The 131,252-nt window shown below is 41.5% G+C and overlaps 4 protein-coding genes and 1 long non-coding RNA gene across 6 annotated transcripts; 4 read left to right on the top strand and 1 right to left on the bottom strand.

The window, feature by feature from the left end:
- Nucleotides 1–27,115: 27,115 nt before the first annotated feature.
- On the top strand, nt 27,116–61,778 carry NPFFR1 (neuropeptide FF receptor 1). The gene is made up of 4 exons (XM_078391379.1): nt 27,116–27,926; nt 33,674–33,985; nt 57,674–57,773; nt 58,371–61,778. Exons 1-4 carry the CDS (start codon nt 27,911–27,913, stop codon nt 59,260–59,262), a joined length of 1,320 nt encoding a protein of 439 aa, XP_078247505.1. The 5' UTR covers nt 27,116–27,910; the 3' UTR covers nt 59,263–61,778.
- LOC144588438 (uncharacterized) lies at nt 57,312–61,663 on the bottom strand. Its single transcript, XR_013544010.1, has 2 exons — nt 61,550–61,663; nt 57,312–57,481 (listed from the first exon to the last, which is right to left on the bottom strand). It is a non-coding gene; the product is annotated as an uncharacterized LOC144588438 (long non-coding RNA).
- Nucleotides 61,779–75,181: 13,403 nt separating the features above from the next.
- On the top strand, nt 75,182–96,260 carry PPA1 (inorganic pyrophosphatase 1). Its single transcript, XM_020783128.3, has 11 exons — nt 75,182–75,339; nt 78,370–78,434; nt 83,714–83,767; nt 83,983–84,102; nt 85,441–85,527; nt 87,007–87,133; nt 88,619–88,746; nt 92,161–92,246; nt 92,424–92,493; nt 94,334–94,373; nt 95,922–96,260. Exons 1-11 carry the CDS (start codon nt 75,276–75,278, stop codon nt 95,948–95,950), a joined length of 870 nt encoding a protein of 289 aa, XP_020638787.3. The 5' UTR covers nt 75,182–75,275; the 3' UTR covers nt 95,951–96,260.
- A 5,914-nt stretch (nt 96,261–102,174) lies between these two features.
- SAR1A (secretion associated Ras related GTPase 1A) lies at nt 102,175–112,236 on the top strand. 2 transcript variants are annotated; one of them, XM_020783130.3, is made up of 7 exons: nt 102,175–102,317; nt 104,752–104,825; nt 105,344–105,463; nt 105,877–105,942; nt 106,530–106,633; nt 106,839–106,970; nt 109,707–112,236. In XM_020783130.3, exons 2-7 carry the CDS (start codon nt 104,768–104,770, stop codon nt 109,821–109,823), a joined length of 597 nt encoding a protein of 198 aa, XP_020638789.1. In that variant the 5' UTR covers nt 102,175–102,317; nt 104,752–104,767; the 3' UTR covers nt 109,824–112,236. The 2 variants fall into 2 exon arrangements, with proteins under 2 accessions (XP_020638789.1, XP_020638791.1); XM_020783132.3 differs by having other exon boundaries at nt 102,176–102,317; nt 104,755–104,825.
- Nucleotides 112,237–114,926: 2,690 nt separating this feature from the next.
- TYSND1 (trypsin like peroxisomal matrix peptidase 1) lies at nt 114,927–128,650 on the top strand. Its single transcript, XM_072995242.2, has 7 exons — nt 114,927–115,089; nt 118,298–118,417; nt 118,830–118,895; nt 119,801–121,297; nt 123,401–123,531; nt 126,032–126,217; nt 127,449–128,650. Exons 4-7 carry the CDS (start codon nt 120,123–120,125, stop codon nt 127,664–127,666), a joined length of 1,710 nt encoding a protein of 569 aa, XP_072851343.2. The 5' UTR covers nt 114,927–115,089; nt 118,298–118,417; nt 118,830–118,895; nt 119,801–120,122; the 3' UTR covers nt 127,667–128,650.
- Nucleotides 128,651–131,252: the final 2,602 nt, after the last annotated feature.

Here is a 131,252-nt window from a genome sequence, read left to right as displayed (position 1 = left end):
CAGAATCAACCTTCCGGTGAATCAGATCATTCCACCACCAGAATAAGTGACCCTCTGAATCTTAATTTTAAGACATAAGACATAAGACATAAGAAATTTATTTGTCATTGCGCTCACAAGTGGGTGCAACGAAATGAGGTGCTCTTCCCCAAGGTAAAACTGGACAACACTACAAAAAAAAGTTAAAATATACACAACTTTCACCATCCAAATATAGATACCCCGTTTTCTCTCAGCAATTAAAATCCACCAAAAACCTATGGCCCCACATTTAAACTCAATACTGCACTTGGGTAAAAACTGTTCCTGAATCTGCTTGTCCTTGCTTTCAATACCCTGAATCTCCTTCCTGATGGTAATAGTTTAAAGAGCTGATATCCCGGATGAGAGGAGTCTTTCAGTATGTTAGATATCTTCCTCTTACATCTGTTCTTATACAATTCTTCCAAAGAGGGGAGTGAACAGCCAATGATGTTTTGGGCCGTCTTAATCACCCTTTGAATTGCCTTTTTCTCTGCCACTGTGCAGCTCATGAACCATACACAGAGACAGTAGGATAATATGCTCTCAATCGAACTCCGATAGAAGGTGATTAACAAACTCTCAATCAATTGTTGCTTTCTAAGAATCCTTAGAAAATTTGCGCTATTTCCAACATGTTATTTCCAGGCTGTGTTAGGAGTGTGTAGAGGACAAAAGGCAATAAGAGCACTTGAGCGCAGAACAGAAAACACAATGGAGCTCTAAGTAATAGCTGCATTTATTTTACTGTCATCTTCACATGTGAGTCTGTAAATTCCCTAAAAGAGATACATCATTTAAGACCATTCACAATGTAGTACAATTTATGCTCATCTGTAGTCTGCACAAGTAAATACAAACTTCAGAACTATAAGCGTAGAAAGACATCTGTGGTTTTTTTTTTTCAGTAATAACGATAAATAAAATATATCTGCTGAAAAATCTTCATGACTCCAGAGTAAACAGTCTGATTTTATATTGCTTTTGTCTTATGTCCTTCACATTCCTAAAAGATGACTTTAAGACGGAAATCTTAAAGGGATGGGGCGGTATGTGTGATGTGTGCGCATGCATGGGTATCTGTGCCCAGGCCTCTCATTTGGACTCCTGAGCTGTTCCTGACTCCTGAACTGTTTGGACTATACCTCTTTGTGGATTGTAGTAGAAGATAACCTACCTTTCACCTTTGAAGTGATACTAGACTGTGACTTTGGGTCCCCCTGCTCTGGTTTTCTGCTTTGTTGAGTGCTTCAATGCTTGCCCTTATGCCTTGCCTGTGTCTTAGTTTGGGGATTCTCTGATTGGCAGCCAAACCTGCCTTGCCCAGATCTGAACAGGACAATAGATTACACCAGGGGTTTAGTTTAAAAACTGCTTTTCTGAGCTCTGGTCCTGAGAACACCTTTGAGTACAGGATTACATTGCAAGATACTATGACAGAAAGCTGCTGTGGGGGTGAGTGCATGCGGGGGGGGGGCGAGGTCTGTCTCTGCAGCCTGGTCCAGCTCAGACCACGGACCGGCACCGGGCTGCGGACTGGGGGTTGGGAACCTCTGCTGTATATGATATGTTGTTCTTTTTGCCACATGCTATACAATTATATTAGCATATATTCATACATATATGCACATAATTTTTTTTTCAAGCTGTGGGACCCTCTGTGTGTTATATTAATAGGGACACCACAATCTTTTCAATGTTTAGGATCTGTAAAGGTCTTAATTGGGCTCTGCTTATTGGTTAGAATCAAGTTAAGGATTGATCATACTAGTTTCTTCCTCCACTTTTTGTAGGAGAAGATTGTCAGGAACACAAGCCAGGAATTTCTTGGAAATGCCAGGTTTGGCAGAATTTACCTCCCAACAGATACCAGGGTAACTGAAGTCTCCCATTACTGCTACATCATGTCTGTTAGGAATTCTTGCAATTCCTTTTTCAAAGATTTCATTTGGCTCTTTGCTATGATAGAATGATTACTAGTAGACCCCAGATGTCATACTCTTTATCTATAGATTTCCCCCAGTTATTTTCATCCATATGATCTTGATGGGACAATTAGAGGCCAGTTCAGCAGTTTGTGTTAGTTCATTTACCAGCCGAACAGGTGTTCAACAGTTTCCTGTCCCACCTTTGCTGTCCGGTGGCCACTCAGAGGCAGCGCCCCACCTTCCCTGTCCCACCTCCTTTGGGTGCTGCCTTTGAGGGTGTGCCCACCAGAGAAGACAGGGCAGGGAATGGCTAAATACCTGTTCAGATGTCCAATGAACTAGAACAAATGGCTAAATCAGTGGCTCGTGCCTATCTCTAGGGACAACCAAACTCATTCTCTTATATTTTATAGAGAGAGAATATTATATTCTCTCTAGCCACCTAGAGTGGTCGAAATGACTAGATAGGCGGGGTATAAATACAATACAATACAATACAATACAATACAATAAATAAATAAATAAATAAATAAATAAATAAATAAATAAATAAATAAATAAATAAATAAATAAATAAATAAATAAATAAATATTTCTTTGCAGAAATATGTATTTTTCATATATAGGTTATATCACTCCCTTTCTATTCTTTCTGTTCTTTTTGTACAATTTGTACCCTTCCAGTCAAGGGAGTCATTCCACCAAGTTCCAGTTATCCCTATCAAGTCATATTTACCCTCCTGAACTAAGATTTCCAGTTCTTCTTGTTCATTTCCCATACTCCTGGCATATTCTCATCCATCTTACTGGTACACAGATTCTTGCATTTCTTAACTTGTTGCTAGTGAAGTATGGGGGTGCTTATTCTTTCTTTAGAGACACCTCATTTAATTAGCTATCTTTTTATGTATAAAAAAATGTAAACTCTTGTTTGAGGTGCTTTTTAAAAAAATTATTATTCCATTTGACGCAAGCCAAAAAATAATCAGCTTTGCAAAGGCACTGACGTATAGCAGGCAATTAACTGCTGAACAGAGAACTTGCCCTTGGTTAAAAGAAAAAACGAAAAAGAATTGGGGATATCTTTGTTTCTCTGGCAACAATGCAGTCCTCGTATATATCACTCAGTGCCATGTCCATTGCCATTTATTATATTTTACCTCCTCACGTCACTATCTAGTACTAAACTAGCTTGTTTCCTGTAGCCTTCCTCTAAACCTTAGAGGTGGTGGAGAAAACATTTAGCATTTGGCATCACAACACACACTCTGTCGCCTTCTCTCAGATCTGCTGTAATTCCCATAATGAAAGCTGACATGTTTCCTTTCACAGCAAGGTTTCCACATATACTGTGACAAGCAAGAAAATGAAAGAAATACAAATAAAGAATGTAGGACGGGAGTTCCAGACAATGGGGGTGGGTGGGAATAGTTGTGCAACAGATGGGTTAATGAAACCCTAGCCATGCTAAACTGTCAGTAAAAAAAAACCCTTCTCTCTCTCTCTCTCTCACACACACACACACACACACACACACACACACACACACACACACACACACACACACACACACACACACACACACACACACACACACACACACACACATACACAGATGCTCAGGGCCATGCCCCATAGTGATAACCAGGCCAACTTGGGCAAGTGGCGGTGATCCAAATTTTGGGAGAAACCAGTTGCCTGACTGAATAAGTGAAACTGGAAACATCTTAAAGATAACTAGCATGCATCAGTTCAAAACAAAACAAGTGTGTAGTGCTTTTGCTGCTTATGGGGAGAGAAAATTGATGAAAAGGGCTACATATCCTGGTAAAGGAAGTACTAGAGAATCCTCAAAGAGTACTGTGGTTGTAATGTCCTTGTGGCTTCTGAAAGAAGAAGGTGAAACTGGAACTAGCAAACGAGAAGATGTGTAGAATGCAACCAGATGCGGAGGGACAGAAGACATTCCCACAGGACAATCCCAGAGGTGATGTATCAAAATATGTGCACTTCAAAAGAATCTGGAACATTTCAAGAAGAACTAGCTTTCAATATGAGAGCAGAGCAATAACAACAGCAACAAGGAACACCTCAATCTCAAGAAGAGCAAAAATTTATTTATTTGTTTATTTATTTATTTATTTATCTATTTATTTATTTATGTATTTATTTATTATATGCCGCCTTTCTCCCCAAGAGACGCAAGGTGTCCCACAACAGATAAAACAAACAGTTTTATAATGCTATATAAATATCATATTTAAAACAAGCAAATCTATATTAAGATGAAAAGCCAATATTAAAATACAATTCTTAGACATTTTAAAATATGCAAGTTAAAAACCAGCATTCCTGAGACAATTGCTTAAAAGTGTGCCTGCAGAGGAAGACCTTTGCCTGACATTAAAAGGACAAGAGGGAGGGTGCTAGGATTCTCAGGGAAAGGGCATGGTGTAGTACACAATCAAGTGAGTTCTATGGATACTGTAAACAAATCTGAAACAATCAGCAGAGGAAAATTAATTGATACAAAGGATATTTATTTATTTATTTATTTATTTATTTATTTATTTATTTATTTATTTATTTATTTATTTATTTATTTATTTATTTATTTATTTATTTATTTTAATTTAATTTAATTTATATCCCGCCTATCTGGTCAGTTAGACCTGGCCAAGCCCTTCACAATATAGCACATACCCCTTATCTAGTCCCGTTTCATTGTTTGGCAAATTATGGAGAATGTGGCGTAGGATGAAGTATGAAAAGAATTATTACTTGGAAGGAGAGACACTGCAGAACAGTAAAGATTATGTTCCATCCCCGGACACTGCTTTGTGTCAGAATGTGCTAATTTGAATAATGCACATACTTTTGCATTCAACATGTTTATTATGTTCCTAACCCTTAATTTTTTTTATCAGCAGTCCAAAACCAAGCGTAAAATGTGCAAAGCCTGCAAAATGCACAGTTCAGTTCTGTACAACTCTAGGGAACTATTGCAACGACTTGCAAAAGGCACAGATGAATTCCATGAGACCTCTTGCATATTATCAGCAAAAGTGCACAACTGAGTTTTATGCTGTAGCCTGTAGAGTGCCTGCAATGTAATTTATTGTATTCTCAGTTATTCAATGGTCAAAAAATAGTTTTCTCTGTTTCTTCGGGACTGGGCAAAACTCTGCTACATATTTTAAAGGTGAACCTTGGGGGAGAGCAGCTTCCACAGGTTAGTTGATGCACATTCCATCACGAATCTCTGAAGGCCACACCCACCCCACACTCCCCAGCTTTTGTACTTCCCCTTAGCTGCTTTACAGGTCCTGTTTCAAAACCAAAAATGACCAGGAATCACTTCCATTTTAGGAGGGAGAAAACACCCCAAAGCTTGGGACAGAACATGGCGAAAGTGCCATCTTCAGCCCCTGGAGGACATGAGTTTTAAAACAGAGCTTAAAATTGGAGGGCACATTTTGCCCATCACTGCTTTTGGATAACACTGTGCTATGTTCTTTACTATATATTAGCTGTCACACAGCATATTGTTTCACCATCCTTCCAATTTTAAAGTTCAGGCTATGAGAACTATTGTTTATGTACCTGTGGCAGCATTATCCCCACACAAGATGGAGGTATCATCAAGTTTAGAGAAAAAAGGTTTTCAGAAATAGGGAAGGGAATAAAATAAAATAAGGGGTATAGAGGAACCCCACTGTGTCCTAATCAGTACTGAAGATGTTCAAACGAATTAAGGGGTATAAATCTGATATAAAAAAATGGAAACACACAAAATCTGTTTTAGAACATTGTCATCTATCAGGACATTCTTAATGGTCTGAAGGTGATTGTCTTAAAAAACAGGACAGAACTAGACCTGAAAGAGAAACAGTTAAGATACATATGGATGCTGGACATCTAACTCAAAAGAATTAAACATCAATCAAGCATCCTTAAGTCATTACCAAGTGTGAAATCCTACATTGATTCCCACTTGTATCAACATTCTATTGTTACCCTGTAGAGTCACAGACTGATAATGGAAATTATTCAGAGCCTGATAGTCCTATTTTCTAAACAATGTAATCATGGTCATTTTGTCTATGACCTGTATCTATACTTGGCTCATGGGGCCATTTATAAATACTGTATGACAGTCTTATAGCTTATATGACAGTCTTATAGCTTCACTATGATGTCTGAGTAAATGGACTTATTCCCTGAAAGCTGACATTAAAATATAGCTGTTAGTTTTTAAGGTGCCACAATGTTTTTGCCTCTTGCGTTTTTTTGGGGGGGGGGGGAGTGTTGTTTTTTTGGTTCATGAAGACATTCAGTGGCCATGAAATGTTGAAGGGCAGCTGGAGCATATGTAGAGAGTGAGAAACCCTGAACTCACACTCCAACTTTTGTTGTAGCAGATCTCACTTGGCCTCATTTATTTTCTGTCTTCTAAGCTTGCACATCTTCTTTTAAATTGGGTCCATACTGTATCTCTTGGCATTCTGAGTCAGACTTGTATGTGACCGTTGGCCAGACAAATGCCCCAGAGTAGTTCAACATTCCCTCCTATAGGCACATCACATAATTTTAGCAATTTCCTACTTACCATAACAGATCTTAAATCAACAAGAAGGTAAGGAGAAGGACCAAAGGAAAGCCAAAAGTCTTGCTCTGTTTACAATACTCCAAATAAAGTCACCTTTTCTTATTTACTCTTGTACAATATTTTAAAATTGTCAAAGTAGTTGTGAATTTATGAAGAATTGTTTTTCTCTGTGTTGTTTTTTTAAATCAAGGCAATACTTTAGTCTGCCTGAGACCAGCAGTTCTTGTCAAGGTCTCCAACAGAGATCCCTTGAAGTAAAAATGACAGGATTGGGATGTGGGGACCTTTGTATCTGAAGTTTCATAATCAATATCTCTCCTAAGGGCAATTTCCAGTGGCCTGAGCCAACAAGGTAGTAGCCAAGAGTGGGCCACGAAAAAACAGGAGGGAGGTATCACCTTGACTTGGGGTAATTCTGACATTTGCAAGAATACAGTCTGCCTCCCCAGCTTCAAATAAAATTTAAGGCTGTAAAGTTATGCACATTCAGTAATAGATACAGAACGTACAGTGGGTGTAGGAAACCTATAACTTTCCCGGCATTGTTAGTTTGCAGTGCCTATCAGTCCTAGAATAGTCATGGTCAGGGAGAGGGGAAAATATCATTTGGCTGGAATCCTATTAGTTACATCTTCTGGCATAACTCCAGCAGTGTAACTTTTCTGTGGCAAATTACTACAAGTCAAGTGTAGGCTTTTCCCATTACATACCACTCACATGGCTCAGTATGTGATAAGAAATCCCTTGCCTGCAATTTACTGCCCAAAGTTACACTACTGCTGTAATGCCAGTGGAAATGCACAATAGGATTCTGGAATGTGTTAATTCAATTTACTGTAATCTTCTTCTTCTTCCTCGTCCTCCTCCTCCTTTACTGCCTGGAAGGGCAAGAGGCCCTTGTGAGATTTTTTTTTTTTTTGCCTCACGTGCAACAACTCTATGGGAGTAAGGATTGCACACCTTGATTTGGGGAGTAGGAGTGAAATAACCTTTGCTCCTTGGCCTCAGGCAGCAAAATGTCTTACCTTGACCCTGGTCTGGATGCATGACAGAAACTTTTAGCACATGGAGACATAGCAAAACATTTAATTAAAACCCTACTCTTTATGTCCTTAACCCTGAATATGCTCAGAAATAGCTACAGAATATAAAGTGAGGGAGGATAAATTTTGTAGCCTTGCAGAAGAAGCCCTATCCCATTCCAGAATTCACTTGCAGATCTCTAATTGCCTTATGGCTTGTTTCTGCCTTAATGTGCTGGAGGAGGGATGAGCCATTAGTATTCAAATAGTGCAATTTCCATTATTAAAGCAGTCCTTACCTGCTAAGGCTTATGGCAACTCTGCAAGATACAAAAGTATTACCTCTGATGAAAGAGGTCATTGGAACAAAGGCTTGTCTGTAGGCTAACAAGTAATTTAATTTGTATGTTGATAATTAACATTCTTAGCCATCCAATCCTCCAGCAGGGGGTTAATTTTCCATAAATTAACAGGTGGTGCACTTGTGCACTTATGCAGGGGTCACCTTAAATGAGCTTCAGAACTCTTCCATAAATGGAACTGATCTATTTCATTAATGGGTGCTCTTTGGTGCCTGTTAATACTTCGCTATTTTGCCATTTGGTCTGAATTTATCAATTCTGCTCTAATTTTTAAAGGAAATTCTAAAGGATGCAGTCTGGAATTGTCATATAAATCTGTGAGTCCATGTCAAAGAATGGGAACAAGAGAATTTAATAGAAAAACACCACTTCCTCTGGGATGGAGACCCTTTCATCTTCTAATTGCTGGCAGTAGACACTCAGGGATGTCTGAAGAACATAACTTTTAATAACTGAGGGGGGAAGATTTCTGTCTTATTCTGAGAATGAGGTCTGGCAGAGAGATGGCTCTGAGTTGTTTATCATGATGACGCAAATGGTATCAAGCGAAATGACAGCCCATCATACAAGAGGCTGATTGCTATACTTATTGCTCCTATGGAGAGCACAGCTCAGTGTAACACAGTGTGCCCTATTTTCCTTTACTTGGCATTTCTTTCTTTATTCAAAAATCAAGAATCTTTGGAAATAATAAAACTGTACAAAATTAGTCATAATGGGAAGAAACTGGACAAGGCAAAGTATTTCTCCTTAGAACACGGGGTTGTCTGGTGAAGCTGAATAATGGGATATTCAGGAGAGGTAAAACAAAGAACTTCTTCACACAGGTCATAGTTAAACAATAGAATTCACTGCCACAAGAAACAGCCATGGCTTTCAACATGGAGGATTTTAAAGGGGAATTGTACAGACTTGGATAGCACCATGACTGCACATAAGCTCTGGTATCAAAAGCAGTGTGGTTCTGTGTATCAGTTATTGGAGAACATATAGAGGGTGGTGTTGCTTTCACGTCCTGCTTGTGATCTAGCTATTCTATTTCATTTTACTTTATTTTAGGGCTGCCTTCATCCCTTAATGGGGACCTAAGGTGGCATATACAAAATGTTTTAAATCAGCAATCAATTAAAACAAATTTTTTGAGTTCTAAAATGATATTATGTACAGTGGACCCTTGACTTACAGACGGCTTGACTTACAGACTTTTTGAGTTACAGACTTCTCTGGCCGCAAAATTTAGGTTCGACTTGCAGACTGAGATTTGACTTACAGACCAGAAAAAAACCAAAATGGAACAAAAATGGCCTGTTACGGGATTAATCGGTTTTCAATGCACTGTAGGTCAATGGAAACTTGACTTACAGACTTTTTGACTTGAGAACCGCCTTCCAATACGGATTAAGTTCTCAAGTCAAGACCCCACTGTACACACTGAAAACATCATTTTAAAAACTGCAAATTGTAAGAGACCTCATCTTAATTCCATCTCACAGATAACTGACTTACCCCCTATGGAAATGAGACAAGCTGTGGTCTGGTCATCTGCAGCATTTCTTAGCTTGCTATATTCTTAACATCTCTTTAACTTTTACTTTGTGGGCAAGAAAGCTGCTTGCGAGGAGGGATCCTGATCAGGAAATGAGCAAAAAGACAGATTATTCAGCCCTGTTTCCCTTGCTGCCCTGAAACGCTGGGCTTCCATTCTTAGTCACAACCTTCACGTTGTTTTTAAATTAAAGATTCAAACTGTCAAAAGTCTGACAGACGAAAGTTTCAGCTCGGCAGAAAGGAGGGGGCGATGCCTCCGCTGTTGCTTTCCATGGTGCTGAAACAATTGCCAGAGCTGTACACCGATGAAGGGAAATGAAATTTGGGTCATGCATAATGACCAGGCATTTTGAAGAAAATACTCCATAGCAGAAAGGCTACTTTTCAAAAGCACATCTTCCAAACACTTTAGGAACCCATATTCTCGATTTGCACTTATGGATTCCACTAGAACGAAAATAAGGGAATTTGTTTAATGTTTTAACAAGGATTTCAGTTCATATCCCACTTGGGACAGAATTTGTCCCAGGACACAGGGAACAGCTGTATTGCTACCATTTATCATTTCAAGCTGAAAGTCTTTAAATTCCTATTTAGCTTTGAAAAAAATTATAGTCTCGAAACATCTCCTGTCAGTCCTCCAAATACAAACACAGTAAGACCGCAGCTTGGAAAAAGTTACTTTGGGGAACTTTGTTGTTGTTTACTCGTTAAGTCGTGTCCGATTCTTCGTGACCCCATGGATCAAAGCATGCCAGGCCCTTCTGTCTTCCACTGCCTCCCGGAGTTTGGTCAAAACTATAACTCATTAAAGCCAATTTAACGACCCTCGTCCCAGCCCAAATCAAACAAAGTATTATTGTTGCCTGAGGGTATTGTTCTAGCATTGTAATCGGAACTTTTTTGGGGGGGGATATTGTTTCTGGGAGCTGTCATTACAAATAAGTAATTTTTCTGAGCTCTGAGTAAGGCCACAGCATTTACTAAACTGCTTATATCCACCATTAGTAGCATGTCAGGAGCATTAGTCTTGGAAATATGATTGGAAAAAAAGGGATTTACAGATTTGTCATCCCAAATTTCCTAGTATAATTTTAGCCAATGGCCAAGTGGTAGGGTCAGCAGCCACACTGTTGTTTACCTTGGCTTCAGCCCCCTTTCCATATAAATTGTCAAGCAGCCACTAATCTTAAGTGTGTGCTCCTTAAATCTAGCACAGAATTGTGATTCTGTTGTCCTACTGCCCACTAGGCTCTTGGTCAGTTTCCTAGAGGTGGGGAAAGTATTGCACCACCTTACTGTCAACACTTTTTAACTTGACTTTGATGTACCCTTTTCTCCAAATACTTTTTGCTTTGTATATGGAGGTTCTGTGATTATTCTGTTGTCCCTCTAAGATGCCAATTTGTCCTTTCCCTTTTATTCTTTCCTTATTTTATCATCTCCTTTCTCTCTTTTAGCTTTATCACTCACAGAACTATCTTTTTTGCTTCTATTTCCACACCATCTAGTAAAAATTATTGTGCTATTATATGAGAAATTTAATACTATTGTCTTTATTCAGTCAGGGTTAATACATCTCATTCTTTACCCTTGGTGCCTAATCTCTCATATTCTGTATGCTTTCATATTTACAGTGAAAACATGTGCACTGGAGTCACACAAGTTTACCTGAAAGAAGGTCCCTTTCAGTAAGTTGTTCTTACCCCTAGGCAAGGATTATAGCAAGCAGGTGTGACCCTTCAGATTTATTGAACTGGAACTCCCATGATCCTCATTCACCATTGGCTGAAGCTTATGGGGCTTGCAGTCCAACTAAATCTAGAAGGCCCCAGGTTCCTCACTTCTGCATTATAGGCCTCCTGTGTTATGTTCTTTCATATTAATGTTTCCACATTCAACCAAGAAGTTTGTGAACATGCATGCACATGTGCACATGTGAACACACACGCACATGCACACACATACATACACAAGCATTCTTTCGCCTTGTTTTTTTCCCCAAAAATACATTTTGAGTGCTTTTAGAAGCTGATATAATATCTGCAGCACCAGATTCTTTGGTTACAAAAGAGCTCTCACATTTTCTTCCATAGTGATATTTCATTGCCCTGTTAGTTTGTTCGTTCAATTGCTTTCTTTCTTTCTTTCTTTCTTTCTTTCTTTCTTTCTTTCTTTCTTTCTTTCTTTCTTTCTTTCTTTCTTTCTTTCTTTCACCTAGTGTTTCTGCTCATTAGGGCTTTTCTCCATTGCTGTAGCCTTATCTTACTTCAAGCTGTGTTTTTCTCTTCAATAATTACACCTGTGTTAAATACAATGATGGTAAGCGCAAGGTCCTGGGCATCCTAATAACCTAAAGCAAGCATTATATAGCCTTCAGGGGTTGCAAGTAAAGATTGCCATGGGTCTTGCCCCTAAAAGACAGCAAGAACAATGTCTGGAGGATAAGGGGGAAGAGGCTTATTGTCCTGCAAGGCCTCGTTAGCCAAGGGGTGTTCCTTTACTCCTACATGAAAATCTCATTTAGTAGTGTTCTGATTCCAAACCTTCACACTGATGAATAATACCTATTTTTGCTGCAAGGACAGTACAAGTTTCTTCATGCCAATATGGATTGTTCAGAGGCAGGGAATGGGAGGGTTTCCATGCGATCACAGTAATCTTCAGAAAAGTGGTTTTGTCTGGTGATTACAGGATGCAATCCTTTTCTATGAATGCATAGCTGTTCTTTTTCAAGATCAATATTACAGAGGCATACATTTGGGATGGGATTTCAAAATGTATATAATTCATCACATGAGAAAGCATTACATTTACATTTGCTCTTTCTATTAAAAAGAAAAAAAAATTGCACTTCTATGACAGCAGCTCCAGTGTTGCTAACTGTTGTTTTACATAGCATTTTTATCATTCCTCTGGTACTTAGCAGAAGCCCAACTGATAAGAACCCTGCATATGGAAACTAAATGCATCCCCACTTCTTGTTGAGTGCTTTACAGAGACTACATTGCAATTTCATCTGACCTGGGACATGGGCACTAGTCTGGAACGAGGAGCTGGGCATCAGGAACGCAGTGTCTCTCCTTGTTTATTTATTCACTACATTTCTATCCCCCTTTCTGCCAACAAATTCAGGGGAGCATTTATGTCTTTCCCTACTTTATCCTCACAACAGTCCTGTGAGGTGACTTGGGTGGAGTGAATGACTGCCCTTGAGGTGAATCTGTGGGTTTCCTGATCCTTTAGGGACTTGAAGCTGGATCTCCACATCCTAACCAATACGCCACATTGGCTGTAAGAGCAGAAGAAACCATGAGGCAGGATGAGAAGCCTAGGACCCACCAGAGCACAGGTCTCAAGCAAAGCGCCATTGCGACAGACTACCTTCTTGTCCTTGTCCTTGCCCTGGGGGAGATAATGGCCAGCCTACAAGGAATCAGTCTGGAAAGCTCTGCTCAAACAACTGTAATGACAGCGCTCTCCATGGAAGAGAGTGGCCAGCAGGTGCTGACACTTCTAAACAATCAGCGTGTCTTTATTTTATAGTCTGTCCACTGGGACAAATTTAAAGCCTTTCTCTGGAGTTTCCTCACTGAAAATGAAAATGTATTGAAAATTGGATGTGAATGCCTTCTCAAGAAAAGACGGCAAAACAAAGACCTGAATGAATTTGAAAGTACAGTACAAAGCAAAGCAAAGCGTGCTGCTTATATACTGCCCCATAGTGCTTCAAGCACTCTCTGGGTGGTTTACAAGTTAATTATGCGGGCTACACATTGCCCCCCCCCAGCAAGCTGGTACTCATTTTATCGACCTCGGAAGGATGGAAGGCTGAGTCAACCTTGAGCTGGCTACCTGGGATTGAACCCAAGGTCGTGAACACAGTTTTGGCTGCAGTACAGCGATTTAACCACTGCGCCACGAGGCTATGCATTCCTATGCATTCCCCCACCTTTTGAAATTTCTGGCAAACATTAGCAGGAAATCATCAAATGCCTTTCCCCTACATTATTAATTTACCTCAGCCCGCTGTGAATATTTGCAAGCAAAAATCTGCAACAGATAGAGCAGATATTCCACATTATGCTTCTGTAGTACCAGTTAAAGGTGCTCAAGGACAGTTTCATGTTTTTCAGAAAATTATTCATGATCAATGTAGGCAGTTCCATTCCGCTCTTTATTCTTCTGCAAACAATGGTCCACCAAAGGTGGGGTCCAAGGCTTTTTTTTGGGGGGGGAGGAATGTGGATTTGTAGATGAGGAGCAGAAAGAGGTTCCATGGAATATGTCTAAAGTGGAACTAGCAGTTAAGTCTTTAAAAAAACCGAGTTATAGCTCTAGGCTCTAAGGGTTATGTTAGTGACTGGAGTGAAACCATTGACAGTAAAATTATGCACCTCTTAGCTCAGCTCAGACACATAATTCTGTTCCAACTATTGACTTTAATTAGCACCTGAGCATGATGAGTTAATTTTAAAAAGTAATCATCTACTGTGAGTTCCAAAGCACACATAATTAGTTCCCATTACAGACAATTATTGAAATGGTCACTTTTTAGTTTCGCACTTCTAGCAATTAAAACAACCTTCTGTAGATGGTAGGGCTGGAACTTCTGCAGTTATTCCGTTAGTGATGTATGGCTTTTCTCTATGTATTCTCCTAGTTCTCTCCTGTATTAGAAAAGATTTAAAGTCTCAACAACAAAGCTGTTCTCCAACAGGTTTCTCTCTTTCTTTATTAATTATAAGATTGTGCATGAAATAACTCTAAGCACTTTGTATCTCAGAAAGTTCAAAAGGCAATAGACATACACAAACCAGCAGATTATATACTTTATGTGTCTCTGATGCATGATTAATACTTATTTCTAAAGTACATCTTGCAGTTTCTTGTCCTTGTCACAGTCATCAGACCTCAGCTCTGAATTCCTATTTTTTTACCCTTTATGAGTTTGTTTTTTTTAAAGATTTTAAGACTAACCAACTGTTAGAGAGTGCAAATTAGATCTAGAGTAGACCTTTGGTCTAGATGAGTGTGGTATAAATCCAATAAAATAAATAAATCTACACAGCAAACTATGAGCTTCAGATGCCTCTGGATGACCCAGTTTGCATTATGGGGGCAGAATTGGGGGGGGGGATGAAGATTCAGGGGGATCTGGGGAACTTTGGGGGCTATCCTGAATACCATATACCCATTAATTATCCATTGTCTTTTAGTTGAAACAAACACTTCCTGTGCTGGTTAGGAGCAGAAGCACAAAACAACATAGCAACTGCCCATCAGCTAAGGTATGAAATAGAGATAAAAGGAGTTGTCTGCATAAGCCTTTAGTTGGGCTGAATGTGTAGTACAATAAGGTCTGAAATCCCCAGACATTCCTTGATTCTGTACAAATTTAGAAGATTACACTCCATACTTTGAGGAGGTACAATCGTGGTATCATTTATTTGCTTCTTACTTATACTTACTATTCAAGACCACTCTGAGTAATAGACCTCAAAGTCTACAGAGCAGCAGGTGAACATGTTCCAAATATAATTAAGGTGGTCAAAGCTACACTTGCCCTCTTGCAACAGTCATTCATCTCAACTAGCTAAAACAAAATTACATGCCTTTAAGCTAGGACATGAACTAGGTATGTTTGAGAGGTGAGATCACAAAAATGCATGTAACCAGTAGCAAACACAGGTTGGTTTAATCACCCCTGGCATGTATCTTATCTTTCAGTAAATGACTAGTGAGATCAAAAGTGAGAACTGAAGCACAGCATACGCACAGAAAATTTGTCCTGTATCCAAGTAGCCCCATTTTATTTGATTATTCTTTGATCTTCCTACTTCACTTTGAAGTCTGTTAAGTGACTTCCAGATGGTCCAGCCAGAGTCTTGTCCTGGTGGGAGACACCTTTCAGCATTCATCGATTTGGCAAAGTGTATTTTTGCTCTCTACAGCTTATGACTAGCCACTCTAGTTTAATATTTAGAGCTTGAGACGTATTCAGAAAACTATTCCCCAATTTTAGCCATCATCTAGGGATTGCTGTCCATGAACTGGATAGGTTTAGTGCTGTATTACCTTATTTTGTTCATTATTTGCTAGCACCTTTTGACATACTTTCAACCAAATAAAAGAGTTTTTCACTGAGAATAGTTTTCAGGCCACCAGTAATAATCCTGCAGGATTTATTAAGAGCACCCTCTGCTCATTTGGTATGTGTTAACTTATACCATGTGGCTCTAGTATATTCTGCTGTGGAGCAGCACAGAGACAAAGCTGTTTCTTCTTATTGTTTGTAGTTGTGCTCCCCAGTGTGTCCCAGCCAGTTTCCTAAGTCTGTTACTTCTGGGAGCAACTTTCTGTTTGGTGTGAGACAATGTTTTTGTAGGTCAGAGTTTGATCCAAAGTGACAACCACTTTGGGGTAGGGCAATATTCCAAAATCTTGCCTTCCCAGCTAACTCTGAGCTTCCTCTGACACGGAAATTAATCATTAAAATACCATAATATTTTTAATTTTTTCAATACATTGTTGATGTTATTTTCTTACGTCTCTTCCTTTAAAAAAGAAAGTAAAGAAATGGCTACTTGCACATTGTCTTTGCAGAGATAAATCTGAGATAGCAGAAGACCAGCATCTAAAGTGAGCAATGATATGTTCTCATCCAACAGACAACAGCACCACAATCTTATCAGTGTGTGGATTGCTCACTTCAACTGAGAAAACAGCAGTGGAGAGGGGAAGGCAATTTGTGTTTTGTAGGAAGAAGGACTTAGTGAACAACAGGCATCCTCATGAATGCTAGGGAATAAAAATCTGGAAATGCATCTTGGTGTTTTTCCCACTGCAGTGAGCAAATTTTCCCCATAGTTTGCAAAACTACATTTTAAAGAGTTACCAGGATGACAGGTTAGCAGCTCCCTGCTCATTAAAGTAATTGCCATCCTAGCCATTTTCTCCTGCAGTGTTAAGGCACAACTGAGCATCCCTATTACAAGTGTTTGTGGTCTGAGGGACTCAATTTGTGATCTCCCCTGGCCCAGCAATATTTGAATTAGGACTTTAAACAAAGACCTGAATCATCCTTTTGCTACCAATGTACCTTTTCTGCCTTATTATAATTAGCTGGTGTTCAGTAAACACCATTGGCCTCTACACGTTTCACATTTTGTTTCTAAGTGTTCCTCGTTGCCATAGAGAAGTAGACACATTAGTCAAATCCATGTTCTTTCTTGTCCTTTCCCAGGGTGGATTCACAGGTTTCCTTGTGGACTTGGGAGTCTCCTGCAGAAATACATCTGTTATGCAAAATGAGTATTATTTATTTTATTTTTTGGTTTTTGAGAGAAATAAATCACCATGGGATTCCTAAAATAAGGATTCTGCATGATATACATTTTACAGTGAAAAGGAGGTTGTGTTGCTGGAATGCTGGGAAGAAGTAAACACAACCCATGTCTATGAAGTGTATATACATTGTCATCATTCTGCTGTTGGAATAAAGCCCAAATCATATAGAACCTAGATGGAATGGGAGTAACTGGAAAAAGAACTACTTAAAGTGACCAGGTGCCATCTTTCCTCTGTTAAAAAAATTGCTGCCAGGGTTGTATTTAAGCTGCAGTACAGTCGACTAATGGACAGATAGATAGCCAGGTGAGATTGAGCATCTTGGTTTCTCTTGGTCTTCTGTAAGTGACCACTTGTAGATTGTTGGTTTCAGTTCACTTCCCGCTTTCTTCAAGGAAACAGTTTTGTTCTTTCTTCTTCTGCAATGCAAGACTGACCTTGAGGGTGCCTCCATGTTGGGCTTCTACACAATTGCACACATGAATAAATTTTATGGAACAATACACATAGATTTTCCTTTCTTTTTACCTTGTCATGACCCTCTTTAATTGTTGCTCTTAATTCATAGCTGTAAATTCACTGTACTAGCCTGCTGCACTCTGCTAACATAATTACCACGAATTTCTACATCCTCTATGTAAGTAATCACAACTCTTTCTTTCTTTCTTTCTTTCTTTCTTTCTTTCTTTCTTTCTTTCTTTCTTTCTTTCTTTCTTTCTTTCTTTCTTTCTTTCTTTCTTTCTTTCTTTCTTTCTTTCTTTCTTTCTTTCTTTCTTTCTTTCTTTCTTTCTTTCTTTCTTTCTTTCTTTCTTTCTTTCTTTCTTTCTTTCTTTCTTTCTTTCTTTCTTTCTTTCTTTCTTTCTTTCTTTCTTTCTTTCTTTCTTTCTTTCTTTCTTTCTTTCTTTCTTTCTTTCTTTCTTTCTTTCTTTCTTTCTTTCTTTCTTTCTTTCTTTCTTTCTTTCTTTCTTTCTTTCTTTCTTTCTTTCTTTCTTTCTTTCTTTCTTTCTTTCTTTCTTTCCTTCTTTCTTGCCTCCTACCTGGCATGCTTCTAGGACTATTCAGTGGTGCTGGACACAATTTTGAAGTCCAGGCATTTATCATGACAGTTCTCACACCCATGCCTCGAGGAGAGTTTGACTCTGCAGGCAGTTCTTTTGGTCCATATGTGTATGTGCTGGGACAGTTCACAACAGTAAATTATTACTGGGAAAATCAGTCCTTCACTCTTCACTCAGCAAGCCATTGTGAGGATTGAAGCTAAGCTCTGATGGAACAAGGAAGCAAGAGTGGGTAGGTGAGATGGAAAGAATGCTGTCAGCCTAGTTAATTAAAAAAGTCTTGTTTTTTTTTTCACCCAGCAAGCCTTGGCTCTACAACAACAGCAGTACAGCCTGAGGGAGATGGCAAAGATAAAACTGCTGGGTGCAAGAGAAAAACCCTTGAGTATACTGGCTTTAGTTGAGTGGCTTTTGCCTCACAAATAGTGATCTAGCACAACACTCTCTCATTCAGCCATCGTCTTTCCAGTTGTGAGCTTGGGGCCATAATGCTGTTGTAGCCTAGTCTAGAGCTCCCAAAAGACAGGGTTGTTGTTGTTGATGTTTTAAAGAAAACTATGTTGGCTTGTGGTTAATGGAGATTGTTGTCTAAAAACATAACTTTCTGAGCTCCGGGCCAATTGTCTCCCATTTGTATCTGTTTTAAGAAAACCAGCACCATTACCTTGTCAGCTTTTAATTACTGTTTTAATACAGAGTTACGTTCCTCTTACAAGTTTTAACCATGTTGACAATCTTAGATAGCCAGTTCCAGGACTATAATGTTGCAAGGAGTCAAAGCAAGGTAACAGATCTCGTTCAGCCTCATCTGTCAGGAGAGTTCCTGTCACTTTCATGATGTCTCCTATTGGGTGGAACTGGCCAAGGTGTAACACAGGGATGTCAAACATACACATAACCCAAACAGTTTAGCACCATTGCTGGTAAGCCTCTCCATTGACTGAGAATTGACAATCATCAAAACCCATGGACAAGTTACTTATCTGTTCATTCTAGGATTTATTTCCCTGTTGCTTTTCAGATTCCCAAATCTTACAATGAAACCTTTTATTTTCATGTTTCTTGATCTTCACGGGCCCACAACAAATCCTACTGATATATGTGTATATTTTATTTTGCTGTCAATACGCTTCCTGATGTTTATTCTTCTATTTGAAGCACAACTGGGGAACTCTTAAATAAGCAAAGGGCTTTACAAGACAAATCTGTGCAAGAGTATCTATCAGTTTTGTGGTTGTAGTGAAACCTAGGAGAATCCAAAACAACAATTATGTCCAGTTCACAATTCTTGCTCAGTTAAACATAATTATTAATTGGTACTGTCTTATTAATGCAAAATTTGTCCCAGCAAAAGAGCACTTTTCATGATGCATGCCTAACTTACGGGCATGTCCATATCTACTGTCGTGTGTATGACGACCCCAGATGTTCACCGGGACTAAATTCCAGGTAAGGGTATATAGAATGCCATCTCTTAACTGGTTACGTTTCCTTATCCATTGTGACAAAATATGGAAAAATTCAGTGCATTGTTCTTCAAGCTATACATCATGATTAGATTCTTCTGATAGTATAATTCTGTGTTAACAAGAAAAGACAGTGTGAATTAATGGGAAAAAAATTATCATGATCTTTGAGTTAGATTGTGGCAGGGCAGAGAATACTTAAAATTAAATATGCAATCCAACTCCAGCAGAATTTATCTGCTTTAAAGCACAAATTATGTAAAAGAGGCACCACCACTTGAAAAATCAAGTCAGAGTAACTGTTTATAGGAACCATTGTCCATACAAGAAGGCAGTCTTTCCTAAACTGGTGTCTCCAATGACTGTGCTGGCTGAGACTGGTAGAAGTTGTTGACTGGGTGTAACTGCATGAAGGCATCTCTGAATTTGGGTGCACGTTTAAATGTTTACTGCATGCTCATTACATTTCTCTCCCCCACCCCAGTTGATACGGAATATCATTGAGTTGCGGTACTGCATAACTTGTTTTCACAAAATATTCACAGGTCAGCTTTCCATTGACTTACAGTATAGGGCAAAACTATATATTAGAAATTACCTCTCATTAGAATATGAAATGCTCAAGTACTAAAAATGTCTGAGTATTGCTTGTCACTCCTCCTATAGTTTGCAAATTCATTTGATTTATTTTATCATTATCATCATTCACCATTGTTTCAGCGTACAAGCTGCAGCAAACAACATATGATTTCACAAAACAACAATGACATGAATACTTTTGTGAGAGCCATGTACAGAGCCTAATGAGAGATTACCAGTCCCACAACCCCTTGTAGCTCCTATGGAGTTTATCAAATCCCACCCAGTCTCTCCCTTTGTAATTGATGAAGAGAAAAACATGCTGAGCTTCATGTGTATGTGCTGAATCTCTTATGAGGACATGGATTTTTTTGGACACAGTTATCAGAATTCTGGCTGGGATAATTCCACGCAAAGATCGTGCTGCAGGAATCCCTGCCCCACCTCCTCATCTGAGTAGCTGCTGGAGGAGGCGGAGAAGGCAAGTCTGTGATCCTGCTGTGACTGGACAGTCGTGCAAAGAACAGAGGAAAAGCAGCATGCACTGGCTGGTGAGTGGAGGAGGGAATGTGCAGCCCCTGTGGTGCCACTCCTACCAAGGTCCGTGCCCATCTCTAGTCTATTATTTCTAGTCACTGCCATAAGAGTAGAAATTCTCCCCACCTCCACTTGAATTTAGCATTCTTAAAAAAAAAAAAAAACTCCATTAGTGTCAGTGAAGACCTCTTAAAAATCTAGTTGCATTGTGGGAAAGAGAGGGTGCTGCTAGGGGGTGGGTGAGAGCTATCTTCCATTTTCCACTATACAATCCCCCTCACATCCAGTACCCTCTAGTGTTGTGGGAGCAGAGGCCTTATAATCCTCAACCAGCTGGCATGTTGTGTAGAGATGATAAGAACTGCAATGCATCAACATATCCTTATAGGTGCCAGGTTGGGCACAAGTGCTTTGAGGTAAAAACAGTGATTGTTATGTAGAGGCTGCTCCTAATTCAAGGCCCTGAAACTTCATGACTTAGTGCTCTCTGGAGACGTAACTTGTGTTCTGTGTGAAATTATGTCAAGTCACAGAAAAGCAGTGAGGCAAAAGACTTTTGGAATCCATCCTAAGTTGGATCTCAGTTTGGGGGAAACACTCTTTGTCTTGGCAATTAACTTCCTGTCCAGCAACAGCTGAGAAACACCTCAGGAGAACAGCCAAGCCAAGGGCAACTTGGTACAGTATTAATTAGAGAACTGGTTTCATCTGGGTGTTGGAGCAAGCACTGCTTCTGCCTCCCTGAAGCTTACTGTAGAAGAAGGCTGAAGCTTGATTGTCTGTAGGGGCTGGAATGGGGAACTTTAATATATACAAGAATCATAGCAGTCACACTAGTTTGGCTTTGCTTAATGCATATGAGGACATTATGTTCCTCTGCTATCCTGTCATGCTGTTCTAGTGAGATGCACTCTTTGTATGCTCAAATACACTGTGCTCATAGCAAGTATTAGACAAGTTAACTTTCTTATTTTCTTAGTGTGGTCTTCTGATTTTCTCCAGACTTGTCTTCAACTACTTGTTGACTACTTTGGTGTTTTGAACTGGTATTGCCTTTTTGTTTTTCTTTAATAAATGCAGCATTTTTCCACACAAGGCCTAGTTATTAACTTAAGGACCTGTGGTACTAAATCTAACCTTGATCTGTAAACTACCTACTGGGAAAGTTTTGGAGATAAGTGAGTGTGGTCGCAGTATTACCATATAGGGCTGGCAGTTTGGTAAACTGCATACTTTTATAGATTTTGGACTTCCTGGTGAGCTCACCTGAGTCACAGAGTGGAGTGCAGTTTCAAGTTTTTAAAGCAGGTTCTGTATCACAGTTACCGTACATTCCATTGCACATGCTCAGGCAGAGTGGGTGTAGCAGTTCCCCTGACTAGGTGGGTGAGAAAATACATTTGAAAATGTAAAATATTGTTCCACGAGGTAGAAAGACTGGTTTAGAGGATTAAAATATCTTGTGATTTGAGGAAGCCAAAAACATACTTTTCAGATACAATGAGTAGTAGCCAGAATGAAAGATTATTAAGCAATGTGTAGGATAAGAATTGGTTATCCTCCTTGTCTGGCAAGTGCTGACACTTACAGAAGGTGAGAGTAAAAATCAGGTCTAAATGGGAAGAAAACAATAAGGCTTTATTACCAATATGTAATTAAAGATTTGTTGGTCATGTGCTCTCTTTTTTGAGCTACTGATGACTCAAAATATATAACTGAAGATTTGTTAACTATATGCTCTATTTCTGCATTATAACAATAATCTGGGTTGAATGTAAAGCCAATCATAAGAAATGGCTATGTTAGCTAATCTCTTGCCACCACCACCACCCCGAATGAAAAATAACCTAAAAGCATAGGAAAGTGAAAATACGATTACATCCAGAAACACTGTTCAAAAATAGCATGTAAAGTCTGGTTTATACCATTGAAGGCTGTGAGTGAGGGGAAATGAGGTGGGGCAGTGACAGTAGATGAGCCATCACTGAGTTGAGGACTGCTACCATTCCCCAGAATCTGTTGCCTGAGGTGATTGCTTGAGTCTATCTAATGATGTGGATGACAGACAACTGTGGAAAGTTTCCCAGCTAGCACCAATGCAAAGATGTTTGTATGTGAGTTGTACCTGTACAACACTGGCACACTGAAACGTTAGGAGCAAAGGAAGGGTGCTGAGGAGAGAACTGGTGAGTGCTTGCGCTTGTGTCCACCGTGCCATTTGGACAAGGCGGGAAGTGCCAGCGTTTGTGGCTCTTGAGTCTTCTTGCATGAGTCCTTGAGAGGTCACAGAAGCAAGTCAGTTAAGAGTTGGTGGAGGCAGTAGCAGAGGGCCTGGGAAAGAAACGCCCTGGGGGTGGAGGTGAGCACTCCACAAGCCCCAGCAGCTGCTACGTGGGGCCTGAAATGACTCTCTTTGTGTCATGTGTGTTATAAGGCCTTGTGAGTCCTAGTGAAAATGCCAGCAAAAGTGGCAGCTCCTGAGCATGTTTTGGTACAGACACAGCCACAGGAAACAAAGTTCCCAGTTCAGCAAAATGGCATATTACTTGGTTGGGTTTTACCTGGATTCTAGGGTGACTTACCAGCCTTTTCCCAAATGGATGTTTCCACAATATGGTGGCCCAGCTCTTGACTGACTTGCCTCTGTGACATCGCAAGGGCCCACTGCTCTCCCATTTTGGCCCTGAATTCTGTTAACCTGGCCCATGAGGGCAGACCCTATCACATCAGGTGAACTAAGGCAGTTGCCTTCAAGGGCAGCATGGTGGAGATGGTGAATCCACTACGATACAGCCTTTACTCCACCAGCCCCTTGTAGTGGGCTAGCTTCTTCAATAAGCTCTGGCTGCAAAGGGCCCTATAAGCCTTCCCTGTGCCCCACACTAAGCCTCGTCTGAAAGGACCTATGTCAGTCAGTACTTTCTGAGGAAGCTGCCCAGCATCATTAGAGCTGAATACGGTAGGACAGAATCAGACATATGGGACTCTAAAGATGCTGTGTGGTGGTGGTGGTGCAATGCAGAGGTGGTAGTTTATCCTGCACAATGTGAGGATTGTACCTCATTGTGCCACCCCTCCTGGAAATGAACAAGAATCTTGGTTGGCCTTTCTGTGAGATTCAGTGGTCAAATAAAGGAATGGGGTGCACATTGCTTTTGAGTAACAATAAAAGTGATTTTAGAACAGGCAGAAAAAAGCAGATTTAGGTGAGGACAAATGCTGCTTTAATGACAAGTTAATATGTGGTATGAAGTTTAAAAAGGATATTTTCAAGGACATATAGGGAAATGTTAGAGAATTTGCATAATAAAAGGGAAAGGACATTTACCTTCACAAGAAACACTGCAATTTTGGATGGAATAAGGGGCTTTGGAATATTAATTGGAAAACTGAAAGTATCCATATGGGTCCCAGTGAAGGGATGCACTTTGTTTTCATTAAAGAATTCAGATTTACTATGATTATTATACTAAACTGTTATTGTTTACTTGTTACATTTTGTTTTAGTAATGTTATGTATTGTCTAGTAGTTTGATTTTGTTTTGTTATTATTTAAAAAAAACAGGAAAATGCTGCTGTCTTAGGGTTGGACTACATGTTAAGGGAATGTATATTTCCTGTCATTAACGTGTTTTCACTTCAGACACACAATTCCTTTAAAGCTCTGTGACTGAGCCATTGGAATCGAAAATGAAGCCTATGTCTATCACATGATGAGCAGTCAGAAAATCAAAGCAAGCAACATTCTTAACATGGAAGCTCATGCTAAGATAAACAGAACTGTCCTTTTTACAAGAGCTGGTGTATATGAGAAAGGATTTGTGACTGCAGGAATGCTGTGCTGTTTGCTTCTAGGCTTCTTTGACAACATCCTCTATTTCAAAGGCTGTCCTGCGCTAGTCCAGTTTAAAGATCTAGATGCATGAGAAGTAAAAACTGGGGGTTAGAACTTGTATATTACCAGTTAGCACCTGGCAGGGCTGGCTTGAGATGTTTTGCTTCCACAGGCAAAAAATAATATATATGTCTCCACACACACACATTTCATCCAGAAGACTGGAAACGGGTTTCAAATTTAACCTCAGCACTTGTGATAGGACATCAATATCCTCCATTGATGGGAGGTAGCAAGCTTGTGGTGGAGTGGGCGGGGATATGTGTTATGTTTCTGCTGGAGGAGTCTTCCTCTGTGAATCAGAGCCAGGTTGATGTGCCCTGACTGGACAGGGGTCAGATTTAGAAAAAGACTTTAAGCCCCCAGGTGTGAAATGCATTCTATATGAGAGGCTGAAGGAGAATCTGGGCCCTCCAGAGCCCATTCCCTGCAGTGGTGGCAGCAGACTAACCCCCCACCCCCACCCCACCAAAGCCCAGGGAAGAAAGGTGTCTGAAAGGATAGGATGGTGGGGCACAGCCAAAGCTAAATACCAGCAGAGGCTGGCTCGGGTGTAAGGTTTTCCTGAGCAGGAAGAAATTGCTCAGCTGTGGCTGTAGAAAAATGCTATTTCCCTCAAATCCAGCAGCTGAGAACACCTCCACCTTGGCCCACCTTGTTCCTAGTTCTAAGTACTCCTGAAATTCCTGGTTGACTCCTAACCTGGCTACTTGAACTTGACACTCCACTGACTTTGCTTCTGGCCAATCCTTCCTTGGACTGATGACCTGGTAGGACTTTTGACTGATGGCTCAGGAACGATCAACTTGTACTGTAACTGCTCTGATGTTTGTCACTTGCTTTGATTTGGCCACTACTGTCTTCTTGGTGTACTAGCCTAACAAGGCTTTTTAAGACTTCCTTTTTAAGTACCCCCTAACAGACTTGACAGTGACAATGACAGATTTTACTTTCTTGGGCTCCATAATCACTGCAGATGGTGACAGCAGCCACAAAATTAAAAAACACCTGCTTCTTGGGAGAAAGGTGATCACAAACCTCAACAGCATCTTAAAAATCAGAGACATCACCTTGCCGACAAAGGTCCGCATTGGCAAAAGCTATGGTTTTTCCAGTAGTGATGTATGGAAGTGAGAGTTGGACCATAAAGAAGGCTGACTGTTGAAGAACTGATGCTTTTGAATTGTGGTGCTTGAAGAGACTCTTGAGAGTCCCCTGGACTGCAAGGAGATCAAACCTATTCATTTTGAAGGAAATCAACCCTGAGTGCTCACTGGAAGGACAGATCCTGAAACTGAGGCTCCAATACTTTGGCTATCTCATGAGAAGACTCCCCAGAAAAGCCCCTGATGTTGGGAAAGTGTGAAGGCAAGAGGAGAAGGGGATGACAGAGGACGAGATGGATGGACAGTGTCATCAAAGCAACCAACATGAATTTGACACAACTCCGGGAGTCAGTGGAAGGCAGGAGGGCCTGGCTTGCTCTGGTCCATGGGGTCACGAAGAGTCGGACATGACTTAACAACTAAACAAAACAGACTTAAACTACAGCTGGCATGTTTGCTGGTCACTTGAGCACTTATAGTCATATTAAGACAACACAGTACAGTATATAGTACACAGAGCTGTATACTCTAGTAGAAGGGCATTACCTAGTGTTCAAGAAAGAGGGCAAAGGGATTGTCACAGTATATGCTAACTGAGGCAGTGAGTGCAATCAGACAAAGAAACAGCTCACATTTTTGACTGCTTATGGCACAGTCCAGTGTGAGCTGTTTTCCGGGGATCAAACAACACACAGGAGATTATGAACCAGCCTGACCCTGCTCTGTACCCAAGCTGGTCCTTTTTGGTCCAGCAGCAGTCTTTGGGGAGCTGGAGCAATTATTGCATGTATGGAAGGGTCACTTTAAGGGAACTAGCTCCTCGTGAAGTGGCCTTCTTTCTTGCCATCTGATGGCACCCTTACCTCACTCTTCCTAATGACAGGTCCAACCCAGACTTCGAGAAACTTACTTTTTCCCCCCAAGGCAATTGCTATGTTACCTGAGGGATTCTGGGTGTTGTAGTCTAAAACAGTGGTTCCTAGTCTTGGGTCCCCAGATGTTCTTCGACTCCTGGCCAGCACAGCTAGTGGTGAAAGCTTCTGGAGTTTGAGTCTAAAAACATCTGGGGATCCAAGACTGGGATCGAGTAGGCTAAAACATAACGTTGATCCAGCCCTGGCCGTTGGAGTGTCAAAGCAGCAAGTCCACCAGTTACCTTGTCACTATCCACTTTCATTCAAATTCTACTAAGTGTTTCTAAATCTGCCTCTCTACATATAAATTCACATTTCTGGCCCTATGGAAACCCGGAGGACAAAAACAACAAAGGTTACCCAGATCGAGGATGCTTGTCAAAGACTAATAATGTAGGTGAAGTTGGGTGGTGGGCACAAAAGCTGTGGAAAGGCCTAGGTAGAATGCACACAGAGAGAGCAAGCGACATTGACTGGCAAAGGGTGGGATTGACTGGATTTTCCTTCCAGTTCAGTTTACTACTTCTAAAGTCCAAACTCTGCACTTTTGCCAGCTTGATACAAGGGAGAACTCCTGCAGGTACTATAATGGTTTGTCCAGCTGCTCCCCTGTGCATCCACCTCCTGTTGCTGTAACCATGGCAGTGGGGAGAGGTGTATCCCCTCCTCCCTTTTAAGCCATCATCCTGCCGCCCGCCCCCCTCCATAAGAGCAGGCTGCAGTTTCCCTGCTTGGTGAAGTGAGCTGGTGGGGAGAGATGTCAAGGAGCAGCGGCTGGGGTTTGGGGTGGGGAAGGCAAGCAAAGTCAGGCACAGAGCAAACCTGGTTACACAGCATCTGCTTTGCTCACCAGCTGGATTGATAAGAGAACGGCAGAGATCCGCCTGCTGCAGTGCTGCAGGTGGGCATGAAAACCCTGCCACTCATAGTAAGAAAGCACTGGAAGATTTGGAGAAAAACTCACTGTGATTCATTGTAAAGAATCTTGATACTTGCCGACAAGTACTTCAGAAGTCTGTGCATCTTCCCACCAAAAGAGAGAGAGAATTCTTGCTCACGCAGAGAAGTAGTTATTAGGGGCAAATAGAATCAGTGTAAAGTCTTTTTTTACGCATTTGTTCAGCTTATAATTGCTGCTCATTGAAGATCTGTTCTTGACCACAGGAGAGAAAATATTATCTGTTGTTATCTTTTTTTGTTCTGGAACTGAAGTAGGCAATTTTCGGGAAAGTGGAAGCATCGAAAGAAAAAGCATCTTTGTAATTCTTAGGAAGCTCTCCGAACAGTGAGGCGGCTGATTTAAAGTGTGAGCAGCAGACGGCTAAGACCAGCTGTTATTCAAGATAGCATTCTTCATTAGGAAATCACACAATTGCTTTCTCTCTGTGAGAAAGAAGGCGAGATCTAGAGAAGGGAAACATTAAGGAGTTTGTCTGATTTCGGTACTCCAGTTCACCAGTGAAAAACCAACCCTTTCTCTATATTAAGAGAAGCAACCCAGAAACTGACAGCGTCATGGAAGATGAGGAAGGTAAGCACCTCTCATTCTTACTTCTTTTGAATGCTAAGCCGGATTTACTTATTGCCTTATCCATACAGGTTACTCTCATTAATTTATCCAGAATCTTTAACATGAAGCCATTACAGAAATGTTTGGAGGGCCATAATTTACCATGGGTGCTTTACTGCGTGTACCTAGGGAAGAGGACAGGGGATAGGTAAGAACAAATGCACCTATATTTGTTCTGTTGCTCTGAAACCAATGAATCCCAAAGCCTTTCATGTTTATAACATTTTTAAATTAAATGAAATTACATTACCAAAGCAACAAGACAATATCTGCTCTGAATAGCTAGGCAGTTTATGATGGAAAATTTCATTGGTTCAGGGGTCTTTCTTCCAGGTTTGCTCAAATGTCCATTTTTTTTCCACGACTGGGAGGACCATAACTGCATATACTGCTGCTGCTGTTTCCACTACAGCTACTATTATTGCTGCTACTAATGTTACAGGGCACCTTTCCCCGGAAAAAACACAACTTAAGGCATCTTATAAGAGGCAATGCAATATGGGTCCAAGTCACCAGAAACACCATGCAATTCCATATGAGCCTGCCTGGGCTTTGAGATCTTCAGGAAGGACTCCTTTCGCTATCTGGCCACCCTCTGAGGCACATTTGTTGAGAATATGACAGAGGGATTTTCCCAGCTTGGGGTGCTACTTACTAATTTAGGCCCCCCTGTTGTTCTTCCACTAGTAAAAAAAAAAAAAACACACGATTGTATTCAGACAGGTGTTTGGTGAGTGATCAGTTGCTGAGGGAGGGGCTATTCCTTAATGTTATGTATTTAAATTGGGTTTTTTAATTGTTTCTTTAATTTTGTTTCAATCTTTGATCTTGTTTTGTTTTGTTCTTTATTAATGCAAGAAGCTTTGAGTCTCATTTTCAGAAGAGAGGCAGAGTATAAACCGAATGAATGAATGAATGAATGAATGAATGAATGAATGAATGAATGAATGAATGAATGAATGAATGAATGAATGAATCTTAATAAGCATAAATAAGTGTGAATAGATCTTTGCACACCAGGTCAGCCTGGTCAAGCATTTCAACATTGGCTAAACTCTGCAGGTCTATGTTGCTCATGAGGATAGAGTAGGATATGTGGTCTATATGGAAAGCCAATGGTCTGAAAGGGCTGGCATTTCACCCACAGTTTCAACATGGGGCACCTTGACTCCTCAGACCATAGGGCATCCCTGACTGGCAGCATTCATTCACCATGGTGATCTTATGGGAGAAGAATCTCACCGCTGCTCCCTCCCCTCTTCTCCCATCACTGCCTCTCTACTTAGGCTCTCTAGATTTTCAGCCTACAATTCCCATCAGCTCTATCCTGCATGGCCAATAATTAAGGTTATGGAAATTTTAGCCCAAAACATCTGGAGGGACAAAGGTTTCCCACTGTTCTTTATGGAATTTAAGGACAAACTTAAAAGCAGCCTGTAATTGCAGTTGAAAACATGTTAAGGTTGCAGAGGGAGGATGGGGACATTCTTTTAAGTTTTTGAAATCAGACATCAAAAGAAGCCTGGTGCTTAAATCCGGAAGACCAGCCACCAAACAAAGGAAACTAATCTGCATAATCCCCAAAAGAACATCTGTTTCAGGCTTTTAAAAGGATTGTCATTCTTGTCCATTGGAGTTTCATTGTCAAATCAGGAGAGTTGCAAACCATGGTGTGCAAAGCTTAGTCATCTGCTATCCTCACTATTCCAGGCCTGAATTTTCCCTTCCAGGAATCAAATGAGTTTTATGTGCAAGGGAGTAGGGTAGCCGAGGTCCAGTTTACCACCACCCCCAATGGGAAAAAAAGAAAACAGGTAACTGAGACAAGGGCATATTGGGCTTCTCTCACCATAGTGTCCTTACGCTACTCTTTTTATTTGTTTGTTTGTTTGTTTGTTTTAAATTTCATATACAGATGAGTGATAATAATTAATTCATAGGATGCAAAATGTGCTTCCAGACTCTGACATTATATGTATGGCTATTTGCTAATATTGGTAGATGTGTATACCTGAAGTGTCAATAGGAAGGTCTGTGAGAAACACATCTCTACGATTCATCTTTGTATGTGTGTTTGTGTGTGTGTGTGTGTGTGAATACTTCTACAGTTTTGTGTACTCTCCTCCTCATACATCTTGCTGCATGTAGGTATTAAACTGGCTCCCCATTTCCTCAAATCATAGCACCCACTATACCTCAGCAATATGTTGGCATTTGATCCAATATACAATGAAAAGATACTGAGGGCAAAACAATGTTTTCTTCTTAGTCCAGTAATTTCTCTCCTGTGATTATTTATCTCATTTTTCTAAAGTTTGTTTGTTTTTCCCCTAGCCTACTTCTGCCCATAGAACTGAATTTCATTCTGTCTTAAACATTAGTGGTAATACACTGCTGCTGCTGCTGCTGCTGCTGCTGCTGCTGCTGCTGCTGCTGCTGCTGCTGCTGCTGATAATAATAATAATAATAATAATAATAATAATAATAATAATAATAATAATAATAATAATAATAATAATAATAATAATAATAATGGAAGCAGATAACATAGTGCACACAAAAGTTAAAGAACTGACAGAAAGGGAATGTATTAAAATATTGCAAAAAATATTAAAATTAAATGGTGGAAATAATCAAAGCCATAAATACATGAGCAGTTTCAACAGGTAGTAGAGGAGCAAAAAAGAAGCCAAAATGATTATATCAGCACAAGCAGATACAAATTATTTAAGGCAGTGAAAATGGAGAACATTTTGAAAATAACAGAAACAAAGGCTCAATATAAGAAGCAACATAAATATGAAAATAAATTAAACCGCTAGAAAAATAAACTACTACATGGACAACACCTGAAAAACATTGATGGAAATTGATGGAGAGCATAATAACAATTCAACATGGGCATGGCTAAAACTGGGGACCATTAAAAAAGAAACCAAAGGCTTGAATTTTTGCTGCAGAAGAACAAGCACTCCAAACCAGTGTGATGAAAGCTAAGATCCAAGGAATTAGTGCTAACAGCAAATGTTGACTGCCAAAAAAAAAGATGAAATGGTGTCACGCTTCATCTACTAATGTCCAGAGATTGCACAAACAAATTACAAAATTAGACATGATGGAGTGCCAAAATTAGTGCACTGGTCATTATGCAAAAAATATAACTTGCCAGCCTCAAAAAACTCATGGGAACATCAGGTAGTGAAGGTGTCAGAAAATGAGGAAGTCAAGATCTTGTGGGTTTTCCGGATCCAAACTGATAGACAACCTGAACACAAAACACCAGATGTAATAGTAATAGAACAAAGAAATGTCCAGATCATTGACATTCTAAGGGTTGCTGGAGTTGAAAATAAAGAATTGGAAAAACTAACAAAGTACAGAGATGTGGCAATTGAAACATCTCACCTCTGGAAGAAACATACTTCAGTGGTCCCCTATAGTCATTGGGACTTTTGGAACAATATCCGGAATTTTCACACAGTACTATAAGCAGTTGCAAATCTCAGAAATCACACCACCAGAGCTACAAAAAAGAGCAATATTAGGAACAGCATACATACTGCGTCAATATTTAACAGATATTTTGTTTTTGGTTAAAACTTGTATCTGTTATATAATACCAGTCAATGTTTTTATAATTTTGACTGTGCCTGGAGTTTTTGAATGATAATAATGATAATAAGCTATCAAGTGAGTTCTGACTTATTGCAACCCCTTTCCAGAATTTTCTAGGTAGTGAGTACTCAGAAATAATTCTACCCTTTCCTCCTTCTGGGGACACCCTGGGAGCCTACAGCCTGCCCAAGGCTAAACAGGATAACTTTCCTCTTGGGATGCAAAGTATAGAATCAAAGTCCCAACTTTTGACTCTGCAGCAGATGCGTAACTCAGTATCATATAATAAGGTTCCCCTTGACATTTAGTCCAGTCATGTCTGACTCTAGGGCGCAGTGCTCTTTCCTGTCTCCAAGCCGTAGAGCCAGTGTTTGTCCAAAGACAGTTTCCATGGTCACGTGGCCAGCACGACTAAATACAGAACACTGTTACCTTCCCACCATGATGGTACCTATTTATCTACACACATTTTACATGCTTTCGAACTGCTAGGTTGGCAGGAGCTGGGACAAGCGACGGGTGCTCACTCTGTTGCGTGGATTCGATCTTACAGCTGCTGGTCTTCTGACCTTGCAGCACAGAGGCTTCTGTGGTTTAACCTGCAGCGACACCCATCATATAATAGTGGTTCCTAAATTCAGCTGAGGACTTTAATTTTTCACATTGGTGAGACAAGAACCCAAGAAGACAGAACTTTTTATTAGGAATGAGAAAATAATGTACGCCATATAGTTAGGAAAAAGTATTCATAGGATTTTTGGGGTATGTATATGCATAATAGTATGTTACAATAATTTTCTGCATACTGTGTGTGTGCCAATAAAACACAGCGTGCCTGTCTTTGTGTATTAAAACAATACATTATTTTAGGATGGGGAAGAGCACCAGCCCTTTCCTTCCTTCAGATCCCCATGAAGATGTGCCTTCTCATGATTAACACCAACAAAGGGTTTTAAAATGCCTGATTTCACTGGAGGGAAGGGGTGCGGTGTGTGTACAGGACGGTTTGTGTATACGTGCCTATGAGTGTTTGGGGTCCAGGTCTCTGTGTGTGTCTGCACAAGTGTATGGGATGCAGATAATAATGCCAAGGACTGTATGGCTGCAGCCGGCTGGCCCAGCCCTTTGGAATGAGGCTGCACATGGTGCTGCCATTTGGAGCTGATGTGTTTGCCTACAACCAGTTTGGCTATCAAGCTGAAGAACATTTTTTTTAATGAGGAGACATAATAATGAAGGTGTTGCTGCCTGAAATCAATAACCAAGGAATGCTGCCATGGTAGTGAGGCAGAGCTTAATGGCACGCACATTAAAGATGAACAAACTCATTATATGTTTTTGTGCACTACCGTGAACTTCTCAGTGTTTGTGCATGTCTGCATTTAAAATTAATTGCTGTTCTTTATCTTCCACAGGGTTGCATTGAACAATGTCTAATGACTACATTTGATTTTTAAATGTATTTTTGATGTAAGCTGCTTTGAGTACAGTTGTCAAATTGTGGGATATGTGTACATGAGTACTTACATAGCACATTATAACCATTTCTCTAACACTCTAATTGTTTGAAGAGCTTATTGTGGGAAGGATGGTAGACATTCATTCACCATTAATTCATTCCATTAATTGGAATATTAATAGTCCAAATACTACTACTACTACTACTACTACTACTGCTGCTGCTGCTGCTGCTGCTACTACTACTACTAGCAGCACCACCACCAATAACAACAACAACAACAACAGATTTTTGTAGTTCTATAAGCTACCCTGACTCATGCATGTCACAGGACAAGGATGGGGAACCTCTTTCTAAAGAAAAATCTAAAGGCTGGATTCAGAGAAGTTTTTGAAGCCATTCTAGTAGTAAGAACGGCCAAAGAATGGGATTAAAAATGCCAGCCTATAATATATAAATACAGCAAATGCTAGTGCCATAGTGAATGGTTGTATGGCTATTTGGAGAAGCTTATAGGGTTGGACTGAGACCACTAGTGGGCAAGATTTGGTCAAAGGGCCTGAGGCCACAGGAATTCCTGTTCATTTCATTCTGAACAAAACATGATGGTTCTTATTCTTCTTTGCTCCACCAGGGGACAATTTCTGTTGCACCAACAGCAGCCCACTGTCTCCTAAGAATGAAAGTCACATCCAGATCTTCAAGGACAACTATTCCTTCTCTTCCTACTACCAGCATTCTTCTCCAGTGGCTGCCATGTTCATCATTGCCTATACCTTTATCTTCTTAATGTGCATGGTTGGCAACATGCTAGTCTGCTTCATTGTGCTGAAGAACCGGCAAATGCGGACTGTAACCAACATATTCATCCTTAACTTGGCTATCAGTGATGTTTTGGTGGGGATCTTCTGCATGCCAACCACCCTGGTGGATAACCTGATTACTGGTGAGTGTGAGAACAAAGAATACTAGGTACCAGAATATAAACAGATACCAAAAGACAGAGGGGAAGTCTTTCAATACAAAGCAAGATATTTGTGGTTAAAACCACAAAGCAAGGAAAGTCAGAGCTCAGAACTGTTTCCCCACCCAACATGCTACTCAAAGCATAAACCTTTATTTTATCTTAACTTCTCCCCAAGTTAACACTCTAGCATCATCTCATTAGGTACCCCACTTGCTATATAGTGTATCACTAGTGTTGTGGAAAGAGCTGAAATGAAACTTGTTCTAACAGTGCTGATATCTACATACTGCAGATTTGCGGCATAGTTCTATACACAGTTATTTCATTTTTACTGTTCCAATTGAGTTGATCTATATTTGGGGGAATTAACTCTCTTAGTGTTTAATGCAATTAGTCCTACGTAAGCAAAATGGTGGTGTTTTCTTTCTTTAGAAAATCCGAGAATGGACGTTACCTCTTCTATTTCAGTTTAAGATACCAGAAAGGGAGGGAGGAAAGAAGGAAGGAACCTCTATTTTGAATGAGAATAGGGGAGATTATTTCCTTGCTTTGGGTATATAGCTTTAACTGTAAAGCTTCTGGTTTAAAACAACCCCTCCCCCTCTTTGAGCATTTATCCTGCTTTATAAAATATTGATATCAATGCTGGAAAAGGAAATATTGTCTGTCACCTTCAGCTAAGAGAACAACATAAAAGTATCACCATAAACAAAGCAAACAGCAAATACTCCTGGAAAAAATACTATTAGAAACAGATGACAAATTGATTTTTAAAATGTATGAATTGTTATTAGAAATTAAGATGGAAGATGAAGTGATAAAAGATTGTATGACCAAATGGGTGCAAAATATAGGCCATGATATTGATATTCATGACTGGGAAAATATGGAAAATTAATATAAAAATTACAAACTCTGTAAATTTTAAAGAAAATATATACAAAATGTTCTACAGATGGTACATGACACCAGATAAGTTATCAAAAATGTATAAAGGTACATCAAATATATGTTGGAAATGAAAATCACAAAAGAGAACCTTATATCAAATGTGAGGACATGTAGTAAAGCAAAAAAATTATTGGATATTAAAACATGAATGTTTACAGAAAATTCTACTACATAATATACTAATTAAACCAGAATTATTCTTATTAAATATGTTACCAGAGAGTTTAGGTAAGAGAGAGAGCCATTTGGTGATACATATAATAACTGCAGCCAGAATACTATATGCATGAGATGGAAGAAAACCGAAATACCAAATCGTGAAGAACTAGTGCAAAAGATTATTAAGTGGTGGAGCTGGACATATTAACAGAAGCTTTGAAAGACAATTCAATCCAAGAAGCATAGAAAATGGGAGCCTATATATAACTGGATCCATTCTATAACTTGAAAGCCAAGTGTTATAATTTTAATACAAAATAGTCAAATAACTCTAGTTGGAATTATATAGGCAACTAACAGACACAAAAGTCTTTTATGTAATGATATGTTTAAGTACAGATAATATGTGATAAAGCAGTGGTTGTTAACCTTTGTTACTCGGATGTTTTTGAACTGCAACTCCCAGAAACCCTAGCCAGCACAGTTGGTGGTGAAGGCTTCTGGGAGTTGCAGTCCAAAACTCCTGAGTAACCCAAGGTTAAGAAGCAGGGTGATAAAGTATAGTATGATATATCCCCTGTTATCCCGAGTTATTTCCCTTTACCCCTGAAATTAAAAGAAAAAAATATATAGATATCGATCCTGGAAAAAGAAATATTGTCTGTCAACTTCAGCAAAGAGAACCATATAAAAGTATCACCATAAACAAACCAAACAGCTAGCAGCAATACTGTTAATTGTGTTTATTGTATTGATGTTGTTGTTTAGTCGTTTAGTCATGTCCGACTCTTCGTGACCCCATGGACCAGAGCACGCCAAGCCCTCCTGTCCTCCACTGCCTCCTGGAGTCGGGTCAAATCCATGTTGGTCGCCTCGATGACACTGTTTAACCATCTCATCCTCTGCCGTCCCCTTCTCCTCTTGACATCACACTTTCCTAACATCAGGGGCTTTTCCGGGGAGTCTTCTCTTCTCATGAGATGGCCAAAGCAGGCCAACGTCTTTTGGCGAGTTCGATCTGGATCTCTAAGGAAACCATAGCCATTCACAAAAAAAGAGAGGGGTTAATATTTCCATTTAAGCCTGTCTTTTAAAGACAGATCCTTCCACATTATACAGAGTTACTTATATATTTGCATACCCATATACAGTAGTGTGTTGATCCAGGTTTTCTGCCATAAACCATATTCCGATATCAAATATGTTACATTAAATGTGGGTCCTATCCAAGAAAAGGTGGCGTTCGAATTCCTTGATTCCCCCCCGCCCCCCAATTCCCTAATTGTCATATACTGGACCAAAGGTACAAGTAGGGACTCTGAGATTTCAGAAAGTAGCATAATTGAGAAGTAGAAATAAACAGATACCTGCAATTAAATGATTGCCAGAAGAGGAAAGAAAGCACAGTCTCCACAGTTCTAGAGGATTAAAACAGAGTTTATCACATGATTAGAATTGCTGAGTAAATTCCTTTCTATATGTTAAGATTTCTTGGTTTTGGAGCCTATTTACTGATTCCAAATTAAATTCATGAAAATACGGGATGAGATATTTCTCCAAATACTGTATGATTGTTTTCTTCAAATAGTTCAGATATGTTTTGTCCCTTTGACCCGTTGGTATTCATATATATTCTTGTAGATGGTCAAATGTTGACTAGAAACCTCCTGGTATATACATAAGGTAACGGTAAAGGTTCCCCTTGACAATTTTTGTCCAGTCGTGTTCGACTCTAGGGGGTGGTGCTCATCCCCGTTTCCAGGCCATAGAGCCAGCGTTTTGTCCAAAGACAATCTTCTGTGGTCACATGGCCAGTGCAACTTAGACATGGAATGCTGTTACCTTCCTTATTTATCTACTTGCATTTGCATGCTTTTGAACAGCTAGTTTGGCGGGAGGGTATATACATAAGATTTGCTAATTGTGGCTAACTAATCAGGTGCTGGGGCACAGTTGAGTTGTGCAGTCAGGTGCATAAGCAGGCATATGGCTGAGATGCCCCTGGAGCTTTGTCAGTCAGCTGCATTAAGTTGCACAAATCTTATGCAAACACCAGTAGGATTCTCGCTACGAGTATTAAGTGCACATATTAACTTTGTTAGGAGACAGCATAAGAAAGTGTATAGATTTTCCCCAGCTGTTTGTACGAGGGAGTACTTGATTTTTATTATTGGAAAACAGTGCCACAAACTCTGAGACTAGTGCCTATTTACATGTTGGTTATTTCTTTTGTTTCCCTTAGTTTGCCCAAGCAGTGAGGGTTCTACCTAAAGAGCCACCTTTGAGTTTAATTGTCTCCTAGAATGAGGAGGTTGTACAGTACATGCTGTTTTCTTTGAAAGCCAAGTACCTGTATAGCTTACGAAAAGTGAAGGCACCAAATTCTGTTTGATATCATATTTCTTGTTTTGCCGAGTGGCACAAAAGGGGTGAAAATCTAAAGCTTTTTGGACATTTTCTTGCTATTCTGGTTCAGCAAATGATAGAAGGATAATGACTGGCATTCTAACAAGTTATGCTGGCAATACAAACAAGGTTTGGGCAGACACTTCTGATGTCCATGTTACGGCTGGGGACTTTGGAAGAGACAGAACACCGAGGCTTTCCAAATGGACACACATCATTTTGCTCTTGCTTCAGCCTGGGAGATTTAGCCTTCTCTTTTCTTCCCATGTGCTTTCCCATGAATAATACTCGGATTGAAGTAGACAGACTTCAGCTTCTTCGAGCACAATTCTGAAATCTAGCAACCAGAGGCAAGAGCCAAACGCTGCCTCTCGGCATCTCTTGTGGCCAGAAATTGATTATCAGTACCAAAAACATGCTTATAAGTCCTTTCATACAAAAATCCACTCCTGCTTCTCCTTCAAGGGTACTTTTCCTGCAACCTGATTTAAGGAGGAATGAAACTTTTCAGAAAGTGTATTTCTTTGACAGTTGGGAATCAAACTCCTTTTCCAGTCATCCATGAATGACCCAAATATCAACCAACCAATTCTGACTTACATCAGTTTTGAATTTTCAGAGGATTTCACACTTACTTTATCTTGTTACCCATTCATCCAGATAGTCATCCTAGATCCCCACTGAGTATTATTATCTCTAGATATTGCAGTTGGAAGAACCTGGAGACAATGGGACTTGTAACAACAATTTTTATTCTTCTATTACCTGAGCTGTGTTGTACTACTTTATTGGAGGGACATGTGAGGCTTGTTGACAGTTACACAATGATCATTCAATGAACACTTCAACAAGTGATGTTTCGAATATGAGAACAAGTCACCGCAGCTCTAAAGCTACTTTTAGAGTCTGTCTAATATTATTGCTGCCAAAACTTTGGTATGGAGTCAGTTCATTGGTCACGAGTCTTCAATCAGGAAGGCATGTAATAAGGGACTTAAACCAGTTAAACAGCAGATACTTGCTAGCTTGTTCTGCCAGTGGGAATGCGAAGTGAACAAAAACCCATCAGAGCAAACTGAAAAATCTTTGGCTTTCCAGCCCTGACTATCGCTAACCATTTGCCATCCTGGCTAAGCTTGATGGGAGTAATGGGTCAAAACAACTGCAGAATCTGAAGCATCAGAGGTTGGTGATGCCAATATTGAGAAAATGAGCCCACTCCAGGTTGTAGCATGAACTTTACCAGAGCTATCCATGGTATGGAGCCCTGTCCCCAAGTAGATTCAGAGCCATGGACAGCTTAAAGTTCAGATTAGAAGCTGAAGTGGATTTACCACATCAGAGTCAGTAGTCTGCCAGGACAAAGGTTCTTCCCATTTGAAATATGAGAAGAAGATTACAGGGCCAAACAAAATGGGTGGCCAGATTCTGCTATAGTGCAATTATTATTATCTGTTATAAAGCTGCCTAGATTTGTAAAATATCTTTGCAACGTATGTGTGCATATAATTTCAAAAATTTTAGTTAAACTGGAAAACTGTTTGGAAGAAGGGAGGCAGCTGTAGGTGTCACTGACTCAGAAAATGAAGGGGTAACCAGTTACCAGGAAAATAAGTTCTCGCTGTTGCCTTCATGATAAGGTACATGACAAGAGTCTAGCTTCAAAATGCTATTATTCTCTCACACATGCACAAGGATGCAAGGCATATTGATATGGGAATCACCTAGTTTTTGTTATGCTTGCCATGTGTCCTTGTGGTCAGGGAAGTGATAAACCTACAGAATAATCACTTTCCCCCCTTAAAACAAAATATGGCTGTAATATCCTTCCAGGAAACTATATGAACCCTTTAGCAACTTTCTTCTCCTTTGGTATTTTCCTGCCACTGGGCAATGCAAGCGTTAGAAAACTGTGCAAGGGCAGAAGCAAGATGGAGCCACTTAGAAAGGACTTGATGGACAGGACCTGAGCAGATCAACAAGGGATCATAGTTTCCCCATCACCCCCTTAAAAAAAAAACAACCTTAAAAAGAGTGCCACAGGATGGCCATATATAGATTCTGGGCCTGGTTTGCTGTCTTGTTTGCATCTGTTCCTCTGCCTCCTGGAGGTCTTCTGCTGAAGCACAGCCAAATAATTGTCAGTCTGGATTCTTTTTTTCTTTTTTAGCAGATTCACTTTCTCCCTGAGACCAGACCCAGATGAAATCACTCTCACAGCCCCTCAATCCAAGATTCAACCAGAGAATCCTGTCCACTTATCCATCTCCTGAATTCTTGATTCTGACCTGGGACCTTTGTAAGTTCATCCTGTCGTGGGAACTCTGCCCAAGATGTCCTCTCTTTTTTTGCACTGCTTGTGTTCAAATTACAGTGATTCCCCAGTTCTCTTCAAGACAGTCTAAGGACAGCTAATTTGCCATCCCAGTCTATCTTTAGGGAATATCAGGCATGTGTGTGGTAGCTTGCACCCTATATTTCCCCCTCTTTTTTTTTTTGGTGTGTCTGTAGCTTAGGAAGACCCCCTGTTTCTCCCTTCTCATCCTTTTAGCTAGTAGGCATAGTTAGAATCCTACTGAAAACATGCTCAGTCATGTGAATTTGTTTCTTGTAGCTTTATATTTCTCCATAATATTTCTGAAGCAAATGTATTTTAATATTTAGCCACTTGCTGGTGATTTTTCCACTTGTGCAGCTCTACCACAGTCTTTACTATTCCCCAATGCAATCTTTGGACACATTTTTATTCTTATGTGTCTGACAAAATCCCCATGTTGAATAGATCTGAGTAAACGTGGTTTAGTGGGGCTCAGTCTGTGTTAAGAGATGCTCCTGCCATGGTTCAAAGATCCTTTACAGGTGTTTATTCTCAGAACATGTGTGAGTTCACACATGTATTCTGAGATAAGGCTGGGTATCATATCTTGATTCGGGCTGCTAACAAACAGTTTTGGATGAAATTCTAGCACTCTGCAGCATTTATGCTATAAATCTGGGATCTTCGGTCACATCATTGTCATGTAACAACCATCACTAATCAATGGTTGCACAGAATAGGGCACTGGGAGTTTACGTTCAATAAGTATTAGCATCTTTCTTACAGTCACAAAGGAGAGGACGAATGGAAAGAGCATAAATAATGGCTCTTTCATCTGTAGAAACGGTCCTTCAGGATTAGGATTCGGTCATGGCGGCACATGTTGGAACATCTATTATTTGTGTTGAATGCCTGTGGGTTCCCATGTTCCCTTTCTTGCTTCACAAACAGGCACATTAATTTCAGCAGAGAGCATGAGATCATAAACTGTCATGTTGAGCATTAAAGCATCATTGAAATACAAGCTCCAGACAGCATGATTGACAGAAAACATTCATCAGTGTGCAAACCATAACATAATTAGTCCCTTCATGCTGAGTCACTTCCCTTCCTTTCAGATCATTTGCTCATTGTCAGCTTAAGAAATTGAGTTCCCTTCACTTCTTCACAGCAGGTGGGTGGATAGACAGATAAGAAATGGGGTGGAGGAAGAGTGAAGATGTACAGCAGAAACTGAAATTCCACTGCGTCTAACAATGATAACATTACATGATTTCTAGGGAGATAGGCTGGTTAGACCGTTGGGACAAAACGAAGTGCCTTCAAAACTAAGAAATGTATTATGATATAAGTTTGTGTAGAATTTACTCCATCAGATGCTTGAAGAGTTGTCATGAGTTACATATATCTGTACTTCTTGGGATGGGTTATTATGAACAATGATAGAGAGAAATGAAATGTAGCACGAGGAAGTGGTGATAATTATTAACAGTGACCATTTCAAACAAAGTTGTTAGTTATAATAACACACACATCCTGACATTATAAATCCCACAAGTGTGTTTAGAAACACTTATCCCAATTTCAGCCATCTGCATTAGAACTGCAAATTTAAATGAAATGCACTTCAGGAGTTTTACACTGGAATCTATCTTTGAATGTCCTTTATTCCAAAATGGCTACCTTAAAACCATTGATGATGTATCCTGGAAGTGTACTGTTTCCTACATTTTTAAATATTGCCATTTCCTAAATGGGTTTTGCATTCATTTATTCTCTCACACAGCGACTGACCAATTTGTTGTTTGTAGAATGCAGAAGTTACTACAGGAAAAGGGTGGCACATACCTCCCTAGAAAGATCAACAAATAGGTGAACCCCTTATATTATCAATGATGTGATCAGGCCCTGCAATAACATTGCCAGAATATACATGGAAGTAGAACTGGAGCTGTTTCTGTATGTCTGTTATGTAGTACACTGGAGTTCTTCGAAAGAAGCTGCTCTCTGCAGGAAAATACAGGCCTTCCAAGTATTACCCATGAGAAGCATTTCCATACAACAAGGATTGAGAACCTTTCATCCTCTAGATCAGTGGTTCCCAAACTTGGGTAACCCAAGTGTTCTTGGACTACAACACCCAGAAACCATGGCCAAAACAGCTGGTGATGAAGGTTTCTGGGAACTGCAGCCCCAAACACATCTGGGTTACTCAAGGCTGGGAACCACAGCTGTAGATCAGTGGTTCTTGGACTACTCCCACTTGCTGTGCTGGCTAGGATTTCTGGAATTTGTAGTCCAGGTTGAGTTGGGACTCACTTCTTCACATCTTTTAGGCTCCAGTTCCCAGAAACCTTAGCCAGCAATCATTGAAGTTGTAGTGCTAAATGTAACTGGCTGAACGTGCCCCTCCCATAGCTTATTTACCTGGATAGTCTGAACAGCAACCCTCAGTATTCACGCACTGAGGTTGAGAAGTGTTCATGTGTAGGGGAAGGTGGCCAAGACCTCATGCTTGTCTGCTGTGTTCATGGCCAGGCTTCTAAGCTCATGCCAGAGGCAAAACAGAGGACTGTCTTGATTCATGAATCCATCTTCTGTTGCCCAGTTCTATGCAGCTACTAGCAAGCTTATACTGGAGAGTCTGAAGGAATGCATTATTTGGAAATTCTGATGTTAACTGACTTAGTCAGCCTGGGCCAGATTAATGTGTGGGCAGGAATGCAGTTATTATTAATCTTTCACCTTCCTGATATCTCTGAATTTTATAACCCAGTTCTCAACTTTGAAAAGCATCAAAAAGTATATAAAATACTTACGTGGGGGGGGGGAAATGTTAATAGAAAGGGGCATGTGATGAGTAATCACATTCAAAAATATGCATTGGAAAATATGTATTTAAATATAGATTTTTTTAAAAAAAATACAGAATTTTAAATGCAGTTTCAAAAAAAATAAAATATATCCAAGATTAACGAAGAAGAAGAAAAAAAGCGACATACCAAACATATGAAACTGATGGGACTTTGGAAACAAACTGATGTATAAATTCCTAACCCAAGTCCACCAAATTAAACCTGTTTTAGCACATCCAACCATACAGAACCAAACCATTATTCACTGCAGTTCTCTAGTCTACAATGTATCACAGAATGCCCTGAAGTAAAGACAAAACAGAAAGACAGAAGAATGTGCCAGAATGATAATTTATCTATATAACATTAAAGTCATCTTACATTATTTTGAACTAAACCATCCTGGTTAATTATTATTTTTTCCTGTTTTACAGTTGCAACTGTGAAGAATACAGTCTTATGAATAATAGAGCAATTGCTGGTATTTAAAAGCAAAATGAAAAACAGCAACCCAAAAAGCTCTTTGCTAAGCACTAGAGCCAAATGGTGATTATTTATTAATTTGTTGGGGAATGCTGTCTCCTCACATTTAGGATGCATGCAAACCCCATCACCACCAGAAAAAAAAAAATCCAATTAAAACAGAGTGAATTTCAAGGTTTTCGTCTCTATAGCAAAGAAAACAGACTTGTTTTACTGAAATTTTTGCCTTCCAGGATAAAAACAATTATGTAAATTGTCCTGATTACTTTCATGAAAAAGAAGTGTTTTGAAAATCTTACAAATGATTTTGTCTCTCTGTGGCTGGTGGTCGATCTGGGAAAGCAAAATCGTCCATTTGGCCTGCTGAAGTCGTCCCACCCTGATTTACATACAGAGAGAACCTTTCTGTAAAGATATTAACCTAGCAGTTTCTTGTTGTGTGCCATCAACTTGCATCAACTTAGAATTTTCAATGTGTGTAAAATATTTAAGGAGGGGTTTTACCATTACCACCCCCTGTGATTGGACAAGGATTTGAATTCCGGTCTTCCGAGTCCTTGTCCAGCATTCTGTCTACTATGTTATATTGGCCCGGTTTAGAGCTATATAAATGCCTCCTTTCCAGTTTTCCCATGAAGTGGGCACAGAAGTAGGTGACGAGACAGATTTGTGCTTTGGTTTGCAGGACATAATATGTTTATGCATTGAATTTGAGAAGTGCAACTTTCTAATGTTCAGTGGTTTAAGCATCTGGCAGTGGAGCCAGAGGTTGGGAATTCGATTCCCCACTGTGCCTCCTTGACAGGGACTGGATTTGATCATCCTTAGGTTCCCTTCCAGCTCGGCAGTTCTAAGATGATGGCAGTGGTGGTGATTATCCAGTATTTAACTGTGTTCCTTAGAATAACATGTTTACATATTCTCATTGTATTAGAAAGGAGAAAGTCTGGGGTTCAGTCTTGAAGTGAATTCACAGCTAAGTTGTGACTGGGCTTTCTGAATACATAGAGCTGTGTGTGTCCTGCTCCTGATGTTATACTAGATCTCTTATAGTTCATAAAACCTGTGGCTCTCAGAAGAAGGAAATTCCTCTTACATCAATTTCAAATTTGTAGTGTTCAAATTTGTAGCATACCAATCTGTGGACAGTCAGTGTGGCATACTAGTTACAGTGTTGGACTATGACTTAGGAGATCTGGGTTTAAATCCTCACTTGGCTATGAAGCTTCCTGGATGACCTTGAGCGCATCACATTCTCTCAGCCAGGCCTACTTCATCAGGTTGTTGTGAGGATAAAGTGGGGCAGAGGAAAACCATAGATATTACCTTGAGCTTGCTGAAGGAAAGGCTGGGTACAAGTACAATCAATCAATTAATCAGTCCACAAAATATAACTAATAGTTTTATACAAACTATTGAATGAATACTGTTGCAAAACTTCAGCTAGATAATTGCATTTTAATAGAATACTATTAAAAGAAATAAAAACCACATAGTCACCTCAGAAATGAGCCCCTTTGAGACTTATACCTATTTATTTTATTTTAATCCTGCCTTTCTCTCCTGCTGGGGACCCAAAATGGATCCCACTTACCCAAGATAAGTGTGTATAGCAGCCATTCCTAAACTGCTACCCTCTGGATATGTTGACTACAACTCCAAACAGCCTCAACCACCAGGGCAAGCTGACTAAGAATGATGGGTTTTGTAATTTAATAAACTGTAATTGTCTTGTTCCAGAAATGTTTCATCCCCGCAATCTGTCTTCTAAATGTATGTAGGTCAGTTAGTGGATGTTAAGCTAGAAATACTCCGTTCTTATGGAATACAATCCTTGTATAAAAACTGTCTGGATAGCTCAGTTAGTTAAGTATCTGGCTGCAGAGTCAGAGGCTGAGAGTTCGATTCCCCCCTGTGCCTCCTGAGAGTACAGCCAGCCTGTGTGGCCTTGGGCAAGCTGCACAGTCTCAGGGCACCTCCAGAAGGAGGGAGTGGTAAACCATTTCTGAGTATTCTCTACCTAAAAATCATTGAGACTGATTGCCATAAGGCCCAATTGATTGAAAAACACATCATTATTGTTATTATTAATCCTTGTATGCACACTTACATGGTTTCTAAAATGGAAAACACTTGTTTAAAGAAGAAGTGGAAGCCCGAAATTTCATCACTCTAAAATGACACCTATGTAATAATTCACAAATGTCACTGTTTATAATAATTTTTAGACTCTGGCTCATTGAAAGGGCACAGTAGATATGGGCTGATGAGTGATTTGCTTTTTAAAAAAACTGCTTTAGCCCAGCAGTGCAGCAGAAATGTGATAAGGAAAAGGCAAAAGGCAAACTGCTACTTTGGAGAATTGCAGATAAGATATGGAAATATGTGCGACATTTTACCTAGACATCAAATACCTTCTCCATCATTAGCATAAATCTTCACAGCAGCATATCAAATGTTCTTCATGTCAAAATAAAAAAAAATCAGACTTTGTTAATACCGTTGTTGGACTACCAAAACTTCACAAAGAAGGTGAGCTTTCAGATTACATCATTGAAGAGTTTGAGGGGCAAGGGGCCACAAAGAAACAGCAATGTCCAAAATTCAACATGACCTGAAGATTGACCACTAAGGTTCCATAATCCAAAATATAGGCTTGAAGATTAATTGTGAGGTATGATGGTGTCACATTTCATCTCCTGGGATACAGCATTAATTGCCTTTCTCCATCTCTGTAAACAAACGTCTGCCAGTCAGTTCTTCATGGAACAACTCATTGACCAGTTCACCATCAATTTATAAAGGGGGGGGGCTTTTTGACCCCCAAGGGTAGGAGGAACATTCTGCAAATGACTTGGAATAATCCCTTACGCAAACCACTACTATTGTTCTTCAATAGTAGTTTCAAAGAGATAGTCATATCAGAGTCTAACTACACAAATGCTTAGTTCACTGTTTGGTCCACTGCAGGAATGGGCAGGTTCACTCTTAAAGATAGCAATCCGATGATGTCTTTGTTGGAGTGAATCAGCCCATCCCTAAAGCCCTTAGAGCTGTACCTTTCTGAGCCCTTGTCAGAGGATCCTACTTTTTTCAGGTGAGTAGATTGCTCTTGTTTAGATTAGTTCCACTGTGTGTGGTTGCTGGGAGCAATCCAAAGCAAGCCTTCCAGTTTGAATTTGCCAATATTATGAAGTGTCTTAATAAATGAACCACTTCAAATACAGTATTACAAACTTCAGGATACTGAAAAATTACTTCCTCTGCTCCTTGGCAGAGGGTTAGAGGAAGTTTTTTTTTTTTACTGTACAGTATATGGATTATCATCGATGCATTTCATCAGTTATTTAAAAAATAAAAATATTTTCTTTACCTCATCTTAAAAAGCCAGTCAAGAAACTGCCTGCGGTACAATCCACAGTGGTGGATTGGGCTGCAGGCAATTTCTCAACTGACCCTTTAACAGAAAGCAAATAAAGTTTTTCAGAAAAATCACTGATGGAGCCCAACAGCAATAGTTCAGATACACTGTTTCTGTTAGTTCCATTGAAGTTCTGCTTTTCCTTATGAGTTTTTCATGTGGGTCTCCGCCACCTCATTTTATCCTTGCAACGAGTAGGTTGCAGTATGAGAAACCCTGACTAAAAGTATTCCACTGAATTTCATGGCTGACTGGGGACTCCCACCAGTTTCGGTACAGCATTCTAATCATTTTGCCACACTGGCTTTTCCAGGAAAAAAAGAGCTATGTAATATAGTTAGAGCTAATGCTATGTGTGTGACTATATGGTGAAGGAACACACCTATACCACAGTTCAACATTTTTATGGGACAACAACCTGTATTTCTTTTGTGCTAATTACAGGAAGTGATAGTAGATGTATTTTCATCTCTAAATGTGGGAAGCAGGTCTGAGTGTAACAGCTCAGCACAAAGCAAAAACTAAACAAAAACTGCTTTTGAGAATGGATACTATTTTTATACTGCTAGCCACCTCTTGCCCTGTTTTTGCAGCATTGAGTAACCTTCGGCATTGCAGATAGCTAATTTCCACATAAAAGCAGATCAGGTATTTGTCTAATTACTATGCAGAAGAGGAAGGCACATTTCAATCCACCTTGGGCCTTGGTGTGTGCCAGCTTTAGAACTGATTTTTTTTAAAAAAAAAATCAGATGTATGTTCCTATTGGTGCACCATACATTTAATCAAGAGAATGAGCTCACTTACAGTTTTTACAAGATCACTATTGCTTTCACCCACTGAAGCAGATTAGCTTTATTTTCCTTCTCTGATTTCAAAGACCACCATGGCTGCCTTTCTCTATTCATAAAGAGAGCTTTGAAAATTAAAGATACGAATTCACATCTGGTGTATGTGTGAGGGAATACAATATTTCACATGAAGGAAAGCTTCTGAAAAGCTTTTTGAACAAATTTCTCAAGATTTCATGAGAGGGCAAGATATGTTTATACTGCAGATGAAAGACAACCTCACTGCAGCTGAAAATAACTTCCTGTGATTATGTCCCTTTTCATGTCCCATAATACATGGATTGATTGATTGATTGTCTGATTGATTGATTTATCTTTATTATGGTCACTGACTAGCAGATGTATTCAAATATTAGTATAACACAAAGATACAATTAAAAATATACAACCTATTCAAATGAGACAAAATTTTATAGCATCTCCATACTTTCACAGGACTCAGGAGTTCAGTATCAATTCAGTAAACTTTGTACCGCCTCCAATCTCATCCTCCTCAGTAGTGTGGTATATAAGGTATATGGTGGCCAATGCACACCATTACTAAACATCTAGCAGTGCTTTAATTGGTGCAAGGAGGGAACAGTGACACTTCATTGCTGCCACACAAAACTTCACCACTGCTTTAGTTATAGAGGTATCAGATTTCCTGTCCAAGAGTAAGAGCACAACATAACATTCTCTGGATTGCCCTTGAAACTGTTGAAATAGGGGTTAGAGGTGATCTCCCCAAATATCTCGATAGAAGGAGGACTTTACAAGGACATGATCAGCACTTTCCGTCTCCGCCTCATTGCACAGGCGCGCACAATTAGCAACTGGCAAACCCTGATATCTACCTTCTAGTAGTCTAGATGGAAGTACATGAAACCTAGCTGACATAAAAGCTTTCCTAAATTTGAGGATTGTTATTTTGAATAGTTTATTTGAATCCAGCATTCTAAATACACTATTCCTCAATACACTATGTTTGTCCTGCACTACTAAATGTTCTTGGAGCTCGACATCCCAGATCCACTTTTTGATAACTGCCTTGGCATTAGCATGGCCTATCACTAAGAGGACACCTGGGAAGAAGCCCAGCCTCAGTAATTCAGCCTATAGATTCCACTTCCAAGTTGACTGGAAGATGTCTGCTAATATCAAGGGTGCCAAACCTGTTGGAGCAAAAATACATTTCTACTAGTAATTAAACATATGGGCCAAAGCACTTTCTTTGATGGAACCTAACCATGCCTCCAGTCGAAGTGTAGCATTTAAGACACATAGAGGCACCATGAAGATCCCTCTCAAAAACTTTGTCTGTACTTGTCATGTTCCCACCTGTCCCTTGGTTGTTTCACCAAGCAAAGGGCACAAGGTACATGTCATGTCGCTGCCACCAGATGATTACATCAACATTGTTCATTATCAATGATAGAGGTCTAGGCAATGTGTCATTTGAAAAGGAACCAAACAGAAGTTGTTTATTATTACAGGTGATGAATGGGTCTTTCAATTTCAGCTCTTTCCTCACTGGCTTCAATCTGGCTCCCCTGAGAGCAGGTTACCATTAAAACATTCTGCACATGCTTAGATAGATCTAAACCAATCAGACACGGACCTGGGATTTGATCTGACACTGCTACTTTCCATATACAGTACCAGACCACTCATGATAATTAAATGCTACTCTAGTCATTGGTAATATTACAGAATCCAAACTTATGCCTTTGAGAGTGTCCCGTTCCCAGGGGGGTTCAACAGGCAAAAGTCCAATAAGGCAGTCCAATATCAGAAGTCCAGAAGATGCAAAGCAATCTACCAAAATGCCAAAGCCAAAACGCAAACCATAGTCAGAAGTCAGAATCCAAAGCCAAGGGTCCAGAAAACAAGGTCCAAGATGAGCAGGAGCATGGATGCAAACCAGAGTGTTGACCTGTTTCTTCCACAAGCTTCCAAGCCTCTGGGAGCAGATTTTATAGCAGCAGCAGTCATCTAAACACTTCATCCTGCTAAAACTCAGGGCTGGTTGACCTGAGGTTCCTATGGGAAGCCTCTGACCTTCGTGTCATGAGTCCTTGCCGAAGGTTAGCCCTCACTCTAGCTACTGGGGAAGGAGAAACTGGTGGTGATTCAGTTGTCTGCTATTCTGATTGCCCAGCATTTTCCTCAGCTGTAATTAACCCCTCAGATTCAAGATATTCTTTGGCTGAACTCATGACAGAGAGTGATGTTCTGTTCCAACATATTCTCTTTAGCAATTATGTCTGGGTGACAAATAGTTATTTGGGAACAGGTGTCTCAAATACCTAAATACTTTTTGTTGTCAATAAAAATCATTTCCCCCAACCTTTCCAGTAAATCCTGATTGCACTTGATAAAAAAACACTGTATCACTTTAGCTTCAGGTAGTTCTGGGCTCTCCGCCAAGTCCATTCCCTTAGCAACAGGGCTTCTGCCAGTAGCTTCAGCTGCCAAAAGCTGAAAGAGAAATACTTTTTAAGGCTTATTATAATTTCCATTTTTAGGCTGACTGAAATCTCTATTCTTTTGAGTTTCACACTGGGCAAAAAAATGTCCTGGTTTATCACAAGCGTAACATTGTTTATTTGCCCTATGTTCAGCGTAAAGTGATCTATTAATTTTCCCCTCAGAACTATTTGATTTCAGGGGATTTTGCTGTGGGAATGAAGGTCTCATTTTAAAATGGCTTCCCTTAGCTTGAGCCTGACTGAAGTGATTTGGTAGAAAAGTGTTGTTCCACACTTTTCTACCAAATTTGACCTCAGAAAATCAAGGATCTCTGATCCCACTGGTAGAATCAGCATATTCAGACACTTGTTGCACATTTTTAGGATCCTTATCCTTGACCAGATAACGCAACTTCCCTGGTAAAATTGAATAAAATTATTCTAACCCAAACACATTTTTCATTTGGTCTAAGGAGGTGACATGTTCTTGTTCTAACCACTTATTAAGACACTGATTTAAATGTGCTCCAAGCTGGGCAAAAGACTCCTCAGCTTTCTTTGAAATTGATCTAAATTTTCTTTTGCGATGCTCTGAATTAATCCCAAATCTAGAATACACCATCTTTCTATAAGCCTCAAAATCTCTAGCTTGTTCAAGAGGCATCTTTTTCCAATTTTAATTCTCGCTCAATTTCCCTTTACCTTTTAAGTTCTTTTATTTTTTATTTTTCCAATTCTAATTGGTTTTTCATAGCTAGCTCCTTCAGTTTAAATTCTTGTTCTAGCTTCCATTTTTCAAAATCTTGGGAGCGTTGGATATTTTCTCCCTCTGAGGCAATTATTACTGAGCTTTCAGTTTCTTCTTCACTTTGAATTTGACAGTTCCCATTTCCCTCAGCACCCTGGAGCTCAACCTGTGCCTCAATAACCAACTTTTAACTTCTTTTCATAAACAACACAATTCCTTATTAAACTAGACGAGTTCTTTCCCCTCACAAGAGCCAAACGGACCTTTCTTTCAGTGCCTTCCTTATAACTAGGTTGTGCTTTTCAAACAGCTCACCTTGGCTACTCCCAAGCTCGCAGCCCTTGCCACACTATTTCCCTGTCTGGGCGATTCTTGTCTTCAGACACAAGAACAATTTTCTGCTCAGCTTTTCTTTACTTTTAGCTTTTATTATCATCTCAGATCTATCCTGACATAGGCTTCTACTCCATCCAATACTGCTCTTTATCCTCAGAGCTCCGGATTTTGAGCTAGCCACTTGGTCTTGTAAATCTGGAGGTAAATGGTTTCTCTTGAGTAGCTATTTCCCCTATCTTAGGATTCTCCAGATCTGGCTTCAGAAGCTCTGAAACTAGGTCTTCTACAAGACTCTAATGGGTAACCACTTCTTATCTCAGATCCTAACCTCTTCTAGCTAGGAATACCTTCAAATTCAAGCCCATTCAATTTTTCACTGAATTGTTTTGTATCTCACCGCTGTGCTACCAATTTGTCATGTTCCCTCCTGTCCTTGCTTGTTTCACCAAGCAAAGGGCACAAGCTATGTATTATTATTATTATTATTATTATTATTATTATTATTATTATTATTATTATTATTATTATTATTATTATTATTATTATTATTATTATTATTATTATTATTATTATTAATGTCACTGCTACCAGTTGATTACATCAACATTGTTTATTATTAATGATAGAGGACCAGGCAATGTGTCATTTGAAAAAGAACCAAACAGAAGTTATTATTATAGGTGATGAAGGTACAATCAATGTCTTTAACTCTTAACAAAACATCCTACTTCATCCACTCTGTCTCTCCACCTTCAAACTCCCCAAACCATCAGTCCTCAAACTCTCAATCTCCCCTCCTCCTTCTCCTGTAGAGACTCTTATATCTCATGTCCCTGCCTCTCCAGCATTCTCATTGGTCCATGTAGATAGCACATTAATATTCATGACCTGGTGGATGCCACAATACTATTTCCAAGGGCTTCAAATTAGAATATATGAACAATTGAACCTCATAAAGCATTTAGGCTATAATTTTAGCTTTGAAGACTTGGATCACTGACAGTGCACATTGTCCACCCTTAGTGTAGGAGAACCTCAATAGCACAGTAATGCATTTCTGTGCAGTCCCATAATACATGTAGTAATACCATCAATGCTGGTGTTTATCTGTGGTCAAGTGGTGGCACGTACCCCAAGGAAGGTGTCAATTTGCTATAACAAACCAAAATGGCTACCCCACTGGAAAACTGGCAAAACAGATATTACAAACAAGATGTGCACAAATTTGTGGTTTTGGACAGGAACCCCTAAGATTGCCTGGGGAATTTCTGGAGAATTCTGTTGGGATGATAATAATCTTGCATGCACTAACACTGGGTATCATTGGGAGGGGTTTTACATTCTAACGTGATAGACCTTTTTCCATTAATTTGATTGATAAAGTTCTTTTCTTGTCTCGGACATTTATTTATTTATTTATTTATTTATTTATTTATTTATTTATTTATTTATTTATTTATTTATTTATTTATTTATTGGACTTATATACCGCCCCATAGCACTACAAGCACTCTACGGGCGGTTTACAATTTAATTATACAGGCTACACATTGCCCCCCCCCCCAGCAAGCTCCTCCACCTCCTCTTCCTGCCTGCCTGCGTCATTTCTTTGTTGTTGATAGCCCTTTTTCTGCTCTGACCTCTGACCAAGCAACAAGCATGGAAGGTCTCTGACACATCGTGGAGACTCTATTTTCTCCTTTTTATTCTGATTGTAAATTCAAGAGGTAACTGTAAGCAAATATACCTTTTTCTACTTCAAATATTTCTAGAGTATTTTTATCGTAGCAAAGTACTAGTTTGCGTGGAAAAGAAACCAAAGGGGCAGACAGGAGATGAGGACTGAGCTCATCTGTCTATGTTTCTGTGCTGCTATTGCTGTATAAATGAATAATCGAAATTCCCCAATAAATGCTTGGAGCTGCAGTCCAGTTCTGGCAAGTACTGCTGTGAAATCCTGGGAGATGCAGTCTAAAACCACAAATCTGAAAACATCTTTAAAAATAGTGTCCTATCCTATTGTTTGCAACAAGATAATGGCTGTATTTTTTTTAAAGGAATTAGGTAGTAGTAGTAGTAGTAGTAGTAGTAGTAGTAGTAGTAGTAGTAGCAGCAGCAGCAGCAGTAGTAGTAGTAGTTGTTGTTCTGTTTATCAAGAGGAGATTTGAAAAAAAAAAATGAGGATTTTAGACCAGAGCTTGGAAGAGTATACTTTGGGCATGCTAGCTGGGGTTTTCAAGAGCCTTGGTCAAAATACAGTAAGTAATTCTTCAAGCTCAAGTTTAAGATGACTTTAGGAGAGAGATCTTTTAGTGGTTCTTTTAATTGAATCATTGAAGTGTGGTAGAATGTTTGATCCAAAGAAGCACATGATAAGTTGGCAATAAAAGCAGAGCATGTTTTGCACATCTTCTAAAATGAGTGGCTTGCATGCCGAGCCCACAGTCAACCAGCCTGCTTTGCTGTTTTAGACCAGCTAATTCTGTTATCAGTCTATACACTGCAAGTGAAACATTAATTTAATATTTTATTATTTTGAATACATTTTTCTCCTCTGCTTGCTAATAGAAAGGAAATACACAAGACATTGAAATTCTACTTCACTGATAATCATATATAGAAAAAGCAAATAAATAAAGCCACAACACAAAAGCAAGGACAGGCGATACCTTTATTAGGGCTTGTTTGTATTTATATTTGCCTCGCAACAAACTCCATTCTAAATGAAATCAATTTAGAAATCACTTGGTAATCACATGGTATTTGAGTCAGTGTATGCATCCTCCTGGGAAAACTTTTACACCATTTTTTAGCTGTGTGGTATCTTGATTGAGAGGACTACATTGAGGGCTTTTGAAATTGTTGCATTTGAGGTTTTGCCTTGTGCTCATCCACCCTGTTCTTCTACTGGCCAGTCATCCCTGCCTCTGTGGTGAAGGAAGAGAGGGGTCAAACCTGCTTGCCCCTTTAGAAAGCTTGGCTGCTTCTGTCCCTTTAAGAATGCTCCAGCTCTTCCCACTTGTACCCATGGAATACACTACAGAAATGAAGGGTGCCTAGTTTTGCACTGAAACAGTGATCCAAGCATGGATCCCCTTGATTTTTACATGGGATCATCCCTAGTCACGGTCCAATCTGTGGGCAGATGTGATGCCTATGATTGAGATGGTTTGGGGGATGATCCTAAATCAAAATCATGTGGTTCCATGAGGATCGGTGCCTCTGATCCATTTTTTGCCCATAGACAACACTTCGCTCCTCCAACCCTACACCAGACTGATCCTATCCTCCCCTTCCTTTCAGGCTCCTTGTGGCCGTCCATCTCTCCTTCCTCCTAACCCCATCCCCCGTCCCCACTCTGGCTCTTGTTGCTGCTGCTGCCTCTCCAACTGCCTCTGCTGGTTTCCCAAATACACAATTTACAAGCAGCAGAGGTATGTAGATATGCAGAAATGATTGAAATAAATGAGGGTTTCATAAGTATGCTAAAATAAACAGCCCTCTGGTGGAAAAGTATTTTGTATCATTTTCCAACCAGAAAGCACACCTCATTGGCAAAGTAATCCTTGTTTCTCTTTACATCGTAGACGCACCTTATTTTAAATCATTTTTGAAAGCTATTTTTTAAATTAAAGGAATCCCCTGCTTATGCTTTTGTAATCTTATACAGCAATCCATTTTGCTCATGAGATGACAGTAAACACTGCCTGTATAGAGTCTAACTTAGATTAGCAACTGTAGATGTGATTAAACAGTGAAACTATTTTGGGACTGGATCGAGCTAAATAGGGTAAGTTCAAAAGGCACTCTGATGTTTAAATAAATCTTACCATTCACACACACAGAGACAACATTAACTTTCTGGGGTAGTTCAGGATAAAAAACCACACTGCTGTTCAAATCACCCCAATTCTCAGTGGTTGAGCACCATCCTCCGCTATTAACTCTACCTTCTCACCTCTTTCCCTCTCATCCCCCACTGTCAGTCATCAGGGCTGGAAGCTAGATATGGGGGAAGCACAGCACTCACGTTCCTCCAATCTATTGCTTTAGAAAAAGTAAGTGGCATAGCACTGCATTAATATAACACTTCAACTGAACCATTCAGCTGACACAGTGCTGGAGTGTCTTTCTAACCCTCACCAGCCTCCTTCCTCTCCTGCAGGTTGGGAAGGGCAGTCCTCTGGCAGATCAGACACCACCTTCTTTCTCTGTCTCTGGAAGACCAGAAGCTGCCCCACCCCCAATCTTAGGCAGATTGGCCCTTCAGGAGCAAGGAGCTGATGGCCCTCTTCCAAAGGAGACATTTTCTTGACAATCTCTAAGCAGGGTGGCAGAGAGGGAAAGACCTCAACTGGAGGCCAGAGAGAGATGCATTAGGCTACAGAGGTGTGATACAAGGCAAGAGGAAATGGAAGCCAGGCTAGTCACTGGCAATTTTCTACCATCTTCCTACCACTGTCTGAGTGGGATGGGAGTGAAAGACTGGTTGAGCTAGGCTTCTAAGGATTAAAAGTTATGAAGCCCCCAACTGCTTATCAATGCCTCTGGCAGAGAGAAGACAGGAGGGCCTGGCATGCTGGGGTCCATGGGGTCACGAAGAGTCGGACATGAGTTAACAATTAAACAACAACAATAACAGAGAGAAATAGGGTCTCTTTTTATTTTATTGGAAGTGACATTGTGCTGAACTGGATTTTTAAAAAATAGAGAGTTCAATGCAAATAAAACAGAAGAGAAGGGTTTATTCCCACTGCACGCAGCCATCCCATCCAAGATGTTCATGTCACATCACCGGAACCCTCCTCCTGCTTTGGTGATATTGGTGATCACACATGACAGAAACCAACATGAAACTGTGGGTTGTTTGTTTTTTGTTTTGCAATTATCTGTACCTCATGCAGTCTCTCCACTAACAGATTGAACTTGTCTGTGCCAACAGTGGTCCCAAATGGGGGATAAATCTCAGTGTAGTCCCCACCCCACCCCATGAGGGCTAGACTTCTATTTTTAAGGATGGTGCCTGACATTCTCAACAGTGGCATGCAGTGCTTTGTGCCTGAACATTCTTTGAAAGACATCTAATTAGCTAATCTCCCGCTCTATATAAGAAAACAATAAAAGGGAGGAAACAAGCGATGTCTGGAAACAAGAAAGTATTCTGTATTCTCACTTGAAGGAGGTGTTTCCTTTGAACATTTTTACAATAATTAAAAAAAGAAAAATTAAGGGATAGCAACAAAAATGGGACTCCAGGTAATGACAAGGCTAAACTTGATGGTATGGAAGCGTATGAGAAGGGAATCAGATGGTGAATAGAGACATCTAGAGGAAACAGCAAACATTATAGGCTGAAGCTGAATAGGGTATATTTAATAATGCCAGAGCAATTTTGAAGAGGGGTGATCAGTACTGCATATGTGTGTGTTTAAACCTCTCTGATCAATAAAATAACATACTGGCACTGTACAGAAAGATGGATAACAGCTTGGTTGGGTTGTTTTGATGTTTAATGTGGCCAAATTGAAATTACAATTCATTGTAAAATCATAGGAGCTACCCATCATATTAGAAAGCTGAATAATTTTTTGCCTTTAAAGTGTTTAACCTGATTATATTTAAATATATTTTCATATTACCAAACTGTAAATATGCATGCTTCTTTGCAGAAAATGGAAGAACTACTTTTTGGATGACAACTTCCAGAATCCCCCAGCTAGCCAACCTGAGGGATTTTGGGAATTGTAGTCCAAAATGTAAGTTGTTCAACCATTGTGTTTTTTGGGGGGGGAAACATGAAAGTCAACTTTAAAATTAACAGAGCTGTAGCTCTTACTTCAGCTAACATCACAAACAAGCCTCTACTCTTCCAATGACAGATACGTACAGTCATATTTTGTGCTAACATATTGATACCAATGGGACTGAAGTTAAGAACGAGTAGCTTATGTTCTGTTGATTTCAATGGGTCCTCTGATTCAGCCTTGATTTAGCTCAATGTTATATATTCCATATTAAGGTCAAAACGTAAGCAGAATAGCTTAATGAATAAGTGTATTCTCATTCTACGTTGGACCCCCTCCAGGCAATTATACAATCTTCTACGGAGCTCAGCAAACTCAGAGGCATTCAGATCAATGAGAATCACTGCACCTTTTCCTGTTCTTACAGAGAAATGTATAGCACAGTGTAGAGTACACATTTACAAGTTACCCATCAAATGGACGTGAATATTTATCAGATCACAATACTTTAATGTTAATATTAAAATATGTGTAGATTAGCTGCTCTTACACCAAAGGTGAGGAAACCTTTGGCTTTCCTGCTGTTTTTATTTTGGGGGTGGGGGACTTTCCCAGAATTTCCAGCCATCATGGCTAATGGTAAAGAACTGTAGAGGTTGTAGTCTATAACATCTGGTGTGCTGAAGGTTCATCATCATCATCATCTTAGAACTGCAGAGCTGGAAGGAACCCTGTGGATCACTGAGTTCAGCCCCTGTCAAGGAAGCACAGTACAGAATCAAACCCCCAACCTTTGGTTTTGCAGCCAAATGCCTAAACCACTGAGTTCTCCAGGTTCCCTACTAGTCCTTTAAGAAAGTGTAGCTATGATCCTTAGACATTCATTAAATTATCTCAAGGATTCAGATGTGTATCTATTGCTGTGACATGCTAGCTATCATTCCAGGCTGGCCATTTGACATTATCATGTGTAAGATGAGTGGGCTGGTCCAAGGAATGTCTGTCTCCGCTTCAGTGTTCACTCTCGTAGCGATTGCAGTGGAAAGGTAAGTCCGCATCTCTTGTTTTCTATTCCTTTTTCTGCCATGTCCAGTATCATAGCAGTCTTGCCTAAGAGCACTGCAACTGGAGCTGTTAGATTCGAGATGAGCAGAACAGGACTTACTAATATTCCTCAAAGTGATCTACAGAAGATTGGCAAGAATGCTGAACTGGGAAATTCACGTTCAAGTTCCAATTAAGTACCGTCTTCCAGATGGCAAGAGCCAAGCAAGCTCTTTGAGAGTTTATCTCTCAACTTTTGTTTCACAGTAATCTTCTCAAATAAGAACTCTTTGGGAAAACTTGTAGAAATGTTTTTTTAAAAAAATGACTTCTTCCTCACAATTATAATCCCTTCTTAGAGAAGTTAGGAGGTCAGTATTCAAATATGGATCTCTTCCATTATGTTATGAACTTCTCATGCAGATTGGGGCAAGAGCTAAGGGGTGTTGCTTAAGATGTCATTTACAAAAAGTTCTTGTAGAATGTACTTTTCTGTACATACCACAACAGACACAAAGGAAAAGCTTGTTTCTTTTATATATATTCCTTTATCATATATTCCAGCATCTAACTCTGTTGCTTTTTTCCTTCCCCTTTAGGTTTCGTTGCATCGTCTACCCATTTAGGCAGAAATTAACTCAAAGGAAAGCCCTCATCACCATTGTTATCATCTGGGTTTTGGCTTTAGTTATTATGTGCCCCTCTGCTGTTACCTTGACAGTCACCAAGGATGAATACCACTTTATGGTAGATGCCTACAACCATTCCTATCCACTTTATTCCTGCTGGGAGGCCTGGCCAGATCAAGAGATGCACAAGATCTACACAACCATTCTTTTTTCACACATTTACCTTGCCCCTCTGACCTCCATTGTGATCATGTACGCTCGGATTGCCTTCAAACTGTTCAAGTCATCTGCGCCCATACGGGGTTCCCACCCAGGGGACAATGAAGGAAGAAGGGTCTCCAAAAGGAAGATCAAAGTTATCAATATGTTGATCATGGTGGCACTGTTCTTCACACTCTCTTGGTTGCCCCTATGGACTTTAATGCTACTGACAGACTATGGGAACCTAACTGATTATCAACTTAACCTCATCACAGTTTACTTTTTCCCCTTTGCCCACTGGCTGGCTTTCTTTAACAGCAGCATCAACCCAATAATTTATGGATACTTTAATGAGAACTTCCGCAGAGGATTCCAAGACGCCTTTAAAGTCCAGCTATGCTCCATGGAAAGGGAAACCAAGGACACCTACTCTGATAGGAACAACAGTGGATTCCTTTCTGGGGCACGCAACCGGATTTTTGTTGAAGTTCAAGCCAGTGACTCAGCTCCTCCTTCTGAGTCGGCTCAAAGCAGCCTCCTGAAATCAGGACTATTTCCATCAAGGACCGGGCGGGTAGCTCACCACGGGCTGATGGTGGAAGAGTTTGACAGTAAAACTTGCTCTCATAATACAGTCAGCATCCCAGCCTGGGATCTCTAAGGGTATTTGAGACTCCACTGCCTTGAGGGTCTGACTTTTCTTGGTATAGTTATGTTCCTTTTACAGCACGTATGAACCAAACACATTTCAAGTAAGCTGCTCAAGACCAGACTCTTTCCATCGCAGACCTCTGAGTGAAAGGATATGACATTGGAGGGACTATGTCTGCTTTTTCTTCTACAGACAAATTTTGATACTTTGGAATGGCACAGGCCAATTTTAATAATGTTTAAATATATAGATGTGTCCCCCACTCCCCCTTAAAATGTTACAAATGTTCAAATGAGATGTGAGGGGCCAGACCTGGGATTAGAGGAGAAGCAGAAGTCGTTCTGAGGTGCAGTTGATGGTGAGCTTGCTTGTCTTCCATCTGGGTACTGATGCTGCCAAGCTTATCTTAAAATGACTGAGTACCTTGTAGCTCTTTCTTGACCAGTGCTTCCCAGATGTTCTTAGACTACAACTCCCAAAAATCACACAGCTAGTGAGAGTTTTAGTCCAAGAACATCTGGGGACCCAAAGTTGGGAACCACTGCTCTGTACACTGCCGGACGGCATCTCCTATCATTGGCTAGCTAACATAGCCAGTGGTGAGGGATGACGGCAATGGCAATCCAGCAATATCTGCATGCCTAAATATTTAAGGGATACGTTCGCACAGCAGCATCTATAAACTGCTAAAATTGGCTTGATATTTTTTTCTTCTGAGCCTAGATAAATCCCACATAGGTCAAAGGCAGTATCTGTTAAAAATACTGTATGCACCCTCCTTCCTAGCCCCAGCATAGCATGCCTGAATAAAAAGCACACACATTGGAATGATCCACCCTCTGCCCTTAAGGCGATGCTCTGATCTGATCCTTGTCCAGGCAAGTGATGTTATTTATCTATTTCCAGATCTCCAGGGGCGGAGAACCATTCTCATGATAGGGGGAAATATAATTGGCTGTGACTTGGGAGGGAGACAGGAAGGGACTTGGTAGATAAGATAATTTTACTTCTGTTTATAGGCAACCTTTTAGCAGTTGCACAAAAGCCTACAGGCAGTGGGATTTACACCACCAGAAAGAAAGTTTAAAAAGGGGAGATGATGTGGAGGAAAGACAAACCCTAGCACTCTAATTCTGATCTAACCAATCACAGCCCATACAAAAGGACCACAAGCATTCATCCACAGCCACACAAAACACTTCTCAATAGTAAACTGCAGAGTAAATTAACTAAACTAGGTAAGAAAGAAAAAAGAAACTTCTAGTGCACAAATCCTAGCTAGCAATTATGATGCAAGTCTGCCACTTTGCCCTGCTCTTAGGAAAAACTGGTAACACTGGTGCAGGTCAGTATATAGCACACTGTGACCTTAGGTTGACCCTTCCCTAGTGCCTCAATACTTGGAGCATCCAAAGAAGATCCTGGGTTTTACTGCCGGTGGGGGCGGGGGGGCATTCAATGGCCACTTGCCTTCTCTTTTGGTTTCAGCTGCTCAATCTTTTCAGTTTCCATTTTCCCAGTGCAAATTGCTGGGTTTACAAAGTTAGAAGCTTTTGAAACCCACAAATGCCAGATATAACACAAAGGGTCTTGTGGGACTGTTGCTGTCTCCCATGGATGACCAGTAGCTTGTTGCTCTGACCCATAGTTGTCCTGGAATTAAACAAATACCCCTGATTGGGTCTGGTTTTGCATATTTATCCCCGCCTAATGTCTGTATTTGATGGGCTACAACCGTAGTACTGTATTGTACCCCTTACCAGGTCAACAAATCACTCTTAATTTCAAGTGCCCAAAGTTCAGGTAAGAAAAGAAAGTCCTGTACAGTATTAAAGAACATCCAATACTATTACAGTACTAATAGTACTGTAGGAAGCCCATAAATTACTATGGCCATCTTTATTGTTGTGATCACTCATTTTAACAAAGCAAATAGCCTGTCCAAGGCAATCATCCTGGGACCAGCCTAAGACTCTTTGTAGCTTAGGAACAAGAGGGTGCCTCTTCTCATTTCAAGTACAAAAGATGACCATCTGTTGGTTTAAAAACACACATTCTGGGCTTTTAATAGTAGCTTAAGGTGCCAACATCGGGAAAGGAAGCATTAACACTTTCCAGTGGTTGGAGATTAAGAAGCTGCTAAGACAGGAGCTGTAATTAATTTCGAAAATAAGAATTGGCAATTTTACATAATTCAGATTGCATGCTGGATGTGCCCATCATTAATCCCATTTAAAAAAAAATAAAAATAAAACAGCCTATATAAAATGGAGTAAGCATTTAAATAACAATTTACCTTTGAAAATCAGAGGCAAATCCAAGTGGAGAATTCATTTGCTGAAACATGCTTACTGCCTGTATTGGTCTGTTGTTTTCTACTGCACTGTGAGTAAAGATCATGTGTGACAAAAAAAAATTATTTGCCATTTCAGTGTCTCCTTTTCTTGTGTTGTAAATGTGAGTATGTTGCTCTTACCCAATTGTTGAACATGTGACAAAAATAAAAGACACTCTCTCTTTCCACAGTTTCTTGAGTAATAACCTACGGATGCACATCGCTGTTGCATGTTGGATTGCCATCTTGGCCCTTGCCCTTGGCCCTCTAAAGGCAGGGTGATCTGTTGCCATGAGCACATGGCAAAGTTCAGCTCCATGCCAGAAGAAGTTGTACCTCTGGGATGGGACGTGTCTGGCCCATCAGCTGTGTTGAGCCACTTCCCAGAAGCCTTGCCAGCATGACTGACAGTAAAGGATTACAGGCGCTATAGGCCAAAAGAAGTTGGCAAGCCAAAGATGTCCGTTCTCTGGAAGGCCAAGATTTCCTCACTCTTGTTTTAGTGAGGAATAGCTTCCCCTGCCAAGTGGCAGCTCTAGTGACTGATAGTTTGTGAGATTTCGATAGTGAAGATAGCATATTTTTTTAAAGGAAAGAGGTGTGTCTCAGGAAAGCAGTGGAACCAACAAGTAAAAAAGGTTGTGCGAGGGAAGCCATTGATTCTTGCGCAAAATTCAAAATCAAGTTTGGGTGATATTTTAGTGGTAGTTGCTGCTGCTGCTGTTATTGTTACGTGCTGTTAAGTTGTCTCCGACTTATGGCGACCCTATGAACGAACGACCTCCAAAATGTCCTGTCCTCAACAGCACTGCTCAGCTCTTGTAAATTCAAACCTAAGGGTTCCCATAAGGAGTCAGTTCATCTCTTATTTGGTCTTCCTCTTCTCTTGCCGCCTTCCACCTTTCCCAGCATTATTGGCTTTTCCAGGGAATGCTGTCTTCTCATGCTGTGCCTCAATCATTTTTGCCTTCAGAAATAATTCAAGCTTGGTTTGATTTAGCACCCACTAGTTTATCTTTCTGGCAGCCCAGAAAGATAAAACTCTTCTCCAGCACCATACAGTATTTCAAATGAATCTTGTCAGCCTTCTTCACTGTCCAGCTTCCAGACTCCTACATAGTGACTGCGAATACAAGAGTGTGGATGATCTTGGTCTTGGTCTTCAGTGACACATCCTTACACTTGATGATGTTTTCTCGTTCCTTCATTGCTGCCAAGTCTTATTTTTCTTCTGATTTCTTGGCTGCAGTCTCCACTTGGGTTGTTGATTGAGCCACACATTATACAAAGTCTAACAATTTCAGTTTCTCCATTGTGGACATTAAAGCTGTGTAGTTCTTCTGCAGTCATAGGATTTTTTCTTCTTCTGTGTTCAGCTGCAGTCCTGGTTTGGTACTTTCTTCTTTCACTTTCCCTAACAGTCATTTCAAGTCATTGCTGATTTCTGCCAGTAAGATGGTGTCATCTGCATATCTTAAATTACTGATGTGCCTTCATGGGAATTTTTACTACTCCTCCTCCTGAATCTAATCAAGCTTTCCATATGATATGTCCTATGTATAGACTGAACAGACAGGAAGACAAAATGCACTCTTGTCTGATACCTTTGCCTATAGGAAACCATTCTGTCTCATCATATTGCGTCCTAACAGTAGCTTCTTGTCCATAATACAGATTATGTATCAGGACAATCAAGTGCTGAATAATGCCTGTTTCTTTCAGAACAATCCGTAGCTCTTCATGATTGCCTCAGTCCTGTAGTCTATAAAGCACAGATTGATCTTCTTCTGAAATGTTTTGGTGCATTCCAGCAGCCTAAGAATGATCTTCAATGCCTCTTCCTTTCCAGAATCTAACTTCAACATTAGGCATTTTTCACTATAGGACCTCTGAAAACATCAAAAAACAGGCAAGCTATTGAATCCTGCAGGACTCTTCATCAAGTTGGCAACAATAGGGTTTGTACTGCACATCCCCATGAAAGATTACCACAGTATGAATAAAATAAAATGGTGCTAGAGGTTTGACCAAATCATTTCTTAATTGTGGTGTCTCTTTACAAACTGCTATGCTTATCTATGTGTATTGACTCTTCTTGACCAGGTAGGAATGGGGGTGCTAGAGATTTAAAAACATGTGTTTCTGTGTTTTTAAAGGGAGGGTTATTTTGGTGATGGTTAGCATTATCAGGCTTTTATTTTGCAAGGTCTCCCCCCCCCCCCCCACGAGCCTCAATTTCATTCCATCCATGGGCTACTACAGTAAGGCCCCTTATCCACAGGATTAATATCTGCTGATTAACCTAGCCATGGTCAGAAAATATTTTTTTAAAAAAATAATCCCCAAATATTTAAAACAATAAAGTAATCACGACTAGCCACTAGAGGGAGCAGAGACCATAGTACAGTATGTGCCACATTCACTATTAAAATAATGTTCCTTATTTTTCAGCATCTCCAGGGAGGCTTGGAACCGATTCCCCTGCATATAGGGGTTTACTGTATTGTTCTCCCCCCACCCCTGAAAGGATGTTGCATCATTCTAAAGAAACTTATTGGGAGGCAGATGTCACCATTGGCAATGGGAGACATAAAGCCCCTCCCTGCCCTTGAAAGCTCTTCAGAATCAGGGTACGTTGACATGGAGGATCATCATGTAGCATTGCTTCAAGAGAGAAAGGAATTATTAGTTGCCAGAGGTCACCTGATGGAAGAAGCCATGAACCAAAGCTAACATCTGAAAGCAGCTGGTCCCTAGTGGCAGATGGCTATATACATCTTTGTGTGAAGCAAGTATGTAGCTTTAATTCTACCTAGTACTGTGAAACATGGTTTGAGATCTGAAGGCAAAGAAAATTCCCCTGCAGTTTCCTTTTTTTATGAAGCACTGAGTCATTGTTGTTAAACAAAGAGAGGAATTCCTGGAAACTGTTGTTTCATTATGAAAATAAAGTGCTAAAATAATTACCCGCTCCAATAATCTACTCAGAGGGAACGCCAAACAAAGGCACGTGATTCCTGAAGACTCCCACCCACCCCTTTTTGTTTGTCACAACAATCTGTGGTCATCGTTGTTGTTTTTTTTGCCCCAAACAGATAAGCTGGAGAGTTACCCCCTTTGAAGCCACTTAACCCCCTGCATTGGTCTGGCTGACAGGATGTCAGGCCCTTTTCTGACAAACAGCTATATAATCAGTATACTGTATATCTATAGTTAGAGTGTAAGTAACTGAATCTAATTGGATTGGGTGACATGTCGTAAATTGTATTCAAAATAGACAGCCCCTTCATGGGTGCCCAAATTGTTTGACAATATAGGAAAACATTTTCCTCTAGTTCCAGAAGGGGAAAAAAAAAAGAAATCAGTTACAAGATCTGACAGATGTATTTTGATAACAGGATGGAATTAGGAAGGTTCTTAAGAGTGTTTCCATTCCAGCTTGAAATTTTGAAAGGCCTACGTTGGCAACTTGCAGCCCTCTTCTAATCTCATATGGCCCTCAGCCTAGTTTCAAACACTGTTTACAAATAATCAGTCCTGGCTTCTAGGAAGAAGTGCCAGCTCATTCTCTACAGCTACCTAAGGGCAGAGCAAAGCAAAGCGTGCTGCTTATATACCACCCCATAGAGCTTCAAGCACTCTCTGGGTGGTTTACAAGTTACAGTAATTATGCAGGCTACACATTGCCCCCCCCCAGCAAGCTGGGCTCTCTCTCATTTTACTGACCTCGGAAGGACAGAAGGCTGAGTCAGCCTTGAGCCGGCTACCTGGGATTGAACCCCGAGTTTTGGCTGCAGTACAGCAGTTTAACCATTATGCCGCCAGGCTCTTAAAGGTGGAGGTGGAAGAGAAAGAATGGAGTGGCAGAGAGAGAGAGAGAGAGAAGGGGTGAGTTCATCCATTCTTGGCTCTGGCCTTACCCATTGCTGGCTTTAGAATCTAGTCCTAATGGATTATTCCTGACAAAATTCAAAAAGTGGAATTAACTGTATTGGCCATAAAGCCAGCTCCAAATTCTATATTAAGACAATAGCTTTGTCAGGCAACCAAAAGGGGACATTATGTATGCAAGCTTTCAGACCTCTTCTATAGGCAAAACTGGGCAAAACTGGAGAGATGAGGTGATCTTGAAATGACCATAGCTGCACATCATCTTAGGAGATAGTTATGAGGAAGAATGCACAGACTCAAGTTGAAGTCCTCAGGTTTTACCTTGAATAGATTGTAAGCTTGTTGGGAACGGGAAAAGCCAGGAAAGACAAGAAATGCTGATTCTCCATTTTGAATCCTCCCTCCACATAAAGTCAAAACTATCTGTATCCAGTGTGAGATGTACAGGAGGAGAGTCACTACACAGCTTTTATACTGACAAGCCTGGAGATAATTTTAGATGTTAAAATGAGTAATAAAAGTCAACAAATAACAAATTGGATAGCTTTAGTTAGGGGCTGGAGAGGGTGCACTCTCTAAAAACCAAGTCCCAGTTCCAATGGCATAAAATCCTCTTTCTCCTGTGTAGAGCCCCACAGCTAAATGGCTCAATTTGTTATTTTTCAAATTTAAATAAACAACAACTAAAAACATGTTGCTTACTCCAGTCTAGCTAGACTAAACTACTACTATTATGGAAGCGAGGATGCAGGATGGAGGCAGATACATCAGCTAGGGCTACCCTTGGTGTCATGTTGACCAACTGGCTGGCAATGGAGTGAGAGTAATAGACTCTGTGGTCTCTCTCAGAGAGGTTTTGTTCTCCATAATGTGCCTGACTGGGCCCTCATATCATTTCCAACCATCTGCATGACATACACATTGTCTCAGAACAGTGTAAAAGAATGATAAAGGACAAGATTTTCTGTGTCCTTTTGTCCCTCGTACATATTGGTAGGGGAGGATTTCTATGACATTTCACATTTTCTCAGCAAACTACATTTGAACTGATAAGCGAGTTTAAACATGTTTATGAATAATCTGGCCCTTTTCACCAGATTACTCATAAACATGTTCAAACCCACCCAAAAGCTTAAAAATAGGCTGCAGAAAATAATATGACATGTCATAGAAATCCTTCCCCTAATGTGTGCCTTACAGCAGGGGATGTCACCTCCTGGTCCTCGGCCTGGTGCCGATCCATGGACCTCCTTTAACTTGGCCGCGGACACAGATCGCCACCCCTCTGCATGCACGGGGTGGTGGTGTCATGCTTGTGGAGGGATGTGTCACGGTAGCAGGTGGGTGTGTCACACTTTTGGAGCGCAAAATGGCCACCTGCAAGCACGACATGGCCACCCACTCTCAAAATCTGTCTGGCTTCTAATTTCAGCCCAATCTGGAGCAGGAGCAGCAGCAGCAGCACCTATTTGGCAGGCGCGGGGCTTCCTCCCTGCCTCGTAGGGGCTGGGCCCTGTCTGCCCCCCCGAAGCGCCCATGCGTCCAGAAGAGGAGGCCTCTTCCTGCCCAACAGTCTTCTCCCTCAGGGGTTTGGCACCACAGGAGCTTCTGCTTTTAGGTTTCTCTCCCCCCCCCCGCTCTTCGCAGGTCACCTGGCGAGGCTGCTGCTGCTGTCGCCTCATCCTCTCTGCAGCTGAGGTGAAGGAGCGGACCCGCTCGCAACCTGGCTGCGCGCTTCTCCTTCCTCCCACCTGGTGCTCCTCTGCTCCCTGCCCAGATGTGCCACGGGAGGGGATTATGCCGAGAGAACAGCCTTCTCATGCGTGTCTCCTTTCACAGCCCGCCATGGAAAGTTCGCATCCGTCCATCTTGACAGTCTGTCGCTCGTTCCCTCCCTCTCTCTCTTTTTCCTTTTCCTTCTCTGCTGCTGCTTGTTTGCCACTGCCGCTGGGGCCGAAGAGCCGCAGCCAGCAAGGAATTAACAAAAAGGAACCAATAACCACTGTTATGTAATCTCTGCCCACCCACTCCCGAAATAAAGAGACGGACACAGGTGTTGGAGTTAACTAGGGCCACAGTTTATTGCTTTTAACCTCCAATCACTCTCATCCTACAGAGGGGCCTGGACGTCATGTGGATACTTGGGGCAGGCTCTAGGGGTATCTCTTACCTCCTCTCCAATCCTAAGTGGGTGAGTCCCAAGCCCCTGGTCAGAGCTGTCCCCTGAACAGCTCATACCCAGCTGGCCACAGACTGGGAAGAAAAATCTCCCTATCTGCCATCTATCCAATTGTCTAGAACTAAGACATGCAATGGATGGGACTATACCTTATTCACCCCTCACCCCAGCAAGTGAAACGCTAGATCCTGGTTGCTGTGATGCTGGTGCACTAGGACCCCACGTGCTTTTTGGGAGCTCACTGAAACTCATCTTCTCTTCCACACTACCTGACAGTTTGACCTATTTAAACTTGACTCAAACCTAGAATAGCCCTTAGAATCCCATGGGTAAACAGTGTGGGATAGGCAAAAATACGTCCGGCCACCTTTTATATGCCAATCAGGTGAGACAGACCCAAAATTCCTATCCGGCCCCGAAGCGACCACCTCAGCCACACTGGACCCAGAGCGGGCAGGTTAACTCAAAGGAAAAAGGGCTGGCTGGGGGCAGAAGGATCTTATAACTGCACCAACATCCAGCCTCAGCACAGCCTGGTGGGAAGTGCCAATTGGTGCCTCTACCTGCCTATGTCAGATCAGGAGACATGGGAAAAACAGTTCCAAGCCAGCGTATGAATCCACACCGGCAGAGGTATACATTGCCCACCAGCTCCAGAAATACAGAGATGGACTCAAGTGTTGGAGTTAACTAGGAACACACTTTTTGTGAGGAGTATGTTATAAACGGTGTGATGGATTGGTTAGGGCGGTCGGGCATGTGGAGCATGGAAGGGATGAGGGGAGTGCATAGTGGGATGCTTTTTGTCCATGTGGGGCAGAGTAGACGTCATGTGGCATGGTGTGGGATTGGGAGGGGAGGATTTCCTGTCGGGGAGCCATACGGCTGGGAAGAAGGTGGAGTGTGTATGTATGAGAGGGGAGTTGGGTGGGTCTAGACTTGATGTTTTTTTTTTTTAAGGCGATAGTATGTCTGGGTATGTGCATATGAAGAGCAATGATGTGAGTTTGTGGGTAAGAGGAGAAGAGACATGTTCTGTCGGTTGCTGGAGGGAGAGAGGTGTGGGAAAGGCAGGTCAATGTGATAGTGGATGAATTCAGATATAGGGACTGTGTGTGTGTGTGTGTGAAGATTTGGCTATGGAGTGAGATGGAGACGAAATGTTTGAAGTATATATGGGAGAGAGCAGGTCTGGATAGAACCTTGTGTTCCTCCCAAACATTTACTTACCTCTTCTGCCAGCAACCTATTTTGTTGTTTAGTCGTTAAGTCGTGTCCAACTCTTTGTGATCCCATGGACCAGAGCAAGCCAGGCCCTCCTGTCTTCCACTGCCTCCAGGAGTTGGGTCAAATTCATGTTGGTGACACGTCCAACCATCTTGCCTTCTGCCGTCCCTTCTTCTCTTGCCTTCACATTTTCACAACATCAGGGGCTTTTGCAGGGAGTCCTCTTCTCATGAAATGGCCAAAGTACTGGCACCTTAGCTTTAGGATCTGTCCTTCCAGTGAGCACTCAGGGTTGATTTCCTTCAAAATGGATAGGTTTCTTCTCCTTGCACTCCAGGGGACTCTCAAGAGTCTCCTCCAGCACCACAATTCAAAAGCATTAATTCTTCGGCCCTCAGCCTTCTTATGGTCCAGCTCTCGCTTCCATACATTGCGAATGGAATAACCATATCTTTACTATGAAGACCTTTGCTGGCAAGGTGATGTCTCTGCTTTTTAACATGCTGTCTAGGTTTCTTGTCACTTTCCTTCCAAGAAGAAGGTGTCTTAATTTCATGGCTGCTATCACCATCTGCAGTGATCATGGAGCCCAAGAAAGTAAAATCTGTCACTGCCTCCATATCTTCCCCTTCTATTTGCCAGGAGGTGATGGGGCCAGTGACCATGATCTTAGTTTTTTTGATGTTGAACTTCAGAACGTTTTTGGTGCTCTCCTCTTCTCCTTAAGAAATTCTTTAATTGGTTGTTGTGGGTTTTTCGGGCTCTTTGGCCGTGTCCTGAAGGTTGTTCTTCCTAACATTTCGCCAGTCTCTGTGGCCAGCATCTTCAGAGGACAGCACTCTGTGCTCTGGTGTAGTTGGCTTGGGAGTTCTTTAATTCCTCCTCACTTTCTGCCATCAGAGTAGTATCATCTGCATATCTGAGGTTGTTGATATTTCTTCCTGCAATCTTAATTTCAGTTTGGGATTCATCCAATCCAGCCTTTCACATGATATATTCTGCATATAAGTTAAATAAGCAGGGAGGCAATATACAACCTTATTGTACAGTGGTGCCCCACATAGAGAGGTTAATCGGTTCCGGATTAACCTTCACTACGGGGAAACATCATTAAGTGGGACGGGGAAACCCATTGGAACGCATTAAACTTTGTTTAATGCATTCCAGGTGGGCCCAAAACTCACTGGTCTCCGATGTTTCCCCATGTTGCAGTGGCCATTTTGTTTGTCCCGGTGGCCATTTTTAGTGTCCCGGCGGCCATTTTTAGTGTTCCGGCGGCCATTTTTAGTGTCCCGGTGGTTATTTGGGGTGTCCCGGTGGCCATTTTTAGTGTTCCGGTGGCCATTTTGGGTGTCCCAGTGGCCATTTTTAGTGTTCCGGCGGCCATTTTGGGTATCCGGCGGCCATTTTGGAACCGCCAAACAGCTGTTCCCCCATCACAATGCGAGGATGCCCTTGCATTAGCGATGGGGAAATCCGCATCGGTATGCGGATTCTTCGTTAAACAGTGCACTCATTATGCAAGGCACCACTGTACTCCTTCCCCAATTTTGAACCAATCAGTTTTTCCATATCCAGTTCTAACTGTTGCTTCCTATCCCACATGTAGGTTTCTCAGGAGATAGATAAGGTGGTGAGGCACTCCCATTTCTTTAAGGACTTGCCATAGTTTGCTGTGGTCCACACAGTCAAAGGCTTTTGCGTAGTCAATGAAGCAGAAGTAGATGTTTTTCTGGAACTCTCTGGCTTTCTCCATAATCCAGCACATGTTAGCAATTTGGTCTCAAGTTCGTCTACCCCTTTGAAATCCAGCTTGTACTTCTGGGAGTTCTCGGTCCACATACTGCTGAAGCCTACCTTGGAGGATTTTGAGCATAACTTTGCTAGCGTGTGAAATGAGTGCAATTGTACGGTAGTTCGAGCATTCTTTGGCACTGCGCTTTTTTGGGATTGGGATGTAGACTGATCTTTTCCAATCCTCTGGCCACTGCTGAGTTTTCCAAACTTGCTAGCATATGGAGTGTAGCACCTTAACAGAGTCATCTTAAGATTTTAAATAGTTCCACTGGAATGCCATCACCTCCACTGGCCTTGTTGTTAGCCATGTTTTCTAAGGCCCACTTGACTTAACTCTCCAGGATATCTGGCTGAAGGTCAGCAACCACACTACAGTGGTGCCTTGACATGCAACCATAATCCATTCTAGAAGATGTGCATAACTCAAAATGGTCGTAAGTCAAAGTACCATTTCCCATAGGAATACATAGAAACCCCATTAATCTGTTCTGGCAAGAAAAACAAACAAACCCAAACCCTAAATAAATTAAAAATAAATCACTGGAAGCCCCATAGAAATGTGCTGGTGCCAAAAAGCAAACAAACAAACAAACAAACAAACAAACAAACAACACAGCCAGCCCCAGCGGAACGCTATGGATTTGGGAAAAAACTTAAAAACCACACACACACACACAGCCAGCCCCAGCAGAATGACATGGGGCTGGGGGGAAAAAACACAACGCCCCCAAACACAGCCAGCCCCAGCAGAATGCAATAGGGCTGGGGAAAAACACTCAAAAACAACCCCCCACACAAAGCCAGCCCCAGCAGAATGACATGGGGCTGGGGGAAAAACACAACCCCCCCACACACAGCCAGCCCCAGCAGAACGCCATGGGGCTGGGGGAAAAAAAACACAAAAAAGCACCCCCCACATACACACAGCCAGCCTGAACACGATGGGGCTGGAGAAAAAACCACACCAAAACACAAAAAACATCACAGTACAGGAGGGAAGTCAGTAAAACTGGAAAAAATAAACCAAAGCCAGTTTTGATCTCTTACCTTCTCAGTGTCTTTACCTGAATAAGGAGGGAAGGCAGATAAAACGGAAAAAATAAACACAAATTGGTTTTGATTCCTTAGTTGGTCAATGTCTTCACCTGCATAAGGAGGGAAGGTGGTAAAAAATGGAAGAAATAAACCAAAATTAGGTTGGATCTCTTACCTGGTTGGCATCCTTACCTGTATAAGGAGGCAAGGTTGTGTAAATGGAAAAAATAAACCAAAATTTCGATTTGATCTCCTACCTGGTCGGTGTTTGGGGCTGTATAAGGAGGCAAGGTAGTGAAAATGGAAAAAATACACTAATATTAGGTTTTATCTCTTACCTTGTTAGCGTCTTTACCTGTATAAGGAGGCAAGGTTGTGAAAATGGAAAAAATAAACCAAAATTAGGGTTGATCTCTTACCTGGTTGGTGTCTTTACCTGTATAAGGAGAGAAGGCAGTTAAAAAGGAAGAAATAAACCAAAATTAGTTTTGATCTCTTACCTGGTTGGTGTCTTTACCTGTATAAGGAGAAAAGGGGGTAAAAATGCAAAATAAATAAATAAATAAATCCAAAATTACTTTTGATCTCTTACCTTCTCAGTATCTTTACCTGAATAAGGAGGGAAGGCAGTTAAAATGGAAAAAATAAACACAAATTGGTTTTGATCTGTTACCTGGTTGGCGTCTTTACCTGCATACAAATTCAATAAATAAATGAATAAATAAGGAGAGAAGGTGGTAAAAATGGAAAAAAAATAAACCAAATTAGGTTTGATCTCCTATTTGGTTGGTGTCTTGGCCTGTATAAGGAGGAAAAATTGTGAAAATGGAAAAAATAAGCTAAAATTAGGTTTGATCTCTTACCTGGTTGGTGTCTTGGCCTGTATGAGAAGGGAAGGTAGTAAAAAATAAATAAATCTAAGTTGAGTTTTGATCCTTTACCTGGTCAGTGCCTACTCATATGTTGTTTTATCTAGAACACTGGTTCTTAACCTTTGTTACTCAGATGTTTTTGGACTGCAACTCCCAGTAGCCTTCACCATCAGCTCTGCTGGCTGGGGTTTCTGGGAGTTGCAGTTCAAAAACACCTGAGTAACAAAGGTTAAGAACCACTGATCTAGAAGATAGCTATGTGATACGTATTAACCTTTATATACCACTATCTCTTTAAATTTTCAGCAAGTAATTAACACTACAAATATGGAAATAAATACAAGAGGAATCAACCCAGAAAGAGAACTATTAAGCTGAACAAGTCAATAGATCCTGGCATATTAACACATTAAATGGGTAAATATTTCAGACACAATAATCTTTGGAACCCTTCAGATTCAGAAATAATCTGTTGTTCATTTCTGAACAACATAAACATTTTTTTCCTAATTATGGTTACTAAGGAAGATTAACCAAATACAATCTAATGAATGTTAGGGATGAAATACATAGATTAATCATGCAGAGTGGGCAAATGTTTCAGAAATGAAATATTTGTTTCATTTCCAACAACTACACCCACAGCTCCATCAGACTGGGGGCACCCAGAAAAGGATCCCCACAATTGCTACTCTTTCCCATCTGTGTGAGAAGTCTGTTATTGAAATCAAGCTTACATCTGGCTGCCCCCTAACAAACCTATTTATTTCCATTAAAAAACAACAGCAACCCCTCAAAAGTACATCAACTGTCCTGCCAGACCTCACCACCTTAAACCTACACTACCCAGGTAATGCCTTAATGTAGTTTCCAGAGCTATAGACAAAACAAGAAGCAATCCTGTCAATTGATACAGAGTACATCTCTACAAACTATGATCCTGAATGGCTGAGAAAGTCCATGGTTAAGCCCAGATGAAAGGTAAATGTAAGTAATTTTGAAAAGCCAACGTCTCCCTAACTCATTCTGCTCCCAATGGCTGTTGAGGCAGGAAAGCTGCAAGTGGGCAAAAACCAACTGTCAAAAGCTTAGAGCACTGTTGCTCCAGCAATCATGTGACCTCAGAGATCATGTGACACCTTCTCTCATTATGTCCTCAGCTGTATGTCAATAGTTTTTTAAATGTCTCTCACACTCTTAAGCCCAACCAGGCTGCTTGCAAGAGTCAAATAAAAGTCTTGTCCTGTGGATCATAAATATTTTTGCATGGGCTGCTGTGGGGCTGCTTTGTTTTTGTTTTTCTTATACACTCCTAAATGATAAGTAGGATCTCCAAATGAGCATCCGTTAACTAGCTTAGTTAATGACGTGGAGCTATTTATCTACTCCGTTTTAGGTCAAGAGTCAAGATGGAATATTAGAAAATGTTGGAGAACTAACTGCCATCCAAAGCACTATTTATGTCATAGAACCCTGGTCCAAATGTTAGCACTAAAATAAATCTTTCTTTTTTTCATCCTGACTTAGGGCACAATCCTAACTAGCTTGGCTGGCCTTAGGCTGGCTGAACCAGACTCTCACAATTCCTGCTCCAGATGGATCGCGTTTCAGAACTCTCCACTGTCCATCTCAGGTGGCCCTGCACGGCGTAGCCCAGTGATGGCAAACCTATGGCACACATGCTCCAGCTGGCACACAGAGCCTTCTCTGTGGGTACACTAGCCTTAAGTTGCCATCAAGAAATACCTATCCTCCGATTCCGGATTTCAGCACTCCCCTCTGCTGGTCCAGTGGTTCAGAGGAAGGATGCAATGGCGGTCATTACCGTTCTAGCCCCATGGGGGATTCGAGGACTGGTAAGTATTTTCCTGTTAATACCACCCCTAGGGGGGAAAAAAACCCAAGAGTTTAACCCTTGCAGTGCAGGGGCAGTTTTTTAAACTAAAACCTCAGTATTCAGGTTTAACTGCAGTGTTGGCACTTGAAAATAAATCATTTGGTTTTGTGTTCCAGTTTGGGCACTCAGGCTCAAAAAAATTTGCCATCACTGGCATAGCCCATAGCTTCTCTGAATTACTCAAGTCCCTTCGCCACGACACAAGGCAGCAATCCATGATGGGGAATGATATTTTGGCCCCTTCAAAAACTACCAGATTTGTTTCAACGTGATCTTTCCTAGATTAATATCGGGCACAGACTAACACGACTGTCTCTTCTAAAACTTCCTGGATTAAGTAAGGCCTAGTAACTTCGCTTAAGATCTAGTAACTCAGCGGCAGGCAACCTGGGTCTCTCCAGTTGGTTTGGACTACAACTCCCAGAAATCCCTGCCCATTGGACACGTGCGCTGAGATTTCTGGGAGGTGTGGTTCGACGAGTTGAAGAGCGTCGCGTCGCGCCATCTCCTTTGCGCTCTTCTTCAGAGCGGGAACGATAGGGGAGGGGGGCTTGAGTTCGAACAAGGAGCCTGCGCCCAACGCGGCGTGGAGATGATGAAACAGGGAACGACCGGGGTGTGGGGCTCCGCGCCTGCGTACTACGGCAATGGGCGGGGACATGGGCGTGGTCCTGGCTAATAAGGGGGAGCCGCGGGGCGGGGCCGGCGCTGGGAGCGTGCTTCATTCTGATTCTTCACGGCTCTCGCGGTCTTCCTCTGTCAGGCAGCCGGTCGGAGCGGGCGCGCGCCATGGCCAGCTACAGCGTGGAGGAGCGCGGCTGCCCCAACAGCCTCGACTACAGAATTTTCTTCAGTGAGTCCCGAGGGGGGCGGGCGGCGGCGGGTAGTATGGAAAAAAACTTCCCAGGGAAGGCGGCCCCTGAGCGAGCGCGCGTGTGTGTGAGTGGTCGTATGAATGAGAATGCGGGCGCGCACGCGCCTCGGTTGCACTGGGCGAAGAAGACGGGGTGGCAGCCTAAGAGGGCTTTCACGTGTGCCACGTCTGGCTCCGTGGAAGGACTGTTATTCAGGGTAATAAAAGCACTCGGGAGGCGAGCTTGGGAATGACCCGTGATATGGCCAGGATTACTCTGTTTTTTAGCACTTTTCTCGATACCGACGTTCATCTCTAGGATGTGGCTGTAATCGCGGAATTTAAACCCTACAGTTGCAGTGGAGGCCAGACTTTCCTTCCTTACAAAGCTGTTGTAAGAGCTCACAACAAGGCAGTACAGTATATAGGAAGCCCTCTGTATATTTCCAGGGTGCTGGCATTCTATGCAGAGGGGAAATTGATGGTATTGAAAAATAGGAATGTTTTTTTTTTATTTAACCGAGGTGTGCTAAAATGAAGGACAAGAATGGAGTCGCATCCTTCTTGCATATTTGGTTGTTGTGCAGTTATATGTGAAGCACTATTATTTTTTAAAGGGGGCATTTAAAGCATGATGGCAAAGGATAACATCACTAGATGACCTTCCCCTTTTGCAGTGCAAAGGTTATCTGGAGTGGGAGGGGAGGTTATTCCTACCTTTATAAACTGTATTTTCCTTGTGGCTTAACTGAGGTAGGGTGAGGGAATTTGGCACATGACAGATATGCTCCTTGTGTCCCCATAAACTGCCCAGAGAATACTATGTACTGTGAGGTGATATACAAGTTAAATGAATAAATACAACACTGGAAGGGGGGGGTTAAGTTTTGTCACTTTATGCCAGAGGGTGAAGGATGTTTGCCTCAGCCCTGCAAACAAGCACTGCAGTGCTGTGAACAGCGAAGAATTTTCCTCTCTCTGAGATTCTTTAATGTCCCCTGATTACTAAAGTTTCTTTAAGATGATTTGCTCAAAATACAGTACTGCAATCAAATGCTATAACTTATCCACAACATGATATGTTATCAAAGTAGGAGAGCACATAGAAACATTAGCTTGCTCCATGTCCATTGGCACAACACAAGTGAGATATAGGTATTGATTCTCTATCAAAATATGAGTAGTTCCCGAGAGAAACTTATGCCCTGGTGTTTCTAATTACCAAATATGCTTGTCATGCCTTGGGGAAAGCAGAAAAAAGGAGTGTGGATATCTGTTAGAAAAGGAGGTGGAACTGGTGGACCAATTGGAAGCAAATGGAGTGTAAGAAACTGGCAGCAAACTTGTGATTTAGAAAAGGGGACTTAAGTGCCAGAAGTTAGAAGGGGGGTCATACTTTTTTTAAAAATAGCTGCTCTCTTCATTTCATATTTTACTGTGTTCTCTTAGCTGGCAGGAAGGCAACTAGTGAGCTGTTTTTACCCAAGCCTCCCCTATTCATCAAACAGTCAGTGGGTTTAAAGTCTGAGCAGTGAAGGTGGCTATAAAAATAAAGCTTCCTCCAGTGTAATCTCTTAAGTCAATTTTCTTTTCTTCCTGGTAATGCTCCACTCCCAATCGGTTTCAGTTTTCACTGTGCAGGGAGAAGCATGGTAAGAACACTGAGATTGTCCAAAGTTTACTTAAATGATATGTCCTGGTATTGACCTTGTTAATAATCATATGCTGTCATATTCTGACTTATTTTGACCCTTTTCAGGGTTTTTCAGGTAGAGAAAACTCAGAAATGGTTTACTATTCCCTTTTTCTGGAGGTGCCTGGGGGTTGCTCGGCTTGCCAAAAGCCACACAGGCTAGCTGTACTCTTATAGTAGGGAATTGAACTCCCAACTTCTGCCTCTGCAACCAGATAACTAACCACTGAGCTATCCATCCAAATATTATAATGCAGTTAAGTCAATTCTGACTTACGTCGACCCTTTTCAGGGTTTTCCAGGTAGATAATTCTCAGAAGTGGTTTACTTTTCCTTTCTTCAGGGGCCATCCTGTGACTGTGCAGCTTGCCCAAAGCCACACAGGCGGGTTCTGCTCACAGGGGTTGCAATGGGGAATTGAACTCTCAACCTCTGGGTCAACAGCCAGATCCTTAAACCACTGAGCTATCCACTGCCTCATAAACCAAGCTGTTGGGGTGAGACTGGCAGAATTTCCTAAATCCACTTAATAAAGCGTTGGGCAACTCTTTATTAAGATGGATCAAAACATCAGAAGGGCATCAAGCACTTCCAGAGACTAGACTAGAGCAACTTAAGCTGTTTTCAACCCTATTGTGAAATGGGCTTTGTGTTGTAAACCTTGGATGCGAGACAAATAGTCTGCTTTGGAGGCTACCCTTTTGACCAATTGGACACACATTCCTGTAATTAAAAAAACATGAGTCAGTAGGAAACATAGGAATGCACCTTTCAATTAAGACAGGGTATACTGGTGCTGGGAATAGGGATGTGGGTTTTCTGGAAGAGAATGATATGTGAAATTTTGCCAGTGCCCTAAAATATGATCCGATTTAACATGTTTATTTGACTACCTATAACTTTCTAATGTCTCAAAAGTCCATAAGTATTTGAATTGAAATACTTGATTAAGAAAGAAGAGCAGAATAAAGCACCAAACCTTGCTGCTGTGTATGAGGAGCATGTTGATTTGTTGTTCTGTAGGCAGTAAAATTATTTGGCCAAAATGCAATGTCATGAAGTCAGATTTTTACTCATGCAACAAGACTTTCCGTTCGTTCCCTCCCTGTGCCCTCAGTCTTCAGCACAGATTTTAAGGATTCATGAGAAGCTGTAGTGCAGAGGGAAACTGTTCCACTCCCTTTAGTAATCATAGGCATAGCTGTTCTTTCAGTTGGAGGAATTAATTGGATGCTATCACTTTCACTTTCTTTCTGTGGTCCCTTTTATTTTCCTGCTGTACTTGCTAAATATAGTTGTGGAGGGGAAGCCCTATTAACGTTTTGTTTGTTTTCCAGAAAATGAAGAAGGAGCATACATTTCTCCATTCCATGACATTCCCATATATGCAGATGCTAGCAAGGTAATCCTTGGAGTTTCACTGACTGGTTTTGTTTCTGTTGTTCCCAAGCTGCCCACACGAACTGTCAAATAGGCTGAGCTGCTGAATACCTAAGAACTGAATCTGAATGTAATCCTGGTTAGAGCAGGGCCACTGAAATGAATGGAACTTGTTAGTCAATACTAATGTAGAAGTAAAGTTTCTGATTATGCCTAATAACTAAGGTAACTGCCATTATTAAATAATGGCTGGACCCTTATTATACTTTTATATTGGCATAACACTAGATAAAAATCAGTGGTTTTTAAAAATAAAACTGATTTAAATCACAATTTAAATTTTGATTTTTAAAAATTTTAAATTGTCAAAAAATTCAATTTTCAAAAATTTGAATCAAATCTACCCTGCATAACAAAATCAGTGTAGCTCTTGCTTGTGATTTCCTATGAGATAAGCAGTCAGCATAGGCAACTTGGCATGCAGCAGCAAATGCCTGCACCGACTTCTTAATTTATGGAAATTAACCACAGAGCTTTATGTTGATCAAGTTATGCCAGAGGGCATAGCAAATATGATTCTGGCCAATGATTCTGCAGTGAAGCATGGGCATAGTAGAAATAATCTGAGCTCATGAAAAGTAAATTGTTTCTTATCCTGAATCTGAGCAGCAAAATTCTTTACAGTCATGAGTTTTTTTGTTGCTTTAGCCCCAGCATTATATGTGCCCTTTTCACAACAGAAGAAACTTCCAGCTAGCCCTGCCTTCAGGTGTGAATGCATGTGTCCTCATCATGATGCTGTGCTTGGGCTCTGGAAGAGCAGATCAAGAAGATGGTTCATGGTGTTTTTATATATCTGGTACTTTACAGTGTTCTTAACACTCTTGAAATAAATGCACATTGCAAAGGAGTTTTTAAAAATCTGCACTTGGTTCATACAGTAATTGTGTTCCAAGTGTTTTTCATATTTTCAGATATGGAGGTTTTTTTTCCAGATGTGTTGTAAGAAAATTTTACATACTCCTTGTTTGCTCTTCAAGGCTTTTTGTCATTTCTAGCAATCTGCTTATGGTCATGTTTATACACAGTGACCTGCCTTAGATGCGACATACCTTTTGCCCTAGTGCTTGTTCCTTACGCTCTCCCTTTTCTTCTGTACTGCATGCTCCTGTCCGGTTTTTGCTACATTTGAACTGGAAGACTGTGATGTAATATCCCCTTGTAGGGCACAATATCAAAGCAGAACTAAGTGCTTGAACTGAAGGTTCACCCAAGAAACCATGGGTGTTTGACTTTATCAGGTCTAAGGGTTGCATGTGGTGCCAGTTCAGAGCTAGTGTGCCTTAAAGTAAAAGGGGAAAGAGAAACATCCAAGTTCATAGCTATAATTGTAGTGACATTTCAAGTGATGTCTGTACAGTACTGTAGTGGAAAACATAGTTGCAACTGGGTGAGAAGCAGAGATGGAAAGTAAATTTGTTGTTAACTTCATACCTACACAGATCGAAAATTTATTGGCTACAAAAAATGCTTTTTGAAGGATGCAGTTCACCAAGAGTAGCAACTAATTCCTCTTCAAACTATTGAATAAGAGTTACTTGTAACTACCTTTTGTTCTGTTATATGCTTTGTTTAGTGTGTGAATCTGCTCTTATAAAGTGATCACATGGAGCTTTTATTGCGCTAAAAACAATTACAGTAGAATCTGCAGGGCTCACAACAGAGCAAGGTAGTAAGGACAGGAGTTTCATATGCATCTAGAGTCCAGTGTCGTAGGAGTGATTATGGGGGTTAACCTGTGGCAGCAGAACTGGCTTTGTGGGGGAGAGGGAGCCTACTTGTTGGGAGTTTAACATATGGCTTGCTGATCTTTTTAAAGATGCAAATCCCCAAAGCTACTAGACACAAACAAGCACTGAATTTATTATCCTGAAAGCTAACTGATAAAATTCAATGCCATAGACTTCACTTTTTTTTTATTGCACAGATGGCTCATCTGCGTTCTCCACACCTTCAGCAGCAGCTCAGCTAGGGAGTCCAGTTTAGGGCAAAAGGTTACTTTACCTAGTGTTCTCTCTAGTCTTTGCTCCTAATCTTGGTATTTTTAAGATCTTGAGAGGATTGTGAAGTGTCTCTTAGTCTGCGATTGGAGTTGTTCTAAATTTATCATTACCTCAGCTGGTGCCCTTATTGTGTTCTTCATGTATGTGGCTTCATTGTACGTTTCTGTATTTGTCCAGACTGTGGCCTGCTTTGTTTAACCAAGGGGGGCGGGCTGTTCTTTGAACACAAGCAAAGGATATTAAGATTTTGTTCTACATTTCCTTTGCTTGCTTGCTTTCTAATTTAACTGCAGAAGATCATAACATTTCTACAAGTATTCACAGACTCCTGATGAGGACATTGCTGCCCCCCAGAAGGTCTGCGGACCACAGTTTAAGAACCTATGGTCTAGAAGGCTATGCACATAACTTAAAAATGGTAGTGGAGGAAGAAGGAATGAGACAGCTCAAGCACTGCCTCTTATGTCGGTGCTCATTATGTCATTCCAGCTCTGATGGAAACATATTTATGTGAAAGGCTTCTGTCAGATGACCTTTCAGGTGAAACTGGAGGCAGCCAGTCTCTCTATAAAGACAGTGAAACAGACCTATCCCTTTTTATTCCCTCTGCTTTGCAGACTGGGTAAATGACTGTCATATTGAACTGTTAACACTCCCAGAATATGTCAGTGCCATGTTTCTGAGATGAACTGGCTTTTTATGTGGCCAGGGAGATGGGACCTACATGGGTAATATTCAGTGACTAAGGTGCTAATCCTGTGCACAGCTGCTTGAGAATAAGATGCATCTGTTTTGGTGGGACGTATTTCTTAGTTGCATATTTTGTATAATTCAAAGTTCCCAATAGAGTTTTAGCATTTAAAAATACATTGGTGCCTCACAAGATGATTGCCTCATGGGACGATTAATCCGCAAGATGATGGGTTTTTGCGATCGCTGTTGCGCTTCGCAAAATGGTTTTTCCTATGGGCGATTTTCGCTAGACGATGTTTGGGTCCGTGCTTTGCAAGACGGTTTATTTTTAGACCGATGCTTCGCAAGATGGTTTCCCCCCCATTGGAACGCATTAAATAGATTTCAATGCATTCCAGTGGGGAACTGCGTTCGCAAGACAATGTTTTCGCAAGACAGCGATTTTTGCGGAACGAATTAACATCGTCTTGCAAGACACCACTGTATGTTTAAGTTTGAAGGCAAAAGTATCCTTGATCCTCCATGTTACTCTGGTTGCCCATTTCTGCATTAATTCTGAAATGTATAATCCTTTCCTCCCCCGCTCCCTTGTGAACACTGTGTGTATTCATACCTGGAATTCATAGGTACCATACTACAGAGGTCCCAAACCCCCGGTCTGTGGCCTGAGCTGGAGCGGGCTGCCCCCTGCACACACTGACCCCTGCACAGCCCATTTGTGCCTGCGTATACACTCCAGCACACCTGTGTGAGCGCTGCGCCACCATTTGCACATGTGCATGAGCACGAGAGCGCCCAGAGAAGCATGCACTGCTGTTTGCGCATGCACATGAGCATGGGGGTGCCCTGCCTTCCCCAGCTGGTTCGCAGACTGAACAAGGTTGGGGACCGCTACCATACTAGCATAGCCGAATAGCTGCTGTTTCAGAAATGGAACAGCCCTTACAGTTCAATCCCATTGATGTATGCTCAAAAGCAACTCTCACTAATTTCAATGACTTTATGTAAGCATGTGTTGGATAGCAACCTTTGTTAGCGCGGGGCCAAAACCCCAGAGGCTTAATGAGGCTCTGGCCTCAAGAAAACTTCTTAGAGTCCGGTTGAATGTGAAGCTTGGCAAGAGCACTCTGTTTAAAAGACAAGCCTTGAAAACTAAGGACACTAATTATACAGAGCCTCTTATCAAACTGCGTCCATTCTTCCCACGTAAATTTAGCAAAGTTAGAGACTTAGATGTGTAGAGAAAACAACAAGAGTTTGTAGTGATAATATAGTATATTAGATATGGTTAAACATACATACAAGGCAATATACATTTGGCATAACACTCAGAGCAATATTGACATAGAAGCAAATGACCACCAGACTTGCTGCTGAGTGGCAAAGGTCTGTTCTGTCTGTTACATTTATACCCAGAGCAACCAATCACATTTCACCATTTACAGCTGGTCTTGCTTAACAATCAAGCATTACATCAGCTTGTTTCACCTGTATGCTGTTAGTCGTTACATTGGCTTTTACTTTACATTCCTGCCTCTGCACTTCATTACAGTATTAAAATTTAACTCATTGTTCACCAAAAGAACAAAATCCTGACAGTCTTAGTCTGAAATTGCATTGGGGAAGTGATAGAAACTTCATGTGCTCATGGGAGCAGGCCAGCCTGAGAGGGTAACTCAGTCAGGACAGAAGAAGCTGAGAATATTGAAGCAGTAAAATTGGAAACAGTGGCCAGTATTCTGTTATGTGATGTGATCATGAAAAGACAATTATGTAAGCATGCCCCATGCTCCGGCAGATTGCCTCTTGTATATTCCAGTCTCACACTGGTTGTAAGATCAGTTCCGCAACCGGAGTGGGAAAAGCTTATTTCCCTTATGCTCCAAACAGGATACTTGCTGGTACATTTGGGGATCTTATGTGATTACTCTGGCCATTCCTGGACTGTGCTAGAAAGGGTGGGAGAGAAATTTTCTCTGTAATCACTACGCAGGGAATGCAGATTAAAATTCACAATGACATATAAAACCTTTGCTCCCAAATGAAAGGAAACTATGTTGATGCAATAGTGTCCCCTAATGTTTAGGCCTGAATTTTATTATGTGCTTATAATTGTACATGCATTCACAGTTTAAGATCCCACAAATGATGTGCTTTCATGTTAATTTGGGATTTCCAGCACAATACATTTAAAAAATAAAAAAGATGAGTTTACCAAAGGTTGAAAATGCTTGTCACCTTCCAGCCCCTACAGATGCCTAATGAAAGTATCATTGGTTTCATCACTTTATGCTGTTTTTTATAGCAGAGATACTAATTTTAACTGTGGGTGTTCTTTTGTTAGCATTACATTCTATTATATGCATTGCTATCAAAACCATTATATATCTGATGTGCTAAGAACAATATGAACTACAGTATATATACATTACACGGATGCTAGGAAAACTATAACATGCACGTTGTTCATTACACAAATGTTAAACTTTAGTTTTATAATGTGTAAGATAAGGCATATCTCTTTCTGGTTTCTTTCTCTTTTCAGGAGGTGTTCAACATGGTTGTGGAAATACCTCGATGGACCAATGCAAAGATGGAGGTAATTTTATGGCTTGGTTGCCTTAACTTCATCTCCATCAGTAGTAGTTTGTTAAATTTGAAAGTGACTCTGATGTTAATCAGTAGTAGTACAGTACTATCTGTGGTTGCTCAGGGACCAATACAACCTGTAACCTGTGAAACAAATAGCATTTTAAGGATGGTTTATTTTTCAGTTCTTCTTTGAATGCTAAATTGAATCACTTCTCTTCTTAGATTGCAACCAAAGATCCTCTAAATCCAATAAAACAAGATGTGAAGAAAGGAAAACTGCGTTATGTTGCTAATGTATTTCCCCACAAGGGATATATCTGGAATTACGGTGCTATTCCACAGGTATTTTATTATATACATATTTTTTGGAGGGGGACCCTACCAACAAAAAGTGACAGCATACACTAATGAGGGGTAACTTTTTCTCCTTGCATGGATAAGTGTTATCAAACTCTCTGGAGAAAAGTATAAGTATTATGCAAGATGTAAAAAGCTGAAACAATGGCTTCATAAAATACAGCTCCCATAATATTGAGTTGTCTTAAAATTGTATAGTGTTCTCTAATAACCATTGAACATTGGATGAAGTGAGTACTGACTGGATACTGACTGAATGTTGGAAACACTGGGACAATTCTTAGGTCCCCTCAAAGGAAAAGGTTGTTTGGAAAATTAATTTATTGTGGCACAAATATTTCTACTATGGTCTTTTAATGGGTTTTAGTAATTCAGATCCATGGCATGTGTTCTGTCTGGCATTAATCAATCCTTTCTGTTAAGGTCTTTTTCTGATTTCACTGATCCCCTGTTTCCTGCAAGGAACAATAATGTGAAAGCTGATATACTGTTGACCATTTGTAGCTTATGTGTCGGCATTGTGATCATTGTGCCTTTTTATATTTCATTTGTTTGTTTAAAAATTTCTCCATGACCACAAACATTTCTGAGACATCATTTGTTCATATGAATGTTTTGTGTTCTGAGACCATTTTGAGGACTTTTACCTCATCCCAACCCAACCTTTTATGGCTTTAGTTGAACAAAGTATGATGACTGCAAAAGAAAAAAAAAGATTTGGTATTACATCAAATGTAAAATGTTCTAGAGTTGTCTCCCTGCCAGGTTTTTAAACCCTGCTACTGACCTGGAAGGAAACTGGGTCAGTTTCTATTAAAGCTCTCTTGAACTGCAGCTTCCTGCTAGCAAGTATATTTAATTCATATTTTTTTGTCAGAGTCAAGCTTCTCTTAAAAGTGTTTAGATGAGACACTCCTGGGCTTTCTTTCCTGCGAGCATGTTTTTGTTTATGCATCAAATCTAAAAGTAGCAGAAGCCTTGGTATTTCCCCACTTGATTTGTATGTCCAAAACCAAAAAATGTTTCTTATATTCGGGAACACATTGGCATTTACTTAAATACATGCTTTACATTCATTTAGAAACAACAGGCTCTCTATTTTGTTTCATCCATAATTTGTTCCTTCTGACAACAAAGTCATTACAACTGGCAGGTGATCTCTGGGTGGCTGTTGGAAAACAAAGGGTAATTTGAAGTTGCTAATAAAAGTGTTTCAAGGAGAAAAAATAAATATAAAACTGTAACCAAACAGCCCAGCTTTATGGTGGAAAAGAGCAAGATGTAAGGTATTTAAGAAATAAAGTGGTTCTTTTTTCTGTGTAGACATGGGAAGATCCAGCACATAAAGATAACGATACTGGTTGTTGTGGAGATAATGATCCCATTGATGTCTGTGAAATTGGAAGCAAGGTAACAACATAACTTTTATAAAATGAAGGTCGTGTATCATGCAATCTGTTATCAACCACTTTGAAATGTTGCTCATCCTTATACCTGAGTTGGACTTTTCACTAGCTGCCGCTATAAATATATTACAAGTATATGTACTTAAAATGTGTCATTCTTACCTCTGGATCAGTTAAAAAACCTATGAAGTGTAACTAATGTTCTATATTGGGGTGGAGAGAGTGGGTCTCTTGTGTTATATGTAGTTCCCAAAGTCAGTTTTGTTGTCCTACAGGGTCTCACAGAATTCCTGGTATGGAAAATAATTTCTTGGCATAAAAATAACTTTTTCCACTCCTGGAAGCTTTTTTGTTTCGTGTAGCCAGTGTGAAGCAAGCTTCCCCCCGCCAAGCCCCTCTTCCAAAACTGATAATGGCTGCTTTTGATTTTTGTTGTTGTTATTTTTGGCCATTTCTGAGCTTAGCGTGGCCTGCGGCAGGCATGGGAGGTGAAATTTGGCCTCCTGGATGACCATAGATGCTTACCCTTCTCTACATACAGCAGAGGTGGGTGACTTGTGACCCTCCAGATGTTATTGGACTGCTGCTTGCATTGGTGCTAAACAGCATACCCAGTAGTGAGGACCTTAATATGTGTTAATAACAATAGAATTCATCATAATATTACATGCACCATCTAGAACTCCATGAGATTCTTGATAGTCAAAAAGGTTGTCTACCACTGGACTGTAGCTTCCGTAAGCTAGAAAATAGGCAAACTGTACATTGGTGCAAAGTAAGTTTGTAAACAGTTAAATCACTCCCCCTCCCAGGGTAGACATATTGTAGATACATTATGAACTGCTTGATGTTATAGGCTCAAAAGACTGTAATGTGGAATTGTTTGGCATGTATCTCTAGTATGTCTAAATGAGGGTGGGGAGTGCTTGGACTTACCTGTTTTGGTTTACAAATTCCATCTGCTTTATCCAGCATAGCCAGCAAGAGTAATGGGACATGTAGCCCAAAAATGCCCAGAGAACCAAAGATTCCCCACACCTGCTCTAAATAGTATCCTGAGAGCATATGATTTATGCTAGGTACACAGAGGCCTATGTCAGATGAACACCTTAAAGACTGATGGTTTTTTGTTGTTGTTGCAAACCAACATGGCTGTCCCCCTATAACTGATAACTAAATGAAATAAGTGGGTCATTCTGTCTCCTTGTCCTTATTCTGTAAAAACATTGACCATTGCAGTCCAAAGCAGTTGAATTCTAAATCTGTCTTGTCTAGGTTACATACTTGTAGAGTAGGAAAACAGAACTTCTTTCCAGAAGTGCCTTTGGTTTTATATGTTAGTCATCTCTGATTTTGGCAGTGTAGTGGTTCGTTTATCATGCTGAACTGTCAAGCAGACAATGAGTTTTACTACTTCTCAGCTTTAGTTATCCTCGCTTAATAAAATTAGGTGAGCACTCTTGGATCTCATTGCTGAAAACAGGTGTGTAGCAGAGGAGAAATAATCCAGGTGAAAGTCTTAGGTACGCTGGCGTTGATTGATGAAGGTGAAACAGACTGGAAGATCATTGCAATCAATATTGAAGACCCTGAAGCTGATAACTTTCATAGTAAGTAGCACTGAAGTGAGGTGGTAGTTGTCTTCATGTGTTGAGTTCTCCTTATATCAGATGACTGTTTTTTCTCATCAGCAAGTTTACAGTGCAGTGCTTCCAGAACTGAAGGATTGGCTGGCTGCACACTGTTTCCCAGGGGATGCTCAAGTGTACCTGTAAAGCTTTCCCACTCTTCAGGGAAGCTCCTTCTATGCCCATAATTTTAAATTATGTGATACTGTGTGATTGGATGGATGGATGGATGGATGGAGTAGATTCCTAGTATGGGATAGTGCAGTGGGTGCACTGGGTTGGCATGAGGCCATTGATATCATTAGAGCAACATATACCCAACTCAGTAGAATACTATGTGGCTGCTTCTTAATGACCTTTTAGAATGATAATTTACAAACTTGAATCCCAAGATGTTGGGTTGTGTTGACTGCGTTTCCGCCCCTCCCCCCATCAATGTTTGGGAACTATATTATATGAGTAAGTGGTCATAGGAATTCTGTATGCAAATTCCATTCGTAAATTGAAGACTTGCGGGGAAACCCCTTCCTGGATCTACTTAATTTTTGAAGATGATTCCGACAAAGAGGTTCGAGGTTAGAAGTTAGGTCTTAATGCTGAAAAATGAGACTGGTGGCTTTCCCAACCTCCCATCCCTTCGGGAAGCATTCACTGAAACTTTTAAAAAAATAATTAACTGGCTTTTAATTTAGAAAAAAAAATCTCAAAGCAAGAGGTGAAATGTCAGGCTAGGTCCTAAAACATAGTCAGGGCTGCAAAAGCTTCTGTGCTCCCTGATCATGCAGGTAGTTCTGGGTGGTGGTGGTGTTGCTGTTTTTTTTTTTTTTTTAAATAAGATGGTACTTTTAGATCACTGTAGTTTTGAATTTTTCTCTGTACCTGGTTTTCTTCCTGGCATTCTGTCATTAGTTAATGAAATGTTTATGGCTGTATGTGGTTGCAGTGGAATTGTTAAGTGTTTCTTTCCAACAGAGTCTACTGGGACAACTGAGAATAGCTTACCTTAAATAAGTTGTAAATTTTGGCTTCCATCCATGGAAGTGCAGGTGAACATGCAGTTTGATACCTGAATCTAGCTGCCAACTAGAGAAGACCTGTTTAATCACTAGGATTTACATAAGTGTTGATTTACTGTTTCACACTTGATTCAGTGGGTCTATTCTAGTTAGGACTAACAATCAGATTTTGATCAACCCCTTCCATACATTCTTGTATGTGTTGTCTTCTGCAGATCCTATATAATTTCTTACCTATGTTATGTAGGTGCTACGGAAGTGAGAACAGATGCAATACTTGGGGCAGTGCTCTTGGAGTTGGAGTACATGTCCTCCTCCTGTTCTACTATAGTATAATTGAGTAGTATACTTGTATAGTCTTACAGCATGCTAACAATTGCTTGTGTTCTTGGTGTCATGCAATAAAATTTCTGATGAGTTTCTGAATGTACACTCTTTCATTTTTTGTAAGATATTGATGATGTCAGGAGGCTTAAGCCTGGATACCTGGAAGCCACAGTAGACTGGTTTAGAAGATACAAAGTACCTGATGGGAAGCCTGAAAACCAGTTTGCGTTCAATGGAGAATTTAAAGACAGGGTATGTGTGCATATCTTGAACAATATTTGTCAGTGTTTAATACTGATTATCTGCCTAACAAAAATGACATATCCAAAGGGACTGAAAGTATAAAGAGAATATCTACGGTTCTCACCTTGCAGCAGTAAGGATCGCCACAGTAGTATGCACTAAAAATAATTAGTATTCCTCCTTTGCAGTACCAGTTACCAATTAGAGTTCTGTGTCTTCTGTATAGAAGTTGGTAACTCATTCGATAGGTCTATATTTGCTTGGAAGTACAGTACTGTAAAATATCCAAGGCTGACCAATTATTTGATCTGATAATTGAATGTTTCTGTTTGATTATCAGGCTTGTTTGCATTTGGGTGTAATATTTTTGTCTTTCTGCAACCTGACACACAAACCATTTCATACCTATTTCAAGAGGTTTCTGCTTTCCTTCATTCCCTTCTTCACTCAACCTCCATGGCACAGAGGGTTGAATTGTTGGCTTATGTATGTATATACATTGAATTCTTGGGGGGGGGCGGAATGTGTAGCCTGCATAATTAACTTGTAAACTGCCCAGAGAGTGCTTGAAGCATTATGGGGCGGTATATAAGCAGCACGCTTTGCTTTGCTTTACATGCAGCTCCCCACCCTGCAAGGTAGAACAGGCCAGATATACTCTATGTTCTTTATTAATGGGTTTTGTGCTGCCACCCATGTTTTATTGTTGGTCTAAATAAGTGGACAAAGCAAATTTCACAGATAGGACTGGGTTTTTTTAGAGACTTCCTTTAAATTCTGTGAAATTCATTGAATTAGTAGTCAAAACAGTATGGGTAAGACTGATCCCAAGGCTGTACAAAGAAATGTTATTTCATAGCTTCAGCAAATAAATTAAAGTAAAAGAAAACTACATTCAGTACTTGGTGGGTTGCTTAAAAACACACAACAAAACAAGCTAATTTGTGATACTGGACATCCCATGTGTCACTGATGAAAGTGATTTGAACACAATTCTAGATGCACCTGGTGAGACTTTCTGGGCATAGATAGATAATCTTCAAGGAAAACATGGCTGTAATAAGAGGGATGATGTTCAAGGTTAGGTGGAACTGGCTTTCTGACAAAGTGTCAATAAATAAATGAAATGGAGAGGGGAAGTGGGTGGAGAAATCCATCCTTGAGATCGCTTCCATCTGGCTTTTCTGTAGCCCTTCATCTCACACAAACACACCACTCCATACACACATGCACATTCTAGCCTGTATTATTTTTATACAAAAACACAGTTAAGTAGTTCTGCCATTCTCTCTGCTACATTGAGACATAGACAAAGCACCCTTACATTATATTCTACACTACTCTGGAGAACAGTAGATGCTTTGGACACTTACCTCTGTATCTCAGCTGTTCATCCTTTTGTGTAAATCAATTACAGTGAGTACTTTGAAGTCCTTAAAGCTTCTGCCAAAGCATGTTTTGCTGTTCATAGTGGGTTCCAAATTATTTTCAATGAAATAGTTTCATTTTTAGTTACTTCTCTTATTATATAATCTGATCTTTGTTTTTATGTTTTGAATACTACTACGTATTTACATCTGTGAATCTCCTTGAGAGAGCTGCTGAAATCCTGTTATACAGCTCTTCGTGTACAATAGTAATGATATCATCACCAGTGGCAAATTACCACTGATTAAAGATTTCTTTTGGCAATTTTAGGGTACACAAAACTTTGTTGCATTGTATACAAATCGCAGCATTGATTTAATCAGCAGTGATTTGCCATTAATCATTTTATGTCATCCTTGCTGCACATGTGGATCTGCACAGGATTTCTTAAAAGGGGTTTTATAAATAGTTAAATAAATAGTTTTTTGCCTGTGTGTGAGCTTGTGTGCAAACTTATCAGTGGGTGGAGACAACGTTGCTGGCACTCCATCTTTTGCTCACTCCAAAATGTGACTTGTGTTAAATGTTAACTCTCATCCAGGAATGCATGAGATGCCAAATTAGTACAGTACAGTGGTCCCTTGCTATGTGAAAACTTCGTTAAACGGAAAGCAAAAAGCCATTGGAATGCATTAAACTTAGTTCAGTGAAGTTCCTCCATACCGCCGCCATTTTCGCGCCCTTGGTAAGCGGGGCGCGAAACTGGCGGCCATTTTGGAACCGCCGATCAGCTGGGAGTCGTGCTCTTGCAAGGAGGGAGCCACCTCCCTCCTCTGCAAGAGCCCGCTGTCCAGCTGAAACGCCGGCCGGCTCTTGCGAAGGAGGGAGGTGGAGGTCCCTGCTCTCCTTCGCAAGAGCCTTTATACCCAGCTGGGAGGCGGGCTCTTGCAAGGAGGGAGCCACCTCCCTCCTCTGCAAGAGCCCGCTGCCCAGCTGGGTAGAAACGCCGGCCGGCTCTTGCGACGGAGAGCGGGGACCTCCACCTCCCTCTTTCGCAAGAGCCGGCCGGCGTTTCTACCCATCCTGGGCTTGGATCCGCCCCGTGCTCAGCTGAGCACGGGGCGGATCCAAGCGGCGGCGGCGGCGGCAGGGTGGGGGGGTGTCAGGACCCCCCTACCCTGCCCCAGCCACCGGGAGCCGACCCGCGCCGCCTATCCCAGTCATGCTAGCATGACTGGGATAGGCAGCGCGGGGTGGATCCAAGTGGCAGCGGCAGGGTGGGGGGGTGTCCGGACCCCCCTACCCTGCCCCAGCCGCCGGGAGCCGACCTGCGCCGCCCATCCCAGTCATGCTAGCATGACTGGGATAGGCAGCGCAGGGCGACTTCAAGCGGCGGCGGCATGGTGTGTGTGTTCCGGATGGCTTCCAGTGCTTTGCCTGGAAGCCTTCCGGATCCACCCTACCCTGCCCCGCCGCTGCTAAGAGCCTTCCGAGCTCTCAAAGGGGTTCTCTCCAATGTCGGAGGGGGGCCCTTTGAGAGCTGGGAAGGCAAAATGTCGGCAGTCCGGCGGTGGCTTCGGGGTCCTTCCGAGGCCGCCACCCACTGCCGACATTTTCCCCCAGCTGAGCTGCGGGAGCGGTGCTTCAGAGGCTCCCGCCGGTCAGATGGGGGAAAATGGTTGCCTGTGGGGACAAATCGCAAAGCGATTTGTCCCCATAGGCAACATTGTAATGCGATCGCAAATGCGATTGCAAAATCCGCGTCGGTATGCGGATTAATCGTTAAACAGTGCACTCGTTAAGCGAGGCACCACTGTATTGTATTTTTATAGTGTGCGTATGTGTGTGACATAAGGAAGTTTTTTGGCATAAGCCAAAGGAGATAAAACTGGCAGATTAGTACTGCCACATTGTAGACAAAGAGGAATGGGATGAAATGTGAACTTGGGCAAATGCAGCCTATGCTTTCTTGAATGTACATTGCACTAAACACACAATGTTGCATCACAGTGTTTGAGAAAAGCCATTGAACTTGTGGTCTTTTCCAAATCTTAGGACTTTGCAGTTGATGTTATCAAAAGCACACATGATTTCTGGAAGGCTCTAGTAACTAAACAAGCAGATGGAGGAGAAATTTGTTGGTAAGTTACTGCTGCTTAAAGAGAGAGAATGAAATGCATATAATAGGTATAATGCTTGTTATAGCCTTGTTGTAGTGTAGGCATTAAGGATATATTTGTCTCTAAATATGACTTCTATGTTGAATAAATAGACTGGAGACAACCTGACTACTTTTATAACTCAACTTTCTCTTCTAGCACAAATACAAGTTTGGCAGACAGCTGTTTCTGTTGCAGTCAAACATCAGCTGTATCTACTGTGACAGGGGTAAGCAGCTCTAACCAATTCTGTGCTTCTGATGTGTAACATGTCATTGCAACTGGCAAGATCATGCAAAGGCAAACCATCAAATATGGTATTGACTGCAGAATTTAGGATCCTGAGCAAGATTTTCATCTCTTTTTAGGTGGATTTTTGGTGTCCTTGTGAGCGAGTGGAAAAAATGTGTAGGCAGTGTCTGCTAAAATTTCTGGAACCAAAGCAAGGGTCAGAATTCTAATGGTCCAATGATAGCTCTTTTGTTGATTATCCCTCCCTGTGATAGATATGAAGCAGAATCAGTGATACAGTAAAGGAAACATGCAGATCGGGAAGACTCATAAACCTGTGCAGGGTATAGAACTCAATGTCATGTTTTTAAATGTCAATGACACATATAGGCACAGAGTAAGCCTAGATCTTTTCACTTAAAAAAAGTCCTCGCACTGCACAGACCTCCCTTCAAAAGGCCCTGACAGAGCTGAAGTAGAAGTGATCTCTGCCAATTACTAATTTTGTTCCCGGTCTCACCTAAGTGTAAGTCTGTACCAGGGTGTATAGTATAATACAGTTATGTCTTTTGCATTAGGAGTGGGCAACGTGCTGCCCTAGGATCCTGTGTGCCCCCCAAAGAGTGTTTTTTGCAGTTCCCAGCTTTCCACAATGCTCCCCTTCTTCATGGATTTTTATCTATGACAATTTCTAAGAATGGCAATCCATATTTTATTTAGACCACAGACATCTCACTGTTTTCAGCATTTGGGGAGAAAATCAAATTTTCAAAAGTGGACTTCTAGCCATTTTGGCCTTTTCGACAGGATTGAACATTTTAATCTGTCTGTGCTATCCTAGAGGCTCCTGGGTCAGAAAACTGACCCTAGTATATAGCCAATGCTGCCCATCCCTGCTGTGAATTTGTGGTTCATAAACCATGGCAAGCCTTCTTATGAAACTTCATTAAATTGCTGTGAGATGCATGCTTTCCCTCAAAATAAAAAAGAAAAGAAAAAACCAAGCTAGTTTGGAATATCTGCCTCATTTAGTTCTACTTGCTGATTGTTTTGGAATGAAGCTCAAATATCCCTTTACTACTTTAGTAGGCCTTTCTCTCTTCTCTAGTCCTTCCTTGTGCATAAAGTAAGTAAATAAACTAAAACAAAAAATAAAAATAAAATGAAGACAAAAACATGTGGGGCCTTAAAAACTAACTGCTATATTCTAATGTAAGCTTTTTTGTTTAAGGTAAGTCCACTTCTTCAGACTTCAGGTAGTCCCACTCTGATACCTCAATAAGTGGACTTACCCATGAGAGCTAACTTTAAAATATTGCAGTTGGTCTTTTAGGTGCATAACATTTTTGTCTTTTTCTTTTAATTGTTTTGTTTTTACTCAGCATGCTAGCACAAATTAACATTTTCCCCTTTCCTCATAATTTCTGTTAACCTGGGGAGATTCACAAGCTTCCCTTCTAAAACGGGATAATATTGAGACAATAACCAGCTCCCTATACATACTTTCTCTCTGATTCTGTTTAGGGTCGGTTTGTGATAAATACCCCAATACCCTCTTTTTCCTTAGCATTTGAAACATGGGCAAAAGAAAAACTTTGAAATGCCAGGCCATGGTTCTAGGAAGCATTCATCTGTTACTGTTTTTTCATGAGCCCCATTTCCTCTGCTGTATAATTCTGCAGCCCTTATAGGAGGAACTTACTCTTCTTCCTGTTAGTATCAGAAAGGGTGACAATTACATAACACTGGGAGATCTAAACGTAAAGTTCTGTATTGTGTTTTAAAGTCTTTGGTTCTGAAGCCAGTAGTTTCTGAATTTCTACTGCTCTTCATTTCAGACACCTGCCTCTGGACCTGCCAACCCAATACCAGGTGAAGGTATGCCACCTACATTCCCACTAAATTTGAGATGTACATATTTTGTTATGTGGAGTAGGGGGATGACAGTTGCCACCCTGCACCATAATAATGTTGTGTTGTCAAGTTGATTCTGACTTGTGGTGACCTTTGCCAGGGTTTCCTAGGTCTGAAGTACTCAGAAGTGGTTTATTAATGCCTTCTGGGGACACCTTGGGATTCTATAGCTTGCCCAACGCAGCACCGGCTAGCTCTTCTCCTGGGAGGCAGGATGGGGAATCAAATTCCTGACCCTGCCTCTGCAGCCAGTTACTCCAACTTAATGAACTATCCAGCCAGCTGTAGTGCTGTTCAGTTTGCAGCACTGTTCTAGTTTTAGTTTTAGTTTTACTGCCCCTGTACTTTTAACACCTAACTTGTCTTCTGGCATCTTAAAGAATAATTATTGTTTCAATTTAAACATGGTCATCCCTCCGCAAATTGTATTTTAAATACTTGGGCACAGATTTTGTTGAGGGCAACTTGCTCTCAAGTGTCCTAAAAACTGCACCTTCCAAAACTGTCTCATCTAAACATCTATTAAAATGAGAGGAGTTGACTCCAAGATTAATCTTCTTCATTGTGGTCTCTATACTTCACACATACGGGTCCGAGTGCCTCACGAGGCCCTGTTTGGAAGCTTCTAGAATTGAAAGCTCTTATCCCTGGCTCCGTCTTGGCATTTGCAGCAGCATACGTCACAGTCACAGAAATCTGTAAGGCTGATGACTGGTCTCAACTGATTACCTTCATCACTCCCTAAATCAATACTTAAGCTTCCAGGGATGCAGGCATTAGCAAAGCTGAACTTTCTGCAATCCTGGCTTGACACTCTCCATCAGTAAGAACAGCTTGTTCTTCACCCACATATGTGAGTCACAGAGACCATGATGAAGCAGTACAGCTTGCTTACCTGTAACTCACACAACTTGCCCTGCCTCCCCATAGTCACACCCAGTAGAACCATGTAATGTGGCAGTTAAGAACTGAGAAGAATGTGAAGCATGCCTATGCAAGCACATAGGGGAGAGTGGAGCCAGAGGAAAGAGCTTTCTATTCTAGGAGCTTCTGATCTGGGCCACACATAGGTTCTCTGACCCACATGTGTAAGTTCACAGATGACCACTTGAAGAACCACAGTTACAGGTAAGCAACCTGTCCTTTGTTCTGTGTTGCTTATGCCCTACTTTTCTATGGTACACTGCCATTCATATATTTCATCTGCACGGGGAAAATGCCAAAATTAGGTTTTAGAATGTACAAATGGTAAGATGTAATTTTAGGCCATATGCCAGGCCAAAGTATCTAGAAACGATTCTAGCAAATTCCTATTGACTTCTGACATACATGGGACATAAGCTTTTGACTGCTCCTTGCTGTTTCTGTACTGTAATTTTAAGAAGAAAACCAGGAATAGATTAAATCACTACTGATTGTCAGGCTGATTTGTAATGCTTTATCAATAATTTCAAATGGCTACATAATGATGGTAAAATATTTTTGTCTTTCTTTCCTTTGCTTTTAAATCAGCGGATAAATGGTTCTACTGTCAGAAATAGTAAACTGGAAAACAGATGTTGTGGTAGCTGCTGTCTTATCTCCAGGAAACATTTATGCAGAATTAGAGGAGAACTTCAATTTCAAGAAATATTCTGTGTTTAAACAAATGGCCTAAGAGATTTTATAAATCTGTCAATAACATATGCTCAAAATATATCAAGATTATACAGAATCTAAGCAGTTGGTATGTAAAATACAATTTTGAATAGTCTACAAATATACATCATGGCATTCACTGTTATTTAAAAAATTATGTATAGATGCTCTTATTTTGTGACTTCCTGGATTAAAAAACTTTTTTTTGCTGAATTTCACTGTTGGGTTTGTCTGTGTTCTTAATTTTAAAATCATAAGTTCTGACTCATGAAATTGGGTCTAAATAAAGTTTGCATGACTCTAAGGAAGGAAGTGGACTAGCATTTCATGACAAAATATACATTGGCACTGCTTTGCTGTCCTCTCAGGCAGGAACTCAGCTGAAGGTGTCACTTTCCCCTTAGTTATTGGCCAATGCTGGCCCATGCCTTCTCTGCTAGCTCTTCAGGCACAAAGAAGTCTCAAAGTTTCTAAATGGATTTCATGTTCCACTAATTTCTGTTTCTTCATGTCATCTTTCTCCTAGCAGGATGCAAAGTGCTCTCAAATAATTAAAAAAAACCAAAAATTAAAAGCCTACAAAAAGCAATTAAAATGATTAAATAAGGAAATACTAAAATCATAAAACAAATTAAGAAATATAAAGCATTTTAAACATTAAAAATACCATATTTTTCCATGTGTGAAACTTTTGTCTAAAATATCTAGATTAAAAATTATGGGTTGTCTTATACACAAAAGTAAGGATGGGAAGGGATCAAAGCTCTTTGATTCCTGCTTTCCCCTTCCACTTTCTTGTGAGGAAAGTGCAAGGAAGTGGAGGGGGAGAGCGGGAATCAAAGCAGTTTCCTCACAAAAAAGTGCAAGAAAGTGGAGGGGGAAAGCGAGAATCAAAGTGCTTTGATCCCTGCCTTTCCCCTCCACTTTCTTGTGAAGAAAGAAATTTTGGGTTAGAAAAGTGGGGGTCGTCTTATACATAAGTGTGTCTTATACATGGAAAAATATAGTATATTTTGGCTGCCAATGTTAAGGCAATTTAGCGATGTTAAAATTAGATATTAAGCATTAAAAGCCTGTGGGAATAAAAAGGTTAATATTCTACTCAACGATACATGTCTAGTGGGGGAGGGGGAACAAAGCTACAAGTGAGTGGCTGATCATGGTACACAGCTCGAGTGCTTTTTAATGGCATAAGTGCTCCTTTGTCTAGTGTTAACTAGCCACAACATTAGCGTTGTTGCTGCTCCCAGAAGTGTTCTAGTTCAGTGGTTCTTAACCTTTGTTACTCGGATGCTTTTGAACTGCAACTCCCAGAAACCCCAGTCAGGACAGCTGATGGTGAAGGCTTCTGGGAGTTGCAGTCCAAAACTCTTGAGTAACCCAAGGTTAAGAACCAGTGTTCTAGTTCATGGTTCTGGACACAGTGTGTGTCAGGCTTTCCTTGTGGCAGTCATGAGTTTCTTCAAGTGTGAATGTGAATATTCATTGCCCCTACTGATGACTTTATCAAGGGCAGTGAAAATGGCTGAATATCAGCAGTAATGTGCTTCATATTAAAAACCACCGTTAGGTGTTAAAATATACTTCATTAGCTTGATGGATAGAACAATGTTCCACAAAAAAAATACTGTAGTATATATTTTATAAAAGAAAAAGATGCAAAGTTTCCTTCGGGTCATGGATGCTCTTCTGTAGTACAGTGGTGCCTCACACAACGATGTTAATTGGTTCCAAAAAAATCAACGTTGTGTGAAACATCGTTCTGTGAAACACCATTTCTCATAGGAATGCATTGAAAACCAGTTAATCCGTTCCAATTGGAATGGATTGCCATCGTTCAGTGAAAATCCCCATAGGAAACATCGTTGAGTGAAACAATCTTTCCTATATTGGAATGTATTGAAGCCGACTCAATACATTTCAATGCCTTTGCGAAGTCCTTTTTCGCTCCTGTAAAAGTGTCTTACAAAGTGTCAGACTGATTTTGGTGTTGTTCTGACACTTCGTTAATTTATGATGATTTTTTGAATTTTCTCCATTGGAAACCATTGGATGGTCTGCAAAGGGCTCTTTGATCTCCGTTTGCCTTTTAAAGTTCTTCCCGATCTCCCTTTTCGCTGCTGTAAAAGTGTCTTACAATGTTTGGAAGCTGTTTTAAATGATTGCAATGGTTAGTCCACCTCCTGAAACCTATGCAAACTGATTTTGGTGTTGTTCTCACACTTCGTTAATTTATGATGATTTTTTGTTTTTTCCATTGGAAACCATTAGACCATCCAATGATTTCCAATGGAGAAAATTCAAAAAATCATCATAAATTAACGAAGTGTCAGAACAACACCAAAGTCAGTTTGCATAGGTTTCAGGAGGTGGGCTAACCATTGCAATCATTTAAAACAGCGTCCAAACATTGTAAGACACTTTTACAGGAGCGAAAAGGGAGATCGTTGTGTGAAAATCCCCCATAGGAAACATCGCTGTGTGAGGCAGCAAATTTAACAGAAAAAGGCATCGTTGTGTGAATTCATCGTTGTGTGAGGCACTCGTTGTGCGAGGCACCACTGTACATCCCTTTGTTGCACTGAAGGCACAGTGAATATTTCAGCAAGAATATAGGGTCTGAAGATTATCTGGCTCATTTTCCTGAAGTGTAAGGTAAAGGTTCCCCTTGACATTTTAGTCAGTCGTGTTCGACTCTAGGGGGCAGTGCTCATCCCTGTTTCCAAGCCGTAGAGCCAGTGTTTGTCCGAAGACAGTTTCCATTGTCACGTGGCCAGCGCAGCTATACACGGAACGCTGTCTTGAAGTGTAATGAGCACCTAATGGGAAACCATACAGTTGTCATATGGAAAGCACTGAATATTCTTATTGGTAACTTTAAACAAATTAAATACCATACAGAATAAATATCAAATACCTCTGTCTTGACCTAGTTTTTAAATTATTCATTATTTTGAAACTTCCACCATATTTTCTTGTACTTATGGAACTCACTTTGCAGTGCTATTCAAATGAGTAGAATACAAATATCTTTTTATTTACTCTTATGGAGGGAAGTTGTGTAAGATGCACCAGACTTAGAAGATATTTCTGCATCAGATATGTTTTATGGACCAGATGTTTCCCATGCTTTTAAAGCATTTGGTGCATTTGCCTTTTTCCTCACTTACCAACTTCTCAGTTGATGGATGTACTGCAGAGCCGACTCAGCTGAAAGAAAACATTAACTGTACACGGAATGATCAGTTGTCAATTACCTATTATGTATCTTCTTAACCTGCACCTAAAGCCTAACTATAATGGTGCCTCGCTTGACGAGGATAATCCATTCTTGCAAAATCGCTGTAGAACAAAATCATCGGCAAGCGAAAATAAAAAACCCATTGAAATGCATTGAAAACCAGCTCAATGTGTTCCAATGGGCAAAATACCTCAGCGTCCAGCGAAGATACTCCTTAGGGCAGCCATTTTCCGGTGTCTGTAAAGCAAAAAAGCCTTCCTAAACACAGCGGGGAGCCATTTTGAAACAGCGGACGGCCATTTTGAAACCTGACAATCAGCTGTTTTGATTGTCGTAAAGTGAAAAATCGGTTCCTGAAGCAGGGAACCGATCATCATCAAGTGATTTTTCCCTATTAAAACATTTTGCGATCGCTCTAGTGATCGCAAAATACTCATCGTTCAGCGATTTCCTTGTCTAATGAGGTAATCGTCAAGCGGGGCACCACTGTATAACTTTGTACACACAGCAGGGGTACCTTGCAGCTTTCCAGACATCGTTAGATTGCAATTTCCAGTCAGGTGTAGCCAGCAAAGTGCATGGTGATGGCAGCTACATCATAACATTGTGAGGGCCGCAACTGGCACCACAATCTTCGTATACAAGGATATATGTGTGACACAGATAATACTTTTCCTCAGCAGTAATATGCCAGTTTAATGTGGAATATACATATGGCAAACGTTATAAAATTTGCCTATATTTCTGTGAAGTCAAAACATCTGAGTGCTTCTTTTATCCTAGCTGCATGGACTTTGAACATTGATGCATCCATGATGTTTTCTCTGCTAATAAGCTTATGGAATAGTCAACAGACTTCAGAAATAAGTGTGTAATTTCTCCTTGTGGACATAATCTCTTTGTAGGGAAAAAAGTCAAGTAATCTTAAAGTGATTCATTTTCCTACATGCAACAGCAGTTGAGACTATAACGCAGCATGGGTTTGAAACTTGCTGTTTCATCCAAGCCATTTTGGAGACCACATGTATGAAACAGCTGCTTCCAGGGAAAAAAAGTACTGTACTAAAAATATCTCATTTTCAACTGTGTACTGTATCAGAATTTAAAGTGACACTTTCCAAAGAAAAAGATATCCATCCATTGGTATACAATGAGTTTCTCTTTTTATGCGAACAAGTTTTTGGTGGTTGACAATTGAGGACCAAAACATGTGAATGTTACTTTGATTTTGTCCTGATGTATTGATGCCAACATGGAACCTCAACCCACATCCAAAGTCGCCATGCTTTTACTATTTAAAAAGATGGTTGTGCCTACACCATCTGGCTGTAAAGACGTATGACCTGCAAGCCTCAATTGTGGGGTTCCACAGGGGTTGATTATCTCCCCAATGCTATTTAACATCTACATGAGGCCGCTGGGTGGGGTCATCAGGGGGTGTGGAGCCTTGTGTCATCATTATCCGGATGACTCAGCTCTACATCTCCTTTTTGCCAACCTCAGGAGATACCGTTCTGTGCCTTCAGCGCTGCCTGGAGGCAGTACTGAAATGGATGCAGGAGAATGGGCTGAGGCTGAACCCGGACAAGACGGAGGTACTGAGGGTGGGCACCCCCACAGTTTAGCAAGCTAAATTTTGCCAATGTGACACAGTTTTCCAGCAGACTGCTCTGGGCGTACTGAAACTACAGGTGGTGCAGAATGCGGCGGCCAGATTACTCAGTGGAGTGAAAAAATTCCAACATATTTCGCCCACTCTGGCCGCATTGCATTGGCTGCCCATCTGATTCCGCATCGACTTCAAAGTGTTGATGCTCACGTATAAAGCCCTATGGGTTAGGGCCTCGATATCTGTCGGAACACCTACTCCCACCAAGATCTACCCATGTCACTCGTGCGAGCCAGGAGGTGAGGCTGAGGAGCCTAACGCCGAGGGAGGCCCGGAAGGAGAAGACAAGAAATCGGGCCTTCTTGGCGGTGGCTCCTTGCCTCTGGAACAATCTCCCTCCTGGGATTCGCGGAGCTCCCTCGCTGGGTATCTTTAAGAACCAATTGCAGACATGGATGTTCCGGCAGGCCTTCCCACCAGACAATCCCTGATGTTTCCTCTTTTTCCCCTCTCTGGTTTTCTATATTTGTAAGGTTTTTATTATTTATTGTTTTATATATGTTTATGTTTATTATCTGTTGACTGCTAGCCCCCTAGAGTAGAATAAATAAATAAAATAAGACATTCTCCTGGGTCAAGGGCAGGATTCCAGGGCAAGGGCAGGAGAATGCATACTGAAGAATTAGAAGCAGCAAGCTAAATTTCGCCATTGTGACACAGTTTTCCAGCAGACTGCTCTGGGCGTACTGAGATTCAGTGATATTTGTCTTCCGAGTAGAAGCGATCCCAGATGTAGGCCCTCCTGATCTTCTCAGGGTCCCTCAGCTTGGCCCCATCTGTTTCCACGGAGATTACTGGGAAACCAGCCTACGTGGCCAGGGTGGCCCACATCACTTTCGCCGAGCCACCGGTGCACTTCACAACCACTGCTCCTGCCTGCTCCGAATGGAAACCGCTTCTCCGGGTCTGCCTGTTCTCTGAAGGTTGCCAGGACCGAAAAGTCCTTTCATAATCTGCCCTCTCCAGCCACCATTCCCCAACACACCAGAAGGTGGACTCGAACCCGCCGTCTCGGAGAGCAAGAAACCAGGTCTCACCCGCAGCAACTGCCCCCCCCCCCGCCCTCCGTTCCACCCATTTCCCCGGTGGGCGGGACTTGGGCTTGACGCCAATCACGACACGTAGCGCAAGGACCTAGCGGCGCTTCTTCCCCTCCTTTTTTCCCCCGCCGGAAGTAGCCTTAATGAGGAGGCGGAGGCGGAGTGACGTAGTTCCGGCGTGTCGCTGGCGCCCGGGGAGCGAGCGAGTTGTAGGGAAGAGGCTTAGTCGCCGCCGCCGCCGCCGCCGCCTCCTCCTCCTCCTCTCCCCGTCGTCGAGGCTGGTGCCGGGTTCGGTCAAGAGAGGGCCGCCGCTGGGAAAGGTGAGGCCGCGGAAGCCAGTGGGGAGACCTTGAGCGGCTTCGGGGGAGCGGGCGGGGGGGGGGCTCGGTACCCGAGAGGGCCGGACAACCAACCAACCAGCCGGCGGGGGAGGGGAGGGGAAGGGCGAGCAAGTGACACGCAGGCGAGGTGGGGGCGGGGGAGGCCTCCGCCTGAGGGAGCCGCACTTCCCCCTCGGGCGCGTTCTCCTCTTCCAGGCCGGTGGATGGGGGGGGGCGGGTGTGGAGGCGTCGCGTCCTCCCGGCAACTGAGGCTGCGGAGGGACGGACTCGGTGCGTCCGGATTCGAGCTTCTGGGGGGACTCCACGTCCCGTCCCTTTTCTCGAGGCCCCCCTTCGGCGCTCTTCTCCTACGTGGCCAGTCGAAGGTGGGTGTCATTCACACACAAGCCCACCTTTTGATTACCGTCGTCGCCTCCTTTCTGCTTTTCTGTCGGAGCCGTAAAGTTCCTCGGTGGAAGTGGGGGCCGCTGTATTCCTTTCTCGTGTGATCTACAAAGAAAAAAAAACATCGCGTAATAGCAGGAAAGACACATCCATGCAAACCCCCACCCCCCACCCCCCGCTAAAATGAGGTTGTGGGTGGGATAGGAATCGCTTTGGCTTGCTACTGCCGGTTTTTTTTCCGACTGGTTGTTCACTAGAATTTGTGATTAGTGTGATGATGTAAGCACAATGCTTTAAAACACTGAAATACTCTGTAAATGCTAGTTGGCAGTATTTTTCTCTAACCCTTTGTTTTAGTCTCCACATCTCATAGCTGCCACACACACACACCAAGCTCTGTTTCGTGACGTGTCTCTGTTTTTTTAAAAAAATGTGAGACAGACTAATATGCCAACCCAGTGATGAGGAACTTGGTACCTGTTGAGCTTCTGGTTCTTATGTAGCTTTTAACTAAAAGGTGCTTCAGTAAACAAAATAGAAGGAAAGATAGGAACAGTTTTTTCCTGTCAGTATCAAGGAATGTGGCTGATCATTATTCCCAACCATTCTCAGAGTGTACTAAAGCTTTCAGAAGATGCTGCCCTTTTTAGGCTATTTTAATCTTTAATCTTTCAGTGCAAAGGTGGGGAATCTTTGGCTTTCCAGATTCATTTGTCTGTAAAAGTATGATTCCCTGCTCTTGGCTAAAAGTAAGGTTCATGGCAGGTATTGGCCAAAACATTAATAGAACCAAGGTTTCCTGTTTCTCATTAAGAGTTGGTTTTAAAGTAGAAAGTGTTGTAGTTTAAGCTTCTCTGCAGTCGCAGTGTTCTGTCCACGAAGTGAAGTACAGTTATAGTGCAACTCTATTGTGTACTTGGAAGTAAAAAATTTTTACATAGAGTGAGACTTCTCTGCTTTTAGACAGGGTATAGGACTGCAGACATACCTTCTTGGTAAGAGAAATGTTTTTCACACAGGTTGAGAATCACTATTGGTACTCCATGTTTCTTAAAAGTTCTTTACATAAAAACAGTTGGGCGGGGCTGGACTTAAAAAAAATAATTTGAGGCTATTGTAGTTTGGCATGTCTTGAAATAACAAGACTTACTGGAAAAGACAAGGCTGAGAAAAGGTGGAGGTAGCAGGAATTGATGAGCAAATGTGATGAATTGGCTCAATAAAGGAAGCCAGTGTCTTGTATTTGGAAGACCTGAACAAGACTGTTAATAGTAATATATAAGTCTAGGAAACTTTGAGTATGTATCTTATGGCAGCGGTCCCCAACTGTTTTGGGACCGCAGACCGGCTGAGCCTCTGAGGAAAGCAGGCCCCTCCCTGCAGGTGTGTGTGCGCTCTCAGGCACATCCGTGAAGTGGTGGGGTAGCGCCTGCCCATGCTACCAAGAGCGCTCCCCCACCCCTTTGCACATGCGCAGGGGCACCTGTGCACCTGCCCACCCCTTCACACAGGTGCTTCGGCAGTCGGGTGCATGTGTGAAGGGGTGGGGGAGCACTCACGTCAGCAGTGGCACGTGCACAAAGCAGCTGTGGGGAGGGGAGTGTGTGCAGGGGGGGAGGTCTGTCTTTGCAGTCCGGCTCAGGCTGCAGACCGGCAGCGGGCTGTGGACTGGGGTTTGATGACTTCTGTCTTATGCCATTTCTGTCAGAAAACATTTTGGCTTCATAAATGAAGTCATGTTAATCCATTATTTATATTATTTCTGCTGGCAGAGGGACTAATTGCAAATGTAGAGGGTATTGTGTAAGCTGTTTAGCGTACTTTGTTGTCCTGTTTGGGAGAAGAAGTGTTACTTTGTTCCTGCCATTTCCAAACCTGCTAAGGACCTACTGCTCAGCATTCTGTTTCTTTTAGTTCTTGGATATTAATTGACAAGTTTCTAGCATATTAGGTAAATGTTGTAGCTGAAATATTCTGGTATGCAGCCAAGAATCCTAACTTTGTGTGTAATATTTTTTTTTTACTCTAGCAGTTGATCTCACACAATGTCCTTCATATTTGAATGGATCTATAACGGCTTCAGCAGTGTGCTACAGTTTCTAGGTAAGGCTTTGTATTTTCCCTGTGATCTTATTCTTAACATAGAAATGAAACTCTGATTTGGGTAATTTTAGGACATATGTCCTTCTAATGAGCTGTGGTCTTCCCACACCTGATCAGATTATTTGACTTGATTGATGTTTCAGTCAGAAGCAATGCATTAGTTGGACACTATATTTAATAGTTCTAAGAGGCTAAATGGAACAAAAGGTAATACTAGTGGAACAGAAAATGAGTCCGAATAAGGGTCCTTTCCAGCTCAGAGTTCGTAACTAGCAGAGTCAGTAGTCAGAACCTCTGGGAGTTTCAGTCTCCAGTGTCTGGGATCCCATGCTTGGGAACGTTTGGTCTTCATCTTCTGAAAATGCAGCCAAAAGAGCATGCTTTTTCTAGACATATTTCTAAGGATCTGTTTTTATTGCATAGCTTACTGTCATCAAAGTTTAAAGTGATACTTTCCAAAGTAAAAGATATTCATGGTACACAATGAATCTTATGTATGTTATTTTTCTTTTCTACAGGATTATATAAGAAGTCTGGAAAATTAGTTTTCTTGGGTTTGGATAATGCAGGGAAAACCACTCTTCTGCATATGCTTAAGGATGACCGACTAGGTCAACATGTTCCTACGCTGCATGCCAGTAAGTTTTATCTGTCTGTAATTTGTGTTACCTATTTTGATCCTTTGAAATTTTTCTTCAATTTCAATAAACTTTAAAGCTTGGCATATATCTTTAGCAAAGTGATGTAGTTATTTCAAGTTATTTTCTTAGAGGATTATTAAGATGCAGCGTGAGTGTTAAAAAAAACGAGGAATAAAGTATCCAGTGTATGATACTCAATACATACTTTACCTGATGTTTAACAAATGACAGTTAATTCCATACTCTGTGGTGCTATGTAAGGTTTAAGGAATTAATTTGAGAATTGCTGATCCTTTAAGGTTTCATGTGTTTTGAAGGCCTTGCATCTCCTTATAATCAACATTGTTCTGTTCAGACAGTACTAACATTACTGTCACTTAGGCTGATAAACCATTCCTCTTTTTATCCAGCGTCAGAAGAGTTGACGATTGCAGGAATGACTTTCACCACTTTTGATCTTGGTGGTCATGAACAAGGTAAAAAGAATTCTTCTTTTGTGGCGAGCAGTCCATATACATTTTCATTTTTATGTTAAGAATCGTCTAAGAATAACCAGATACAAGATTTTGTCAACTAGACATGATGATCTCACAAAGGGCAGGATACTGAGAATCCTTCTGAGAGTTTGGTTATATAGATTCTGTGTAGAGGGTTGCTGCGATCACTGAAATGGTTATGAGGTGATAAGCTTGGCTTTCTACATATTATTAATCTATTCAGTATTATTCATCTTATGAGGGGCATTATGTAGAAGCAAAAGTATTTATTTTTAGAATTTAAAAAAATTACAATCAAGAAGTGACCATAAAAATCTTGGAATCCAACAATAAAAAATCCAAAGATTTAACCTGGTGCTTAAATTATTAATCAGGTATGTGAAAACTGCACTTATGTTTGAAGGATAAGCATATGGAGTAGCTAGCAGTGATGTTTACTAGTTGTGCATTTGATGGGTATCTAGAGTTTGAAAAATAACTCAATATATGAATTGCAAATATTTTCTCATATACTACAAATCATGTTTCTAATTCTGTTGTCACTGTTCACATTCCTGTTCATGCAGCTCGGCGTGTCTGGAAGACTTATTTCCCAGCAATTAATGGAATTGTTTTTTTAGTGGACTGTGCAGATGAACCACGTCTTATAGAATCCAAAGTGGAGCTTAACGTATGTAGCTTTAATCTTCTAAAATACGCTTGCATACCATAGTCTTAAAAATAGGAGAAATCTAATTATTAAGGTGCGTTCTTTGCAATAATTATTGGCAAGGTTTCAGTAGCACTTGCAAATGTTATAGTTAGAATTTTTGCCAAGAATCATTATTTGCTTGTGGCAGCAAATGTTATAATAATTAATTCCCTTGTTTCATTAGGCACTAATGACTGATGAAACAATTTCCAATGTGCCAATTCTTATCCTGGGTAACAAAATTGACAGATCTGAAGCTATCAGTGAGGAGAAGTTGCGAGAGATTTTTGGGCTTTATGGGCAGACCACAGGCAAGGTAAGGAACTGAGAGATTTCTTTCTTACAGTTTTTTTAAGGTCCACAGATTTTAGTGCCTTTTCAGGTAGATAACAGATATTCAATAAACCTGGATCTCCTATGCATAGTCAGTTTGCTAACAGGTTTAGCCAATGCCATAATAAAGATACACTGTTGATGAAGAAGAATTGAAAGAGATTGTGTCTACAGAACAGTTTTAGTTTATATTTATTCTAATACAGTGGTGCCTCAATTTACGAACTTAATCCGTATTGGAATGGTGTTCATATTTTGAAATGTTCATAAGTCAGAGCACCATTTCCCATAGGAATGCATTGAGAACCAATTAATCCATTCCGGCTGAAGAAAAAAATCACAGAAAAAATTAAAAGAACACAGCAAGCCCGGTCTGAAGGCGCTCCATTGCTGAGGTTTAAGAAGAAGAAAAAAACTCCAGAAACAAACACTAAAGCCACCTCCATTGCTGAGGTTTAAGAAGAAGAAAAAAACCCATAAACAAAAAGTAAAGCCACCTCCGTTGCTAAGGTTTAAGAAGAAGAAAACTCCAAAAACACTAAATCCACCTCCGTTGTTGAGGTTTAAGAAGAAGGAAAAAAAACTCCAAAAATAAACAGCAAAGCCACCAACAACACAGCACAGAAACATACCCACCCCAGCCAAAACCCACCCAGAACAGTTTTTTAAAAGGAGAAAACAGCAGCTTACCTCCCTGCAGACAAACACACACACTCTCACTCCAAAGCAGAAGGAGGCTCTCCCAAGCCTCCGATGACGACAACACACCAACTGCCGAAAGTGAAAGAGCTACAGTACAAAGCAGCCTCGTTGCCATCTACAGTCAGAAATCTGAATTGCCCGCCTTTTTTCTCTGCCTTTTTTCTGTTCATAAGTGGAGGCTCCGTTCGCAAGTCAAAGCAAAATGTTGTGACCGGAGCTGTTCGTAAGTCAAAATGTTTGTAAGTAGGGACGTTTGTAAGTTGAGGCACCACTGTATGCATTTTTCCTCATCTGTGCAGCTATAGGTGCTTTAGGTAAAGGTAAAGATTCCCCTTGACATTTAGTCCAGTTGTGTCAAACTCTAGCGTGCGGTGCTCATCCCCATTTCCAAGCCGTAGAGCCAGCGTTTGTCCAAAGACTGTTTCCGTGGTCACGTGGCCAGCGCGACTAGACACGGAACGCCGTTACCTTCCCACCAAGGTGGTCCCTATTTATCTACTCCCATTTACATGCTTTCAAACTGCTAGGTTGGCAAGAGCTGGGTCAAGCGATGGTAGCTCACTCCATCGCGTGGATTCAGTCTTACAACTGCTGGTCTTCTGATCTTGCAGCACAGAGGGTTCTGCAGTTTAACCCACGGCGCTGCCACGTCCCCCTAGGTGCCCTAGTTGTGTTTTTAAAAAGACAACTGAATTTTTGTGTCAGCTTCCATGTACTTGGGTTCACTTGGTCTATCACAGATGTAAGAAGTATTACTTGTAATTGATGGATATCATGTGTCAGTGTGTAGACAGAAGAGTATAAAAAGTAGTATCAGGTGTCAATGAAATAAATTTGTAGTCTGTGGCAATCTCAGGATGCTCCACCTGGCAGACAGACACCTAGATGTGGCTCACTCATGTGAAAGGCCTGAGAAGGATTTATGGTCTAGCCAGGTCTAGCTCTGCCTAGCTTCCTGTGCCAAAGGAAGCTACCCTAATGCTTAGCTGGGAACTTCCTTTCCAAAAAGGGAGCTAGGCCACAAAGCCTTCCAGCTTAGCTCTCTCTCCCCGGTGAGTCACATTTAGATTTCTGTGTGTCAGGTGGAATTTCCAGAATATTGGTAGAATTTTGGGATTTATAGTTTAAAAATTTTAAATATCCCATGTGTAGTAATTGATGATAACTTAGTAATGCTAGGAGAGTTGTATTGCTGAATACATGTGGGGTACCTAATTGTGGTTTTGATTTAAAGCAGAGATCCAAAGGCCAATTCCAATCCTATGGGCCTTTGGGCCAATGCTACCAGATCTCATTGACAGGATTGTGCTACTGCCCTACCCTCCCTACATTTTATTTGCTTTAAATTATGTATTCCCGGTTTGCTGCACAGTTTGCTAGTGAACTGCTGCAAGCTGCCATCCTAAAGCAGAATGCTTTATGAATTGGATTTTCTTGGCTTAGCAGAATAGTTTTGTGGCATGCCTTACAGGAAAAAAAGCCTTGGGGTGTCTGTGCACCCTTCGAGTTATGTGTTCACCATGCTTAATTTAAAGGTTAAAATTGAACCTCTCTAATTAAACTATTTCACATCAAAGGCTCCCTTCTGAACTTCCTTTAGCAATTGGTTACTGTCACATCAGCAGTAGTGTCCTGGAAGCTTAAAATATTTTCTTCAACCAGAGTTGTCTCAGGTCATGGATCATTACAAGTTGATGTCAACAGCTCCCATGCCAAGCCTGCTCTTCTGCCTTCTATCATGGTGTGCAGATGTTAAGAAGCACTGTAAGGGTGGGGAAATGACTGCCTCTTTGTTTCTTCTGATTATATCTATCTTTGTTTTATGCCACCATCAAAAGAAACAGTTGCAATATTGTGAAAGCACAAGGTTCAAGTGGCTAGCTTATATCAAATAAGTAAGAGTAGACATTAATAAGAAAGCTTGGTGTGTTTGTTCTTATCTCTAGGCCAGATTTTTGTGTGGTTTGTGAATCCAACAATTGAGCTCCTGTAAATGAATTCTTGTTTCACTCTCTAGGGGAACGTGCCACTGAAGGACTTGAACACACGCCCTATGGAAGTGTTCATGTGCAGTATACTGAAGAGGCAAGGCTATGGTGAAGGTTTTCGTTGGCTATCACAGTACATTGACTGATATTTAGAGAGAGAGAGAGAGATCTACCCCTGGACTGATCCCATTCACAGCTTCCTTATGGACTTTTCTATTAGAACATGGAAGGCTCTGCAACCACATACTGGCAGTTACCAAGAGACTCCTGTCTTCAGTGACCCTACATCACATTGGTGACACAATTTTTCCCCTTTGTCTTGGAAATTCTGTATACTGGTGCAGGTTGTCACTTCCAGCTGCCATTGTTTCCCATGGAAACCATGGCTTTCAGTTTCAGTGGGACTGCAGAGCTCTGCATACAATACACAAGTAGCTGGAAAAGAGAACATGTCTCACCCCTGTGGCCAATTGACTTAAAAGAAAGCAACTCTGTTTTTTACCAAATGCGTTAATGTAAATGGTGTCCCTTTGAATTGCTCAAGTTAGCATTCATCTTGTTTGAGCCAGAATCTGTTAGCTTTTTAAAAAAGTCTATTATTATTCCCAAATGACTAAATTTCAGTTATCATGATATCGAAAATCAAAAGCGAACAGAAGAAGGGGCTCAATTGCACTGCGGTGTGCTGTCATATTTCCTGATCATGAAGATTGTGCTGTTAGGATTGATTTGTGCAGTGGTTTTCTCCCTCTTCCATTTACAGGGTTATAGTTCAGGAGAGAAATGGCATATGTGCACGCAGGGACACATGTTCTAGCTTTCTTCATCATAATACATAGAACTCTGAAATGTAGTTAATTATTTGGCCCACCTCTAAAAGTTATAGTCACTTTTGTCATTGGCAATCCTTCCTTTCTTTGCAGCAACAGTGGCAAGGTTATCTCACACATCTGATAAAGGATGTCTTATATTGCAAGCAATTCTACAAAAAATGAAGTAGAAAACATGAATTTATAATGTTGGGTTACTGTAGCACTCAATTGTTCCAGCAAGTACATATCATTATATTCTTAATGTAAACTAACCCTGTTTCTTTTATATTCAACAAAGTTTGTGATTGAACTTTCATTATTTAACTAGACATGTTTATTTTTTAGTTAAACAGATAAACATCTTCGTTCATGGCATGCAAATCTGGTTGAGTTGAAGCTGTTTCTAGGGTTCACTGATAGATTTTTTTCATATTGTAAGGAACTGCAGCTCAAAGTCTGAAAACATTTCCTTGGCCACTCTAATACTAAAGCTGAAATGCAGAATTGCAAGAAATCAGATGAAATATTGTGCCATAGGCACTTAACTGTGTTACTGAGTATATCACCTGGTTCCACTTGGAACTTGATGAACAGACTTTGTTATCTAGAACCATTTGTTTTAGGATTGAGTTCCTTGACAGAGGAAAAAAAGTGTATAATGTAACAGATGAAAGTTGCTGAGTTTTTGTGCTTGTGATATTGAAAATCAGTTTACCTTAACCTTTAAATCTATCCTTTCACCTTTTGCTCTGGCATGTCAAAATGTGATACTCAAATATTAACACTTGATTGTCAGGTGTTCTCACTGAGTTCTCTATGTAAACACAGCTGTAAGACAGGATAAATTCACTTTTTCTGCCAGCAAGAAAAGCTGAATGTACTGCAGAAAGGTATGTTTAATGGTATGTACAGGATGATGGCTCTGATGTACAAAGTGTTACAATGGGTGTACGTCCAAGGAAGTACTGTGAGATACTTCCTTGAAAAAGGTAACTAGATACAGTCTGATTAGCATCAAGAAGGCTCTCCTCTCACTTCTAGGATATTAGTAACTCCAGATCTGTTTGCAGTGTCTACCAAAATTGCTGCATTTAGTGTCATTATTGAGTTTAATTTATGTAAAGCCCCCAGGTTTTACATAAGTGTTTCAGTCATCTTTGAATATTTCTTAGGCCAAAGTGCCTATGAGTGTGGTGCCAAGGAGGTCCAGAAGAATCACATCAGTCTACAGTAATCCAGCAAACATGATTGATGACGTGCAAAATAATTGGTATCTCCAGTACAGAGCACCTAGAATTCTTTGGTTGGCTGCTAGTCAAGGTATGAAAATGGGTGGTTCCTCTTGAATCAACAAGAGGCCTGGTAACCCTTATCTGAAATGGCATATTCTGGTTCTATGTTTAGTGGGGGAAAGACCCTCTGTAAACAAGAGTTCTAAAGTAACCCAGCAGGAACAAAGCTTTCTATGAAAGTGGTGTCTTACCACTGGAGAAAGAGACAGTTAACAACGGTAACTTTCCCTTCTGCCTACCATGTACTATCATTAGACAAGTCTAACTCCTTGCATTGTATGGATATAAAATTTAATATATTCCTTAGAAATTGGATTGCAGATTGGAAAATAGGGAGAAATGTGTCATTCGGTTAGCAAAATGTTTTAACTCCCCATTTCTGGAAATGTGAAACATGTTTGCAGAGAAACTTTGTCTGTATCCAAAACATTTTAATAAAAGTTTTTTAAAAATCATATTCACACACGAGGGGCTGAATGTGGCCATAATTTTCTTAGCTAGTAATAAACATGGTTTGAGGTGTTGTGAGAAGTCACCTCAGCCACGTACAGTCTGACTCTCAAACAAAGACAGAAGAAGAGACAGGAGTTATTGAAAGGGAATTAAGAAAATTAGACATAGGAAAAAGAAGGGGGTGCCGATCAGGCGGGAAAAGAGAAGGATAAGGAGAAGAGGCAGAAGTATGTTGGGGAAAAGAGAAGGAAGTAGAAAAGGAAGAGCTAGTGGAATTCATTCAGGAAGATCCTTGGATGGGAGAGTAGGTGGAATTTTGAGAACCCCATGAATACGCAGAGAAAGATTGGAAACGGCAGGTGTGTAGGAAGCCACTGTAATGGGGGGAGACTGAGGAGAGAAAGCAGAGGAAAGAATATAGAGCATGGGGGAAAAGGGAAGAGAAGAGAAAGACAGATGAATAGTGAACCCGGAGAGATCCCATGGGCCCAGTCCCTTCAGACCCCGACAGAGACAAGTTTGTGGCTCGACAAAGGGAAAGCCGTGAGAGGGCTCTGCTTACACTCCTCAGAGTTGAAGTTAATGGACGATACACCAGATGCTGGGCACTAAACCAAAGTGGGCCCAAGACGTTACCAGTTGTTCACATTATATCGTGGAGAGTTACCCAGTTTAATAAGGTTAAGACTTACAATTTGCCCTTAAGTATTACCTCTTAGGTGCCCCTTTCACTTTGGTGGCCGATCATGCCCTTTGCAGTGTGTATCGTCTACTACTTTGGGCAAAGTTACTAAAAAGGAGGTAGAAGACAGACAGCAAGATCACAGGTGTCCTTAAACATTTAAACATTTTTTTAAAGTTTATAATGGAATCCACTGCATAGCTACTCAAAAGCAAATCCCACTCAGGCCAGAGGAGCTTCCTGCCATGCAAGCATGGACAGAGACATCACCTCAGAATTGGGCATCTTTCCCCGGTGAAGCAACCACAGCAGAGTTTGGCCAATACAGTTCTAATCAGCCACTGCTGATTTCACAACCCTTGCTCTATATCTCCAAGTCGCATCTGACTTACGGCAGTCCTTAGTTTTGCAGCTATGTGACAGGTTTAGAGTGCTTTTATCACTGTCAGCCCTCCAGTGAGCTTCCAATTGCCAACAGGGTTTGAACATTGGGTTCCTGAACCCACCACACCATACCCAATATGGTGTAGCAGACAAGTGATGGACTAGGACAAAGGAGAACTGGGTTTGAATCCCTTCATGGAAACTCATGGGCCAGGGTTGAAACTGGAGGATTATCTCGCCCTGAAAACCCTATTAGGGTCCTTATAAGTTGGTTCTGACCACCGCTTTTGTCACTATCCACTGACCAATCTGGCTTTCAATAGCTTTTTCAACTCGCCCTAGTAATATAGAGAAAACTATAATATTCAGAAGTTACAAAGGTTTGCCACTGCTGAGGCTTAAAGAGTAAAAGCAAAACAAGGTGTCTACAAAACAATCTACCATCTGGAACTACTGTTCCTTTTTAGTATTCCCTCTGATGGGAACTGAACATTTGTTTCTATCCAGTTTAAAACGAGAGACCAAATCAAAAGCCTCCATGTAGGATGCAGAGGTGAGAAAAAGGGCTGCCTGCCTGGGAGTTGTGATGAATCCTTCCGGGTTCTGAAGAGCCTGGGCTTCGTGGCGGGGATAGAGAGCCATCTGGAATAGTTCCTATGAGCTGAGCTGGTGACCCTGCAACTTTATTTGCAGACACAAACAGCCCAAACCTCTTCTGCAAGCGCTTGCAGCTCTCCAGAGGTTCCCTTTCCTCTGTGTGCATGTCTGTGTACAAGAGAGATTTCCCTCCTCGTGCCACCTTATCCCTGTTTTGCACACTGGACGGGATCCTTTCCCCCCCAGGGCTGCTCAGGCAAATTGAGCCTCATGGCTGAGACTCTGCCCTTGACTGCCATGACAGCTGGCTGTGTGGTGACTGTATCTCGCTCCCCTCCAGCAACTACACCTTTTGCCCAAAGGGCCCTGGAGTGGCAATGGTATGCTCTTGACCCTTGACCCAGGCATCATCCTCTGCCATGGGACCCTTTCGTTCTGGACTCAGAGAACCCTGATGGCTCCCAATACAAAGTGCTGTTGGCTGAGAACTTCTCCTCAGACATCCGAATCCAGGTGCTTGGGCCAAGTCAAGGCAAGAATCAAACTCCAATAGGAATTGGCTAAGTGGAGACCAAGGGGGCAACTTCCCAGTTTTGAGGTTCAATCCACTGTTTCATATCCAGTGGCACGAAACAGTGGGAGGCAGAACTTGTTCCGATGACCCCCATGCGGGCCCTCCCAGGATGTCTGGTCAATTTCACCTTTCGCAGCACCTCAGAAACCTGTTCTCTGAAGGTTGCCAGAGTGTGGACCGAAAAGTCCTTTCAGAATCTACCCTCTCCAGCCGCCATTCCACAACACACCAGAAGGTGGACTCGAACCCGCCGTCTCGGAGAGCAAGAAACCAGGTCCCACCCGCAGCAACCGCTCCCCTCCCCTCCGTTCCACCCATTTCCCCGGTGGGCGGGACTTGGGCTTGACGCCAATCACGACACGTAGCGCGCGGGACCTAGCGGCCACCGCGGCAGCAAAGCCGGCGCTTCTCCCCCTCCTTTTTTTTTTCTTCCCACCGGAAGTTGCCTTAAGAGTAGCCTTAATGAGGAGGCGGAGGCGGAGTGACGTAGTTCCGGCGTGTCGCTGGCGCCCGAGAAGGGAGCGAGTTGTGAGGAAGAGCTTTAGTCGTCGCTTCCTCCTCTCCCCGTCGTCGAGGCTGGTGCCGGGTTCGGTCAAGAGAGGGCCGCCGCTGGGAAAGGTGAAGCCAGTGGGGAGACCTTGAGCGGCTTCGGGGGGGGGGCTCGGTACCCGAGAGGGCCGGCAGGGGAAGGGAAGGGAAGGGAGGGGAGGGGAAGGGCGAGCAAGTGACACGCAGGCGAGGTGGGGGCGGGGGAGGCCTCCGCCTGAGGGAGGCGCACTTCCCCCTCGGGCACTTTCTCCTCCACTTTCCAGCCCGGTGGATGGAGGAGGAGGGGGGAGGTGTCGCGTCCTCCCGTCAACTGAGCGAGACTTCTCTACTTCTAGGCAGGGTATAGGACTGCAGACATACTTTCTTGGTAAGAGAAATGTTTTTCGCACAGGTGGAGAATCGCTATTGGTACTCCATGTTTCTTAAAAGTTCTTTACATCAAAAACATTTGGGGGGGGGGGGGAACTGGACTTAAAAAAGTAATTTGAGGCTATTGTATTTTGGCATGTTTTGAAATAACCAGACTTACTGGAAAAGACAAAAGGCTGAGAAAAGGTAGCAGGAATTGATGAGCAAATGTGATGGATTGGCTCAATAAAGGAAGCCAGTGCCTTGTATTTGGAAGACCTGAACAAGACTGTTAATATATTTTGATAAGTAATTTCTCTTTCATAGGGTAATTCATCAGAAACTTCACAACACAATGGTGGTCTGAAAACATTAGCCTATTCAGTACACTTAATTCTGACATGAGACTAAAACATTGATGGAAATTTTGCTGATTGATTGATTCACAGAAGAAGCTGAAATAATACTTAGGCCATCTGATGATAAGGGAGGACTCTTTGGAAAAGACGCTGATGTTAGGAAAGTGTGAAGGCAAGAGGAGAAGGGGATGACAGAGGATGAGATGGTTGGACAGTGTAATCGAAGCTACCAACATGAATTTGACCAAACTCCAGGAGTCAGTGGAAGACAGGAGGGCCTGGCGTGCTCTGGGCCATGAGATCACGAAGAGTCGGACAAGACTAAACAACAACAACAATGGAATGGAATGAACTCAGATTTTAAAAATCCAAATATAAGTGAAAACAAAAGGTCCAGACCCTTCCATGCTTTAAATGTGACTTCAGTCCCTTTGTATTCAGCCATACAGAATTAAGGTTTACACTGCTTTTTTCTGTTGGTGGTTTTTTTTTTTTTTTTTTTTTACACTTTTTTGCTTCTTTGACACTTTTGTGGCAGGGAGGTTGAAAATTTCCATGCTAGGAACAGATGGTACTTGTTGTATTTGTCCAGTGCAAATGTTTTAAAACCTTACGTTTATTTATTTGTTTGTTTGTTTGTTTGAATTGTACCCCACCTATCTGGACTACCAGACCACTCTAGGCGGCTTCCAATACAAAATAAAACAATAAAAATACAGTAAAAATACAAAAATGTGCATAATCATCCAATAACAATCAATAACAATTGGCACAGATGTTGTGGAAGGAAATGAAACTAATGGGAATAAGGGTCCAGAAAGGTTCTTCCCTTGCCTGGACCATATGAGGGCGAGGGGTCTGGGGGGGGGGGCTTGCGGAGAAAGTGGGAGGAAAAGAGGTGCTCCGTGTTTTCCCAGGCACCCTGCATAGAGGTAGGAAAAGGGACCTTTGTGCTAAAAAGAGCCAGGAAAAGGCCTGTGGAGTTCAAGATTACACTGGTACAAACGCAGGCTGATCCCACAGATGCTCCTGATGGGCCCTCAAGTGGATTCAGACTTCTGGGGACCCCCTCTTCAAGAAGTAATTTTAGGAGGTTTACCAGCCCTTTCATCTTGGGGGGGCCGCTGGGACCCTTCCTCCTTCTGCCTCTTGCCCTGGCTGCTCAGGCAGGCCCTTCTCCTGGAAGGCACCGCCAGGAAGGCAAAGCTGGAGCCACCCAGCCAGCTCAGGGGAGAAAGGCAGAGTCTCAAACACAGGCGTGGAGGCAGCCAGGAGTGACGGTTCACTCCCAGCCAGCGTCGGGGTGTGTGTCATTTCCCGCTTGTAGTGGGGGCACGGGCAGGAACCGATGTCTTCCACCTAGCAGGTGCTCTGCCAATCCCTCAGATGCCTCCGTTGGAGGGGCTTTGCTCCAGGTAGCCCTCCTCCCATTGCCTCGTGGGCCAGCCCACTAGAGAAGAGGTGGGCGATAGAGCATGCAGCTGCCACCGTCTCTTTGCAGGAGGCTCCCCCCACTGCCTCCTCGCGTGCGCCAAGAGTCCCTGCCTGCCCTCTGACCACATCAGGCAAGCCCACTCCCCTCCTCACAGCTGCTGCTAGCCCAGCACAGTGAAATCATGGGAAGATTTGGATGGGTGCGCCTCCTTTGAGGCTGAGTCAAGTCCCAAGACAGAGCCCCCCCCTGCCTTCCTTCAGGGGCCAGAGGAGCCTCCTGGGCCCAGCCCCCTGCTTCGCCTTGCCAAATCGGCACACAACAGCAGCACCACGAGCAGCAGCAGGGGCAGGAGACTGGGACCCTGGGAGGCAGACTGACAAGCTGGCTGGAGCAGCTCCCTGAGTTAAGAGCTGGTAGCAGCGCCCAGGCGGGAAGCAGCGGCTTCTGCTCCAACTGCCTCTCTTCCCCAAGGCCTGGACAGACAGCGGCAGTCACGAGCCTGGACTCCTCGCCTTCCATGCAACCGGCGGCAGCTCAGCTCTTTGCGGCTGGGAGCCAGGCAGTGTGGTAGGGAACAGTGGCTGCCGCCAGACGCACTTGGGCCAACCCACCAGCTGGTAGGTGCAGACGCTGAGCAGCCGCCGGTTGCACGGAAGGCGAGTCCAGGCTCGTGACCGCCGCTGTCTCCACCGGATCTCAACTAGCCCTTCTGCAGGCGTGACATGCCCCCAGGGCGGGAGGGCGGAGATCCGTGCCCGCGGCGCAGTTCCGGCAAGCCCACGGACAGGCACCGGGCCACGGACCAAGGGTTGATGACCCCAGTTCTAAACCATTTAGCTTTAGTATGTCACAATATAAACATTCGTAGTTTCTCTCAGATTTTGTAGCTAGCAGAATCAGTAGTCAGAACCTCTGGAAGTTTCAGTCTCAAGTGTCTAGGATCCCATGTTTGGGAACCTTTGTCTTCATCTTCTGGAAATGTACCCAAAAGAGCATGCTTTTTCTAGACCTACCTCTAAAGATCTGCTTTTATTGCACAACTTATCCTCATCAAAGTTTAAAGTGACACCTTCCAAAGTAAACTATATTCATGCTACACAATGAAACTTATGTTTGTTATTTTTCTTTTCTACAGGATTATATAAGAAGTCTGGAAAATTAGTTTTCTTGGGTTTGGATAATGCATGGAAAACCACTCTTCTGCACATGCTTAAGGATGTCCGACTAGGTCAACATGTTCCTACGCTGCATGCCAGTAAGTTTTATCTGTCTGTAATTTGTGTTACCTATTTTGATTCTTTGAAAAATTTATTCAATTTCAATAGACTTTAAAGTTTGGCATATATCTTTGGCAAAGTGATGTAGTTACTGTCTTCAAGTTATTTTCTTAGAGGATTATTAAGATGCAGTGTAAGTGTTAAAAAACAAGCAATAAAGTATCCAGTGTGTTATATCCAATACATACTTTACCTGATGTTTCACAAATGAGAATTAATTACCTACTCTGTGGTGCTATGTAAGGTTTAAGGTGTTAATTTGATAATTGTTGATCCTGTAAGGTTTCATGTGCTTTGAAGGCCTTGCATCTCCTTATAATCAACATTCTATTCAGACAGCACTAACATTACAATCACTTAGGTTAATAAGCCATTCTTCTTTTTATCCAGCATCAGAAGAGTTGATGATTGCAGGAATGACTTTCACCACTTTCGATCTTGGTGGTCATGAACAAGGTAAAAAGAATTCTTCTTTTGTGGCGAGCAGTCCATATACATTTTCATTTTTATGTTAATGAATCATCTAAGAATAATCAGGTAGAAGATTTTGTCAACTAGACATGATGATCTCACAAAGGGCAGGATACTGAGAATCCTTCTGGGAGTTTGGTTATCATTGATTCTGTGTAGAGGGTTGCTGCGATCACTGAAATGGTTATGAGGGACAGTGCTGTATGATCTTGGCTTTCTTCATATTACTAATCTATTCAGCATTATTTATCTTATAAGGGTTGTGTAGAAGCAAAAATATTTATTTTTAGAGCAAAATAACTACCATCAAGAAGTGATCATATAAATCTGAAAATCCTACAATAAAAAATCCAAAGATTTAACCTGTTGCATAATTTAAATTATTAAGCACGTGTGTGAAGACTGCATTTATGTTTGAAGGATAAGCATATGGAGTAGCTAGCACTGACCTTTGCTAATTGTGCTTTTAATGGCTGTCTAGAGTTTGAAAAATATTTGAAGCCCACTACACAGCCACTTCAATTTCTTGAGTTTGCTCATGTGGTTTGTAATACAATATCAAAAGTTGTGCGTGCACTACTGATTCAAATAGGCCAAACAACGTTCACTCACTAGGCAACCCTGCCAATTTGTTCCACACCCTGGGCTTAGCAACTAGCAGTAATAGAACATGCTTTGAATAAAATGGAGGAATCAAATGTTTGAATTCAACATATATTTTGCACAGCAGTTTCTTGCAAGAGCCAATTGTTCCTACAAATCCATTTTAGATCAAAAATGTCCTGGAGAAGATTTATCTATTTTGGGATGGACTCGATCATATATGCACACTTATGTGCTGTTTTCAAATGAAGTCCTATGTTCCTTCTTACAGCTTTTTTTTCTTTTAGCCTCCATGTAGGATGCAGAGACGAGGGAAAGGGCTACCTGCCTGGGAGTTGCGCCGAATCGTTCCGGATTCTGAAGAGCGTTGGCTCTGTGGCAAGGAGGGAGGGCATCTGGAATAGTTCCCATGAGCTGAGCTGGCGATTCTGGAACTTTCTTCATAGACCCCCCCCCCAAAAAAAAACCTTTTCTGCAAACCTTTGCTGATCTCCAGGAGTTCTCTTTCCTGTGTGCAAGAGAGATTTCCCTCCTCGTGCCACCTATCCCCGTTTTGCATGCTGGACAGGATTCTTTTCCTCCCAGGGTTGCTCAGGCAAATTGAACCTCATGGCTGAGACGCTGCCCTTGACTGCCATGAGAGTTGGCTGTGTGGTGACTGTATCTCGCTCCCCCTCTAGCAGCCAGACCCCCAGACCTTTGCCCAAAGGACCCTGGAGTGGCAGTGGTGTGCTCTTGACCCTTGACCCAGGCATCATCCTCTGCCATGGGATCATCTTCTCCCCTTTCATTCTGGACTCGGAGTACCCCGATGGCTCCCAACAGAAAGTGCTGCTGGCTGAGAGCTTGTCCTCAGACATCCGAATCCAGGTGCTTGCACCAAGTCAAGGCAAGAATCAAACTCCTAGTAGGAACTGGCTTAGTGGAGACCAAGGGGACAGCTTTCCAGTTTTGAGGTTCAATCCACTGTCCAATCATCAACAAGAGGTACCTAGCGGCACAAAACAGTGGGAGGCGGAGCTTGTTCTGATGGCTCCTTGCCTGCCCTTCCAGGAGGCTTTCTCTAAAGTCTTCACTGCTTCTGATCAATGGTATTTTGGGGACAGTGAGGTTGGACAAGAACCCAGCTCTTTTGCAGAGGATTTGCGTTTCCTTCATTGGTTTGCCCTGCTGAGACTCGTGGATTGTGATTTCCATGGCGCAGATAGTTGGGTGAGATGTGTGCCAGCCAAGTGGCTGAAAAAGGGGGACCCAGTCTTTGCCTGTGGCTCGCCTTTTGGATCCTTCTGCCCAGACATTTTCATGAATACCCTTAGCAAAGGGATAGTGAGCAACATGGCTGGAGAAGGCAATGCCCTTATCCTGACAGACGCTCGCTGCTTGCCTGGTACTGAAGGTGGAGGTGTCTTTGCAACCCTGGGAGCTGATCTCCATCTGATTGGCATCATAGTTGCTCCGCTTTGCTGGAAATCCAATGAGTGGGTTGGTCTGACTCTGGTTTGTGCCATCAATCACATTCTGGCAGGTATTGGAAGTATCCTTTCTGAGTCTCCCTGCCGTCTCGAGACTGGGCTGCACTCCATGGAACTTGTGATGGAGCCTCGTGGTGCACTGGTGGGCCGAGATGGGATGACTCAGCAGATGCTGGCAGCTGTGGTTCTGGTGGAATGTGGGCCAACCTGGGGATCTGGTGTGATGGTGAACTCGAGACTTGTGTTGACCTGTCGGCATGTGGTCAATGGCGCATCCAGTGTCTGTGTAAGGTTTCAGCCCAGCCCTGATAAGTAAGTCTAAGTTCCCATATGTACTGAAGAGGATTTAGAAAACATGTCACCCTTCAGATATTGTTGCTCTCGTCTTCTCATTGGCTGTATTGGCTGGGATTGATAGGAGTTACAGTGCCAGAAGATTTGAAGGGCCACACCTTTCCCACTGCTGATACAGAGAGATACTGGTTTAAAGTGTATTTATTAGTTTATAACTGTAAGTCTTCTTCATTTACATATTAATTTAAAATATTTATATCCTGTCCCATATCACAGGATCTCAGGGTGGGGTACAACAAAATTTAAGCTTATGCACTTACCAAGAACACTACAGTTGATTCAAGCCAACACCCTCATTGGAAGATCTGGCTTGTTTTTCTCCAAGCCTTGAAATGGGAACATTTTATGAAGAGTTGACCAAATCATGAAGAAGTGATTTGTGAGAAATTCTTGGAGCCCAGTTTGGATATTTGTCACATACGATCTTGGGGAGTTACTTGGATGAATTCCTGGAGTCTTATTCTGTATAGATAGCCGACACAGAAGATATCAGAGGGCTGACTGAGATTTTAGCTTTAAGTCAATATCCATCTCACAGGTGGATCTGTTGTTGATAGAAAATCAGTTGTTAAACCTGATTTTAAAATTGTAGTGTACTTCCATCTTTTAAAAGATACACAGGAATTAAGTTATTCTTGCAGGAATGTACAAAGTACTTCTTAGTATGCAGCTAGCTCAGCTTCCTCCAGTGGTGTTTCTTTTTTCAGTCCATGCACTTAATGGGGTCAGGATTGGCTGGGGCCAAGATGCATAATAGGGCAAATGGGTGTTGTATGGTCTAACAAGTATTTGAGTTTCTGCAGCCTCTGCTTCTGAATTGAGTGCATTTACCCTGATTTGAAGACCTGCTTGCTTCCAACATCTGGCTATCCAGATGTTGCTGGATGACAATTTCCATAATCCTTCATCATTGGCCATGCAGCTGATGAGAGTTTCATTTTTGCAATGCATAGAGGGTCACAACTAGCCCATCCGTCACTTAAAGAATTGTATCTGTCACCATGCAAGCCACCAACATACGGATCTGCACTCTGTCACTAGTCCCAGCTAATTAACTGAGATTTACCTATGTGGTGATTTACCATTCAATAGATGAGTCAGTAGGTCAAATCTTAATTAGACTATAGTGATGCCTTGATTTACGAACTTAATCCCTATTGGAATGGTGGTCGTAAGTCAAAATGTTCATAAATCAAAACATCTTCCATAGGAATGCATTGAAAACTGATTAATCTATTCCAGCTGTTTTTTGTCCTTATGTCAAGGCACGGTTTGTATGTCAAAGCATTAGTTCCCCTAGGAACTAATGTAAAGCCCATTAATCCGTACTCTACCACTAAGAGGAGTATTTTTTTCTTTTTTCTTCTTTTGACCTAAGATGAACTTAAGTAAAAAAAAAAGGGCAGGAAAGGTTTTTTTTTTTTTCTCATTCATAAGTCAAAGCTCTGTTTGTAACTCAAAGCAATATTTAGCATCCGGAACTGTTCGTAGATCAAATTGTTCATAGATCAGGGTGTTCGTAAGTCAAGGCACCACTGTAGTCAAAGGTACATACCATGATCTTGTGCAGCTCCAGTTTATTTCAGTGGGGCTTGTGAAGCAAAGTATCCATCAACGCATAGTGCCCAAGACTTCGATACATACATCTTCATAGCTTTGCCATGGAACTTGTCAGCTTTAGGAGTAGCATTACTGTGTTAGCATTACATTGTTAAGGTTTGTTTTTCTTAAAGCAATAATTATGATAATGACTATTTAAATAATTCTTGGATGAATTTGTTATATTGTTAAACTTTTAAAAATATCTATATAAAATTGACCAGAACAAGCTAATGCACTAACAGTGACATTATAAGAAATGGTAACAGAGCATCATTTGGTATGGTAATGTTTAAAACAGAAAGTTTTTAAAAATCATTGCTGAAAATTTTAACAAATTAAGGCAACAGATTAATTGTTAATTATTTTAAGTTGGACCAGTTGATAAGTGCCAAAATCAAGCTTTCCTGCAAGTGTCAAGATCTAATGTCTGCTTCACCAAAGACTTCTGTTTGCTTTTAGGATGTCTGTAGCTAAAGGAAATGTGATCTTTGCCACTAAAGACTCTTCTCCCTTTGACATAGCTCTCGTGGAGCTAGAGGAAAGTTTATCAGCTTTTCAGGAGCCTGTACTTGCATCACAGTTTAACACAGGTAAGATCTATCTGCCCATCTTTTGTCACATCTTGGATTTCATTAATATTTATATTCATGTTTTCTCCTTCCTCCAGTGTCTTCACAACTTTCTCCTCTCCATGTCACCTTATTGCTTGGGCATCTGCCTTGGCCTAGATCCCACCATGGAAATCCAGGTGGCGTCTGTGGTCCGGGCAGGCCATTTCCATCTTTGGAGGATTGCCCAGTTGCATCCCTATCTAGACACGGGCACTCACAACGCTAATACATGCCATCGTAACCTCAAGAATAGACTACTGCAGTGCTCTCTACGTGGGGCTACCCTTGAGGCTGATGCGGAGACTTTAACTGGTCCAGAATTTGGCGGCCAGATTATTAACGGTGCAGAAATTTGAGCACACCTCCCCCATTCTGGCCACCCTTCATTGGCTACCGGTTCATTTCCGCATCGACTTCAAGGTTATGATGATAACATTCAAGCCCTAAATGGTTTAGGACCTCAATACCTATCAGAATGCCTGGTCCCAGCCAGATCTGTCCCTAATACCTGTTCTTCACAGGCAGGGTGGTTGAGAGCCTTGACCCCGAAGGAGGCCCGGAGGGAAAGAACAAGAAACTGGGCCTTCTTGGCGGTTGCCCCCCACCTATGGAACAACCTGCATATTGAGATCTGCCTGATACCCTCGCTGGATGGGTTCAAAAGAGCATTGAAGACCTGGCTCTTCCGTCAGGCTTTCCCAGAGCACTGAGATCCTGCCCTCCCTTTTTGCCATCCTCTCCATCACCCTTTTTACCACCTTTATTGCCATATGTTTTAATTTCCTTATTTGTCATGTATTAATTGTTTATTGTGTTTTAATATTGTTCCTAATACTGTTGTTAGCTGCCCAGAGTGGCCTGCTTGTGGGATATAAATTCAATAAATAAATAAATAGGGCAGAGGTAGGTCAGGCTGAAAGAAAATTGTTGGTGCAGAATGGCAAACAGTCAATACTGCTCCTGTGCCAGGATTGGCACCAATTCAGTTGGGGACACCTTCATGATCGATTGGGGAAACATCATCTCTACCCATCTGTCTGTCTGTCTGTCTGTCTATCTATCTATCTATTTATTTTATACCCCACCTATCTGGTCAATATGACCACTCTAGGCAGCTTCCAAACATGCAAAAATACAACAATATATATATATAGCAAATAAAAATATCAACATTATACAATAAACAATGAACAACAGACATAAACAATAAGCAGTTCTTCACGATAGCAATATGACAGAAATTTCCCCCAACCCCTCTCATCCAAAGAACCGTAATCAGAATTCGCCAATTCCACACCGATGCAATTCTGATTGCCCCTTGGTAGCCTTGACAACCATGGTTTACACACCTCAAGTCAATGTCAACCACTTTTCTCCACCTCCCCAACTTCCCAAACCTGCTTTTTCAGGACGATGGGAAGATTTATCACCCAGGCCTAACATCCCTCAAACTTACAGCATGGAGGATTCTTCCCCCATAGCAGCCATCATTAGTAAAGCTAGAAAGCCATCCACAAAAATTCTTTATAATTATAAATGGAAGTCTTTTTCTATCTATGCTGCCTCTAACAATCTTTCAGCCTCCCCAACTTCTCTAGATACATTGCTTAATTATCTTTTACACCTTTTCAATCTGGGACTCTCTCAAGCCACCCTCAGAGTTTATATCGCTGCAGTTATAGTTTATCAGCCGCCAGATACGGAATTAGCAAAATTTTTCTCTAATCCAACCTTGAAAAGATTTTTAAAAGGACTTCACAATATTTGCCCTCCACAGCGACCTCCACTTCCTCGGTGGTCTCTCCAAACTGTTCTAAATGCTCTCACCAAACCACCATGTGAACCCATGGCTTCCACTAACTTCAAACTTCTTTCATTGAAGACTCTTTTCCTGGTAGCCACCACCTCAGCTCGTCTAGCGAGTGAGCTTTCTATTCTCAGATCCGACTCTCTTTTTCGAACAATATTCTGTGCCCTATTTTTCAAGTGAGAAGGCTAGCACATTGCCTGCAGTCATGTACTACAGTATACACAATCCTTAATGTTGCTCTGGAAGTAAAGAGCTGGCAAGATAAAAAAATAGAACATCCTCTGCCTCTCTTTGCTAGAGAGCATTCATTCTTCAGGAACCGCTGACTTAAGTTATACTGCAACTTGGGGGGAACTCAAGAAGAGGAGTGGCTGAGTGCTGATAGCTGTCTCTGCTTTTTTCACTCTGTTGTGTGCTGTGCTTTCTATGGGGGTTGCCACAAACTGTTGCCCATTTGCTCACTGCCCCAGCTGAGAACTGCTGAGCTCTGAACAGCTTTCTTGTGTCATGAGAAAGAAGAGACACAAAGTGGTTTCTGCTGGAAGTGAAATGGGACTGGTGGGTCTCCTCCACAAGGCCCTGAAAACTCTGATTCCCTATTTTTGCTGTGTTTATAATGTATGAAACAATTCTTGTTGTAATTTTGGTTTGTGTGTGTTTTTTATTCAGGAGAAGATGTGAGTATCGTTGGCTTCGGGGTCTTTGGCCAGGCCTGTGGTCCATCAGTAACCTCAGGAATCTTGTCAGCAGTGATCACTGTGGAAGACAAGCCTGTGATGCTTCAGGCCACCTGTGCAGTCCACGGTGGTTCAAGTGGGGGAGCTCTCTTTGCCACCCACAGTGGGAAACTCCTAGGTATATTGAATATCTGCTTTCTCTTTCCGCCCACCCCGTTTTCTCTCCTTATGTCATCCTTGAGCAAGCACAGATGTTGACGCATGGCCATAATTTAGCCTTCTCAGGATCAGCTTTATTTCCTTAAATTAAATTTCTGTCCCTCAGTATACAAAAAACAATACAGTATTTAATGAACAGTATTTAGTGAAATCCCGAGAATGAGAAGCAAACCAGGATTTTTATGTGACAGGATTGAGTTTTTACTGCACTATGAATACCTGAGAACAGATGATAATCCTGAAAGATAAAAAAAAATCAAGAATTAATTTTGAAAAAGAATAAGATCTGGACTCCCATAATAGTTCTGCAGTTTTAAAAATATTTATTTGTTTTATATTCTTGCTTCCTGTACAGGTATAATGTTTAAAACAATTAAATATGGCAAAAAACATTAATCAGTAACAGATAAAAGAGCAGAGATAGCAGATGACTGCTAATAACTGGCAGACAGCAGCAGCTGGAAAAGATAAGCATCCACAGAAAAATATTATGTAGTGGTGTCTGGTCACTGGAGAAGGGGGAAATGGGCTCTCTTGGTAGCACATTCCAGACTAGATGCAGCTTGCCTCTGTCTCCATAGCCTTAGCAGAGCTAAAGTTGGGTTGCATACTGGTGACTTGTATAGCTATAGTGACCATGCAGCATTTGGGCTACTTGATAATAGTCTGTAGCTTCTCCTGTAATCTGAATACTGATCCCTATGAGTAAGGTAGATCTCTTGAGGGTTACACAGCATGAGATGGCTCTGTGATGCTGCAAAAGATGCAGCATTTGAGATCATCTGATTTATGAAATGGCCTTTAACACCGTATTGGCCTGATTGAAACTTTTACTTGGTCAAATGTAGAGGTGGGGGGGGAAGCTTGGCTACTGGTTGGGCTGGTGGGAGTTTGAGTCCAAAGACATCAGGAGGGCCCCTGGTTTTTTTCCACTTCTGATCTGTTTACAAAGGTAGGAAGCTCTAGCCCATTGTGATCTTTTTCAAGTTGCAACTCATAAGAATCCCTCATTGCTGGTTAGGGCTTGTGGAACCTACAGGAAGGTCTTTGTTTTGCATGTAATTTATTTCGAATTAGCAAATGATATATTTTGCTGAATATTTGAGAGTGATCAGATATTGAACTGTGCTCTTTTTTTTTCATTTCCCCAATTCCTTTCCACACACACACCCTCGGTGCTCCAACTGCAGGTATTGTGGCCAGCAACACCAGGGATAACAGCCTCGGAGTGACTTACCCCCACCTGAACTTCAGCATTCCTGTTACAGTCCTGCAACCAGCCATCTTGGAATACATCCAACACAGAAGCCTGTCTGGCTTCCAGGCCCTCAACTGGGTGGGTGACAAGATTCAGGTGGTCTGGAGACTCCAGAGAGAACCGGAGGAGATCCCGCTCAGCAAGCTTTGAGGGTCTTCGGAAGAGAGAAAAAAAGTCTTGCTTCTAGAGCAGGAGGAACTCTATGGATTCTGTAGCCAGTATGCCTGTGGCCATGCTGGTTGGGGGATTCTGGAAGTGGTAGTCCAGAACAAAATTCCTAGATTCTGTTCTAGATTCACATAAGTTGCATCATCGGGGGCAAGATCAGAAGCTACTGTTGCTGGACAACTCAATTGTCAATGAAATCTTTGAATTACTTGTTCAGAGAGCCATGGGACTTTATTTCAGGGGGATTTGCCCTATTTGGACTCTTGACCCTTCCCCCCCCCCCCATTTTTACTTCTATCTGGATCCTTCATGTCTCCATTTCCATGCAGATATCAAAGTCTGTTCATAAAACAGATACGGGAAATCTTTGGTGCTCCAGGGATTTTGAACTATAATTCATGTAACTCATGATCCCTTACCATTGACCTTGTTTGCTAGGAGTTTGGTAAATTGTAATCCAAAACCTTTGGCAGGTCCAACATTCCCCACCAGTGCCTTAAACAACCTCATCCATTCCCCATTCCTTTAGTGTTTACCCCATTATATTTTGCTTCCCCCAGATGATTTCTTGAGCCAGTCAAAACCTGTGAAATGGCATTTGCTGATTCCAGGCCTGGGTAGCCTTTCCTCTTCCTTTCCCTCCACTTTTGCTTTCTTGCACAGTGGAAATATAGATGGTTAATTCTCTTTATTTTGTTTATGGTGCTACATTAATGAGTAATAAGGTTGTAGAGAGGGACATAATTTTATTAAAGTTTAATTTGTGCACATTCTCTCTTATAGCCACCATTTGGGACCACTATGCCAAACCAATGCAATATTCATGTCATGGGAAGATTTCCTCCTATTTCAATTTCTTATCATTAACGTTTAAAAAATCAAATACAATTTGTATGCAGAACTTTTTTCTTTGGCTACCAAATCGATCCGTTGTCTGCAAAATGAAAATACAGTCAGTTTCAGTCACTTTTTTTCAGATTATTTCTTGGATCATCTCCTGCTCAGTCAAAATCCAAAGGAAAAACAAACAAGACTAAATTAAAAAATAAAAGACAAAAATGTGTGGCTACTTAAAGACTATTACAGTGGTGCCTCGACTTACAAACTTAATCCGTTGCGGAATGATGGTCATAACTCGAAATGGTCAAAAGTTGAAGCACCATTTCCTATAAGAATGTATTGAAACCCCATTAATCTGTTCCGGCGAGGGGGGGGGAATCACACACATGCACACACAAAAACACTGCAAGCCCCATCGGAATGTGTTGGGGCCAGGGGGGGGGGAATCACTAAATAACAATGCAAGCCCCATCGGAATACGTCGGGGCTGGGGGGAAAAATCACCAAAAAAAAGAAAGCAAGCCCCATCGAAATGCATTGGGGCCGGAAAAAAATCACTCTCTCACACACACACACAAAACCAATACAAGCCCCATCGGAATGTGCCGGGGCTGGGGGGAAAAAGCACAAAAGAACACGAAACAATGCAAGCCCCATTGGAACACGCTGGAACTGAAAAGAAATACACACAAAAACAGCAAGCCCCATCGGAGGGCACGGGCTGAAAAAACAAACACACCAAAACACACAAACAAAAATCAGCACAGAAATTTAACACCCCCCCCCCAGCTTAAACCCATCCTGAAAAACCCTATATGTACTTACTCAGAAGCAGAAAGCAGCATTAGGCAGTCCCAAGATTCCTCCGATGCACACACTAACCCTTATGGCAAAAGAGCTACAAAGAAGCAGCCTCTTCGCTGACCAATGGTTAGTACATTTGAATTCCCCGCCTTTCCCTCCCACCTTTTTTCCAGGCATAACTTGAAGCTCCGGTTGCTAGTTGAAGCGAAATTTTGCAGCCAGAGCTGGTTGTAACTCAAAATGGTCGTAAATTGGGACGTTCATACGTCAAGGCACCACTATATATTTTAATGTGAGCTTTCGTACACAAAAGCTCACATTAAAATATAAAAAATAAAATATAATAGTATTTAAGGTGTCACATGTTTTGTCTTTTTGTGTGTGTCATGTTTTTGTTTTGTTTGGATTTTGCCTGATATGCTTGCACAGATTAACATCGCTACCTCTTCCAAAACGACCTATTGCTCAATAGTTTTCTGTGCATTCCATCCATAAATCAAAGCTCTCTTTCTGCCCCATACCAATGCTGTGTCTTAGCTGCAGATGAGAAATGAGGTTTTGGTTGCCCTGATTCTATCTAGGGTTCTGGACTAAGCATGGGATTTTAAGATGGTCTGGAATACAAATCCAAGAATTCTCCATTCTGGGAGTCCCACCTGACTTTCAGACACCTGAAAGTGGCTTACCTAGGAGAAAAGCCTTAAGCTGGAAGGCTTTGCAGCCAAGCTTGGCCTAGCTTCCTGTTCAGAAAGAAAGCAGCCTCGTTGCTAGGTGAGATCTTCCATTCTGAAAAGGAAGCTTGGCCTCACCTCGCCACAGAGCCTTCCAGTTTAAGCCTTTTCCCCAGGTGAGCCACATTTTAGGTGCCTGTATGTCACGCATAGGAAGAGGGGGAAAGGAATCAAAGCAGCGGAGCCGGGGGATCACTTTGATCCCTTTCCCTCTCTTGCCATACTGCTGCCAGGGCATAGAAAGAGGGTGAAAGCCCGACCGAAGCCATTCCCCAAGCCCCACTGCCTTTGCAAAGGCAGCAGAGCTGGGGGATGGCTTTGATCCCTTTCCCCCTGTTTATTCTGCTGCCAAGGCATGCGAAGAGGGGGGAAACTGTGGGGGGTGGGGTGTTTTTTAAGATAGCCCCAGGGGCTGTCTGAAATAAATGACCCAGCGAACCAACAAATTGATTTGTGGTTCATTGGGCAACAAGTTGAACAACCTACGAACCAATACGAAGCACCATTTTGGCGATTTGTCCCCATTGCTACTCCTGATGTTGTAGAAGTGTACCCTGTTGCTCTGAAAATAAGACCTACTCTGAAAATAAGCCCTAGTATGATTTTCCAGGATGCTCGTAATATAAGCCCTATCCCAAAAATAACCCCCAGTTAAGTGAAACCCTGCCCGCCACCATTGTGCAGCAACCAGAAGATAATGACATGATTGTAAAATACAACAGCCCCTGAAAATAAGCTGTAATGTGTTTTTTGGAGTAAAAATTAATGTAAGACTCTGCCTTATTTTAGGGGAAACATGGTACTATGTCTTTGACTCTACTGCTGAAGGTTAACAGGGCAAGAACATCTGGAGGCCCAAAGTCTTTGATCCCTGATCAGAGAATTGTGAGCATGACTTGGCTTCATCACATTGTGAGGGTTCGATGTTTAAGGGGTCAGTCACTTCAAATAAGGAGCGAGACGGATTTAACAATTCAACAGGTTCAGTATTTATTTGAACACCAACATTAACTGGAACTTCGTGTGGAACAGTTTGTAACTTCTCTTGCAAGTCCAAACCTGGTCGCAAGGGGGTCCATAAATTCCCAACAAATGGCTTACTGTCCTCTGTAGTCCACGGTCCTGCTACACCTTTCACAGGGGCAATCGGGAAGTGTTTCCTCGTCACCACTCCATCCCCATACGGACGACCC

Source organism: Pogona vitticeps, chromosome 3 (assembly GCF_051106095.1).
Source record: "Pogona vitticeps strain Pit_001003342236 chromosome 3, PviZW2.1, whole genome shotgun sequence".
Taxonomy (NCBI): Eukaryota; Metazoa; Chordata; class Lepidosauria; order Squamata; family Agamidae; genus Pogona; species Pogona vitticeps.
This window is presented reverse-complemented; position numbering and strand designations above follow the sequence as displayed.

What these genes read in the sequence shown, in the direction of transcription:
- PPA1 (XM_020783128.3), top strand. Translation starts at nt 75,276, where the DNA reads ATGGCCAGCTACAGCGTGGAGGAGCGCGGCTGCCCCAACAGCCTCGAC. An exon ending in GGACCAATGCAAAGATGGAG is followed by an intron (nt 83,768 to 83,982) that starts GTAATTTTATGG and finishes TTCTCTTCTTAG; the next exon opens with ATTGCAACCAAAGATCCTCT. An exon ending in GATGGAGGAGAAATTTGTTG is followed by an intron (nt 92,247 to 92,423) that starts GTAAGTTACTGC and finishes TTTCTCTTCTAG; the next exon opens with CACAAATACAAGTTTGGCAG.
- NPFFR1 (XM_078391379.1), top strand. An exon ending in GGTGGATAACCTGATTACTG is followed by an intron (nt 33,986 to 57,673) that starts GTGAGTGTGAGA and finishes CTATCATTCCAG; the next exon opens with GCTGGCCATTTGACATTATC. An exon ending in GTAGCGATTGCAGTGGAAAG is followed by an intron (nt 57,774 to 58,370) that starts GTAAGTCCGCAT and finishes CTTCCCCTTTAG; the next exon opens with GTTTCGTTGCATCGTCTACC.
- TYSND1 (XM_072995242.2), top strand. Translation starts at nt 120,123, where the DNA reads ATGGCTGAGACGCTGCCCTTGACTGCCATGAGAGTTGGCTGTGTGGTG. An exon ending in TGCATCACAGTTTAACACAG is followed by an intron (nt 123,532 to 126,031) that starts GTAAGATCTATC and finishes TTTTTTATTCAG; the next exon opens with GAGAAGATGTGAGTATCGTT. An exon ending in CCACAGTGGGAAACTCCTAG is followed by an intron (nt 126,218 to 127,448) that starts GTATATTGAATA and finishes CTCCAACTGCAG; the next exon opens with GTATTGTGGCCAGCAACACC.
- SAR1A (XM_020783130.3), top strand. Translation starts at nt 104,768, where the DNA reads ATGTCCTTCATATTTGAATGGATCTATAACGGCTTCAGCAGTGTGCTA. An exon ending in TCTTGGTGGTCATGAACAAG is followed by an intron (nt 105,943 to 106,529) that starts GTAAAAAGAATT and finishes CTGTTCATGCAG; the next exon opens with CTCGGCGTGTCTGGAAGACT. An exon ending in AATCCAAAGTGGAGCTTAAC is followed by an intron (nt 106,634 to 106,838) that starts GTATGTAGCTTT and finishes TTGTTTCATTAG; the next exon opens with GCACTAATGACTGATGAAAC.